The sequence below is a fragment of the Martes martes genome (genome assembly GCF_963455335.1).
Source record: "Martes martes genome assembly, chromosome: 2".
Taxonomy (NCBI): Eukaryota; Metazoa; Chordata; class Mammalia; order Carnivora; family Mustelidae; genus Martes; species Martes martes.
In genome coordinates, this window is record NC_137889.1 from 69369587 (window position 1) to 69509212 (window position 139626).

Genomic DNA, 139626 nt, shown 5'->3' on the forward strand with positions numbered 1-139626 from the left:
AATTGAATAGTCCTGGAAATGTTGATTTCCCTATTTTATTGCATAGAAGAATGCCAATGAGAAAGTTTTCATTGATGTTTAGTGACCACAAAGCTAATGCCTGGGCATATCCGGTAGTAGTAGCATGGAGGCGCCTTTCTAGTCATTCTTTATAGTTGGGAAACACTTAGAATTTGCTAAATGCATTTGCATGCACAATTTTCTTTCATCCTCAAAATAAATTCAAATGAAGTGTCAGTCTCGTTTTATGGATAGTACAAACTAAGATTTAGAGAAATGAAATGTCTTTTGCAAGGTAGTTTATAACTAGAGCTAGATTTAATTTATTCCACTGAATGAATTTTTTTTCTGAGAATTTACTGTGTGCAAACCATGGTCCCCAATCTAGTTCTCTCCTCTGGCAGTAGGAATTCTCAGCAATTAGTGTAGCTTCTTGACTGCCTTATGTCATGCTGTACTTAGCTAGGTAGCTCTAGGTACCCCCAAAGATCCAGATCACCATTGAACTGTGAATCTCTTGGCAGATATGGGTGCTACCTCCCCTAAGGAACAAATCTCTCTCTGTCAGTCTCTACTGGGTCCCTAATGAGTCAATGATTGAAAAGGGCTTCTCTTGACATCTGAGGTATTTGCTTAGAAAGCTCTTCTTCAGTTCTCCTCCCCTATTCTTCTCCTCCTCCCAATTATTCTGCTTTGTATACGGTAAGTGGGAGGTTTTACATTTGACCTTAGGTCCAAATGAGAAGTCAGGCAGGCAACATGAAACCCTCAGGTCTTGGTTTACTCATTGTCCTACTCTATCCTGAATCAAACCTTTCACTAGTGAAGTGAATCAACGTCCCAAATTCAATATAAGATTTGTTGTTTGTTGAAGTAGACAGAAGGGAAAACTTTGTTGCAACCGCAGAAATTTAGAAAAGCAAGAACAATGAAAATAATACTACATTTAACTGAAAAGCAGATGAATTGCTAAGTGAAGTTCTTTTCTGAAAAGACAAGTGACATTTAGTCCCAGCTTTGTGTTAACTGTGTTTGGAGAAGATAAATCAGGATTGAGGTATGCCGTGATTGTTCTAGGAAAAGTGAATTTAAAAATTTTTGTTCTGGGGTGCCTGGGTGGCTCAGTGGGTTAAGCCTCTGCCTTCGGCTCAGGTCATGATCTCAGGGGCCTGGGATAGAGCCCTGCATCGGGCTCTCTGCTCTGCACGGAGCCTGCTTCCTCCACCTCCCCTGCCGGTCTCTCTGCCTACTTGTGATCTCTCTCTCTCTGTCAAATAAATAAATAAACTCTTGAAAAAAAAAAAAAAAGATTCACTTAAAAATTTTTTTTGTTCTGAAAATTGTTTAAATTTATATAGCTTGTAAATTACACAGAAAAGTATACAACATTGGGGCGCCTGGGTGGCTCAGTGGGTTAAAGCCTCTGCCTTCGGCTCAGGTCATGATCCTAGGGTCCTGGGATCGAGCCACACATTGGGCTCTCTGCTTGGTGGGGCGCCTGCTCCCTCCTCTCTCTCTGCCTGCCTCTCTGCCTACTTGTGATCTCTGTCTGTCAAATAAATAATAAAAAATTTAAAAAAAACTTTAAAGAAAAGTACACAGCATTAACAACTTAAAGTTTAAATTTAAATCTGCAGGCATCTTTTTCTTATTCTCTATAGGAGCCTTGTCTAATTTTATCCTCTTTAGATTTATTATATCCCAGAAATGAAAAATGAATCAGGTCATACAGGAGAAAAACCGGTAAGTACTTTCAGCACTTTGGGCATATTCAAGTAGTTTCAAGTATTTTCCTTAGAACTCCACTGGAACCTCTGCGTTACAGTGGTACAGAATTACCAAGCCAGAAAGTCCAAGTGTTGTATTAGTAACAGTGTTCTCAGGAGAGATCTTGGAAACAGAGCTATCAACATAGATTCAGCAAATTCTCTGAACTTTTTCACCCTCAGGCCTCTAAACTCAAGGGGGAAAAACAACAGCATTTTTTTTTTATGGAGTATAGAAAAGAAGCAGTGTGGTGATAGAAACACAAGGACTAGGTGACAGGGAACTACTGCATTTTGGTTTTGGTTCTGAGATCTTAACCAAATTATTTTTTCAGGTTTCAATTTCCTCATCTATAAAAGCAGAAGTAATAATTCCTATGTCATAGAATATCTGGAATGATTAAATAAAAATATTTGATATCAAAACGGTATGGAGTAGAGAAACAAAGAGAAAAGAATTACTGAAGGCTCAACACAGGCCAGGTGCTCTAGCTACAGCTAGGGCTCTTCAGAGGAAAAGTGAAATTAAGATCCATGATTCAGGTCCACAGTTCAACCACATTAAAACTTTAAATTAAATCATTAATTAAAATGCTTTTGATTAACTTAGGTAATCTATATGATGATCTACATGAAATTTTCTTAATTTGAATATTTTTTAAGGCTTGCTATTACTAAATCTCAAAAGCTGAATAAATCAACAATGGAAAATAAAAATACTTTCTATAAGTATTTCCTTCCAAATGTGTCTTTTTTTTTGCAGACCAATAATTCATAATAAAAATAATCCATATATTTTACACCTTTTCAAAATACTTTTCAAAGTTTACCCTAAATTATATGTAATACATTAAATAAGTATGGCATTTAAAATTTCACAACAGAAAAGTCTGACACGTCATATTTTTCTACTTTTAAAGACTACTTTATGGACGGAGAGTAAATAATTTCACACAATATTTTAAAATACTCTGTAGACAAAACTTCCTCAGACAGAAATTTAATTCAATATGTTAGCCATTGAATTTGAAAGAAAAAAATATTAAATATATCAAAATATGCTGAAAAGACAGTTTTCCCTGAAAATAAAATTCAGTAAAATCAAGAAAATAAAATGATAGATTAAAAGTTTCATCTGTTAAAATTAGAAAATTAAGAACCACATAAAACACTTTCTTTTCTAGTAACTTCATATATGTCTTCATATATACTTTTTAAGACTAATCTTATTAAAATATAAATATTATAAGAGTTCACAAATGTTTCAATAATAGATTATTCTACTAAACACACACATATACATACAAATATTTAGGAAGAATCCAAATCATTTGGTTATAGATGACAAAAAGCATCTGATAAGGTCATAGTCTTTCATTTGACCTTCTACAGAAGTAACTGGAAAGTAGTGAGACATATATTTTTAATCACTCTGGTGTATAATTGGGTCAGATTTTATTTTCAGTACTTTTTCATAATTTCTTCTTAGCAAGATAAGCTAGTTACAAGAAAAATAATTTAAAATTAATACTTGATAAGAGGCTAGAATATATGTCATTATAAAAATAAATATCTAAGTAATAGATAATTTATTTCTAAGACGAGGTAGATAAATTAAAATATTCTAGAACATGATCTGCACTTAAAGAAAATAGCAATCACCAATTCAACCTGTATGAATCAAATAGCTGAAGAGTTTTTTTATTTTTGACATTTATATCAGGTATTTCAAGTACAAGGCCTCTGAAATACATTTTATACTCCCCCAAACCTTGCTAAATTGAAATCCATATTTTTCATTGACTAACTCATTATTTAATCTACCTAGGGAACTTTGCTATTCAGGTCAAAGACATACGCAATTAAACCAAAGTTTTCTTTTTCTTTTTTTTAATGTTTAAGTGGTATTTTCCCTTTAAATATCTCATAGAGTAAAATACATCAGGAAAAACTATTACTCTTCAGATATTGTACCAAATAATTATTTAGATGATGAGTTAATAAAAATTTCAAGGTCTGCTAAAGAATTATGAAGCTCATCATTTATATCTTGACTTCTAAGAAAATTTTTAAGAGTATCTAAAGCAGTTAATGCCTCATTTTTTGATGGCAAAGGGAGTTCAGTTCCTAGAGAACCACCATCATCCTCTTCATCAGAAGTATAAAATCCAGTTTCCTCTGATTGACTTTCTTCGGTCCATACCGAATCAGTTTCTGGTGCAGCTTCACATGTCTCCAAATCATCATCAAGGGCAGCATACTCTTCTATAGATAAACCTTCAGGAAATTCCACGCCTGCTGCCTGAGCATGGGCAACCAAATCAAGACCAGTGTCTGTCTCTGCATTGGTCTTGTCACTTTCTCCCTTTTGAGATTTGAATCCTGCCTCTTCATAGCTCTTAACAATAGTCTCTGGGGTTACAGCCCTCCAACAAAGGTGCAAAGTATCAACTGCATCTAGTAGGGAAAATGTAAATTCTTTGCTGCCTTCAACAGAGCTTAAAAATTTCTTGATAAGACAATGTCGATATTTTATTTTAAGGCTTTTAATAACACCTTGTTTCATTGCTATAAATTTGGAAGATAAACATGATGGAAAGAATGCTAACTCAATGGACTTTAGGTTCTTTACCTCTGGATGTGAAGGAAAAGAATCAACAAAAATCACCACTCTTCGTTGCTGGGCTTGAAATTTCTCATCAAGCTTCCGCATCCATTGTTCAAATACGTCTGAGGTCATCCATGCCATTTTGTTAGCTTCATAACACACAGGCAATGATTTTATACCTTTGAAACAATGTGGATTTCTGTTTTTTCCAATGATAAGCAAAGGAAGTTTCTCTGAGCCATCCATGTTTGTCCCAACCACCAGAGTTATTCTGTCTTTGCATAACTTTCCGATGGAGCATGTTTCTCCTTTAAATGCAAATGTATTTGTAGGCAACATTCGATAAAGCAGCCCAGTCTCTTTTATATTGAAAACATTTTTAGGATGATAATCATTTAAATAATAAGGAAGTACATTTTGATGCCAGACAGTTGAAGGGTCTACTGGTACACCCGTAGCTTCTACAGGTTGAGCTCTGAATACTAAACCATACCTAGATTTAAAGCGATCCAGCCATCCATTACTGCACTTAAAATCATTATGTCCCAGTTTTTGGGCAAAATCATTAGCTTTTAGACGCAACATTGGACCATTAACTGGTACATTTAGACACTGAGCAATTCGATACCACCTCATTAATGCCTCTTCCAGATCTGTGTAAAAAGCAGTTCTCAGTCTTTTTCTCTTTGGATCAAATCTCAGAGATTCAAAGGCTTCTAGAACTTTGTCTTTATTCTTCATAATAGAAGACAATGAATTTTTCTTTATTCCATATTCAGCTGCAATTTCTGCCTTTTTCTTGCCACTTTCTACTGCATTTATGATGTCGATCTTTTCTTCAATGGATAAACTTTTCTTTTTCTTCACTGTCACAGGCAGGGCTGAGGCATCCTCGGAAGCTTCTGCCATCTCCACCAGTGCTTATGCAGAGATCGTTCGTCTTGCTGGTGGCTGTTTCTTTAAATTTCTAAAAATTGGTAAGTAAATGTATTTTCAAAGGTCCTGAATAAGAAAAACGTTACACACAGCTAGAATATTTTAAAAGAGAAACTTCCTTCCCAGGACCTGTGCGGCTCAGTTTATAGTTTATTCAGTGCTCCAGAAGTCAAGCTAAAATAGAAATCTCATTATGTCAAACCTGTCCAGTCCTGCTGATATATTTTTGGAACTTCAATCCTTTAAGATGATCCATTTTATCCACGCGCGCATTCAACCTCCTATTAATTCTCCGCAGAAGGCCTCCGAGATAAGAAGCAAACGCATTTAGTAATTTTCATGCAAACTGTTACCCATTAATTTCCGAGTCTCTTCAGGGTGGAGAAGAAAGCGGTAGAATCCTTCTAGGACTGGAGGGTATATCTTCTGCCTCTTGAAAACAGAAAAAAAAAAAAAAAAAAAAAAAGAAAGAAAGAAAAGAAGAAAAGAGAAAGCTATTTTAGGAACGATGTGCCAATTGAATATCAAAAAAATACTTATACTAATTAGTTATGCTTTTAATAATAATGAAAAGAATCAGAACATGTTTCTGTGAATGTAATAACCAAAGCTTCCATGAGAAATGCTTACCTCCTAAAGGGCCTCTGTAAAAAGCCCTCTAGCTCTGCTCTGTGCTTTTGAATTCTCGCTTGCTTTCAAGTGCTTTGTAATATATACTTCTGAAATAATTCAGGCAAATTTAATCTGTTTTAAAAATGGGCGCTTACCAAAATTAAAGAACTAAAAATGATGCTGGATAGATCTTTGGTGGCTATTTTTCACATGAAGTCACAACTGCCCCCTCTGACTTCTCTAAAAGAAAAACACAGACAGTAGTCACAAGGTTCAACTTTTAATAGCACATGGGAGACAGCGTCCCCTTTATAGGAGTCGGGTGGAAAAGCTTTCACTAAAAATCCAATCAAGTGATTCCATTACAAATTTTAAAAATCTAAATATTGTTTTATCTAAACGCTTATAAACCTCGTAACTTTGGACCAGCTTGACACACTAGCCAGATGCACAGAGGCCAGAAATAATCAACAACATGTAGAGGAACAAGCAAATGGTTAAGAGGCTATAAGGCAGAAAAAGACCCAGACCAGAGTAAGAATGAAAGTGACCACGGATCTTAACATCTCAGGAGCACTCCTTCCCTATCTGTAAAATAAAGGGCTTATTATACTGGAAGGGTATGGGCTTTGGTGTCAGACACACCTGAGTTGACAAGTGATTCTGCCATTTAAACTTACGCGATCCTGGGTAGTTTACTTAACCACATGAGGCTTCAGCTTCCTTATTTGTAAAACAGGTGTAACTACAGTCCTGACCGCACAGGGTTATCGCACATTCAAGGAGATTCAACAAACGAGTGGAAAGCACTCAGCACAGCACTTGGCCCCTTACAAAGTGTTCAATGAATGTTTGGTGATGATACCATCATTACCCTCTCTCTAATGCCCCCTTGGCTGTGTTGATCCTTATAATTCAAAGATTTTTCAAGATCCTACTTGCAAACAGAAGCAAGAATCCCACTGAAATATATACTGAAAGCAGGGATTCTCATAAATCAAACAGTACTGTGAGAACAGTCACAATCACGGATGTAGATAGGCTTGCCCCTACCTTCCCAGGTGGCACCTACCCTACGCGAGTCTACAGGCTCAGGGCCTACCGCAGGCCAATGTAAAAAGCTAATTTGATGAGCAGGTGATACTACCGTGTGAAATAGTGTGAGCACAATGTCCCTGAGGTTTTTTCGCTCTGTCCTGCCAGGTTTCAAGATGTCATGTGCATTTTTTGCACAAAATTTTTGGACAAGACTTTTTGTCAAAATTCTTCTGCCTTTGTTGTCTAAAAAAAGTAATTTTTATCATAGGAATTACAACTGGTAAAGGAGTTTCCTGCTGTTACTGTAAAAAAGTGCTAATAATAATTACGATAGCCCAGGGCTTTAGTTTCTAAACACCTTTATTTCCTGTATTCCAAACAACTCAGGAGGAAGAGAAAACTGAATTTCAAAGCTCATATAGTTATAACGTAGTTGAGTGCAGTCCAGAATCCAGAATTCTTTTCACTGTATTAGAGTATCTCTGAATCACACTGGTGTGGCCTCCTCTGATAATAGTTACACACTCTATGTCCCCAGCACCAAGTCAAACCGAGGCAGCTTTTTCAACACCTATCTGAACCTAACAAAACAAAACCAAATGACAACAACGACAACAACAACAACAACAAAACCCAAAACAAAAGAGAAACAATATCAAGCCTCTACAAAAGAATGGAAGAATAGGCCATTATGAATTCTGTGAACACAAATAGCAACCGTATCCCACTGCTAAGTGGGCTGACCTTTCTAAATAAATAAGCTTTGATCACTCAACTAAAAAATAAACAAAAAAAACCCCTTTCTCATGTATGGGACCTCTCTGCACACTTTTCTGTAATTTCCTATAAATCTACAATTACATCAAATAAACATTTTAAAATATCTCATTCTTAACTAGGAAGATACCAACCTTCAGAAATTGAGGTAGCAAGAAAAAATTTTTTAAGAGAAAACCATGCAAAACTATGCTCTAAGGGAAAAAGGGACTCTCCCAACTTCTCTCTTCCTTTTGTCTTCTGTTCTTTCCCTTCTTCTTTTCTTCCTTCCTTCTTTTTTGCCTTCTGCTTTATTTCATCATTTCTCAGAAATAAACCCTATCACCTCAAATGACGAGGATTACAGAAAAAGTCACTTGAATTTCCTCCTATATCCCCTCCCAAATAAAGCAATATAATATACACAGAGATTAGTGATTATCTTGATCAAATTGAAAATAATGATATGTTTATTTAGGAAGATATTAGTTGTTTTCTGAGAGTTAACAGCATATATTTCCTTCCAAAACAGTAGTGAAACCTACAATTTTCCATGGTAATATAAAATACATCTTTATTCCCAAAACAAGCGCAGGCCTAATGAAAAACCAGACCAGCCAGACTTTTTCCCTAAAAAAGAACAAGGCATCAATACTGTTTAATCAATGAAGCTAACATTTTCCATGCTCCCACAGTGTAATGTCTGGGATATTTCTTGCAGGGAGTAATGGCAGGAGGTGATATTTCTCAGAAGTACCCATTCTCTCAATTAAGTTCATTAATCATTCTACTCCTTGAAAATGTTACAACAGAGAAACACTGGACTACACGGTAGATTCTATTTTCTCTATGTCAATGGTAAAGCCAACTAAAGAATAAGAAAAGGCGCGTCACTAAAAAAAGACCTACCAAGTGAACACCAAGAAAACAATAGTCAGTTCTACTGGTAACAAGAGAAATGTAAATCTTCTTTCAAAACAGGAGATACTTTTTCGTTTTGTTTGTTTGTTTGTTTTTGCCTATCAGAATGGCAGTATCTAGCATTTGCCAGAATGTCATAACATAGTTTGTGAGGAGGTATATAAATTGGTACAAAGCCTATGAAGGGCAAATTGGTAATATGATACAAAAACCTTAACAATATGGGTAACTTTCACTGAACAAGTTCACACCTAGGATTTTATCCCCAACAAATAATTATAAATATAAAAAGAACCTGGCTTACACATGTATTTATGATCTATTGCTGCATTTAGTAGCTTAAAACAATACCCATTTATTATCTCACAGTTCTGCAGGCCAGAAGTCCAGGTGAGCTCAACCGGATCCTCTGCTTAGGATCTCGCCAGGCAGAAATCAAGATGTTAGTCAAATGGGACTCTTTATCTGGAGGCTCTGGGGAAGAATCTGCTTGCAAGTTCATTCAGGTTATTTGCAGAATTCAGCTTCTTGTGGCTGGAGGACTGAGGTCCCTGAGTTTTTTGCTGGCCGTCAGCAGAGACTGCTCTCAGCTCCTGGTTCAGGTCCTTGACTCTGGCCCTTTGCATTTCGGCAATAGAGAACCTTCCTCCTGTCAAATCTCTCTTACGTTTTGCATCTTTCTGCCTTCATTGCTGCAACCACAGCAGGAGAAAACTTCCTGCTCTTAAAAGGCTCCCGTATCAGTTTAGGCCCATCCCGATCATCTCCCTTTTGATTAATTTAAAGTCAACTGATTACACCTGCAAAAATCCCTTGTGCATGTAATATAACATGATGAGAATGATGTCCTATCATGTTCATATGGGAGGGAATTATACAAAGTGAGAATCATTGGAAGTCATCTTAGAATTTTACCATACAACAATATTCCTCACATTGTTTTTTATAATTACAGACCAAACAGGAAAGAACCGAAATGTATAAAAAGGACTAAGTAAATAAATTAATATATAAGTTAAAATACTACTGAGCCACTGAAGGAGAATATTTAATGATATGAAGGAAATTCCATAATATTTTAAGGAAAAAAGCAAAATGTGAAACTGTATGCCAACAAAACCAGCGTATACTATAAGTTACATGACTGTAGAGGCTCATGGCTATTCCTACAGTGCTTCGTGTCCAGCAGACAGTCGGTTCTAAGTAACAATTTCTTAAATAAATGTAGAAAAAATATAAATGCATAGAAAAAAACTGATAAAATGTTGAATATTAATTCTAGATAATGGAATTATGAAATACTTCAGTTTTTTTCTCTTTGTAGTTAAAATAATTTCTACTCTTTTTTTTTTTTTAATTTATTTATTGGACAGAGAGAGATCACAAGTAGGCAGAGAGGCAGGCAGAGAGAGAGGAGGAAGCAGGCTCCCCGCCAAGCAGAGAGCCCGATGCGGGGCTAGATCCCAGGACCCCGGGATCATGACCTGAGCCGAAGGCAGAGGCTTTAACCCACTGAGCCACCCAGGCACCCCAATAATTTCTACTCTTATGGTCCACTCAGACTACTATTCACAGGCTTCTTTAGATGTTCCATTTATCACTATCCTCTAATCCTCTGTTTCCAGAGAATTACACTGTGCAATCATTAATTAAATATGTCTCCATGAAAAGGGACCTGATGATGGAGAGTGATAAAATTAGTGTGACATTACCAGAATTCCCCTAGAAAAGATTTGAAGGTAGTACCTTTTTTTTTCTCTTGAGGAAATAATATTTATATGCAGCATGCAGTATTCAACATCTACAGTGAAGAAAAAAGGTTGTGTGCACATTTAATTCATTCAGAAAGGAATAATATGCTCTAACCTGTTGCCCCCCTTCATTTGTGGTCAATAAATGAAATACAGGCTTCCTACAAGCCAAGTGAATAAATGGCATCTGATTTTTCAAAAGCTGAATAATAGCCAATAACAGTACAAAGGTAAATTAGTACATAATCCCCATGTCATAAACATACAGAGCAGACAACTATTACCTTTTTCCTTACCTCTCCAAACATAGATGCCAATTTAGAGAAAAGAAGTAATCTTCTATTCTTCCTAAAGAGAATGAGCTGTCAGAATTCCCCAAACTCTAGGCAAAGAAAAAAAGAGAGAGGGGAAAGAAAGAAAGAAAGAAAGATCTCCATCTAAGCAGGGTTAGATTTAAAATAAGGTCTTTCTGTCAGCATCAAAAATTTCCTCCAAAAAAATAAATAAATAAAACACCAGCTACTGTTTCCTTTTTCCAAAATAAATTACGTAGAATTTCACAGTCTTCCATCACCAGCTGAAGTAACTTTCAGTGTTTTCTTCCAGCCAACTTACATTCTAATTTCCCCTGGGGCAGCAGAAATCATGGGAAGACTAATCCTGTGTGGAGCCTTGCACTATGTAGGAAGAGCAATCATGTGCAGTACCGGAATCACACTGGACTGGAGTACCTAACATGATTAACGGCGCCTTCGCCAAACAGAAATTAGCGTGAGTTCCAAGCAGTTTGGAATCCATCTGAATCTCTATCAAAAACATCGGCACCTGCCAAGGAAACTATCCAGCTAAGGACAAATAATGAAAGCAAGTGTCCACCTTTCCAAATTAAGAAACACCTCTGAGTCTAACAATTTAATAGTTAGACTAACTCTAATGAAGCTAAGCATTCCAAAACTCAAGAGACGTTTGGCGGGAATCCTTAAGGTGCCAGCCAACTCAAACAGTTAAGTACAGATCATTCAGGCACCACTGAGCACTGCCATGCTCCTCTTCCTAATTACCCTTCTGAAACTAAGAATACTTGTACTTAGCTATTAAATTCCATTCTGTTCCTATGCAATAAGAGCAGTAATTATTCTAGATTGGGATCCTTTTCTTGAAACTGAGAAGACTAACAGGATGACTTTGAACAGAAAACTCCACAGTAGGCTATAGAACTGAAGTTACAGTTTGAGTGATATACATTTACAGTTTGAGTAATATACATTTGCTCTTCTCTTTTTGTTAAGGACAGAGACACTTAAGATGAGGGTCCTTTGTACACAGATTCATATTTCGAGACTTCAATACTGTTTTTGACAGAGGAAGTCTCCTGGAGATCTCAGCCATAAATAATGTTATTTACTTTTGAAACATTTGTGTCGGCACGGGTATTTACTATTCACGGACATGGGGAAGATATTTGCACAGGGATATATGATTCATTATTCTGAAACTCCCTAGAATTTGTAAAGGCAAAGGTCTGTCTTTGGGCACTGAGCCTTAAAAATGTCTCATCAGCTAATACGACAAAAGCAGGTGAGAAGTACAGTCTAAAGAAGAGTAAATCCCACGGAATGCACTGTTATCCTTCGCATTTCTACAAGTGAAAAATGAGCATGCAAGGCTTTCAAAGGAAAAACAGCTCAGAACCTTGATGAGAGATGTGGATGGACAACTGTGGGTACTCTATGCAAATGAGCTTAAGGTATGCCTATTACCACTGTGCAGCCATACATTCCCTCCATTCAGCGCCGGGGGTAAGGAGAGTATCCACAGCACAGGCTGGGTCTCAACTTAGTAAACTACAAAGGGCTCAGAGAGAAAGGATTGCTCGGCGGTTTCTTTAGATAGGGCAGTGATCTACCTAAGAAGGAATAGGGCGAGCAAATAAAGCAGAACTCAGTCATCTGGATAAAGAAAACAGGAGCAGGAAAGAAAAGTATAAGGGGTCCACCGTCGGCGAGCGAGCAGGGCAGAGTGATTACAAAGACAGCAAATCAAGAAGTCAGGGATGCCAGGCTTAGAGGTCTGGTCTTCCTGAAGGGGGTGGGCGTGAGTGACGTGGCCGGAGTGGGGCGCTCCAGACACTGGGGAAGAGAGGGTGAGGCGCCCGCATCGCGTCTGTTCCCTTAACCCCGCATTCCCTCCACCCTCCACTCCCCGCGGGGCTGAAACAACCTCTACGTGCTCTCCCGCAGCTGAGAAAGCTTCGGCTCTCCTGTGATATGCGTGGCGGCGAGTTACGTCCACCTCCACCCTCCCGCCACCGGCTCACCGTCTGCTGGGGGGACGCCTAACGCGTGAAGCTGGGGTGTATGAGTGAGAAAGAAGGGATGCTGAGGGCTCCAGGAGACCTCCGACCACTCAAGACCAGGCCAGCTCGCTCTTCTGCAAGCTCCCGGCTCTGGCAGGTGCACCGGGACCCGGGTGCACACCCCTCTGTGACCGGCCGCAGCCAGAAAATTACCCGGGCAACAGCACCCGCGGAGCCCCGGATGTGGTTGCTAGGGCCGCAGCGGGAGGGGCGGGGCCAGCCTCCAGGAGAGGGGCGGAGGAGGCCTCAAGGGAGGCGCGCTGGCACCATCGAGATGCGGCTGGGCCGGGCCAGATTGAGGGAGAGAGGGGCCGTCCAGAGCCAAGGACATGCTACTTCCGGTCTCCTCACTTCCGGCTCCGCTGCTCTCAGTGTTGGGGCTGCAGGCCGGGTTGAGAGGCAGCCTGTCTGAGTGTCCTCGGCGGTTGGTCAGTGTGAGGCTGTGACAGCTGCAGTTGCTCCCCGCCCCTGAGGATCCGAGGTGCGTGGGGGGAGGGGAAGAAGGAAAAGGCCCAGGTTGCGTTTCCGCTCGCTTGGTGCCAGGTTTGAGGCGATTCCCGAGAGCAGCGGCAGGGATAATCCTCGACGTGAGAGCTGCCAAGTTCCCCACAGACAGGTGAGGGCGGAGCCGGTCCGCAGGGAAGGGACGGGGCAGGCTAGTTCGAGGTAGTTGGCGGGGGCGGACACGTTGTTTCTGGAGCTTGCCATTCCGGACTTTCACTAGACACTTCTGTCCTTAGGCTCTGCGGTATCTGCCCAAGTATTCGGCTTATTTTCTGCCCCAACCCCCTGTGTCCCGAAGCAGCCGGTGAAGAGGGAGGACTGGCCCTGGCAAGGTTGCACTCTCTCATCCTTGCATGCATTGGATGGGAAAAGGGGTGGCGGGATCCAGGTCTTTCTCGACTAAGTCTCTCGGAGTGGGCCACCTTCAGGTTCGATATCCAGTCTTTTTTTTTTTTCCTCCTGCGCCCTCTGCATCCCCTACTTCCTCTCTCCCGCAGTGAGAGGAATGGAGATGGTGATAGTCCCTCCAAGAGGTTCACGGGGCAGTGGTGCAGGGAGGAGCCTTCCTAAGAAACGTCCCAAGCCTGAGGACGGCCAAGGAATGCTGGAGTTTGGGAAGGAAGTCGTGCTGTCGTCTTCTAGTCGGTTCCTTTTTGCCAAGTTACTGTTTACGTGTCTAGGAAAAGGAAAGAGGTTTTTTTGTTTGTTTGTTTTCGTAAAGAACAGTTTCTAGACGCTTTTCCTTTTTACTTTATTGCTTCCTTTGTTTTGTTTTTATCTCCCTCTTGAACCCTTTGATCTCAAAAAGTTTATAGTTTACACTTCCTACAGATCCTTAAGCCATCCCCTTTTAGGATTTGTCTCCTCCCTTTTGTTTTTTCCTAGATTAAAGTACGGAATTTCTCTAACTCGGTTCTTATTTTTTTTGTTTTCCTTGCTCAATATGACCAACACCCTCTCCTGACCACTCTAACACTCCTTATCTGAAAAAATAGAAAATATTTCTAATTTTATTTTTTGAGTGAAAATCTCTGCGTCAGTTACTTTCATTCCTTTTCAAATTAATAAATGCGTTTGCCTTAATCCTGGTTTATGCCTTTGGGGCCCATAGTCTAGGAGTCCATAACTTTCAGGGGTCTCCTCATCCTCGTCCCTGTAATAATGTGCAGAATTTTGTTTGAGTGCATGGGCAGGGGGAGTTTGGGGAGAATGTCCATTAACAAAAATCAGATACTCAAAGGAGATATAAATCCTCCAGATAGATTAAAAATCATACCTGAGTGTCTTGTTCAAGTTAATGACAACTTTTTTTGTGGAGCTTTTATTTTTACAAACTAAATAGCTTGTATTGGGAGAGTAGAATGCAGAGATTCTAACTTTATGCTGAAATCTCTTAACTGCTTCAAAATGTCAGTGTTTCTAAATTTTTTCCTAGACCTAGAGAAGGAAGCAAGACTGCCCACTTATTTAGTTCCTGATTTGTGGTTTTGAGGTTTCTTTTTAGGGATAGCTATTTGTGGCTGTGGCCGATGCTGTGGAGATCCAATGGATTTATAAATTAATGTGTTTATATTATTATTCAATACATATTTGATACCACCAACCTACTAGGTACAGTTCAGAATAAAAAATTTAAATTTCGGTTGTCCTTTCCTTTCATTTTCTTGTTTTTCCCTTGAGACTTTGGCTTTGCTAGGAATGGCAAATAAGATGTTTCAGTAGTGTAATTCTTAAATTTTTGGTATGTTGCTGCTTGTCATCTCCTTTCCTTCTCTGTATTAGGTGTTTTAATGATTGTTCGTTCATGTGAATAAGTTAGTATCCCTCCAAACTTAACTTACTAATTTGGTTGGGAAGTGTTTACTGGTTGAGGGTTGAAGTTCTAAATGTTTGATACTTGTTTCATAGAATGTTAGAACTTGAAGAGACCTATGCAGGTTATCATAGTTTGTGAAGAGTAACCAGATTCTTCTGCTCACAAAATTATTTTCCTGCAATCTAGCATCAGTTGGGGGAGCAGAAAACATAACTTTATAAAGAGTAGATTATGCTGAATTAGTTTCTTCCTAAGCTTATAACAAAGTCAGCAGATAGGTTATATCTGACACTATACCAACAAATAACATTTGTTTGCTTACTGTGTACCAGGCATTATGCTAAATGTTTTACGTGACTATCTCATCTAATCCTCACAGCAACTTTGTAAGATGGCTAAAATCTCCATTTTATAGATGAAGAAATTAAAACTAAGTGATTAACTGAAGTCAAAGTAATCTGCTCAAGAGCACACTGGTGGATCCAGGATTGAACGTAGGTTGTTTGCTTCAGACTGAGCTCTTAAGTACTACTCTAGACTACTTCTACTGTATTTTCTTTATATCATTTTTGGCATGACTTGGGGTATCTCACCTTACTTCCTATCAACTGTTAAGAAAAGATGATCTTTTCCCTTATTAATCTTCAGGAGATGAACACCTTTTTTAATGTCATACCTAAAAGTTATGACAGAAAGAAATGAACTCGGCAAAAGCCTATGGAATTTTTATTTGATAGAGTTTTCCCATGGGGATGGATATAAATCTGTGGGTATGTTGAGTGTGTGGTGTATTATGCCATGAGGAGTGGAAAGTGAGAAAAAGATTTTAAGTAATAAACTTGGCTTTGTAAGAGTCTGGAGGTATAAATACATCCAAGAATGATAAATTTGGGATGGAGTAGGGAATAAACTCAGGATGAAGGAAGAAATAAATTCAGCAGGGAATTTTTTTTTTTTTAAGATTCATTTGTTTATTTTTGGAGAGAGAACCAGAGGGAGAGAAAATCCCAAGCAGACTCCAGGATGAACGTGGAGTCCAACTTGGGGCTCCATCTCATGATCTTGAGATCAGGACCGGAGCAGAAACCAAGAGTCAGATGCTTATCTGACTGAGCCACCCGGGCGCCCCTCAACAGGGAATTTAAGCTAAAATATGGCTATGGATGAAAGAACTAACTATGAATATACAGAGTGGAAAGAGCTGTTCCACATAATATGAAAGATGATGACTTAGGGACCATGATAGTCTGAAAGTCAGATATGCACCAGCATTAGTTCTAGGGTATATGAAAAAGACTATAAAACAAAAGAATCTGAAAATAATCTTGTTATCTTTGGTCTACTAGCTTTAGTCAGCCATGGAAACCACTGAATAGTTATTGTGGATTCTCAGCTATTGTCTACAGAAGTATATATTTTCTTTTTTTTTTTTTTTAAAGATTTTATTTATTTATCCGACAGAGAGAGATCACAGGTAGGCAGAGAGGCAGGCAGAGAGAGAGAGAGGGAAGCAGGCTCCCTGCCGAGCAGAAAGCCTGATGCAGGACTCGATCCCAGGACCTGAGACCATGACCTGAGCTGAAGGCAGCAGCTTAACCCACTGAGCCACCCAGGCGCCCCTATATTTTCTTTTTCTCTTTCCTTTATTCCTTTCCTCTTTCTTCTTATGTTTTTTATTCTTCTCTTCTTCATGATTTCTAAACCTTTGCCTTAGGGTGTTGCTGGAAGTAGCTCAAGTCTTTTGTGAAAATATGGAAACATCTTTGCCATATTCTCATCTAAGTTTTTATTTTGTTTTTGGTTTTTTTTTTATATCTGTGATAGCTTGGGCTAATATCTCCTTGATATTCAGGCTTGATCTTTGATCTTTTAGGGAACTGTGATGTAGTTTTTGAAGCAGGATCATGAAAATAGTGATGAGGCCTAAATATCCAGAGGAGTCAGTTGACCAACTCATTTCTGCTAGCATGAAATAGTATTTTAGAACAAGGTTTCCAGACTTTTCTACATCATGGTGCAGATGATTTACTTATAGGGCAGATTATAGCCTGGCTCTCCCTGGCTCCTTGAAGGCTGAGGGAGGGGTCAGTATTTCAGCACATCTATAGTTCATTCTTGGCACACTGGTTGGAAAGCTTTGCTTTGGAGAAGAGGAATATGTTACTCTTTGTTTAATACCTTTTGTTTATTTAGCATCTAATAATTTACAAAGCACTTTCATACTTTCATTTTACACCAGTTTTTTAATACTCCATTTTACTCTTAGTTTTACTCCAGTCATATCAAGTAGGTAATATTACCATGTTAGAAATGAAGAAACTGAGCTTTTAGATGAAGTGCTTTGTATGAGGTCACACATGTAATAAGGGGTGGGTCAGGAATTCAAATCCCAGGTGGAAAGAGTCCTTGAGGGTTAAATCAGTGGCCTGTAACCTCCAGGATGGCCAGGACCCTACCTGTTTTGTTTAAGTGCTACCTTCAGGGCATTAGGGAAGTGCTAGGTACATAGAAGTCCGTAATAGCTATCATTTATTAAGTGCTACTTTGGCTAGACATTATGGTTTATAGATGCTGGATGTTAGGTATTCTTATTTTTATTAACAAAAGAAGAAACAGGTATGGAAACCAGCAGAAGTAATTAGTCCAAGGTCATCCAAGCTGTAAAGGAAAACCACAGACTCGTAACCAAAGTTGCTAGCTCCAAAGTTTGTACTCTTTTCACTACAGTGACTGATTTCATGACATTTTAGGGTAGAGATTGGGTTCCGTTTAAAGTGTGTGACATTGATGGCAAAAGGTGATGGTGGTAAAGGGAGCTAGGCAAGTGGACTATTAAGTGTTTATTTTTGGCAGTTTTGAGGTTGAGTTCTAGAGATGGTGGCTGTCTTTTTAAAAAGATTTTCAAGGTATTTTGATTGGGGGGGTGGGATAGAAAAGTAATGTGCTACAACTCTGCGACTTGGGCCATTGGTGCTATGGGTGCTTCTACTAAAAGGGTTAAAAATATAGATCCTCTTCGTATATGACTAAATATTAATTATAGATTATTTCTTAAAGGTAGGTTTCCAGATTATTTTTATTTGTACTTTCTGTATTTACTAATTTTTCTATGTGGCATATTAGTGACTTTTAAAAACATTTTAATTATACAAGTAACATATATTCTTCAAATTCAAGTAATATCATAAGCAGATGGAATGAAAGTTTCTAGGGTCCTAATCCCTCTGTCGCCCACACCCACTGTCAGTTAATTTGCAGGGTAATTGCTGGGGATTAAATGAAATAGATGAGGAATTTCTAAACTAGCTCTAATACTGTAGCACTAGCTACATGTGGCTATTTAAATTGGTTAAAATAAGGGGCGCCTGGGTGGCTCAGTGGGTTAAAGCCTCTGCCTTCGGCTCAGGTCATGATCCCAGGGTCCTGGGATCGAGCCCCGCATCGGGCTCTCTGCTCAGCGGGGAGCCTGCTTCCTCCTCTCTCTCTCGCTGCCTGCCTCTCTGCCTACTTGTGATCTCTGTCTGTCAAATAAATAAATAAATCTTTAAAAAAAAAAAAAAAAAAAAAAAAAATTGGTTAAAATAAAATAGGAGTAGAAATTCAGTTCCTCGATCCCACCAGTCACATTTCAGGTGCTCAGCAGCCACATGTGGCTAAGTTGCTACTTTACTGGGTAGCACAGGTATAAAAAATTCCTGACAACGTGGGCCAGCTCTGCTAAAACTTTAAAATACTCTGTGATTAGTGACATAATTGCTCTACTGTTGAACCAGGATTTTAAAAATCTCTGTATTCCCCATGGTGCCTAGCAGTTTTTGTTTTAGTTGATGAAATGCTATGCCGTATTCTCTCTCAGCTTTTTGTTTTAACTAAATCCAGATGGTCAAAGTCTAATGTTTTTCTTGGATATTTGGGGATTATAGTTAGCTGCTTTTCTAGGATAAAGATTTCTAGGATAAAGCTTTTCTAAGGGTATATTTTCTATCTCCTCTGAGCTCTAGACCTGTATATTTTGCTTTCTAGTTAGCGCCCTCTTTCGAGTATAATAAAGGTATCTCAAATACAACATGTCTAAAACTAAATTGATTACCCCTTCACCGCCACCCCCCCAAAACAAAAACAAAAAGAAAACCCCAGATATTCACCCTCTTTTTTTGTTCCTTATTTCAGTGAGCAACTCCATTATCTTTCCAGTTGTAAAATCCAGAAAACTAGGAGTGGTTCTTAATAACTCCCTTTCCTGTATACATCCAGTCTATCAACAAGTTTTATTAATCTTACTTTCTGAAAATCTCTTGAATCTGTTTACTTCTTCCCATTTCCACCACCACCACTTTAGTTTGTTACCATTGTCTTGCCTGAAATTTCTACAATAGCATCCATTCTTGTCTGCCCACTTCTGTTTTGGCCCCTCTCTAATCCCTTAACCATCCTGAAGGCATAGTGGTTTATTTTGAAATACACATCTGCTTGTCACTCTTCTCTCCACCTTCCCATTCTTTCTATGGCTTCCCATTGCTTCGAGGATAAAAGTAAAACCCTTTAACAATGCTTAACTCATCCTCACCCTCCAGCCTCATCTTTTACTGTCTTCGGCTTAACTCTCCACTTCAGCTATGCTGGCCACTTTTTAGTCCTTTGTACTTGTCTTGCCCTTTGCCATTACAGAGCCTTTGGCAAATGCTTTTATCCCTGTCTGGATCACTTTTTTACATTTCACTTCTCTTGTTAGCTCCTAGCTGTCCTTCACACTTCAGCAGAAGTTTTGTTTCCTTAGGGAATACTCTAACCTCCCAGAACACACATTTACCACCGTTACAATTTACATTTTATGTGTGATCATATGATTGTCTTTTTCTTCCATTGCCTCCAAACTCCTTGAAGTTAGGGACCAAATCTTACTTTCTTTTTTGGCTCATTCTTAAATCCCTATGGCCTACCTACCTCAGTACCTGATATGAATATTGAAAACTAATTATTATAAAATATAGCACAGTATTCTTAGATTATATTATAATAAACTCTTATTTTAGGACAGTTTTAGATTACAAATTTATTGCAGATAGTGTAGAGATTCCTCTTACCCCATGCCCAGTTTCTCCTATTGTTAACATACTGCATTAGTATGGTACATTTGTCACAATTCATGAACCAGTATTCATATGCACTAACCTGTGTTCAAATTGCATCAGTTTTCTCCTAATATCCTTCTTCTACACCAGGATACCACATTACATTTAGTTGTCATATGCCCTCTTGGTTTTGGTTTTGGTTTTGTTTTTTTTTAAATAAAGATTTTTATTTATTTATTTGACAGATAGAGATCACAAGTAGGCAGAAAGGCAGGCAGAGAGAGGAGGAAGCAGGCTCCCTGCCGAGCAGAGAGCCCATTGTGGAGCTCCATCCCAGGACCCTGGGATCATGACCTGAGCTGAAGGCGGAGGCTTTAACCCACTGAGCCACCCAGGCACCCCTGCCCTGGGTAGCTCAGCGTTTTGACTGGTTCTCAGACTCCTTGATTTTGATTACAAGTTGATAGTTTTGAGAATTGCTGGTCAGGTATTTTGTAGACTAACCCTTAATTGAGATTTGTCTGATGCTATTCTTAGGATTAGACTGGGTACTGTGTTTTGGTAAGGAAGACCGGTAGAGGTAGAGTGACATCGCCATAGTATCAAGAATAAATACTATGAATGTGCCCTACCACTGTTGTTAACCTCGGTCACCTGGCTTGAGATAGGGTTTATTAGGTTCATCCTCTGTAAGGTTACTGCTCCCCACACTTTGCATATTGTACTTTTTAGAAGAAAGTCACTGTTAGATGGAGTACAAGCTTAAGAAGTAGGAAGTTATGTTCCATCTGCTTAATAGTGGATTATATGTGTGAATTTTTTGGAATTCTTCCGCAAGAGAAATTCATCTCCTTGTCCTCATTTATTAATTTATTCAATCATTGTTTAATATGAATATTGACTTGTGGGTATTTGTTTTATGCTTTAATTTATAATCCAGTACAAGCTCGGATTGCTTCAGCTTTGGCTGTTGAGAGCTTTCAGTTGATTTTTATATTCCTTTGACATATCCCCATCATTGTGAGAATTTTGTTGTTTGGTTTGTTGGTGATGGGTTTTTTTGTTTGTTTTTTTAGCACATCTGTACTTTCTGGCACTACTAGATGTTCCAGGCTCATCTTGTATATTTCCTGCCCAAGTCCTAGAAATCAGCCATTTCTCCAAGGAGTGCTGGTTCCCTTTATTGAAGAATGGTATTAGAAATCCATACCTGGCAGCTGTGTGTGCTCATTCTTGCTGTGGTTGCTTCTAAAAAATATACACCATATAGAATCTAATAGATTCTCCCAAGATGAAAGAAAGAGAGTCACTTTTCTTCAATATTTAGCCTGGTAATCAGTTTCTGGAATAGCTGCAATACAGTAGTCTAAAGAAACTAAGCAAGTTTAGATTAAAGCAAGCGATTTTGCTACTTTTTGCTTTTAGTTTTCCATATTTACTTCCTTACCATTGTCTTTGACTCACCAGTCAGAACTCCTTGGTCCCATATATTATAATTATTTATACTGTTTCTCCAACTTTTTTTTACTAAAGTACCCCTAGAAAGATGTGTCCCTTTTCAGACTTTCTTTTTTTTTTTTTCCAGATGTTTCTTTGGAGAAACATTTTATTTTATTTTATTACAGAAATTCAAGAAATTTCTTAGAAGTCTTATGTATTGTTTTATTCAAGTGAATTTTGCTGTACATCCCATAATATAGTACTTATTTTAATAAAAAGAATGTAAATTCTCATTCTAGTATGATGTGCTGTGTTTATCCTGTTTATGTCTGCTCTATTTATATCTGTCTTCCTGTGCCTTGATCACACCATTTCAGACTCTGCGTGGTATGTGAGTACCTTAATTTGAAAAACTCCTGGTTTCTGTTCAACAACACTTTTCCCATACATAGTTAGTGTTAGACTTCCAGTCTTTCACTCATTGGCATCATGGAGACTGTAAATGCAGTTTTTCTTTTCTGGTATCCATGGAATCTTTTGTTTCCTCTTCCAGTATCCTGGCAGATCTAGTACCTCCTGGCTTCTCTTTCTTGGGTCCTAGGAAAAATCTAAATCCATTTAAGTATTGTAGGGCATAGAATTCTCCCTCATTAAATTCCTGTTAAAGTCCTTATATAATTTCCCTCTGCATAGATCTAGTTCATTCAGTTTATGGAGATTAAAATGTGATTTTAATAGCAGAGTTAAAAATAGTCCCAAACAGTTGGATGAATTATAAACTTCAGGGAATATTATTTATGTACTTTTTACAAATGCTAATTAATAATTCACTTTATAGGTCATTTGTTCTTATACTTCATTATTTAATGAATACCTCTGGCTAATTTATAGAAGTAGAGCCCCAAAGATGACCTGAGGCATTTTTGGCCCACAGTACAAACTTGCCTATGAAGCCTGAGCATTAATGGTAGTTTGAAATTTATTTTTTATTTTTTTTAATTTTTTAATTTTTTTTTAAAATTTTTATTTATTTATTTGACAGAGATCACAAGTAGGCAGAGAGGCAGGCAGAGAGAGAGAGGGGGAATCAGGCTCCCTGTTGAGCAGAGAGCCCGATGTGGGGCTCGATCCCAGGACCCTAAGACCATGACCTGAGCCAAAGGCAGAGGCTTAACCCACTGAGCCACCCAGACGCCCCAGTGGTAGTTTTGTAATAGCAGTTTATCATTCTATTTTGAAAACAGTTTTTTAAAGTTGTGTTTATTCATTTGATAGAGCATGCGTGCACACAAGCAGGGGTAGGGGCAGAGGGAGAGGGAGAAGTAGGCTCCCCACTGAACAGGGAGCCTGACGCGGGTTCTGTACCAGAACTGTGGGATCATGACCTGAGCTGAAAGCAGATGCTTAACTGACCGAGCCAACCAGATGCCTCTATTTTGAAAACAGTTTTTAAATATAACTGAATTTATGTAAAGATCAAAAAACACATAACTTAAACAGTATAGGTTATAAGTTATTAACTTTTTAAATCTTTTTGTTCCCATGTATATTAGTTATCAAAGTTGTGAACAGACTTCTAAAAAATAAATATAAAGGTTAGAACATTTAAAGAATATAAATAAAACACAGATTTAGTACTTACCTCTGTAATTCTCAGAAATTTGATTTGTTTCCCTATATACCTGGGATTATTCGGCCTTTTCTTGAGCTGGATAATAATGATATATTTTCCTAACAGGTGCTGCTGAGTAATACAGGGGAGCAGATGATAACTCCTATTTTGCTTTTTTTCACTTCATGTATGTGCTGGAAATCACTCCGTATCATAGAGATCTTCCTCATTTTTTTTTACAGTTGCATAGTACTCCATTCTTTAGATCTACCATAGTTTATTCAGTCATTTTCCTATGTACAGACATTTAGGCTGTTTCTAATATTTTATATTTATGAAGAATACTGCCATGTCTATGTATTTTTGTATTCTTGGAGGTGTATTCCCAAGAAAGAGTCCTAGAATTGAGATTCTTGGGTCCAGCAATAAATCCATGTGATATTCTTAGGCATCACCAAAATTCCCTCCAGAATGGTTGTACCAATATGTATTCCCATCAGCAAAGTATTAAAGTGACTTTTTTCCCTTATTTCCTCACTAACAGAATGTTTATTGTTATTTTTAAAAATTTTTTGCCAGTCTAATAGGTGAGAAATGGTATTTTGGTGTTGTTTTAACTTGCACTTCTGTAATTGTGAGTGAATTTGAACACTTTAATATTTTAGAGGGCCATTTTAATACCATTTTTTGTGTGTGGATTTTCTGTGATAAAGTTTAATTTATAAATTAGGCATATTAAGAGGTTAATAACAGGGATGCCTAGGTGGCTCAGTTGGTTAAGTGTCTGCCTTCGGCTCAGGTCACGATCCCAGGGTCCTGCGATCAAGTCCCACATTGGGCTCCCTGCTCAATGGGGAGTCTGCTTCTCCCTCTGCCTGCAGCTCCCCCTGCTTGTGCACACATGCTCTCTCTCGCTCTCGCTCTCTCTCTCTCTGACAGATAAATAATTTTTTTTAAAGATTTTATTTATTTATTTGACACACAGAGAGATCACAAGTAGGCAGAGAGGCAGGCAGAGAGAAGGGGGGAAGCAAGCTCCCCGCCGAGCAGAGAGCCTGATGCGGGGCTCGATCCCCGGACCCTGGGGTCATGATCTGAGCCAAAGGCAGAGGCTTTAACCCACTGAGCCACCCAGGCGCCCCCAGATAAATAATCTTTAAAAAAGGTTAAACCAACAGTAATAAAGTAGAACAATTATAACAATATGCTGTAATAAAAGTCATGTTAATGTGGTCTCTTTCTTTCTCCAAATATCTTATTATACTGTACGGTACTCAACCTTCTTCCTGTGGTGATGTGAGATGATAAAATGCCCATGTGATGAGATGAAGTTGATGTGAGTGACGTAGATGTTGTGATGTAGTGTTAGGTTGCTATTGATCTGATGGTATGTCAGAAGGAGGATCGTTTGCTTACAACCACAGCTGAAACAATAATATCCCTAAAATATACAGAAGTCCCCCCTTAGCTAAGGTTTCACTTTCTCTGGTTTGTTGCCCAAGGTCATGATGAGAAATTATGTTGAGAAAGTCTCCCTTGATTCCTTTCTCCTTGAATGTTGCATTTTAAATGGATGTTGAATTTTGTCAGAAGATCTCAAAATCCGTGAAGAAAACTATATTTTCCCTTAGATTTATGAATACAGTATATATTAATATACAAATCAGGAAATTGAACTAGTTTTATATTCCTGAGAAAATCCTACCTGTTCATATTTTTTTTTTGTAATGTGGTATTGGGATCAGTTTACAAACCGAAATTGTAAAATTTTTCCCTCCAGTGTATTTCAAAAGTAAAAATTTGTTTCTTTGTATTATAGTACCTGACATGGTGCCTTGTAATTTTTTATCTGTCTCCTTAATTCAGAGTACTGGTAGAATGTGAATTCGATTTTACTCTTCTTTCCCCTTAGTGCCTAGCAGAGTTCTTCATTTATAGTTGGCTTTCTCTAAATGTTGTTGAATAAGTTAGAAGCCTATTAAACATTTTTTATTAATTTTTTTAATGAAATCTGGGTATAGTGTTTCACTTAGAGAATGAACAGTCATAATCAATTCAAGGGAGCACTGGCCAGGGAAGTAGAAGAAGTCTGAGTTCTGGTCTAAAACTTTGGGTTTATGTAGGCCATTAATAACTAATATTTTGGCTTCAGATATCTTTGGATGTGAGTTTTTTCATCTGTCAAATTAAACTGATCCTCTGATCTTTTAAATTTTGTTTCATATCTAAAATAATTGTATGAATTTATTTCTTAATCATTGAGGTCTGTATTTCTATATTCTGCATACTTTTTTTGAATTGTTTACCTGTTATAATCAATAGATACTCAATGTGATTATAGATCATCTTCTGGAGCACATTCTGACGGCAGATAAATTAGTTATGTTACGGAATATTTGTTAAGAATATTGGTGAGGGGCGCCTGGGTGGCTCAGTGGGTTAAGGCCTCTGCTTTCAGCTCAGGTCATGATCCCAGGGTCCTGGGATCCAGCCCCACGTCGGGCTCTCTGCTCAGCAGGGAGCCTGTTTCCCCCTCTCTCTCTGCCTGCCTCTCTGCCTACTCGTGATCTCTGTCAAATAAATAAATAAAGTCTTTAAAAAAAAAAAAGAATATTGATGAGATTATACAACCAACTTTTTAAACTAAATTATTTAATGTGTGCTTAACACATTTTAATTTTAGGTATGTCTGACTGCAGCAATGATACTACAACTCTTGGGGCATCTAAACCAGGCACAGAAGTAGTCAAGTCTAATTTCTGAGGTGATTGGATAGTATTTCTATGTTTTTTTGAAATCAGCCCATCTCAGTCAAAGTTTTAGACTGTCTAAATTGACTCAGTTGTTCTAAACATGTGCCTTTGTGAATAAACTCTTTTGCACACATAGACATAGGGAGTGGGAAGAGAGATTTCTTCAATAACGGGAAGTAAGTTACTATTTACTTTGGGCATCTGAAATTCTAGAATATACTTGTCACATAAAGATGAATGTAAAAGTTGGGGTCAAAGTATAGCTTCTAGGGGCACCTGGGTGACTCAGTCATTAAGCGTTTGCTTTCAGCCCAGGTCATGATTCCAGGATCCTGGGATCAAGTCCCGTATGGGGCTCCCTCCTCAGCAGGAAGCCTGCTTCTCCCTCTCCCACTCCCCCTACTTGTGTTCCCTCTCTTGCTGTGTCTCTCTCTGTCAAATAAATAAAATCTTTACCAAAAAAAAAAAAAAAAAAAAGGTACAGCTTTTAAGTATGAAATGAGGTTTCTGTTGAAATAATGTAGTAATAGGTTCATATTTGAACTTGTCTACTCCCGTATACTATCTTTAGTTAGGTATATATCACAGTCCAAGTATAGAATTCTTTAAAACAACAACAACCTGAGTTCTGGACTTTACTTTTGACTCACTGAATCTGAAGCTACAGTGATAGGCATCAGGCCATGTGGTTTTTGTTTTTGTTTTTTCTTTTCAGAAGTTCTACAAATGATTCTGACCACTTTGATGGTTCAATGAACCACTAGTTCATTAGATTAAAGAGGAAAAATATGAAAAAAGTAAATTTTGTATTAAATTCAAGTTATCAGATGTTTTTGAATCCCTAATACTAGTGAAACCTCTCATCTTATAATGCTTAACGATTTACAGAGTAGCACTTTCATGTTGTCCCATTTTGAACCTTAGAACAATTTGGTATCATTCAGTTAGGCACTAGAACAACTGTTATTTTCCCCACTTATTTGTTGAACATACTTAACTTTCAGAGATAGTGACTGACTTAGAGGAATTGGCAAGGCTGGAGCACCACGTGGGGTCTTCTGACTCCAGAGGCAGTGTTTCTGAACCAGGTTGCCATCAGTATACATGCACAGTACCAGGTGCAGTATTTCCTCAAGTAAGCCAAGACAGCATGAGTCTGTATGAAAGCTTTAATGTGGGATTTAGAGCTAGATAATTCTAGTCCTAAAGACAAAGATGAGTTCTGGTTGGCAAAATAAGTATTACCTATGGAGGATTCGGGATTCTTTGTGATTTAAAATACTTTGGTTATTTACTGTTTGTCAAAACAATGTTTTAATTATATTTAGTTCAGAGAAACTAGGGAAGTGTGTATATTGTATTTATCTTAACTGATGGATTTGATTCTTTATGATCAGATCTCTGAATCTGTGCTGTTGAGAGATGATCAGAGGAAGTTTGATGCTGTGAATTACAGGAAGGATTGGCAGCCCAGCCAATGATATGATTCATAATAAATGAAAGTATTGTGTTTGTGGTTTACCAGTGTGAGTTTCGGCTGTGAGAATGTCACTCACATAGATGCTAAACTAGCTATTTTAATAGAGAGTTAAACCTGAATGATGATGATCTGAAGAAAACCACTGCCAAGTAATCGTGAAAATTTGTATGTATATTAACATTAAAATCCATGTTACGTATTCCCTGCATTTTTTGCCATGCCCAATGTGCAGTGTTCACAGGTGATTAAAAAAAAAAATTGGTGTATGAGTATAGTCTGAATTTATGTCCAAATTTTAAAAAGTACTATGTGAGTTTACAGTTAAACAAAGAAGGATTTAAGGATATTTTATACTTTAAAATTCCTTGTTTATGGTGTACATGGATGGCACAGTTGGTTAGCTGTCCGACTCTTGGTTTCATCTCAGATTGTGATCTCAGGCATGTGAGATCGAGCCCTGCGTCAAGCTCCATGCTCAGCCTGGAGTCCACTTAGGACTCTCTTCTCCCTCTCCCTCTGCCCCTGCCCCCTGCACACTTGCTTTTTCTCAAATAAATAAATAAATCTTCAAAATTCCCCATTTACGGGGGCCCTGGGTGGCTTAGTTGTTAAGCGTCTGCCTTTGGCTCAGGTCAAGGTCCCGGGGTCCTGGGATCAAGCCTCGCATCTGGCTCCCTGCCCTGCTGGAAGCCTGCTTCTCCCTCTCCCACTCCCCCTGCTTGTGTTCCTTCTCTCACTTTCTCTCTCTCTGTCAAATCAATAAATAAAATCTTAAGGAAAAAAATAAAATTCCCCTTTTATATGGGTATTATATAAGACTGATGAATTGTTGATCTTTACCTCTGAAATACATAATACATTATGTGTTAATTAGTTTAATTTATATTAAAAATAAATAAAATTCTCCGTTTATTAGTATTCTATTAACTTGAATCTGCTCTTTTTCAAAATCCAGATGAAAAGTTTTTCGGGGGGTCAGATTTCCTTACGAGAATTTTTCTTTGAATATATCTCTATATGTGTTATGGCCATTAACGTCTTAAATGTTTTATGCATCAGACTTTTCAGTAATTCAGACTAATCTTCAAGCTTGGTGCATCATTGGGGTCAGTTTGATGAATGAATGAATTCTCACTCTATTATAAAGGATATATGGATGTTGGTTTCTTAGGAATAGAATATTGAGGACATGGGTGATAGTTTTGATTTCTTTAAAAGCAAAACCAGGGGCGCCTGGGTGGCTCAGTGGTTTAAGCCTCTGCCTTCGGCTCAGGTCATGATCCCAGCGTCCTGGGATCGAGCCCCGCATTGGGCTCTCTGCTCAGCAGGGAGCCTGCTTCACCCACTCTCTCTGCCTGCCTCTGCCTACCTGTGGTCTCTGTCAAATAAATAAATAAAACCTTAAAAAAAATAAAATAAAATAAAAAAATAAAAGCAAAACAAAACAACAAGGGGTCCTGGGTGGTTCAGTGAGTTAAGTGGCTGACTCTTGGTTTTGGCTCAGGTCATGATCTTGCTGTCCTGGGGTTGAGCCCTGCATTTAGCTGCATGCTCGGTTCGGAGCCTGCTTCAGATTCTTTCTTCTTCCCCCTCTCCTTCTTCCCACTTATGTGTGCTCTCTCTCGCAAATAAATAAAGAAAATCCTTAAAAACAACAGCAAAAACTCTAGCTTTTTGAACTGAGCCAAAAACATTGTCAACCCTGAACAAGAAGAGACTTAAAGTTCATTTAGGTTCTGTAAGGTGAATTGCCTTGCTCACAACCATTCAGCTCGTTAATTGTAGAACCTAGGGTAATTTTCTAGCTCTCAAAGAAATGATCTATCCCTTAAAATATCCGTCTCATCAGTGACTGTAAAAACGCTTTCTTCTTTTATGTGTGTGTGTTTTTAATGACATCGGTGTTTTTTCTTTTTAAATTAAAAAAAAAAAAAAGAAAAAGAAAACATGAGCTTGGCTTGCTTTGTACTCTAGTCCAGTCTTGATTACAACAGATGAAGGTGACTTGTGTTCTTTGTGTTTTTAATATTTAAACTTTATACCTTGAAACGTGTTTAAACTGCTGATTCTGTATCTGTGGAAGAAATAATGGTTTAATAGTCACCATTCACAGAGAGTCTGTTAGATGCCAGACACTGTACTGGGTTTTACATTATGTATTATCTCATTTAATACTGTAATACCCCTGTTTGCATTTGAGGTGTTCTCCCTCATTTTACAGATTAAGCAACAAAGACCTGAAAAGGCTAACATAGCTATGAGGAACAGAGCTGTGATTTAAACCCAAATAAAAGTGGAAAATATGATTAAATTTAAGAAACTAAATAGGGAAAAAATTATTTAAAGGTAAAAGCAAGGATATTGGGAAAAAAGCAAGTAAGGTATACTTTTAACAAGAAAAAAGGAAAGAAAGAAATGTAAGTGTGTTAGGTATTAGCATGTTCTAAGGTTTTTCCTGAATTCTTCTTTTCTTTAGTATAGTAACACTAATACATACACCAATTTCGAATATCCAAAAAATATATACAAATATTTGCATTTTTCTTTTGTGATGCTACAAAGGGAATGCAGATTCTGCATTCAAGATATGTGTTGATTAATAGAGGAAATTTTAAAATAAATAAAATGTAGAGTAATTATGTCTTTAAAGTGATACAGATAAAGAATTGTGGCAGTTCAGAGGAATATCAGCCAGGGACGTCACTGCAGGTGGCATTTTAAACTGAGTCTTAGAGTGTGAGTAGAATTTTAGCATATGAATGATGATGGTCACTGCTTGAACAAAGGCATAGAGAAAGGAAATTCAGAGGCATATATGGGAAAGTGGGAATAATTAAGTTTGATTTAATAGGGTATCTGAAGAAGCATAGTTGATGGAAAGAAGATAGTCCAGGTCATGGAAAGATTTTGAATGTCAAGAGGAGTTTGCTTTTATGTTGTAAACATACTGAGAAGGGAGACAGATATTAGACATATACATAAATAGGGGTACCTGTGTGGCTTAGTTGGTTAAGCGTCTGCCTTCAGCTCAGGTCATGATTCTGGGGTCCTGGGATCCAGCTCCAGAGGGGCTTCTTGCTCAGTGGGGAGCCTCCTTCTCCCTCTCCTTTTGCCCCTCCCTGCGCTCGTGCACGCGCGCATACACACACACTTTCTCTCTGTCTCAAATAAAATCTTTAAAAATATATATACATAAATAATTTTATAATTAATGTAGTCTTCACTGCTATAAAACAGGTTAAGGGGCTAAAGAGTGATGAAAATTGCTGATTTGCATTAGTTGGTTAGGGAAGGCCCTTCTTAGATGATGTTTTAGCAAAAACCTGAGTGAGATGAGGGAGAGAGTCACATGAAAATCTGGGAGTATGAACTTCCCAGAAAGAGGAAACATGAGCAAAAATAAGATTGGTGTGTTTGAGGGGCAGTGGTGAGGGCTCTGTGGCTGGAACTGAGTGTCAGTGAGGAAAGAGTGGGAGGAAGTGTGGTTCCCGTGGTAGCTGGCAGCTGAGATTGGCTTGATACAGAAACAGGAATGACAGAGGATGAGAAAGTTGGGGGAAGATTTGAAATGCGGTGGTCAGGTAGCACCTAGTTGAAAATACAAGACAAAGTAGGTGTTGATACTAATATATTGAAACATTTTTAAGGGAAATTTACAGTATGTGAAATAAAGGTTAAGTAGTAAATGAATTCCCATATACTTATCATCCAGATTCAATAATTATCTGAATTTTACCTCATTTGCTTTAGCCATTCCTTTATCATAGGTTTGAGAATCATTTTTCCTTTTTTTTTTTTTTTAAAGAATTTATTTATGTATTTGGGGGCACTTGGGTGGCTCAGTTGTTAAGCATCTGCCTTCAGCTCAGGTCATGACCCCAGGGTTCTGGGATTGAGTCCCGCATCGGGTTCCCTGCTTGGCGGGAAGCCTGCTTTTCCCTTTTCCCACTTTTCTCCCTATCTCTCTCTGTGTCAAATAGATAAAGAAAATCGTTAAAGAAAAAAAAGATTTTATTTATTTATTTGAGAGCACAAATGGGGAGCAGCAGAGGGAGAGGGAGAAATCCCGCCGAGCAGGGAGCCTGACCCGGGGCTCCATCCCAGGACCCTGAGATCATGACCTGAGCCAAAGGCAAACACTCAACTGACTGAGCCACCCAGGTGCTCCGTCATCTTCCTTTTAAAATCAGGAAATTACCGGGCACCTGGGTGGCTCAGTGGGTTAAGCCGCTGCCTTCGGCTCAGGTCATGATCTCAGGGTCCTGGGATCGAGTCCCACATCGGGCTCTCTGCTCAGTGGGGAGCCTGCTTCCCTCTCTCTCTCTCTCTCTCTGTCTGCCTCTCTGCCTACTTGTGATCTCTGTCAAATAAATAACAATTAAAAAAAATCTTTAAAATCAGGAAATTACCAAGATAGATAGAGTAAAATATAAAAGAACAAAGCTACAAACAATAACATTTGGATTCATTTTCAACCCTGTCTTGATACTGGTCTGTTTTAGAAAAGCATAGGGAGGATATCCATAGTGAAAAAGTTAGCAAGGGTAGCTATGCTGCTAAGTATTAGTGTTGATAGACCTATTCCAGTATTTGGAATTTTGGAGCCTAGCTGAAACCAGTGTGCTATAATTATGACATTTTAAAAATATATATTTTATTTATTTATTTATTTATTTGACACAGAGAGAGATCACAAGTAGGCAGAGAGGGAGGGAGAAGCAGGCTCCCCGCTGAGCAGAGAGCCCAATGTGGGGCTTGATCCCAGGACCCTGAGATCATGACCTGAGCTAAAGGCAGAGGCTTAACCCGCTGAGCCACCCAGGCGCCCCTAATTGTGACATTTTTATGTGATAGGGCATTTTCAGTTTTCCAAGCAATTTCTATTTGATTCTTATGATACATAGGTGAGGTTAATAATCTCATTTTATAAGGAGGAAATTGAAACTTAGGAAAATAAAGTGACTTTTATAAACTTATGAAAAGCGGCAAGGCTGTTCCTTAAATCCATGTTTCCTGATATGTTGGTTAGTTCAACATAGACTTCATACAGGAGGCTTATTCACCTAATACTTTTGAACCATGCTGAATTAACACTTTATAATAAATACATTAACTACTTTTTAAAGAAGGTCATATTTTTACTAATACAGAAGGAAATTTCAAAGGCTATTTGAATTATGAGTTTAATGTAATTGCTTTCTCTTTTTGTAGGCAAACAAAAATGTAAATAATTTCATCTGACACAGAGGCATTTGTGCTTTTTGGTATTGGAACAAAGTATGGTCTCTGTTGACCAGCATAATTAGTCCACTAAGCACTGCAACCTTCATTGTTTGAAGCCGTAACTAGTACAGTTAGAGTTAAATATTTGTGGCTACTTTCTCTTCTCCTTTCACACTGTTTACTTTCTTCATTTCTCTTTTGTCTCAGATTGACTGGAATTAGCAATTTAGTCCTTTAAATTAGCAGAAAATATAGCTACATGTTAGAACAGTGTACCTGCTGAATATATGTACCAGTGAACTGAGCACTGGAAATATTTCACAGTACTTTTTAATGATTTTTCAGGTACCTTTTTGTGAATAGTAGATTTAAGAAAGAATTGGAAAAACCTCAAGCTTAATATTATATCACTTTATTTTTGCTTGCTCAGTGGTAAATTGGAGTAGAGAACAATGTTAAATGTGTGTGTGTTTTGGGAGATATAGTACCTTGTGTAGTTGGAGAAGTCCAGAGCTATGACAAATTCTTTTACATCTTTTTTAGAAAGTTTCTACCTTGTTTCTAAGCATTGTAGAAATTAGGTTTTACCATTAATAATGTAATAAATTGATAACAGCAAGAAATACACTTCCAGTATGCCTTCTCTTTCATTTTTAAGATAGATTTTTAGTCTGGGTAAATTTTTGTTAATGTGGTATCTTATTTTCCATACGGTGTTCACCTGTAAATGCTGACTGTCATATGTAAAGCCTTTATAAATGTTAATGTCAAGATATATTTTGAATAAGAATTTGAAAAACACCAGTTGTGCCAGAAAAAAATTACAGGAGCTTTTTTTCTTTTAGCCTAGGTCTTTAGTAACTACAGAAAAGGCTATAGACTAGGAATTGTATAGACAGGGAGAAGTGTTGCTGTGCATCCTGAAGATGAAGATGAAGTTAGTAGGTATTTGGTTGCCTAACTGGCCAAGTTGGAGAGAGTTGGAGGAGAGAATGGTATGAGAAGCAGCTGGAGATTAGGTAGGGGAATAGGGGGCTAGGGGAATAATCCTCCCCCCTGCCAATGCAGTTGGTCCATGCTTTGGAATGGGTTATCATTATTTTTATTACATTAAAAGTAAGAATTAAGACTCATGGGACCCACTAGTGAAAGAAGCAGTTTATAGCATCAGGCTCTTTACAGAGTCTTCCAGCCTTGACACTGTGACATTTAGCTAGGTGATTTTTTATTGTGGGGGATGTGCACTGTGCATTGCAGGATATCTGGTAACATCCCTGTCCTGTCCCTTCAGGGTGCCAGTAACACGCCATCTCCACCATTAGAATGTGGGGCATGTCTCTAGACATTGATAAATGTTTGGGGGAAGGGGTGTGCAAAATCAGCCTTGGTTGAAAACCATAGAGTTATTAGGATCATTGATAGCACATACATATTTTCTGGCAGTTGATGCCATTTGCAGTAACAGACTTAGTGTCCTGAAGCTCCTGATTCACACATGTCCTAGGTTAATTCTGCATTTGCCCACAGTGGGGAGTGGGAAGTTCCAGGATACAGCTGTCTCTAGGACAGTGGTGTTAGCAAAAGACAGCACTAATGATGTAATTGGAGGCTGATGCTTCATTCTCGGTTGTTGGAAATGAGGATCAGATAAAGACAGTGCTACTCTTTAACTGTGCACGATGCTATGGAAATAGAAGAAACAACAGTACAAGTTGTCAACATTAAGAAAGTAGTAGGTTTGACTCACATAAATATCTGAATATTTGGTTGGCATGGCCCAGTGATGTATTTCAGTCGCCTTTGGAAAGGTAGTATAATGTAGAGGTTAAAAATCAGGTCTCTGAAGCCAGACTGGCACATTTGAATCCCAGTTCTTCACTTGCTAGCTGTATGTCATTAAGCAAATTTCTTAATCTTTCTGTTTTCTTACCTGTAAAACAGGAATAACAATGCTATGTACATTAGAATGAGATAATGCACATAGAGCGATTAGAACTAAATCAGTTAATATATGAAAAAGAGAATAGTGCTTGACACATGGAGGTACTCAGTAAGTGTTAGCTCTTAAAATTCTTATAGGGCTCCATTTGCAGAGGGTACATTATTTAAATTATTTAAGTTCCTTAACCTTCCTAGTCCTTGTTCTCTTCATCTGTAAAATTGGGAAAATCTCATCTACTTCACAAGGCGTCTGTGAGGGTTAAATGAAATAATTAATGTGATGTGCTTAGCACAGTGCCTGGCGTGTAGAAAGCAGTCGATGAAGATCAGGTTTTCAGTTATTGTGTTAGATTAGGGAACCATGAAGTTATCAAACAAGTTTCATAACATTCTAATGTTCTGAAAATTTCTAAACCCTTTTGTAGTTTTCACTTGATACCCTGAAACATTCATAAGACCGTTTTCTATTTATTCCGTTCTTGCAGCTCTGATGTCAGGGTCTTACATTGCAGGCAATGAAACCAACTCCAGCTCACTTACATGGAACAGACATTCGCTAAGAGGATAGGAGGTAGCTTACAGAATTGTCAGAAAGATTGGAAAGCCAGAATCAGGCTTCATGCCTAGGACTCTGCCCCAAATCATGACTCAGCACTGTTTCAGTGAGGGTCCCAGTGCTGTCATTGCCTAGCACCACATGCAGCAGCTCGTACTGCCAGCCCTCCGAGCTGTGGTGCCTAGATGCTGCTGCCAGCACTCTGGCCACTGCTGACCCAGAATTTGAGCTTGCTGAAACTTACGGTTGCTCCGGAGGGCATTCCTGTCATCCCTCCTTCTTCTTATCACTAGTTTCTGACTCTTAAGTCTGGGGCAAGTACCTTTTATTTGACAGAACCTAGGTCATATGGTAGTGCCCCCAGAGCTTGGAAAACAGAGAATAATAACTTAGACAGTACTTCTTATAAGTCAGGCACTTTTCTAAGTACTTCATATATATGTTTTATTCTCACAACAATTCTGCAAAGTAGGTACTATTACCATTTTACAGATGAGGAAAGAGGACTTCAGAAACTTGCTTAAGGTTACATAGCTAGTGTGTGGAACCCAAATAATCTGGCTCCAGGTAGTTGCTTGATTATCTGGTGTTTTGAACTTTTATATAGTGGGACACAGGTTCTGCCTTTCCCTGGCTTTACGATTTGGAGGATTTCCCCAACATTAGAAGGGGGCTGTGGCTGGGCAGCCAGAAGTAGTAGTACTCATGCACATGCATGTGCACGCACACACACAATACTTGGCTGAAGTCTGATTTGGCAAACTAGTTATTGCCTCGACTGCTAATTTTAAAGATCTAGAAGTGTCACTGGATCTGATAAACAGGGATTTTTTTTTTCAGTGCTCTTCCATTTTTTATATACTCTTAGAATGCAAGTGCTTATGATTTTCAGACTGGCTTAAGTGGGGAATATATCTGTAAATATATAATCTGTAAATGACACTGAGGACTGTGTAGTGATTTTTATAGTGAGAAGGTATTGGTCTAATATATTTTTGTCATGGAAACATACTTTGGAAAACGACAAACTTCATTTGCTACTAGGTTGTAGAGCTGCAAGTCAGTCCTTCCTTAAACACAGGTACTATGATCAGGATATAAACCTACCCCCCACCAGACTGGGCTCTCTGGGTAGATTTGGGGCTAACAGGAGAAATGGATCCTCTACCATTAGAGATACTAGAATGGAATTTTACCCTTCCTTTAAAAAAGAAAACAGTTTGAGATAAAAATTTTCATATGATAAAATGCACCCACTTAAATACATAGTCCATTGAGTTTTAACGAATGTATGAGCTTGGGAAACCATAATCATAATCAAGATAGAGAATGTTTCCGTCATCCTAAAGTTTCTGTGTCCCTTTGTAGTCAGTCCCTCCCTCCCCCTGTCTCAAGGCAACAGCTGAGATTTTGTATGTGCTAGAATTCTATATAAATGGGATCACTTGGTATTTCTTCTTTTGTGTCAGGCTTTTCTTGGCTCAACATAATGTTTGGAGATTAATTAACAGTTACTTCATACATAAGGAATCCATTCCTTTCTGTTGCCGAGGAATATTATGTTATGTATACGTGCCACAGTTTGTTTATCCATTTACCTATTGATGAACACTTTTTTTCTAGTTTGGGGCTTTTATGAATAAAGCTGCTATGAATATGCTCATAAAAGTCTCTTTTGGAAATTTGTTTTAATTTCTGTGGTGAATGATTAGGTGTAGAATGGCTGAGTGTATATTGGTATGGTCAAGTGTATATTTACTTTCATAAGGATTTGCTAAACATTTCTCCAAGTGAAGTACTTTTTTACATTCCCTCCAACATGTAAATTATGCAAATTCCAGGTGTTCTTTACCAACACTTGTCAGTCTTTTTAAACTTCAGCCCATTATTGTGGGTATATAGTTGTATCTTAATTTGGGTTTAAATTTCATTTCCTTGATAATTAGTGATGTTGAACATTTTTCATGTACTTACTCGCCTTTCATATATTTTCTTTTGTAAAGTGCCTATTAAAATTTTAACCAGAGTTTGAGTTTGAGTTATTTGTCATGTTATTACTAAATTGTAAGACTCATTATATTATTATGTACATATTTACATATTTTGAATACCAGTCATTTGTCAGATACATATATTACATTTATCCTCTTCTAGTCTGTGGCTTGCCTTTTCATTTTTTTTTTAATGGTACCCTTTGAAGACAATTTTTTTTTTTAAGATTTTATTTATTTATTTGACAGAGATCACAAGTAGGCAGAAAGGCAGGCAGAGAGAGAGAGGAGGAAGCAGGCTCGCTGCTGAGCAGAGAGCCCGATGCGGGGCTCGATCCCAGGACCCTGGGATCATGACCTGAGCTGAAGGCAGAGGCTTTAACCCACTGATCCACCCAGGCACCCCTGAAGACAAATTTTGATGAAGCCCAGATTATCAGCATTTCTTTTTTATTGTTTTATACTTTTTTGTCCTAAGAAATATTTGTCTACTTTGGTCTTCCTACAATTTCTGTGTCTCTGCTTACATTGCCCATCTGTTCATGTATGCTGTCTACTTTGTCCATTATAGCCCTTAGCATATTCATCATAGTTGTTTTAACTTCCCAGTCTGATAATTCCAATATCCCTGCCATATCTGGTTTTGATGCTTGTTCCATTTTTTCAAATTCTGTTTTTTGCCTTGGGTAGGCCTTATAATTTTTTTCTTGATAGATAGGATGTAAAAGGAGTTGCTGTAAATAGATCTTTAGCTATGTTGTAGAGTATGGGAGAAGGGAAGCATTATATAGTCCTATGATAGGACTCAATCTTTTAGTGAGCCTGTGCCTCCAGTATGTGAACTTCACAAGTGTTTCTCAGTTTTTCTCTCCCTTGTTTAGGTGGGACAAGATAACTAGAGTGTGCTGGATTTGGTTACTTCCCTTCCTGAGGTCAGTTAGGGGCTGATTGTATCCAAGCAGGTTAGGTTCTGGTTTTTCCCGAGGCTAGGCCTTCCTAAGAAGAACAGAGTGGTGGGGTGCCTGGGTGGCTCAGTCGGTTAAGCATCTGCCTTCCGCTCAGATCATGATCCCGGGATGTTGGGATTGAGACCGCATCGAGCCCTGCCTCAGGCTCCCTGTTCTGCGGGGAACCTGCTACTCCCTCTCCTACTTGCCCTGCTTGTATTCCCTCTCTCACTGCGTCTCTCTCTGTCAAATTAATAAATATAATCTTTAAAAAAAAAAAAAACACTAATCCCATTCATGAGGGCTGTACTCTCATGACCTAAGCACCTCCTAAAGGACCCACCTCCTAATACCTTCACATTGGGCATTAGGATTTTAACATGTGAACTTGGGGAAGTGGGGGCTACAAACATTCAGACCATAGCAAACCTTAAATAACATGAATCTTAGAAGAGATTCTAATTTTATTTCTAAAGGATGTAATTATTCCCCAAAGCCTTTCGTACAATTATTTTTAATGTTTAATTTAAATTTAAATTCGAATTCAATTTCAGTTTAAAGCATGAGTGAAGTACTATGAATGGTTTTTATCCAGGAAAATGACATGGAGTTTTTGGTTTTGAGCCCTATTCTGCCAATTTTCATATTGGCTATTAATTTTCACTTCTGTAATTAATGTTTAGTAAGTGATGTTTCTAAAAGTAGGTTGTTCTTTGTGGGTAAGAGAGTGAGCAGATAATAGCTGGAATATTTGTGTATCTTTTGGCAAATGAATATTCCTATTACCGCTTTATGGCATAAAGTTGTATTCATTATACTTTTCATTTTCAGGACATTTGTTGTAAACTAAAACAACATATAGTTTTACTGTTACAATTTTCTCTGCTGTGTCTGCATCATGAACTATTTGTCCCTCTCCCCATCTCTTTTGCAGTGTTTTCTGCCCTTTAATTTTCCGTTGGATGCTTCGCTTCAGTTTCTTTTTCCTTCTTACCAGTTCATGCCATCAACATCCCTATATTTATAACTCCCAGATTTATGTGTTCTGTCTGAGGCTCTAGACCTGCATTTTGAAATCCCTCATGTACTGGTAGACTTGGAATACCCCACATTCTCAAATTCAGAATGTCTACAACACAACTCATTTTCTGACCTTCCCAAAGCCAAATAAACCTCTACTTTTCCCACTTTGGTGAGTGACATATTTGTCTTTTTGATTGTCCAAACCACAAAGTAGGTATGGGGCAGGAGGAGGCATAGGTCATCCTAGATATTTCTTCCTTTTTTGTCTTCCACAATCCAATCACACTATAAGTCTTCTCTGCCTTTTTTTTTTTTAAAAAGATTTATTTATTAGAGAGCGAGCACAAGCAGGAGGGGCAGAGGGAGAAAGAATCTCAAGCAGACTCCATGCTGGGCGTGGATCCCAACTTGAGGCTCATGATCCCACGACCCTGAGATCATGACTTGAGCCAAAATCAAGAGTCGGACGCTCAACTGACTAAGCCACCCAGGCGCTCCTCTTCTGCCTTATAAATAACTCTTGAATCCACCTTTTTCTATTCCCACAACCTTAAATTAGATCATTATTATTTCTTGAACAGTAAAATAGTGTCTTAAGTAGTTTTTGTGTGTGGAGTTTTTTCTTCTTTCCCTTCAATCTAATCTCCCACAAGACTGCTCTCTAAAATAAATTGATCAGGCTCTCCTGCTGCTTTCTCCTTACCCCTTTTAGAATGAAGTCCATGCTTTGTCTGGCATTTTGAAGCCCATCATGATAGGCTGCTGCATACTTTTCTAGCCGCCTTGTTATTTTATTTTTAAAAACTTAATTTTGATAAGATTTCATACTGAAAACTTAAACTCTTTACCAGATTCACCAACTATTGTTTTGTCCCATTTACTTGAACATTTTCTCTCTGTGTATATACAACTTCCTTTTTGATCCATTTGAGAGTGATTCACAAACATCATGTCCCTTTATTTCTAAGAGCAAAGACTTTCTCTTATAGAATCTCAGTATGTTTATCAAAATTAGAAAATATAATTAGAAAATTGATACAATGCTGTTGTTTAACCCACAGTTGTTCTAATAATGTCCTCTGCAACTGTCTTTCTCCTTGTTTGTGAACCAGTCCATATTGTACATTGTATTAGCTGTCTTTGAAGTCTCCTCTTTCATGCAACGTTTCATCTCTTTGTTTCTCACGAGCTTAAGCTTGTTGAAGTATACAGGCCAGTTTTTGTACTGTTTCCTTAATTTTTAGTGTTTATTTTTATTTCCTTCCTACTGCTTACTGTGAGTTTAATTTGCTCTTTTTTTTTATTAAGGTGCATCCTTAGATCATTGGCTTAAGATCTTCTATTCAAATGTAAGCATTTAAAAGCTATAAATTGCTCTCTTAGGTGCATCCCACAAACATTATTTTTGTTATCATTCAGTTCAGCATATTTTTTTCCCTCATGATTTCTTTTTTGTCCCATTAATTGTTTAGATGTACTATTTAATTTCCGGATTTTGGTGATGGGGTCATGGATATCTTATTGCAATTGATTATAATTTTTTTAAAGATTTTATTTATTTATTACAGAGAGAGAGAGAGAGCATGAGAGGGGGGAGGGTCAGAGGGAGAAGCAGACTCTGATTGAGTCCCGATATGGGACTTGATCCCAGTACCCTGGGATCACAACCCAAGCCAAACGCAGACGCTTAACCAGTTGAGCCACCCAGGTGCTTGCAGTTGATTTTAATTTAGTTCTACTGCGGTCAGAGTACATATTTTATATCATTTTAATATTTATCGAAGCTTATTTTATGCCCCCAAATATGATGTTTTGCTAAACATGTCATGTTCATGTGAAAGTGATGTATATCCTGCCATTACTGATTTTACTATTCTGTCAGTAAACTCAGTGTTTAGATCTTCTGTGTCTATACAGATTTTCTTTATCTAGTTGTTCTTTCAATTGCTATGAGTTTCATGGTAAGATCTCTGTGACTATGGACTTGTGTTTCTCCCTTTAATTCTGTCAATGTTTGTTTCATTTATTTTGAAACACTATTATTGGGACCAACATACACATTTATGATTAGTGCATATTTCTGATTAATCTTATCATTATGAAATGTCCCTCTTAGCTCTCCTAATGAAGCTCTAAAACAGATACTAAGAAAGCTGCATTGACTCTCTAAGTCACCATCATCTCTTGCTTAGATTATTTTGTTAGCCTTCTAATTGTTCTCCTTGCTGCTGCCATTGTTCACTTACAGTTTAATTCAACACAGCAGGAAAAGAGTAATCTTTTAAAAACATAAGTCAGGTCATTTCATTCTTACGTTCAGAACCTTCAAGTGACTTCTTACTTCACTGAAAATAAAATCCAGGGTTCTTATGATGGTATTTAAAGCCACACATGTTCTTGCCCCTGGCTGTCTTTTGGCATTTCCTCTCTTCTTTCCTTGTTCTTCCCTCAAGGCACATGGCCTTCTTGTTTTTGCTTGAAAAGCTGAGCTTCTTCCCACCTTCTTGTCTTTGTACTTACTATTCCCTCTGCCTAGAATGCTCTACTCCCCAATATTCTTATGACTTACTAACCTCTTCTGAGGTTTTCTCTGACCACTCTGTTTAGAACAGCACATGTGCACATATACATGCCCATTAGCACTTACGACTGTGACATGCATATTTATTTGCTTTTCCCCCCAACTAGAATGTAAGCTTGATGAGGATAGAGAGTCTTATCTGTTTTGTTCACCACTCTGTCTTGTGTGTCTGAAATTGTGCCTGTCACATTAAAGTGCTCAATAGATCAGTTGAACCAGTGAGTATATGAATGAGGAATTACCATTGTAACCAAGTTGCTTTACTTGCAATTTCTAGAATATACCAGACTCTTTTCCACTGTGTTCCTATTATTCCTTATATTTAGAATCTTTCCTTTACTGTATCCCAATTTGTTATCCTGCAAGATTCAGCGTAAATACCATTGCTGATTAAGTTTTCCCTCTTAATGCTCACCACTACATTGTTGAGTGCTTCCCTCTGGTGTTCACCCCACTGTATTATAGTTACTTATTCATTTTTTTGGTCTGTATTACTCTTTAGGTTTATGTCAGCCTAAGACCTGATTTCTATTTTTGCTTTATCCCATGTACATTACTAGAAGATACTAAATACCTGTTGAATCACCACCTGCTTTTAGGAAAAAGAAAGTAAGAACTTACCTTACAATTGGAAAGAGTGGTGATTATTTTAGATAGCTAAATCTTAGTTTTCCAGGCTGAATTAGAGACCAAATAACTAGTGTCTCTTATTTGCAAGAGGCAGATATCTAACTCCAACAGCCACAGGTAATCTAGGTGTATTGTAAGGATGCACTAGCAGTGAGGAAAATAGGAATCTCAAAAGAATCCAAGATGCCAAGAACATTCAATGGAAAAAGGAAAATCTTTTCAACAGATGGTGCTGGGAAAGCTGAGTTATCCACATGCAAAAGAAGGAAGTTGGACCCTTATATACAAAATCAGCTCAAATTGGATCAGAGATCTAAATATGAGACCTAAAACTATAAAGCTCAGGGCGCCTGGGTGGCTAAGTGGGTTAAGCCTCTGCCTTCAGCTCAGGTCATGGTCTCAGAGTCCTAGGATCGAGCCCCGCATCAAGCTCTCTGTTCAGCAGGGAGCCTGCTTCCCCCTTTCTCTCTGCCTGCCTCTCTGCCTCTTGTGATATCTCTCTCTCTCTCTCTCTTTCTCTCTGTGTCAAATAAATAAATAAAATCTTGAAAAGGAAAAAAAAAACTATAAAGCTCTTAGAAGAAAAAAAAACAGGGAAAAACCATCATGACATTCATTTGGCAAAGAATTCTTTAATACTATACCAGAAGCACTGGAAACAAAAGTAAAAATAGACAAATTGAACTACATTCAAACTGAAAATTTCTGTGCATCAAAGGACAAAATCAACAGAGTAGAAGGGCAGCCTATGGAATGGGAGACGATATTGGCAAACCATACTCCTGATGTGGTTATATCCAGAATATAGGAAGAACTCCTATAATTCAGTAATAAAAACACAACCCAATTTAGAAAATGGGCAAAGGACTTCAATAGACGTTTCTCCAAAGGTGATATACAAATGGCCAATAGGCATATAAAAAGGTGTTCAATATTACTAATCATCAGGGAAATATAAGTCAAAACCATAAGGAGGTATTACTTCTTACCTGGTACAATAGTTACTACCAAAAAATAGTAAATATTGTTGGGAAGTATATGAAGAAATTGGATCCTTTGTGCACTGTTGGTGGGACTATAAAATAGTGCGACCATTATGGAAAACAGCATGCTATTTCTTCCAAAATTTAAAAATACAGTTGCTGTATGATTTATCAGTCCCTCTTCTGGTTTTTTTTCCAGAAGAATTAAAAACAGAATCTTGAAGCGATATCTACTTACCTGTGTTTATAGAAGCATTATTTACAATAGAAGCAATCCAAGTGTCCATTATTGGATGAATGAAGGGATAAAATGTGGTATATACATACAATGGAATATTATTTAGCCTTAAAAAGGAAAAATTCTGATACATTTTAACAACATAGTTGAATATTGAGGACATTATGCTAAGTGAAATAAGCCAGTCACAAAGTCAAATACTATACAATTCCATTGATGATGTATCCAGAATAGTCACATTCATAGAAACAGAAAGTAGAATGATGCTTGCCAAGGCTTAGGGGTGAGGGGAAAATGGAGAGTTGTTGTTTAATGTGTGTGGAGTTTCAGTTTTATAAGGTGAAAAAGTTCTGGAGATTGATTATACAACAGTGTGAACATACTTAATACTATTGAACTGTACACTTAGAAATGGTTAAGATGGTAAATTTTATGTTGTGTTTTTTTACAATTGTGGATCAGCCAGCCTGTTATCTTCTTTAATTCAGTTAGTGGCCACTCCTTAATTAGGGACTGTGAAAGAGTTTTTCTTAGTAGAGGTCACTGAATTTCTGTAAATTTATGCATAAAGTAGTCAGATATTCTCCAAACAAGACATTTCAAGTTCCTTTAAAATAGATACTACTTTTAGGGGTGCCTGAGTGATGCAGTTGGTTAAACCTCTGCCTTCGGCTCAGGTCATGACATCAGGGTCCTGGGATCGAGCCCCGCATCGGGCTCTCTGCTCAGCAGGGAGCCTGCTCCCCCCCACACACATACCTGCCTGCTTCTCTGACTACTTTGTGCTCTCTCTCTCTGTCAAATAAATTTAAAAAAAAATTCTTTAAAAAAAAATAGTGAGCTGATCTCAAGACCATTAAAAAAATAATAAAATAAAAAATTTTGATATGGGGTGCCTGGGTGGCTCAGTCGGTTAAGCATCTGCTTTCAGCTCAGGTCCTAGGAACAAGCTCCGGAGAGCCCTGGAGTCAAGCTCTTTGCTCAGCAGGGAGTCTGCTTCTCCCTTTCACTCTCCCTCTGTTCTGTCTCTCTCAAATAAATAAATAAATCTTTAAAAGAAAAACAAAATAAAAGTTGTTATATCAGGGAAATCCTTAAGACAAAAGCTGACCTAGAAGCCCATTTTATACAACAGAAAAACTAGAGCTGCTGTAGTGGAATTAATAATCATTCTTAGCTTTCTGTGATATTTTTTCAGTTGTAACTGCTAGTCTGTTATTACACTGTGAGGCAAGGATATTGCCCACTGGGATTTACAAGTAACATTTTTTTTAAAACAAGAAATCTAAGTTGAGTGCAGTTTCAAATGCCAGATGCATATTTTATTAGATTGCTATCATGTTTATACGTGTTAGGTAGGTTGTAATTATTTTTTAAGATGCTATAATAATGGCTTTTAAGTGCTATAAACATGAATAGTCTTCTCAGTATTTGCCTTTTATGATTTGGTGTAGTTTACAACTTTTTTTTTTTTTTTTAAGGAGTCTAGCATGGCTCAAGAATCTCCCAAAAATTCAGCAGCAGAAATTCCAGTGACTAGTAATGGAGAAGTTGATGATTCTCGTGAACATGGCTTTAATAGGGTAAGAATACTTTTCTTTCTCTTAATACAGAGAATCATGATAAGCCCTTAAATGTTGAGATGAAAGTAATAGAGTTTAATATAGGAATATTTTCTTAGACTGGTTAAAGTGTTAAGAATCTGTTACCATGTAAGGATGACTACGTGGGTCATGTTAGTGAGTTGTCCAGATTAAGCTCCCAGCCAGTAAGCATTTAGGCTTTGATGTTATCATCAGTAATTCTGTTGTATGACCAGAATAAGAGTATATCTGATGACTTTGGCATATAACTTTATAAAACTACTTAATTTTATTTGTGATAAGAAAAAATATTAACTATAGGTTATCCTTTCAAAAATTGGCACTGATTTCTTTTCTAAGGAAAAGAATTAATTCCTTAATTCCTAAGGAGGCGTCTCCTGACTTTGCTATTCACTTTCTAAAGTGGCATATTGACTCTGTGGAAAATGAAACTTGGGGTGCTTTTAATTTTGATTTCACTCTCATTTGAAATTGAAATTTAATGCATTTTAATGGAAACACCAGGGGTTTGGAGATAATGTGGGTGCAAATTTCCACTATGCCATTTCTAGCTGTATAATCTTAGGCAAGTATTTATTTAATCTCTTCTAATTCTTGTTTCTAATCACTATAAATGAGAATCTTACTTTCATGGGGATATCGATATTAAATAAGGTAAAGTAAGTAATATGCCTAGGATAGTCCTAGAAATGATAGCGATGATTATTATCTCTGGAGAGATTTACACTAAATATCTTTTTATATCTTTTTATGACATTTGATACATGTGTACAACTTTCCTTTTTTTTTTTTTTTTTTTCTTACCATGGGGCTTGAACTCAGGACCATCCAGGTGCACCTGTACAACTTAAACTCTAAACATATAGTGTTTAGGGACGCCTGGGTGGCTCAGTGGGTTAAAGCCTCTGCTTTCAGCTCAGGTCATAGTCCCAGGGTCCTGGGATCAAGCCCCGCATAGCATTGGGCTCTCTGCTCAGCAGGGAGCCTGCTCCCCTCTTTCTCTGCATGCCTCTCTGCCTACTTGTGATCTCTGTCTATCAAATAAGTAAATAAAATCTTTAAAAAATATATATATATATAGTGTTTATATTTTTGAAAAAGTAATAGTTGAAAGAAACTTATTTTATAATTCAAATAAGACTATTTAGTTAGTTCATATGCTTGAGAATAAAACTTTTATTTTTTAAAATCCTTTATTTTAATAAAAGGTGATATTTTAGATCAGGATTTCTCAATCTCAGCACTAGGGACATTTTGGGCTGGATAAACTCCTTGTTGTAGAGGGCCCACCTCTGCATAAAGGATGGTTAAGAGGATCCCTGACCTGTTCTTCTAGATTCCAATAGCACGCCCCAGTTGTGACAAACAAAAATGTCTCCAGACATTGCCAAATGACCCCTAGAGTTGAGGAGAAACCAGTTTTAGATAGATTGTTATAATTGATTTTAGTAAGTCCCACTGAATTTCACTTATTTTTGCCTTAGCAATTTTTTGGAAACAATGATGTGTCTTCAGACTTCAGGTTTATTTTAATTGCAAGTGTTTTAACTTGGTTTCTGAGCCCCTATGACCTAATATAGAGTGACTCACAGAAGGAAGAGACCTTAAGTTCTGAACATAAAAAGGAAGTTTTCACTTCAGATTTAGTCTTTCTTGTGTTTCAAAGTACTAAGACACATCTGCATAATAAGCTAATTCAAGTTACCATCATTAGACTCTAGCAATTACTTTATAAACTTCTGTTAATTCAAATAACTCATTATACTAAGATTTTAGTTAATGATTGCTGCATTTTACTTTTGGTAACAGCTCCTTTTGCAAACTTATTCTGCAAATATATTTTTTTAAAGATTTTATTAGAGAGAGAGAGCAAGAATGGGTGTGGGAGGTGTAAAGGGAGAGGGAGAAGTAGACTCCCCACTGAACAGCAAGCGATCAAGACTCTTGAGATCATGACCTGAGCTGAAGGCAGACGCTAAACTGACTGAACCACCCAGGCGCCCCTTATTTTGCAAATATTTATCAGGTATCTGCTGTGTACCAGGTACAGAGATATAGTAGTGAATAAAAATCACAAAAATACCTGCCAGCAGGGAGTTGATATTCTAATAGGCAGTCTTAATGACTTTTGTCCAAGAAAAATGCCATACATGCAAAATGTTGCATTGTTCTGGAGATTCACCTGCCACCTTAAGCCTCTTCTTTTTCTTGTCTTCGTTTTGTTTTGTTTTGAGCTGTAGCTTATACACAGTAAAAAGCACAGATGTTAATGGGGCACGTGGGTGGTTTAGTCTGTTAAATGTCTGATTCTTGATTTCGGCTCAGATCATGATCACAGGGTTGTGAGGTTATACCCCATCAGGCTCCATGCTCAGTGGGGAGTCTGCTTCTCCCTTTCTCTCTCTGCTCCTCCCGCTGTGCACGTGTCTTCATGAGTGCTTCTCTCTCTCTCTCAAATCGGTCTTTTAAAAAACCCTCAAGATCATAGATTTTAAAAAAAAGCACAAATGTTCCGTGTACAGCTTAAGTGGAACCACCACCTACATCAAGATACAGAACATTTCCAGGACTTTAACTGGCTCTCTTGCCCTCTTCTAGGCAGTATACTTCCCTTCCTCCCAGGGTAATCACTGCTACTCTAACTTTATATCATAGATACTTTTAACTGTTCCTGACTACAAATAAATGGAATCATACATTATGTACTCTTTTTTGACTCGCTTAATTCTTTTTCATTGTAATGTAGTTTTCCATTGTGTTAATTAATACCACAATTTGTGTATCCATTCTGCAATTGATGGATACCTAAGTTCTTTCCAGTCCATGGCTAATATGAATAAAGCTGTTACGACTATTCTGGTACAGGTCTTTTGGTGTACATGATCACCTGTTTCCATTGGGTATATACTCTAGAATGGAATTGCCAGATACATGATGTTTGGCTTTGGTAGATATTGTTAACTAATTTTCCAAAGTGGTTGGACCAGTTGACAATCCTACCAGCAATAGATAAGTGTTCTAGATGTTAAACATCCTTACCAAATCTTAGTATTTTCATGCTTTTTAATTTTAGCCATTCTGATGGTATCTCACTGTGGTTTTCATATGCATTTCTCTAATGACTAATGATGTTGAGCATACTTTCATATTCTCATTAACCATATTCTCAAAAACCATTTATCTTTTATGAAGCCCTTTCTCAAGTTTTTTTGTCCATATTTCTGTTGGGTGTGTGCCTTTTTCTAATAATTGGTAGGAGTTCTTTATATATTCTAAGTCATTTGTTTGGATATATATATTTCAGATATTTTCTTTCAGTCTGTGACTTACTTTTGCACTCTGTTAATGGTATCTTTTGATGAACAAAAGTTGATAATTTTTAATGAAGTCCAGTTATCAGTGTTTCCTTTTAGTGACTTTTATGACCGTTTTGAGAAATCTTTGCCCATCCCAGTATCATGAAGATACTCTTTTCTTCTGAATGTTTGTTGTTTTGCTTCTCACATTTTGCTCTGTGATTCATCTTGAATTAATTTTTGTGTAACGTAGGGGTCGAGGTTCTTTTTTTTTTTTTTTTAACCCCTCATATGAATATCTAATTGCTATTCACTGTTTATTGAAAACATCCTTTCTGCACTGTCCTTTCTACACTGGAAGCTTTTGCTGTTAATCAGGTAATCATATATGTTTTATTCTATTTCTGGACTGTTTTATTTCTTGGTCTTTTATCCTTATATTATCCTTGTAATAATACCACACTGTTAGTTAATGACTATAGTAATTAAGTCTGGAACAAATATTATCTTTAACCCTAGTAACTAGTGGTTAATTCCTCTAGCTCTTTCTTTTTCTGGTTTGCCTTATACTTAAACTTATTCATGACTCTTCACTTAAGAACCTTTATTTGGGGGCACCTGGGTGGCTCAGTGGGTTAAGCCTCTGCCTTCGGCTCAGGTCATGATCTCAGGGTCCTGGGATCGAGCCCCGCGTCGGGCTCTCTGCTTGGCAGGGAGCCTGTTTCCCCCTCTCTCTCTGCCTGCCTCTCTGTCTACTTGTGATCTGCCTCTCTCTGTCAAATAAATAAACAAAATCTTTTAAAAAAAAATATCTTTATTTGCCTTTGGGGCGCCTGGGTGGCTCAGTCAGTTAAGCATCCAGTTCTTGGTTTTAGCTCAGGTGATGATCTCAGAGTCCTGAGATCAACCTTGCAAAGGGTTCTGCACTGAGTACAGAGTCTACTTGAGATTCTCTCTCCCTCTCTCCCTGTCAAATAAATAAAATTCTTTTAAAAGTGGGGGGATAACTGGGGAGGTACAGTTGGTTAAGTGTCCAACTCTATTTCAATTTAGGTCAAGATCTCAGATTCATGGGATAGAGACCTGCCTCAGGCTTTAGGCTGAGCAGGGAGTCTATTTGTCCCCCTCTTGCTCTCTTACACCCTCTCTCTCTCAAAATCTAAAAAAAAAAAAAAAAAAAAAAAGGAACCTTTATTTGCCTTTGAGTGGCACTGAAAAAAGTTTTGTTTTGTTTTTTTTTTTTTTTTTTTATTTATTTATTTGACAGACAGAGATCACAAGCAGGCAGAGAGGCAGGCAGAGAGAGGAAGGAAAGCAGGCTTCCCGCTGAGCAGAAAGCCCGATGCGGGGCTCGATCCCAGGACCCCGGGATCCTGACCCGAGCCGAAGGCAGTGGCCTAACCCACTGAGCCACCCAGGTGCCCCTGAAAAAAGTTTTTATCCTCTCAAATTTTAACTTTAGAGTCGAGTCTTATTAGAGTGAAGTGAATTAAACCATAACATATCTGTATAAGCTCTTTGCTTATCCAGTCAAAGCCAGCTAACTTACTGCTTTGTAAGTTTACTTACTGGTTAATGTCAAATTCTCTTTTTGGACATTCCCCTGCAGTGTTACTTCACTTTTGGGTGGAGAAGGAAAAAAGATGTTCTCCTGGAGGTCTCCTTTTATTGGATGTGAACTTTATCTGTGGGCAAGGTTCCTTAAGAAGCAGTAATCTTCCTCAAGTATTACACCCCACTTCACCTTCCTGAAGAAATTGAACATCATAAAACTTGTTTCTAGTTGTACCTACTCTTATTAAAAAGATATTCATCATGAGAGTCTCTTACATATTTAATATCCTTGAATTAAAATAACATTGGCTGTGTGATCCCTTTTACCATGAGTGAAAACAATATCTTAAAAGCATCTTTAAACCATTTTGAATAAATTATACTCAAGACCTCATAGGTATATTATTTACCTCAATTTTGTCATACTTTCCATCCTTTATTTTTCTGAGCAATAAAAGGAAAATTGCTTTTAACTTCAGGTCCATGTTCATATTTTAATATTGACAAAGTTTCATATGGAAAATAAGTGTGAAAGGTATTACTTATCATTAGACTATTTTATAGGACTAGTAAGGATGTCTCATGTAAAACTGGATCATAACCAGAGTTTTGAGGTATTTTACTTATATACATCTTCCTTTTATACCTGTTTGTTGTTTAAAATCATATAATGACTTTTATTTAAAAGTTTGTTGATTTATTTATCTATAACATACTACATAATACCGTTCAAAAAACAAAGTCCTATAAAATTAAAATGTTAGTTTATTAAGTTGTCCTATCTTGACTGGCCAGTTGGTGTCACTATGGCATAGGCAGTGAATGTTTCTGTCCTGGTTTTTGTCTCACTGCAGATGTTTCATTCTTTATTTGGTTTCCCCTCGTAGTCTGTCCTACAAGAGGCCCTGTTTGGAAGCTAACTCAACATTTACATTCTAATAGAGATTGTAATGAAAGAGCTTGTCCTAGAAATCCCCTGGTAACAGCTTAACGTATGTTAATGTTTTGAGGCTTGTTACTCTTTTTCAAGATAAAGGGCAGCAACTATATAGAGAGATGATAGAATAATAGTCTTAATATTGTAACAGTTTTTTACAGCAAAAATATTTTTTTCTAAATAAAAATTCTTGTTTTTTAAAGATCAGGCAAATTTAATCTTAGAAGAATATAAATTATTCTTTGACTTGTAAACCATATATTTTAATTTATTCTGTTAAAGTGCTGGTCAAAATATTAGATTAAAAACAAGCAATTCATGACGTGAATTAAAGAGAAGAAGCAAATATCAGCTCCACAAAGTTGAAACTTCTTAAGTTATAAGTTAAGTTATACTTGCCAAATTCAGCGAAATTATCCTACTAGATAGAGTTAAAACAAAAACTTTTTCTGTGGTAGGCCCAAAAATAAAACCCATAATTTAGTTTTTTCCACCTGTGGACCTTTTCTCTGGAAAAATATACATATACACAAAATTGCCAAATTTTGCATTCAGTTTTAGAGAGTTTAGGACTCCCTGAACCCTGCCTGTGGATCCTTAGTTTCCTGGGTCTTAAAAACTTCTGGTCTACAAGTTTTGAATTAAATCACAGGATTTTAGTTTAGTGGGAGTACTTTGGAGATCCCTGAATCCCACTACTTTACTTTACAGTTGAGGAAAAGGACCCTTGAGGTTGTTATGAAATTACCATTAAACTGGCTGTACCAAAGGCTTATGTGACTTGATTATAAGTAAAGTGAGGGCAAAAATGTTTCCATTCATTCATTACCTTATCTGCAGTGCTGCCACGTAAGAGATAAGCAAGGCTTTCATTAAATGTTCAGTGAGTAAATGAGTAAATGAAAACACATGTTAAAGCCAGAACTAGAAACATGTTTCTAGACTTCTGTGCAACAGGAAGATATACTATACTCTTAGACTTGATACATCCATCTTGTGTCCTTAATTTCCCAGCATGCATCATCATCATTATTGCTGTTGAAATTTTGTTTACGTGGTCTTTGTTGTTATTGTTCTAAGGTTTTTATTGAACTAAGTAGTTTCTCCATTCCCCTGTACTTAACAGTCTGGATAATAAACTCTAGCAGTCTGGAGAAGATTTGGGAAGGAACATAAGAATAAAAATGGTCAGAACACTTGTTTTGGACATACTTCCTCCCCTCACCTCAGTGCTGTAACTGCCCATTTACTTATCTGCTTTTCCCAAGAGATTGAAATCAACTTTAGGGCGGAAACAGTGTGCACACAGCACAGTTTATGATTTCATAGTAGTTGCTCAATAAAGGAATGAATTCGGGGCGCCTGGGTGGCTCAGTGGGTTAAAGCCGCTGCCTTCGGCTCAGGTCATGATCCGATCGAGCCCCGCATCGGGCTCTCTGCTCAGCAGGGAGCCTGCTTCCTGCTTCCTCCCTTCTCTCTGCCTGCCTCTCTGCCCACTTGTGATCTGTCTGTCAAATAAATAAATAAAATCTTTAAAAAAAATAAATAAATAAAATAAAGGAATGAATTCCAGTGTGAGGACTTAAAAAATTTATCATGTTTTCTACTTCAACCATCCTATCCTAGAGTTTGAATAGCATATGATGACAGTTTGTTTCCATATTATATATTATTCAGTATCACATATCTGTATTACACACATCTGAAAAATTTAGTAGCTCCATCAGTGGCAACACTGATTTGATGGGAACTTTTTCCAAAGGCCAGTTTTTACCAAATGTGTGTCATGGACCCTTTCAGAGGTATGGCAGATGTTTTTTCAAGGATTGTTTAACCCATGCAAATATTTACTTTTCAAATAGAGAATATGTTCTTAGTACTATTACCACAAATTAACTTTTTAAATATATGTGTTTATTATATCTACATCTTTTATGTATTAACGCCCAATTGGAATTTCTATTGAAAAGTGTGAATAAGGGGCACCTGGGTGGCTCAGTGAGTTAAAGCCTCTGCCTTCGGCTCAGGTCATGATCCCAGGGTCCTGGGATCGAGCCCCACCTTGGGTTCTCTGCTCAGCAGGGAGCCTGCTTCCTCCTCTCTTTCTGCCTGCCTCTCTGCCTACTTGTGATCTTTGTCTGTCAAATAAATAAATAAAATTTTTAAAAAAAGAAAAGTGTGAATAAATACAATTTTTAATGATGGGCTGAAGCCTTATCTATCCTAATTATAAGATATTGTGCCTATAAAATACATAGTAGATTCTGTCTTTATTTATAAGCAAACTATCTTGAATAAGTTTTTTTGATTTCTAGTAGCAGTTGTTTTGAATGTAGAATACATACGAATGTTCCCACAGTGATAAGTCTTTGAATTCAGCATTCCTTTGATGGAGGTTGGTACGTGACATCATTCTTATCAAATTTCAGTACTATTTAAAATCTAGTTTAAGGGGGCATGAGGGGGAGTGGGTGAGGCCAAGAGGGTAGGCAGAAAACTATTAAAATATAGTGATTCTGTAAGTTCTTGTTAAATGCTTGTTGACTGAATGAGAGGGGAAGTGGGAGAGATAGAGAGGAGACAGATTTTGTGTGTTTGTATGTGTTGATAAAATGGAGAAAATAGATGAGTCGGGAGATTTGCTAACTTGATCAAATGGAATAACATATACAGTAATTTGTGACCAAAAAGTGAGTTATTAGACTTAAAAATTCCAGAATTATTGCTTCCTGAGTAATGACAAGGTCCCAAAGAGTGGCCATGGGAATTCCAGTGGCTTAAGAAGAATGGGGGATGGGGGCGCCTGGGTGGCTCAGTGGGTTAAGCCTCTGCCTTCGGCTCAGGTCATGATCCTGGGGTCCTGGGATCGAGCCCCGCATCGGGCTCTCTGCTCAGCGGGGAGCCTGCTTCCTCTTCTCTCTCTGCCTGCCTCTCTGGCTACTTGTGATCTCTCTCCCTGTGTCAAATAAATAAATAAAATCTTAAAAAAAAAAAAAGAAGAAGAAGAATGGGGGATGAAAGATGAAAGGAATTCAAGATGAAGAGGTTAATGAAATCTGAGATGAAAGTATAGGTTATATTGCACTTCATTAATCTAGTCTATCTTGTATCTGCCCTCACACTTTTTTTGACCGATTGTCCAACTACAAATTACCAAACCTATGTCAAACTACCAAATTTGGGCTTCCTACAAGTATACCAAGGAGAAAAAAAATCATACACACAGTAACAGACTTATTATACCACCCATCTTTCAGTATCAACATAGGTAGGCAAGCTCATGCAATAGATTTTATTTCATTTTAAATATTTCACAGTTTGTATTTTAAAAAGGCGGGGGGGGGGGCAACAGACTACATACCGTGTCATTATAGGCTGTTTTTGATGAGCTATGAAAACTCAGCTTGGACCTTATATATCAGTTTGGAAAGAATTGCAAACTGAACATAGAATCATTGCATTCTCTGAAAGTGCCCAAGTGTATGCAAAAGATTGGGAACACCCAGAATAATGGTAAGAGTTGGGGATAGAGCAGAAAACCTGGATGTGCCGAAGCCCTCAATACATATTTGGGGTTGGCTAAAAAGAAGGTAGATGGCCATGTTAAGGTGGGAAAGAGGGCAGTGAGGTAATGTGGCCCACAAGGAAATGTGGGATGGGAGTAAGTAATGTACAAATATGCAAAAACAGTTCTCTACAGCAGAGTTCCTTAAAATATAGGCAAAGGATTAGCTGTGTCAGTGTCACCTGGCTTATTTGAAATTCTGGCTCCTTGGCTTCATACTCCAATTTAATGAGATCACAGTGGACAGCTGAGAAGAAGCTGAATTTTAATACGTTCTCAGGTGGTTCTTACCCAAACTAAAGCTTGAGGACTGGTAGTTTAGAAGTAGCAGTGGAGAGCTGAGTAAATGCTGACCTTGCCTTTTATTTGCTTGATAAGTAGATTGTTGGAGAATAATCATCTTTGACTTGAGGTAATTGTGGAGAGGTAGAGAGGCCACTCTGAGAAGGTTAGGGCATTGCCATAGTTTACAATAGGATTGGGGATGTAGAGATCTAATAGTAGCTTTGCTTCTGGCAGATATTCCTTATAGGCAGCTAACTGTTAAATAACAAAGGGGATTTTTTAAAAAGATTTTATTCATTTATTTGAAAGAGATCATGGGGGGGCAGGAGGGGTGAGGGGAGGAAGCAGACTCCCTGCTGAGCACGAGCCCAGTGTGGGTCTTGATCCCAGACCCTGGGATCCTGACCTGAGTGGAAGGCAAACACTTAACCCATTGAGTCACGCAGTAGTCACAAAGTAGATTTTTAAATTACCAAAATTCAAAGAACACTTAACAGAAACTTTTCAGTTTGTTTCTTTAAAAATTATGTAAATGTTTTGGAAGGTGTTACCCATTTTGAGGAATGTTTAATTTGAGAAAATTGCTAGGAAATGAAGTATTAGTATTATATCTACTATATACTAGGAATAAAAACTAAAGGGAAACAAGATAAGCAACCTGATCGTAGCTTTTACAGTATGCAGGAAGAGAGAATATAGAAATTAATTTACAAATTAATTTTAATATCATCTGAAAAGTAATATGCTAGGCCAAGTATAGCATGGTCTGAGGACTGGTGGGAAGAATATGGAAAGATTATCTGAGGCATTGCTAAGCAAGCTGAATCTCAAGGACGAGCTGGCCAAATGAAGAAGGGTGAGCTATGTTCCCATCAGAGGCAACTCTAAAGAGCTGAAAAAGGTGTAAGACTATAGAATTGAAAATTTGCTACTGCTGGAGTGGAGAATGTGGGGGCAGATGTGTGAGAAACGAGGCTAGAGAAATAAGTAGGGACCAGAGCCAGCAAAACCTTAAAATCATGTTGAGGAGTTGGGGATTTTACCTAAAAGGCAAAGGGAGTGAGGGACACTAAATGACATAAAAATGGAAGCGTCTCAGTCAGATTCACATTTTAGAAAGCTCTCTCTGGGGGGCAGCAGGGTGGCTCAGTTGGTTAAGCATCTGCCTTTAGCTCAGGTCATGATCCCAGGGTCCTGGGATCCAAACCCCACATTGAGCCCCACATCAGGCTCCCTGCTTAGTGGAGAATCTGCTTCTCCCTTTCCCTTTGCTGTTCCACCTGCCTGTGCTCTCTCTTTCTGTGTCAAATAAATAAAATCTTCTTTATAAAAGAAAGAAAGTCAAAGAAAGTTTTCTTTGCCTACAGTTTGAAGAATGAATTTCAGGGGTGACAAGACTAGAGACCTGGGAGGGAGATGGATCAGTTAGATTTCCAAAGGACATGGGGAAGTGAGAGTTAAGCTTGTTCTCTTGTAGAGAACCTAGAACCAGTAAAGAACAACAGACCATTTTAAAAGATGCAGATAAGAGGAAAACAGCAAGAACATAGTGTAAGGGAACTAAGGGATAAGAGAATTCTTATGATTTATAGAGTACGAAGAGAATCCTCACAGATTGTTGCTGGTTACAGGACACTTTGAGAGTTACTCCTTAATTTAAAATTTCTCCTCTCACCCTATATAAAGAGGAGCATTAATTAATAAATCTCTAGTTCTGCTTATCTGTATGACAGTGTGCATCTATTGAGGATGTGTATTTTAAAGCAAATTGGCTAAACAGTTTGTGTTCTTTATTTGTTGATTTTACACTAACTAGTTCAAAAGTAGATTACTCTGTGAAATTATAAATTCTAAAGTTATGTTTTTAGCTTCATTCCTGTTCTTACCTCCATGAAAATTTGCAAAATGAAGGCATTTGGTTGAAAATTAGCACTCTTTCCCATTGTATGGAATCTGTCACTACAAATATTATTTTGTATTCTCAAAAGAACTTAAAATGTACATGAAACTTTTTTACCAAGTATAATGTTTTTACCAAAAGCATTATATTTATTGCTTTAGCTTAATTGTTTGAAAATTTGTTTTTAAAATATTAAATGCTGCATATTAATGCTTTAATAGAAAGTTAACTTTAGATTTATTCCATTTTATTGTATAATTAAGCATGATTTTGCTAAGTCCTAAACTTTGACTTGAATGTCAGTGACATAAAAATGCAAATTAGGGATTTTATGTTGTTGGGTATAGTGGGCTCATTGTTGCTGAAATCCACTCTAGAAACCATAAGGGTAAATGCAGTAGCAGATACTTTAAAAATTACTAAGCTAGGCACAGCTTTATAACTGAGACACTTTAAAAAAGAAATTAAGGATCATGTAAAAGCACATGTTAGATTTTTGTGAGTTATGAGGCTAAATTATATTACTTAGTATGTACTTTACAAAAAAACAAAAATAGTCAACAAGCTCATAAAGTACGGAGTGTTAACCTCACAAGTCCTACGTTCCTCTCACATAACCCCATATCACTTTGTGTTACATTCAATTGCTAGACAACTGTCAAATTAATAATTCTGTTCAGAATCTGAATGGACCCATTTGTACCACTTGTGGTTAGGTTCCTTCTGTTAGTGATGGTTTAGGCATAGAAAGGCCTTAGTACTTGTCAGATTTCACAGCTGTTTTACATAAAGGGTTTTTTCTGGAAGAACTTTTGTTTATTGAGTAAAAGATGCCTAGGAGATAATTGAGAGGGGTCTGAGTGAGATGTAATATCCTCAGAAAACTAGTTGTGTCTTCCAGAGGCCATGCATGAGAAGACGGAAGGCATCCCTGTAACTTCTTGAAAACTTAGATAATCAGAGATATCTATCATGTTTACTATGTAACTTCTTACCAACTACTACTACTGTATCTCTTTCCCGGGAATTTACACCATGCTTTGTGACAGGACAGATGATTCAAATGAGTAATGTTCTTTCCAGAGAAGTTCCAAGAACACAGCAAACACAACTGCCCTGAACCTGTATGCCATTTTTATTTTGTTTTCATGTGCTTTTTTTTTTTTAAGAATTTATTTATTTATTTGACAGAGCACAAGTAGGGAGAGCGGTAGGCAGAGGGAGTGGGAGAAGCAGCCTTCCTGCTGAGATAGGATCCTGATGTGGCACTTGATCACAGGACCCGAAGGCAGATGCTTAACCAACTGAGCCACCGAGCCACCCCCACCCCCGCCGTGTGCTTTTTTATTCTTCAGGTTTTGAAGAGTGTCTTTGATACTTATTTTCTTAGAGCTAAAAAGTTATCAAGACTTTGAGCAAGGCAGCATTCAAGGAAACCATTCCAAAAATAGGTTGACCTTAATGACCAAACTTGCAAAGTATAAAAAATGTCTTGGTTGTTTGACAGTATTTATTTTGTAAGTGGTATATTTGTCTTTCAGAGAGAAAAGATGTCTGGTTTTAATGTAAATATGAATAAAAGGATCATTAATATTTAAAACTAGAAACTACTGATTTAATATATTAAAAAATAAACTGGAAAGGTAAAGGTCATTTATTCCATGAAATGAACAGACTCAGATTTGGTTTAAAAATAGGAATTAAATAAATCTGAGTGTAATGATTTTTCTTTTCAATTCTAAATTCAGATGAAAAGGATTTTGTCCTGTGACAAGAGGTTTTAAGTGACATTAGGAAATAAGTAAAAAGGAATGAAACAGTTAATTTCTTTTGTACTCTTAGGAAATTACAAGTCGAGAGTGTATTTGCTTTAGTGTTCAAACTTCAGCAGATTCTGAAATAATGATTTTTAAAAGGCATTTCTTTAAATCTTTTAGAAAACATAGGAGCTAAAATTAATTCTAAGTCTCCAATAAACTGCTTGTAGTTATTTACATTTACTATACATTACAGTTAATATTGTTTCTTAAAGCCTAGTGTAACTATATTGCTAGTTAGTAACTAAATGACACATTTTTGTGTCCCAGTTTTTTCATCTGTAGAACAGTAGTGATAGTACCACTTAGCATTATTATCAAGATGAAACGGAGACTGTATAAGCAGTTCTTTTTTTATATAGATTTTCATTTACCACATTTTAATTAAATGATGCCAGTCTCCCAACAACACAGGTCAGATTTAAGTCTCCCTGGTATATTAACTATAATTAGATAAAGGACACTCTTCACTGCTAGCACTAGAGTCCATAAATCATTATGTGAATAACAGAGGTGAATCATGATTATCAACTAATCATGTCACTTCTTTCAAATTCTTGGTGATTGGTCGCTGCATATCTGTTATCGGTTCATACAAACAGCAAACCATGTGGTAGTATTACCTTCTTGTCTCATCATGAATCCATGTGACATTTTCCAAATGTGGATGATCAGAAGGGAATGGGTGAATAAAGATGGAAGTGCATCAAAGAAATGAAAAATGATAACACTGAAAAAAGTGAAAATCAGTCAAACCTAGATGGAGTTTTGGAAGAAATAGCTGACTGTAGGGATGTTGATTGACACTGCCACTGCTGGAGAGACTCTAGATTTGATCCGGAAGAACTTAGTGAAGGCTCACTCATTAACATAAACAAGGAAGGAGCTTTAACATTGTGACGAATTTTTGAAGGTTGTGGAATAATCAATATTTTCCATAAATCACTTTGCACAGTTTCAGCTTGCTTGATCATTTTTACAGTCCTACACTGTAATGCAAAGTGAGGACTGCCTGTACATTAAAGTACTTAGAACAATTCCTAGCACGTTGTAAGTGTTCAAGAAATGTTTTTCACTGTAATTATTAGCAATAACATTAATTGGTTGTAATGATAATTGTAGTAAGGGAGAGGGATGCCTAACATTAACTGTGGGGTGCTTTATCTATATTAATTATCTCAGCTGATTTTCACAGATTTCATAGAACTCTGAGGTCATTTTTAGCCTCTTTTTACAGCTGAGCAAACAGGGACTAAGAAAGTTTTTAAGTACTTGTCTAGGATTCACATAGCCACTAACTAGGAAAGCTGGTATTCCAATAAAGTCTGTCTGAATTATCTTTCCAGATTTTTCATGTTTCTAGCAATAGTTGGTTCTTGATGAGACTATGACAGTCTTTAAAAAGTGATTTAAGAGTCTTTGCTATTGATGAACATCTTTAAAATATGCCATAATAAATTCAAAAGATAATTCCATAGGGAATTCTAATTAGGATGAAGAAAGCAAGAATAAATGTTTGCAGCTGACTTGTATTTATTATTGTGTTTTTTGGGGTTTTTTTGTTTGTCCCCATAATGATTAGCAATAAGACTTTTAAAATTAAGAAAAAATTTGTTATATCTTTGCTTGGATAATATATTGGAATAGGTACCCTTTTTAAGGTCAATTCAAAGAGATGTCCTTGGTAAAATTAATGTTAATTGGTTTTCTATTTTGGGGTAGACCTGTCACCTGCATTGGTTTATATAGCAGTTTCTTTTGGTTTTGCTAATGAAGAACTCTGGATGCTGAGTATGCATAATTTTTAACCACTATTTCTTAATGTTTTTATTAAATATTAGATATAAAAGAGTATTGACACAAAATGTATAAGATACAGAGAATAACAATAGAAATGAAAGGCATCAAGATTGGGAAGGAAGAGATCAAACTATTTCTGTTTACAAACATTGTGGTCTTGTATATAGAAACTCCTAAGGAATACACACATATACTCACACACAAATTATTAGAACCAGTAAGTTCAGCAAAGTTGTGAGATACAAGAGCATTATTGCAAAACCCAATTTATTTTTAAGGAATAAATAATGCAAAAACAAAATTAAGAAAAAAATTTCAGTACTAAGGAATATGTGCAAGACTTGTATATTGAAAGCTATAGAACACTGTTGAAAAAAGCTAAAGATCTAAGTTAAGTGGAAAGACATCTCATGTTTATGGATCAGAAGACTTAACTCATTAAGGTGCCAGTGCTCACCAAATTGATCATATTCAACATAATTTCTATCAAATCCTGTTTTTTTGTAGAAATCGACAAACTGGTCATATGTAAAATCAAGAGATCTTGAAAAAGATAAACAGTCTTAGGGCCCACTGATTTTAGAACTTACTACAAAGCTACATTAATCAAACAGTATGGTACTCACATAAGGAAGATACAGGCCAGTGGAACAGAATTGAGAGTTCAGAAATAGACCCTTATATTTGTGTTCAGTTGAATTTCACCAAGGGTAGCAAAAGTTTTCAATGAGGAAAGGATAGTCTTTAAGAAATGGTGCTGGGACAACTGGATATCCATATACAAATAATGAAGTTGAAAGCAGACCTCACGCCATACTCAAAAATTAACTGAATGGGCGCCTCGCTGGCTTGGTCAGTGGATCATGCAACTCTTAATTTTAGGATTGTGAGTTTGAACTTCACGTTGGGTGAAGAGATAACTTAAAAATAAACTCTTAAAAAAATTAAGATGAATCAAAGATTTAAATATAAGACCTACAGCTATAAAATTCTTAGAATAAAAACAGATATAAATCTTTATGACTTTGGATTAAGCACTTTAGTTTCTTAGATACGACACCAAAAACATAAGCAACAAAAGAAAAAATAGATAAATTGGACTTATCAAAATTTAAAACTTTAGTGCTTCAAAGAACCATGAAGAAAATTAAAAAAGGCAACTAACAGAATGGGAAAAAAATATTTGCAGATCATACATTTGATAAGGGAATTGTGTCTTAAAGCTCACATGGCTCACTCCCGAACACTGCTTCCAGGAATCTGCTCACCCAAAGTAGCATTTGTTGCCCTTCATTCTGTATCTCTCTTACCCTGCCTTAAAAAAAACAAACTTAACTTACTTCTTGTTACTTACAGCACTTATTATTGACATACATTTATTTGTTTATCAGGCTCCTTCCCCTTCCTTCCCCCATGTGAGTCTAATTTGGGCAGAGACTATTTCTACACTGCTCCATCTCTAGCTAGAGCGGGGGCTGTTATTGGTGTTCATTAAATGTTGGGACAATGAATAAATTTTTAAAAAAAATAAATCCATTATGTTCCAGGGCTCAAGCAGTACTTTCTCTTTTCCTATTGGCCCTCATAGATTAGTCCCTCTTCTGAATTCCTCTGATACCTCTTGTCTTTACTTTGGCAACAAGTTTAACTTTTATATTAATATTTGTGTATCTTGTCTCTCTGATGAGGCAAGGACTGTACCTTAACCTTTTTCTTTGCCTAGAAGGTCTAGCATACAGCTGGAGTCAGCAAATACTCATTAAATTTAAAAATAAACCTATTGCTGTAGCAGCTTCTTAATCTATATGGTTTTGAATCACAAGTCCTTTCAACAAATTCATTTATTCATTCGACAAATATTTAGTGAATGTCTATATCTCAGGCACTATTTCAGGTGCTAAACATATAGCAGTAAACAAAATAAGCAACATCCCTACTTTCATGAAGCTTACAGTATATAGAGAGAAGAGATAAATACAAATACTGAGTGACGCCTACTACGGGAAGTATAAAACTTCCCATAGAGAGCAGAATAGTGAGTTCCAATGTAAGGTTGTGAGAGTTGCTCTTTTATTTTATTTTATTTTATTTACTATTCTTTTTTTTTTTTTTTAAAGATTTATTTATTTTAGAGGGGGGAGCAGATGGAGAGAATTTCAAGCAGACTCTCTGCTGAGCTTGGAACCCAACACAGGGCTCAAGCCCATGACCCTGCGACCATGACCTGAGCCAGAATCAAGAGTTGGCCGCTTAACCGACTGAGCCACCCAGGTTCCCTGAGAGCTATTTTATATGTTGTTGGGGGAAAGCTTCTCTCACTGGAGAAGCAAGCCCTGTAGATGTCTGGTAAGAAAGCATTCAGGGTGAGGGGGTGTGGAAGAGGAAGTACAAGGCTCTGAAACAAAGATAGGTTTGTTGTTTTTGACATAACTGTGCGGCAGCTAAGGCTGAGGCTGGTTGGAGTTGAAGTCAAATCATGTAATGCCTAGAGAGCATTTAACAGTCTGGGTTTTCTTCAAATGAGATGGGAGGCTATTGGAGAGTTTTTGCCTGTAGAGTAATTTTGGTTGATGTGTGAATTTAGTGGTGTGTGTCTTGGATAGAAGCAGGGAGACCAATTAAAAGGCCGTTGAAGTAATCCAGTTGAAATATGATGCTTGCTTAGACGAGAGTGGTAGCAGTGGAAGTGGTAAGAATTGGTTTGATCCTGGATATATTTTGAAAGTAGATCTGATAGTATTTGCTAATGGTTTAGATGTGGACATAAGAGAGAATCAAAGATTTGGGCTAAGATTTTGGTAGTAGAGATGCTGTTAACTGAAAGGAGTGAAAATGTAGGTGATATTATTTTGTTTTGTCTGTTGGGGGTTGGGGATTTACTGTGGAATCAGTTTGGACACATTAAGTTTGAGATGCATATTTAACATCCAAGTCAAAATAGCAAGTATGTAATCGGATATATTGGAGTTAAAGAGAGGCCCAGGTAAGACACCTAAATTTGGAAGTTGTCGAGATATAGATGGTTTTTAAAGCCAGAAGAATCAATTAGATCACCCAAGAATTGGCTATAGGAGAAAAAGTCCTCTGACTGAACCCTGGGGCACTCCAGAATTTGGAGGTTGGGGAGATGAGGAGGAATCAGCAAAGGAGACAGTGGAACATAACAGATACTGTAAAAGGAAAGTCAGGAATGTTTGAAGTTAGCTGGGGGGTTGAAAGTACAACAGGGAGAGAACACTTAATTACCTATGTCAAATACTGTTTGATAAGTGATAAATTTGGTAAGTCAAACGCTGTTTGATAAGATGAGAATTGACTTCATTAGTTACTAATTCAGGGCCTATCATACCAGTCAAATAATTGTCTAGGCAAAATGAGTTTCTCAAGAAAAACCCTTCCCAGCACTTGCCAGTTACGTATCTGCTAAATTTAGACTTTGCTAGGGAGCCTGGGTGGTTCAGTAAGTTAAGTGTCCAACTCTTGTTTTCAGCTCAGGTCGTGATCTCACCATGGTGAGATTGAGCCCACTGTCCAGCTCCACACAGAGTCCACTTAAGATTCTCTCTCTCTTTCTCCCTCTCCTCCCTTTCTCTTTATCTCTTTCAAATAAATAAATAATAAGTAAAATCTTTTTAAAAATTTAGACTCTGCCGATTAGAAAATTTAAAATGTTAGTCCTGAGTTTTCATATTATAACTGTACATTATGTACAGTTCTTAATATTCTTTAATATTACCATATTAAGAAAGGATTTCAAAGACATATTTTTGTTTTAGTGCATCATTTATCACTATTGTGGGAAACCAGTCGAATCCATTCATAGACTCTGATTATGAAAATTGGGTAATTCCTCATATCCAAGCCAGAGGAAATAAGGACTTTTGGAAATCTGTGTTTCTTAGCATTCTGTTTTTTTAACTATTAAAACAATGTGGATATTTATTTGTTTTATTATTTATTATTTATATTTATATTTATTACAGCTAAGTTCCAGTTAGAAGCTAATTTGCAGTTGGGTCAACTAATATCAGTGTTTAACATAAATTTAAATAGCAGAAAATTTCCTTTACCTCACCCTGATTGAAATCCAAGAAGCCTTGCTTACCTAACTAACCTTGAAATCAAAGGAAAATTAATATTGCGAGTGAATGATTCATTTATACTGACCATTAGCCACGCTCATCATGATTGTATTAGACATCAGTTTTTACATAATGACAGACTTTTTAGTCATCTTAATTCTGTTCTTTAAAGTTATTTTTCTGATGTATCAGTAGCTTAGGAATTTGAAAATTGAATTTTGGTATCTGTCTGCTGCTTAGTTCTAGAATAATGGAAGTATTTTGTATTTGACAGCAAATCTTGCTGAGTTTGCTGCTGGTTATACACCATTATAGAATGCCACAACAGCATTCTCTACGTAATAGAGAAAAGGATAGTTTAAGATGTGAGTTAGAGGACACCCTTATGCTGACTGCCCTGTGGTGTGAGATTTTTTATGAAGATTTTCTCTTTTATTCAAATGTTGCCAAGGATTTGAAGCGTTCATTACCAGCTGGACTTGGTCTCTCAGAAACCCAAATTACGTCTCATGGCTTTGACAGTACCAAAGAGGGGGTTATTGAAGCAGGAGCATTTCAAGGTAAGAGCCCACACATTTTTAAAGATGGCTGGGGTGGAGGATGGGAGAAGTACATCAAAAGCTACCTTTATTAATAAAGTCCTTTGATTCTGTGATAAAACACTGATTTTATAAGCATATTTTTTCTCTTCAATTTAAATAATTTAAGAATTGTTTTAGTAGTCTTCTTTATATAAATAGATCAATGTGCATTATTTCACTGATTATTAAAGAATTGGTTTTAAAATACTAAAGTAAAAACTGAAAAATTATATAAAAAATGCAGATTTAAATTATTTTAGCTTTTAACTACAAAATCTATAACTTATTAAGTCAGTATTATTTTATATAAATACATATTTCCTATTTCAAAGCAATTAGAAAAATTACTTTTATTTTTCCTATTAGACATTCCATGTAAGAGGCCTCCCAAAACCACCCTCAGATTCCGTAATTTGCTGAGAGTACTCACAGGACTCACTATATTTATGATGATGATTATTACAGGGAAAGTATAGCAAACACAATTAGCAAGGGCCAAGGATGCCAGAGGCCGTCTGGCAAAACTAGGCTTAACTTGCAAGGGTCTTCTCCCATAGGACATTAGAAAGCAATCATTGATTATGCTTAATTCCCCCAACAGACTGTGACAACATTCCATGAACTATTGTGAACCAGGGAAACTTGTTATAGCCTCAGTGTCCAGGGTCTTTATTGGAGATTGCTTGTGTAGGCACCCTCTGCCTAGCATGTAACAACATTCCAGACTCCCCAGAGGAAAACAGGCATTTAGCATAAACCACATTGTTTGTATAAACAGTTTAGGAGGATAGAACCAGTCTTACCACTCTAGGAATGGAGGGAATCTTCCCAAAATTTAAGTTTCCAGATGCCAACCAAGGGTCAGTTGTGTAAGACGGTCTCTTTAAAGATAAACGGACCTGCTAAGTTAACTCTTTTCTGCACACATTTTATATATAGTTCTGTCTTTAATGTAAGGAAAAGTTGTGTCCTTTTTAATACTCTTGCATATAATAACCTTTTTCAAGTGTGTTTTCATTTTCATGTGAGTGGAAGTAAAATCATGTAAACATTTGGATATAAAAAATGAATTGTTTTCTTTCTGTAGCTATAGTTAAAATAGTAGTTATATTTGATGTTTGATGAAGTATATTAATTTTAACACTTCATTATAATTTCATAAAATGAAAAAAAATCTCTGTGCCTTTGTAATCCTTATCCCTCTTGTAGATAATAATAGTCTTTATTTTTATCATACTTGATTCAGAACAACTTATATTTTGAAATATATTTTTTCCTAAATTGGCCCTACAAATAAGCATTTAGGATAATCCAGAATATCAACCTCTGCTTTAGGCTGTAAAATGAATGGGCTATCTAGTGACATCATTTTTTCCCCCCTTTTCATTCTTAGGTTCAGAAAAATAAAACCGCAGAAAGGTAGCTTACGTGTCAATATCTCTCTAGCTATTATGTAGCATTCTGGCTAGCATATCTTCTTTTGGGGATAACTTTGATTTTGAAAGGGTTGACTGAGTGCCTTAAATTATGAGTGCTTAAAGGATAAAAGGCGTGCATAATATGACACCATTTTTGGATCAGTCGCCAATTTCCAAATTTAAATGTCAATAGAGAATGTAAAAAATGCTTTTACTATTAAGATGTTTTAAGTATTCTCAATGATTATTTAACTGACATTTGGTTTAATCTTTTCCCCCTTAAGTAGAGTAGTAGTATACAATGATTGAAATCAACTGACAATTATAAACTGTTGTGTATAAGCATGCAAATGCTGATCAGTTTCACTTGCTTATTGATATAGCCCAGTCCTTCAAAGTGGAATAAAAAATATGTTTCATGAGTAATTTATGTCTCTTTGAACTGGCTTTATATAATTTTTTTAACATAAGCTTCATTGTTGATCAGTATATTAAAAAGAATCATTCTGCCTTATGCAGATTAGTTAAGCACTTATTAGAAAGGTGTAGTTTTTTTTTTTTTTTCAGAAAGTTGTAGTTGTTTTAAGTGTCTTTGTTTTAAAGCATTTACAGATAAATTGGAATGAACATGAGAAAAAGCATATGATTAAAATTTATGAAGTTCGTCTTATGAAAAAAAGTTAAAGGAGTTGGGGCTGTTTTAGGTCTCTGGAAAAGTGAATAATAACTTAATAATGATTTTATTACTTAAACAGTTGCTTCAAAAAATATTAGCCATTTACTTTTCCATCTCTAGAACATATTTAGGAGAACTTACACTTAAGTTTGGCCTACCAACAACGAGTATCAAAATGCACTAATTCCATATACTGGAATCTACTATTTCCATATAGTGGAAATCATGAATAAATCAAAGCTCATTAGAGTGAAGTATACTTGATATCTGAGTTTTGTTTTAGTGGGATATTGATCATTACCTCTGTATATTCATATTCCTAAATTCCTAAATTATTCCTAAATTATTAAGGTGAAATGGAGCTAATTCCTCAAATTTAGTCAATAAGCAAGATTTTAGATTTTTAAGAATTTTTTTTTATTGAATATTAGTGAATGATTTTAGTAACTAATTTAACCTACATTAGTGGTTTAAAGGGTTTAAGATACAGAGAAATGGTAATTACCATGAAAGGAAAAGGAAAAGCTGAAGTACTAAGTTACCAGGGCACCGTGTTTTTTGCTGTTGTAGTTTGGAAGGTTCTGTATCATTTGTTACGTATATTGTACATATCTCCTTCTGTGTCATGGGATTATTCCTTATACAGGATTAATAAACAGTATAACTAGAATAACAGAACTCTGTTCCTGGGATCATCAAAAAGTGGAATTATAGTTTTGTTTTGTTTTTTAACATTTGCCTGTATAACAGAAACCCTTGTGCCTTGGATAGTAGTGATGATCTTTGTTTAAAATGGTGATTAGATTGAATAACCTATTAAAATGCCTCCTAACGCACTAAGTAACTTATGGATTGGTGTTTTCTGTGTTGAATTTAATAATGGAGATTTTAGGGTGTGAATTCAGAGCATCTGAGTCTCTGATAAGCTGTTTTAACCCCTCTGGGTTTTATTTCTCCTATAGTTTAAATCAGACTTAGTTGATTTCTGTCATCCCTTCTAGTTTTAAATTCAACAGATTTAAAGAAATAAATATCTCTCACTTTGAAAGGTAGTGCCAGTCTATTTAGGTCTATTGTATGTTTGGATTTTAATGTTAGGTCTAGTTCAAATTAAGGTTTTCATATTACTAAAACTGATGACTATTTCTTCATCAGAACTGAGTATATCTGGGATATAACCAATTATTACAAATTCTAAGTAAAGATATTTGATCTTGATTTCTATCCCATTAGAACATTTTAATTATGAATTTGATTCATTACATGATTTCTAGGGAACTGGGAGAGAGTGTAGTTGAAATAAAAGTATCTTACAGACTTGAAAATATTCTCAGCTAAATGTGGAAGGATATTAAGTTTTTCAACTTTTAATTATCATTCCCTTAAAGATGTACGGACTTCAGAATTTAAAATAAAGAAAGCAATTGAAGTTATATGGCTTTCTTTGGTTTAATGCCAGAAATTAGAACAATGTTGGATAGTCAGTTTTCTCACTTTGTAGATAACTAAGCCTCAGAGATGTTAATTAATTTGCTAGGATATTCTTGATACGATGTGGCACATAGAGCCAGAATTTCAAATGCAGAGTTAAGAATTTAAAATTCAATTGTGTTTCATTCAAAAATTGTTTTTCCTATGATTCTCAAACTTAGTTGAGTTTTAGAATAATCTTGAGTGGCCTTTTAAAAACCACAAATGCCTAATGTACTGCATGGTGTCTATAGTTCATAAATACTGTATTGTATACTTGAAATTTGCTAATAGAATAGATCTCAAGTATCCACGGAAAAATAACCAAAAGAAGTGATGGATATATTAGTTTGTGGTAATCATTTCACAATGTATACATACATGAAAACATCCCACTGTACACCTGAAATATATACAGATTTTTTTTGTTTAATAAATAAAAACAGTTGAATAACAAAGGTAAAACTGTAAAAAAAAAAAATAAACAAAAACCTACAGATACCCCTGGATGATCAGTAGATCTTATGGATCATCCCAACTATGTTTTAAAAGCTTCATTCATACAATTAAGTAGAATATGCTATTGCACTCTACATCAGCACTTCTTCAACTTCAGAATACATACAAATCACCTAAGCATCTTGTGAAAATGCAGATTCTAATTCAATAGGTCTAGGACCGGACCTGAGTTTTTGCATTTTTAACGAGCTCTTGGGAAGTTCCTATTATAGGTCCCCTGTATCCACACTAGAAGTAGCAGTGATCTACACTTTGTGCTGTTGGCTTTATGATGAGAAGTTTTGGACTATAATTCCTGTGAACACTGTGACTAGTTCACAATTTGTGAATTCTAAGTTTGATGCATTATTACATACCTTTATTTATCTACTTAAAGAACTTTCCTTTGAATGTAGGAGTAGCAGGTTATAAAATATTTACTTAAACTTTAAATCGTTCAGCTGTGGAACTTTAATCACATTCTGTTAATCCATTTGGAAATAGCAGAGTCCAGGTAAAGTCATGTTTAGACGTGACCTTGCCAAGTTTCTTCTTATAGTTATATGTGTTTTGTTTGGTTTCAACAGTTCCATGAAAAGTTTATGCAAGAACTCGGCCTGGTCTCATCCATTTATTTTTAGTCCCTTCCTGCAAGAAAGCAAATATATTAATTCCAGTTTTTAACCCAATTTTTTAAATATTTTAAGGGCAATGTCAGTAAACCGAGATTCAAAATGTGTGGTATGTAGAGAAGAAAGAGGATTTTCACAGTTAAATGTCTACCCTTTCCAGGTTCCCCGGCACCACCATTGCCATCTGTTATGTCTCCTAGCAGGGTTGCAGCTAGTCGACTGGCTCAACAAGGAAGTGATTTAATTGTTCCTGCAGGTATTCACTGCACTGATTGGATAAAACCCTCTTGCTACTTCTGAAACTAAACTAATTCACTCAGTTTCATAATCCCTTGCCTTATATTCATAGGTGTGTGTAATTCTGCTGTTTCTTGGTGGCTGCTTCTTTCTTTTTTTTAACAATAATGGAAATAATCTTTCTAGGCATACCTATTTTTCTGGCTTTTCAGTGTTATTAACTATGTATCTTAAACGTGAAGTTTAATTCACTTTGAGATTAAAAAACATTGTAAAATTGGATTCATTTTACATCACACTTTCTCAACTCTGGAAAAATGTAGAGTCACTTATTTGATCCTCTCAGCTTTGCAGCTCTGCTCTCTTGCTTTCAGTTAAACAAAAAAGGAGCCTTCAACAGTTGGCTTGTTCATTATTTGGAATGGGTCAAGTGGAAAATGTTGTATCTTCCTATTTTCAGCTACAGTTTACAGATAGCTTGCAGATTGCAACAAAATGATATGTAATTTACCAATTATGCCCAGTGAAAAGTATTTGGGGAAGATGTATTTCTTTGCATTGAATTTGCTCTATACTTTAATATTGCTGAACTATAAAAACAGGAAAAAATTGAGCAACACATTTCTTTTTAACATGTAAAATATTAACATTCTGTATTTTGTTTCTATGACAATTTTATAAATCTTAAATGTATTTGATTTTAATATACCATTCTTGATCTTAGGCTGTGGTAAAGTTGTGGCAAAGGCTGGTCTGACTGTAGGAGTAAGTGAGAAGAGAAATTTTTGCTCTGACTTTAAAAACCATTTTTTAGGACTTTTTCTCTTCTCCTTATTTCATTGTTGTTTTCAAATTATTATGAAGTTTTTGCTCTAAGTCAGTATCATAAGCATTTAACTATTATGTGAAAAATATTTGACTATAGAAACAATATAGGTATAAAGTTGCTTTTATGTCATAATTTCTTAATTGTTGGAGCAATACATTGTCAGGGCTTTATACTGCCTTTATTAATTATGGCTTTTTGCAGGAGGGTGGGTGGTCTTGGAAAAAAAAACAAAACAGGAGGTACAATGTAGGTCTTGTTTTAGCCTAGCCTTTCATACTGGTGGTAAGGTATTTTTAATGACTATTTGAAATTTGAATTATATTTTTAAATCCTCCAAAATTATAGTAACCTCTTGTTGCTCTGTTCTACATCACATGATGAAAGGAGATGACTGTGAAGAGTACATAACCTGTCCAGATTTTTACTGACACAGTTTTTTTTAGGATCATTAGGTTGTAAGATTAATTGTGGAAATTTTGTTTTCTAGAAGTAAAGAGCTTATTTAGAAGAGAAGGCTGGTTGCAGCATTTTTTTTTTAAAGATGGTAGACAAACCACAAAGCATTTGTGTTTGATTGGCAGAAATATTTTTTAAGTGTTTGGAAATTGTCCTCAATTATTCCAGAAAGTTCTAGTCCTTCACTTTGTGGAAACCTTTTTAAGTGCATAAGTAGTTTAATTTGAATAGCATCAATGGTTTGTTTTTTTTTCCCCTACTTGTCTTTATCTAGTTTGTGTTTTGTCTTCTGTTATGATCATGCAGGTGGCCAGAGAACACAAACCAAAAGTGGACCAGTTATTCTAGCAGATGAAATAAAAAATCCTGCAATGGAAAAGTTAGAGCTTGTTAGAAAATGGAGTCTAAACACCTATAAGGTTTGTATTTTTTTAATGTTTCCGCCCTGACTAGCTCTAAAATTTTCATTCTTGTGCAAATTGTATGTTATGCAAATTATTTGCAATTATATGAAAATACAGGAGAGAATAATGCCATCTAACTATAAAAATACAATTAGAAAGTGAAGTCTTTTGTTTTATTGATCTTTGAATAAATGTAGTTTCAAAAGTCAGTCGCAAAAGAGTAACAAAGCTACAGAAATGCTTATTAATTCATAGAACATAATTGAAGAAGAAATATATTACCTTGGAATATGTTTACCTGTAGAACTGCTATAGACTTGTCTATCCCTACCTCCTCTTCTTGATACCTTATAGCAACTGAATGTCAGAGTTATAGTCATTTTTCAGAGTTGGAATTCTCTGATCTTATTGTAATAATTAAGCATTAACTGTACAGACAGCACCACATTTCAAAGAGTTAAACTTCAACAATGTATTGATGTTGTTAGTTGCATTGCTTCAGAGTAATTGGTGACTGTTCTTTTGTATGGCCTCTGTAAAACAAATAAGCAAATTATTTAAGCCATCGTATTTTTTAATGTATTACAAATAGCTCAAGCCACAGAGCCACTTAGGACCTTTGAATCCGAACAGGGACAAAACAGAATTTAAATAACAGTTAGGGGCACCTTGGTGGCTCAGTCAGTTAAGTGTCCATCTCTTGATTTCAGCTCAGGTCATGATCTTGGGATGGTGAGAAAAGAGTCTCACATCAGGCTCTGAGCTCTATGCACAGTCTGCTTGAGATTCTCTCTTTCTCCCTCTGTCCCTCCCCCGGTCACAATCATGCTCTCTCTCTCTCTCTCTCTCAGATAAATAAATGATCTTTAAAAAAAATAGTTTAAAGAACAGTGAAGTAGGTGAAAACCCTAGCTACTCAAGTTAGAGCATTGGCCATAACAGTCTACATTTGTGAATTGTTTGTGGATGTAGTGGTTTATAACATAGCAATGGTCTGTATTTTTATACAGAGCACATGTCTGTGTCTTCTCAAGAGTAATATAGAAGTAAATTTATTCTTTCGGTTAATACTTTCAGAATATCTGAAATCATCTGCAAAAGTATAGGTTTTCTTAACATGATAAAAGTGCCCTGAAACATGCTCATGAACCTTCCCCCAAATTATTTTCCTCATGCCATTGTAGCCCTGAGAAATGCCAATGGTAGTCGTCAAAAAAATGGTGCCAGTGTAGACTGTTCTCATTCAGGACGTTGTTTTTAATTATTGCTGCTTTTGTTATCAAGGATCTGGATTCTTTCATTCCATGTATTGTCTCTCCCTTTGTATTCCCTCATACCACAACAGTTCACCCATATACCCAGATTTCTACTTCATCTTCTCATTGATGCCACATATCTATTATCATTAAGTGGACTCTGGCTCCTTAATATTTTACTTTATCCCTTTTTCTCCATTCCTCTTTCACAGCCATTGTCCATGTCTTTGTTACTCTCACATTACTGAAATAGCTTCCTGACAAAATCTCTTAGACTGCATATTCTGCACTGCCTAACATGGTTCACCCTTGCTTGAAATTGTTCATTTGATCTCTGTTGTCCTAGAATGGCATGGGTCTGACCCATCTACCTTCCCAACATTTTCCCCTATTGCTCCTCAAATTATCCAGAGATATCCTAAACAAACTATGCTTTCTCATACATCTATAACTTAATGTTCATGCGACTATATTTGCCTACTACTTGGAATTCCTTTTTGCTCCCTTACATTTCACATATTTGTCTTTCATACCAAACTGAGCTTCATTCATATATTTATTAAATGTGTTTACTCAACCATTCCTTTGTTCATTTACTCATGAAATTTGCTTCTAACTAGTAACATTCTGTGATCACACATTGAAACCTAAAGAATGCAGTCCTTAGCTGTCTCAGTTGATAGAGCATGCGACTCTTAATCTTGGGATTGTGAGTTCAAGCCCCACGTTGGCTGTAGATATTACTTTTTTAAAAAGTTAATTAGTGGGGTGCCTGGGTGGCTTAGTCATTAAGTGTCTGCCTTTGGCTCAGGTTATGATCTCAGGGTCCTGGGATCGAGCCCTGCATCCGGCTCCCTGCTCTGCAGGAGGCCTGCTTCTCTCCCTCCCACTCCCCCTGTCTGATCTCCTCTCTTGATGTCTCTTTATCTCTGTCAAATAAATAAATAAAAATCTTAAAAATAGATAAATAAAAATAAATAATTAATTAGGGACTCCTGGGTGGCTCAGTCAGTTAAGTGTCTGCTTCAGCTCAGGTCAGGGTTGTAGGATTGAGCCCCATGTCAGGCTCCCTGCTCAGTGAGGAGTCTGCTTCTCCCTTTCTCTCTACCCTTTCCCCCTCTCATTTTTTCTCTCTCTCTCTCAAATAAATAAATAAAATCTTTTTAAAAATAATTAATTAATTAATAAAAATAACTACCACCTTAAAAAAAAATACAGGCCTTATTTCTGAACCAAGTCTTACTATTAGAAATTACAGAATTTAAGATTTTGTTCATTTGAGCCTTCCTCTTGTGTCCCTTAGTTCACATTTCCCTTGTTCCCTCCTTTTTTCCTATATTATTATCTGTTCCCTGTTTTTTGGCTACTTCTACAGTAATCTGAGTTGAATCATTTTTTTCTTAAGATTTTATTTATTTAGGGGCGCCTGGGTGGCTCAGTGGATTAAGCCACTGCCTTCGGCTCAGGTCATGATCTCAGGGTCCTGGGATCGAGCCCCGCATCGGGCTCTCTGCTCAGCAGGGAGCCTGCTTCCCCCTCTATCTCTGCCTGACTCTCTGCCTATTTGTGGTCTCTCTCTGTCAAATAAATAAATAAAATCTTTAAAAAAAAAAAAGATTTTATTTATTTATTTGGCAGACAGAGATCACAAGTATGCAGAGAGGCAGACAGAGAGAGAGGAGGAAGCAGGCTCCCTGCTGAGCAGAGAGCCCGATCGATGCAGGGCTCGACCCCAGGACCTTGGGATCATGACCTGAACCGAAGGTAGAGGCTTTAACCCACTGAGCCACCCAGGTGCCCCGAGTTGAATCATTATTAAGATTCCATATTTATCTCTTATATAGTAACATATCACATCCAGCCTTTTTATAAGTTTGTGTTAATGAAATTGACCAGCCTTTAAAATGTAGCACAGGTGGCATAATACTATATGAAGGAGTTATCATTCTCCTCAGAATGATTATTTTTAACTGAAAATTTTTTTCATCACAGCTTAATTGGGATATTGCGACTAAAAGAAGAGGGACACCTGGCTGGCTCAGTCAGTAGAGCTTACGACTCTTGATCTTTCGGTTGTGAGTTCAAGCCCTGTGTTGGATCTAGAGCTTACTTAAAAAAAAAATCAGGCATACCCGGTGACTTAGTGGCCTGCTCTTGATTTTGGCTGAAGTCATGATCTTGGGGTCCTGGGATTGGGCCTCCCATTGGACTCTGCACTCAGTGGGGAGTCTGCTTAGGATTCTTTCTCTCTCCTCTCCCTTTGCCCCTCCTCCCTCTTGTATGCACTCTCTTTCCCTCTCTCTCTCAAATAAATAAATCTTTTTTTTTTAAAGATTTTATTTATTTATTTGACAGAGATCACAAGTAGGCAGAGAGGCAGGCAGAGAGAGGAAGGGAAGCAGGCTCCCTGCCGAGCAGAGAGCCCGATGCGGGGCTCGATCCCAGGACCCTGGGACCATGACCCAAGCCGAAGGCAGAGGCTTTAACACACTGAGCCACCCAGACACCCCTCAAATAAATAAATCTTTAAAAATTTTTGTTTATTTATACTTAAAAAAAAAATTAACAGAAAAGAAAGAGTGTTCTAACTTAAAGGATTTTAATGGAGTTTGTAGCCAGTGTGTCTGGGCTGGCATATGCTTCTGAACCTAAACAAGCTCAGAGTGTAATGACTTTATTGGGTCTTCTTGCCTCTGTTCTTATGGCTTTTTTACCTTTTCATTCCAAATTATGAACTATATAGGACATTCATTGTCACTTGGATAATCTTTCAAGTGTAGATTTTGATTTGGTTGATGTAGGTCTGTACTTGTTACCATTTTACTGTTGAACAACTTGGTTCTAGCTACAACTTTGATCTTCTTTTTCTTGGATTTCAGTTCCTGCATGGTTTTAATCTCTCTGTTTCTATTCTCTAACAAACACTAAATAATTTGGAGGATGATTGATGAGCATGTTTCAGGCAACTTTTATCATCTTAAAAAAACCTATGCTTTTTGTAAATGATTTTAAATCATATTTTAGAAGTATTAACTGAAAGAATAAATTCACTGCATATTACTCTTGAGAAGAGGTACGTGCCCTCTATAAAAATAGGAACAATTCCTGATTTACAAGCCACTACACCCATGAACAATTCACAAAATATAGAGAGTGTAGTGGCCAATGCTCTGACTTGAGCAGCTAGGGTTTTCATCCACTTAACTGTTCTTTAAATTCTACTGTCTTGTCCCTGTTAAGATTCAAAGGTACTAAGTGTATTTGTGGCTTGAGCTATTTGTAATACATCAGTCACTTAAAGGCTTTTCCTTACAGAGACTATTTAGCACTTCTTTATTGGTTGTTAATTTTGGCTCTAAACACAGGTGGTGATTTAAACCAAATATATAATTGGAGCAATTTTAAGTTTAGGGTCTGACATATGAGTAAATAGTATTTTTATATATTATTTTAATTGACCTGATTTTATTCGTAAATTTTGAATCCAAAATTTGTTTATTTCCTTTTTTTCCCCTTAAGATTTTATTTATTTATTTGAGAGACAGAGAGAGGGGGAAGGAGGCTCCCCGCCTGGCAGAGAGCCTGATGCAGGACTCGATCCTCTAGGACCCTGGGATCATGACCCGAGCTGGAGGCAGAGGTTTTAACCCACTGAGCCACCCAGGCGCCCCTTATTTATTTCTTATTTAGTCTCATCCACAGGAATTCTCATACCCAAAATAAAATAAATTATTAAAAATTTTTTTAAGATTTTATTTTTTATTTCTTTGACAGAAGAGAAGACACACACAAAAAGAACACAAGCAGGGGAAGCAGCAGAGGGAGAGGGAGAAGCAGGCTCTTTCTCCCCTGAGCAGGCAGCCTGATGTGGGGGTCAATCCCAGGACCCTGGGATCATGACCTTCGCAGAAGGTAGACACTTAACCAACTGAGCCACCCAGGTGCCGCTTAAAAATTTTTTTTAGAAGAATAGAGTAGGGGCACCTGGCTGGCTCCGTCAGTGGATCATACAACTCTTGATCTCTGGGTTGTAAGTTTGAGCCCCACGTTGGGTGTAGAGATTACTTAAAAAAATAGATAGATTTATATGTATTGACAAAAAAAAAATCTCAAGGTATTTGGTCATAGGAAAATGACCTATGGGATGTATGTATAGCATACCACAGTCTCATTTTTACTTGAAAAATATATATGTGAGTGTAGAGGTTTAAGGAAGAGTCTAGACTATCCATCAAACTGTTAATAGTAATTTTGTTTTATTTAGTGGGATTAAAGGAAGGAAGAGGAAATTCACCTTTTATTTCATTCTTATATTAATTTTTGGAATAGATATCAGTTCTGTAACCAAAACTGTGAAAGACAAGATAAAAGAGCAAATTTGCAAATTTAAAAAATTGCAATATTTATCACTTCTTTAGAATATTTTTGTTAACTTTAAATGGGGAAGAGTATATTAATGCCCTGTATGGTTACTCTAAAAATATATTGTTGAGTAGTGAAGTTGCTTATAATTTTTTATTGCTAACAAAAATTTCCTGTATCATTTCTGGGGCAAGACAGAATAACATAATTTAATACTATTCTTTCTGGATAGAAGTAAAAGAATTCAGGAATCTCTTACCTCTACCTCTTTCTCTTCTTTCCTCCTTCCCTCCCTCTGTCTCTTCCTTTCTTCCCTTTTCTCTCTCCCCACCCTTCCTACCTCCTCCTCTTACCTCTTTCTCCTTCCTTTCTTCCTTTCATTCCTCCTACTCACACACATACACACAGCTATTTAAGAGGAAGATAGAAGGAAAAAAAGTATTTGAAAACAGGAGAGTAGAATTTTGATATACTTATTATTCCTATATTAACAGCCCATTCATGTTCTTAAATCAATGCCAAACATTTCAGTTGTTGTAAATAATCTATGCAAGTATAAACCTGAAATATGATTATGTGAGGGAGCTCAACCAGTAGATATAAATTAGCTAAGTCTTAAAACTTCCTCTGATTAATAATAGTTATTGGGTATGTCTGGTAAGTTTACTTTGAATCTTGGCGAACTTCTTAGTGGGCTGACAATTTTCAGTTTTTTAAGGGTAACTTGTTTGAAGCCAAAAATGGTATATGCCAAATGCTGTAGCATTTGTACTTTGGATTGCTATATTATTCCTTTCTCTTTTGTTCTTTTTTTTTCTTCCTAAACAAAGTGCATCTTTCCACTTTTAGTGCACTCGACAAATTATTTCTGAGAAGCTAGGCCGTGGATCAAGAACTGTGGACCTTGAACTTGAAGCCCAGATTGATATATTAAGAGATAACAAGAAAAAATATGAAAATATTTTAAGACTGGCTCAGACATTGTCAACCCAGCTTTTCCAGATGGTGCATACCCAAAGGCAACTTGGAGATGCATTTGCTGACCTGAGTTTGAAGTCACTAGAACTCCATGTAAGATTATTTTAAATAACTTTTGGAAAGTGTGGAGGAGGAGAATGACAATAGTATTCGAAGATGTAATTTGTTACATTTCTGATTTGCTTAACTCTTAATAAATTTGGAATTGATATTCTTTTAAAATATTTCATGTAATTTTTAAGAAGGCCCAAATATCTAGAGATGTCAGCTAGAGGTTTCAGGGGAAGGGAACTTAGTTAGAGGAAAGAAAAGGAAAGTACTCAGCCTGCCTTAGTCTAGGAAAAATCATAGCTATGTGTATGTGAGTTTGGGTAAAAAGCAAATTTAGGTACCTATTGAAAATCTCTTATCTATTCTCAAAGCATCTTGAGCAAATAGTAACTTGCTTGACTGGATTCATGATCTTTTATTGAAATCATTAATATAAATTGTGAGTTTTTAAAAATTAAGAATTTTAGGGGCACCTGGGTGGCTCAGTGGGTTAAGTCTCTGCCTTCGGTTCAGGTCATGATCTCAGGGTCCTGGGATCGAGCCCCGCATCGGGCTCTCTGCTTGACAGGGAGCCTGCTTCCCCCCACCTCTCTCTGCCTGCCTCTCTGCCTACTTGTGATCTCTGTCAAATAAATAAATAAAATCTTTTAAAAACTAAAAATAAAAATTAATAATTTTAGAATAATTATAAAAATTTTTTGCATATATCTCTAAAGTATTCAGCAAAGCATTCCTAAGAATTTCTTATGTTACCTTAAGTGACTTCTTTTTTTTTTTTTAAGTGACTTCTTTGATCACTTTCTTTTTCCCCCTAAAATGGAGCCAAAAAGGTTAAGTCCCTTGCCTACAGACTTTCTAACTTGAAGAGTTAGATAATTTAGAGCATTAAATTATTTGATAATATCTAGAATCTTAGAAAAGAAAGTTTGGCTAGAGATGGCAATCTATCTCATAATAGTGAGGAATACTTAGATCAATTCTAACTGAGTCACTAAATAGACAAAAAGAATTAATCTAATATTTGGAAAGCTGATTAGTTTAACAGCTGTCCACAATTTCAGTGTAACAAGCTGGGTGCTTTATAGTCATTGTATCATGTAATTTTTACTTAATTTAAAAAATTTAAAATTTAAAAAAAATTTAAAATTTAAAAAAAATTTAAAATTAAAAAAAAATTATTTTTACTTAATAATACTGCAAGAAATATTAACCCTGTTTTATAGATGAGGAAACTGAAACCAAGAAAGGTTAGGTAGTATTCGTAAGATCACAAAACAAATAAAAGGTAGAGCTGTGGGGCACTTAGGTAGCTCAGTGGGTTGATCCTATGACTCTTGCTTTCAGCTCAGGTCATGATCCTGATCAGAGTCCTGGTATTGAGCTGGTGTCCTCAGCACTCTCAGCTGGGAGACTGCTTGTCCCTCATCCTCCCCCACTGTTCCTCTCCCGGCTCATGCATGTGCCTGTATGTGTTCTCTCTCTCTCAAATAAATAAATACATAAAATCTTTTTTTTTAAAGGTAGAGCAAGATGCCTGGGTAGCTCAGTCGGTTAAGCATATGCCTTCCAGCTCAGGTCATGTCCTGGGATCAAATCCTGCATCAGGCTCCTTGCTCAGCAGGGAGCCTGCTTCTCCTTCTGCCTGCTGCTCCCCCTGCTTGTGCATACTCTGGCTCTCTGTCTCTTTGACAAATAATAAAATCTTGAAAAAAAATGAATAAAAAAAGGTAGAGCTGAAAGTCATATATATGGACAATTTATGTTTTCTATATATAAATATACACATATTTGTTTTGTTTTCATAGCCAAGGGCATATACAGACAGTGAGTCCAGGAGAGGGAGGCTCTCGGTGGGGCTTGCCTGTTCATATGTACGGGGTGGATCTACATTAGGCCTGTCTATATTTCTCCATGATCTCTTCCTATCTCTTTAGGTGGAATCTTTTTTTTTTTTTTAAGATTTTATTTATTCATTTGACAGAACACAAGTTGGCAGAGAGGCAGGCAGAGAGAGAGGAAGGGAAGCAGGCTCCCTGCTGAGCAGAGAGCCGGAAGCAGGACTCAATCCCAGGACCCTGAGATCATGACCTGAGCTGAAGGCAGAGGCTTAACCCGCTGAGCCACCCAGGCACCCCTTTTAGTGGAATCTTTAGAGAGAAAAATCCCCACAGTATGGAAAGAGGTAGCCAGAGTATAGGGTCTGGGGAAGTGTTAAAGCAGTGTTATCAGTGATGCTGCACTCAGTAGACCCTGTTAATTATAATAGTTAATACACATTGGGGATTTACTATATGCCAGATACTATTCTAAGTGGTTTATATATATGTATTAGCTCATTTATTGCTCAGTATTAGCTAGTAGGTACTTTTGTTAGCTTTTCTAGATGTCAAATCCTTTTTTTTTTTTTTTTAACAGAACTGGTGGTTAATCCTCAGTATTCAAGTCTGTTAGACCCAGTTTTAATTTTTGAGTTTCGTATTTGATCATCTCTAATCCTTTGTAAGGATTGATAGTTCATGAGTTTTATTACAATGAAAAAATTATTAATTGTTTTAACAGAATAAAACTTTTTTTAAGAGGTATTTTATTTATTTGAGAGAGAGAGCAGAGTGTGTGAGAGAGAACATGAGTGGGAAGGAGCAGAGGGAGAGGGAGAAGCAGGCTCCCCCTCTGAGCAAGGAGCTGGACACAGGGTTTGATCCCAGGACCCCAGATAATGACCTGAGCCGATGGCAGACACTTAACTGACTGAGCCACCCAGGTGGCCCAGAATACAAGTTTTTATCTTGCAACTGCCATATGGGTCCATTGGAAATCAAGGACACAGTATGGGATCTTAATGATCCTAAAACAGTTTACTATTTCATCATCTTGGGAATTATTTCATCATTACTTATCTGTTATTTCCAACCATGTTAAAAGTTACTAAGATGATAGGAAAACAAAAGAATGATGGCATTGCCTTAAAAAATAATGTAATAGATAAATATCTTTGTAGTCTTTTTTTAATGTTTATGCAACATAGTTGAAAATTTAGAATTTTTCTTTTTTTTGCCCATATAATGGCAAAGAGAAGACAATACCAGAGGAAGATATTTCATAGGTATTAGACAAAAACAGAAGATGACTGCAGAGAGACAGCAGCATTGACTGCACAATGATGGCAAAATAGATAATACAAGTGAAATCCCAGTCTGAGTCTTCTGATGACAATATCCTAGATGAATTTGCTTAAATTCAAGAGTCAGTGAATTTTTAAGGACAAAAAAGAAATATGGTGCTGTATTAGTTAAGTTCTGTAGACAAAGAGAACCAACAGGATATGTAGATATACAGAGAGATGTATTTTAAGAGATTGGTTCATAGGATTTTAGAGTCTTGGTACATGTAAAACCTGTGGAATAGGTTGACAGACTGGAGAGACTCAAGGAAGAGTTGCGGCTTAAGTGCGAAGGCAGTCTGTTAGCAGAATGCCTTGTTGCTCCAGGGAATTCAGTCTTTGTTCTGTTAAGGTCTTCAGTTGATTGGATGAGGCCCATTGCTATTGTGGAGGGCAGTCTGCTTTACTCACACTCCGATTTAAATATTAATCTCCTTCAAAAAAAAAAACACACCTGCACTGAAATATCCAGAATAATGTTTGACCAAAATCTGGACATCGTGGCCTAGTCAAGTTGGCATGTAAAATTAATCATCACGGGTATTTTTATCTAGTTAGTCATAGCTCATGTCTACCTAGTAGACATGAGCCCATCATGCAGCATTTTTCTTTTTTTTTTTAAGATTCTGTGTATTCATTTATTAGAGAGCACACATGAGAGCACACACGAGTGGAGGGAGGGACGGAAGGAGAGGAACAAGCAGACTCCATATTCACTACAGAGCCTGACTCAGGGTTTGATACCGTGACCCTGAGATCATGACCTGAGCCAAAAATCAAGAGTCAGGCGCTTAACCAAGTGAGCCACCCAGGTGCCCCCATGCAACATTTTTCACTAAGAATTTAGACTATGCTATTTTGCTAAAAAGACATACTATATTCTTTTATGATGACTTATGTACCAAAGTACACTTCATGTAATTTGTTAGTGAATAAATGCTAAAGGCAAATGTGTATGCAGATGTGATTTGAAGGAAATAAATAATTTAAGAAATAGAAAATTTATTGGATTGGACAGTCTCATCAGTGTTTATAAATATAAAAATAATGGTAAGCTAGAACCTGTTGGAGACTGTTTGAAATTTGGAATCAATATTTATAGGATGGATATTTTTTTATCAGGATTTTCCAGAGAAACAAAACCAATATGAGATATGTACATAATACACACACACTTATTTTAAGGAATTGACTCCCACGGTTGTGGGACTTGGCACGCCTGAACTATGAATGGTACGTCAGTAGTCTAGAAACCGAGGCCAAATTTCTAATGTTCCAGTGTTAAGGAAGAATTCTTCTCTAAGAAACCTCAGTCTTTTTGCTCTGAAGGTCTTCAGCTGATTGAATGAAGTCCACCCACATTCTGGAGGATAATCTCTTTAAAATCAACTTCAAATCATACGTTCTGGAGTTTAATCTCTTTAAAGTCAACTTTAAGTCATATCTGTAATGTTTGTCATTGCAAATTTTAATCATATCTACAAAATCTGTATCTTTATAGCAACATCTAGATTGGTATTTGAGCAAACAACTGGCCATGTTAGTCTAATCAAGTTGACACATAAAATTAACCATCACAGTCTACTCTTTTTAGCAGCACTTATACACATATCCTTAAACCATACTTAATCTCCATCCAAATAAAGACAATAGTGAAGTCTTAGGTTCACCTAACATGACATGGCTGTCCTGCATGCTACCAAAGACAGACTAGCCATTTCCCCAGAAACAGGTGCAGAGTCCTTGAGTGACATTTACTTTTTCCCTTGGTATCCTATACTTTTTCCCTTGGTATCTGTAAGTTAAGTACTGTGATGTAAAGTTAATAGTGTATCTTGTGTTGTATGCTAAGGGGATAAGAGAGGGAAGAAAACAAAGTTATTTGCTTTATACATACACATATTGATAACAAAATAAATATTCATAACAATTATAGTCTTCATTTCTACAGATGGTCACAGAGTCTTAGCTTCTTCTACTACCCATTCCGTATTGTATTGGCTCTCAGCTAACACCTCAGCCTGTCAGTTCGTTGCCTGGTGGGGTGACACAACCTTTATCCTGAAGCATTCAGGCAATTAGTAGTCCTGGCTGAAATGGGTTGTTGTCATTTTTCACTGACATTAATCACAGGGCATGGTGAAGGTAGGAGTACTAGGAGATGCCCTAAGAGGTTGCCTACATTCTAGGTACAGTCTTGTAGCAGTCCAGTTTCCTTTCTGTTGGTCGTCAGGCTCAATCACACAAGCCAGCAAAGTAACTCTTCCTTGCCTATTGATTTCTTTTTGAGAAAAAGTTGATAGCGCAGTGATGAAGAGCTGGTGTCCACTTCCTCCTACCTTATGACGTACTAACAGCCTCATTTACAATGCTTAGCACAGGTATGGCACATAGAGGCACTGAATAAAATATGATGGTTATGATAGCTGTTTTGGGATTGTGGCATTGGGAGTTGAAAAAATATTTAAATATTAGTTCAGTTCTTTCATTTTCTAGAGAAAAAAAACAGTATCCAGGAGAAGAAAAAGCAAAAAGCAAATCTCCTGAACCTTTTTTGAATGCTTATAATCTGTCAGAAACTTTAAGCAAGTTACCTCATTACACTTCCTGTCAAACTTGTAAGAGAATTATCTTCATATTATTACTAAGAAATTGACATACAAAGAATTTATCAAAACTGATAAATCCAGTCAGTAGCAGAATCAAAATATGAACTGCCAAACTCTTTGAATCCTCAAATTTTTACCATTTTATCACATGCCTCTGACTCCCAGTTCTGTTAAAGCATGGCATTTTACCTCATTAAATTGTTTTTTCTCAATTTAGAAAGTAACATTTATATCAAGATTAGAAAAGTTTACATAACCCATATTATTGTCAATTATCAGTTAGTACCTGTGAGTCTAATTTCTTATTGCTCTGTATTTAAATTAACCCACTTGTTATTAATTAAGTAATAATTTATAGTACTAAAACTGGATGTTTTAGATCTAGTCAGATGTTTCTGTTATTTGCTCCTACTGTATACATTTAAGGGGAAATAGTGGTCATTTATATCTGTTAAATGTTGTAAATGAGGTAGGAGCAGCTAAAGAGAAAAAAATTCAAATGTTTTGAGACTTTTCTCCCTCTATATAAATCAAGCAAGTATTAAGATTAAGGAATTGTATTGGCCTTCCCTGTTTAGTGGCAGATTAGAACCAAAGCCCTATTCTTAATGTATAAACCCTTTGATTACTTTGTATTTAGTTTATTTGTAATTGCTAAGGCAGTTTATAATGTATAAAAAGTCCCTGTCCAACCGAAAATACTGAAACAACTTAACTAAATGAAGTTTATGAATCATGTTTTATTTATTTTCAATGCCAAAAAAGCATATTTATTTGTGTTTCTTATAATGCATATACATATGTGTATTCATTTCTTTCTAGTGTCCCAGTTGTTTTATATCTTTTACTTAATATATCTCTTGTACCTTACTATAAAAAATAAAAGCTTTTTTATTCTAGCCAGTTAAGTTTAAATTGATACATTAAAATCTTAAGTTTTTTATTTTTTTCACAGAAGTACAAGTGGGATTTACATCCATGAAACAGAACAGTGGCAGTTTAATCTTCCTGTTTGCTTTTTTCGTTGTAAATATAGTAGTCCAAATTCTGCTACACAGCTTTTCGGTCTGCTGCTATTTCATCTTACTATGTTACAGGGGTTTTTTTGGTTTGTTTTTTATCAAAAGATTAGCCTTCTAGGTTGCATTCTCCCTATGGCTAATTAGGACTTGTGGCATTTTCAGTGTTAATAATGTGAAATTGTGGACATTTAAAATTTTTAGAAGTGAACAGTGTTGGGGCACCTGGGTTACTCAGTTGGTTGAGCGACCAGCTCTTGATACTAGCTCAGTTCATGATCAGGGTCCTGGGATGAAGCCCCAGGTCAGGCTCCGTGCTCAGCACACAGTTGGCTTGAGATTCTCTCTCCCCTTCTCCCTCTGCCCCTCACCTGACTTGTGCACGCATGCACACTCTCTCTCAAATACATAAATCTTCTTTGTTTTTTTTTTTAAAGATTGTATATTTATTTGAGAGAGATCGAGCAAAAGAGAGCGTGAGTAGGGGGGAGGGGCAGAGGGAGAAGGAGAAGCAGACTCCTGCTGAGCAGGGAGCCTGATGCAGGACTTGATTCCAGGATTTGGAATCATGATCCGAGCTGAAGGCAGACACTCAACTGACTGAGCCACCCAGGCGCCCCTCAAATACATAAATCTTTAAAAAAAGAGAGAGAGAGTTACGTGGACATCTCTTAAATGGAAAATGCTTTTAGCACAATAAAGATAATTTTACTTTCCTGCTATTTATTTATATTGGATATTTTATCACCTAGAAATTGTATCTATAGCACTAGCATTAAACTTTGCATTTCCTAAGATTTCATTTCATATTACATTTTTACCATCTGAAATTAAGAAGTATTTCATAACAAACTTCAGAATTCTCAAATTGAATGATACGTTCTACAATAAGCTTTGATCAAATCTTTTATTTGTTCAGATGCATCCTGATAATGTTAAAGCTTTCCAGTCTTTCACTACTGGAAGTTTAGAGTTAGTACTTACCATTTCTGAAAGAGTCACATGTAACATTTTCTAAACCAAGACTCAGTTTATTCAGAGCAAATGAACTTGAACTGGTGTTGAGTGATCCTTCCCCAGCTGTGCACTTACATAGACCTGAGCTTGGGAGTCAACTAGTCACTGAGTTTACAAAGAAATGTGCATTGTTAATATTTATACACCAAGGAGATTATGTCAAAACACAAAAATTGCAATCTGTCTTATGTCTGAAAGTTTTAGTCAATTGTTAACCTAATTTGGTTGTGAAAGTTATAGTTTCTCTGATTAATAATCTGCTATATTTTTCTTCTTAACAGCTGTGCTTACAGTATAGTAAAAACAAAACATGGAAATGAAAATATTCTTTCTAGTACAAAGTAGTTTAACTTTTTAAAATTATTTAATTCTAGCTGTATATCTGAGCTGATGACAATTTTGGTTTACTGAACTTTTTTGGTAATTATATAGCTCGCTGTGATTTAGATTTGCTTATTTAAACATTAAAAGAAGAAAACTTCTATAGCTAAATATTTTAAATATTTTCTAAATCAAATATTTAATGATTATTAATTAATAATAATTTTTTGTCACATTGACTAATAAGTGAATATGTTAAGGTGATTTTTTTGTTTTAGGAAGAATTTGGCTATAACGCAGATACCCAGAAGCTACTGGCTAAAAATGGAGAGACTCTTCTTGGAGCCATTAATTTTTTCATTGCCAGTGTGAACACTTTGGTGAATAAAACAATTGAAGATACATTAATGACTGTGAAACAATATGAAAGTGCCAGGTAGGTATAAATTTTCATTATATTGTCTCTTTGCAGATGGTACATAATTCGGTTAAGGTTTTGAGTTGCATATGCTAGGAATCAACTCTGGCTAATATGGGCAGATAAAGAATACAGTAGAAGGTTGTAGGATAGCCCATAGAACTAAAGAGAAAGGCAGGCGAACAGATTCTAGAAACAAGCAGGAATCAAAATCAAGATAATACGTCAGAAGAATCTAATTAGGACCCCGAAGCTGGGTACCTCTGGTACTTGATGTTGCCACAGCTACCGTAAGTCATTTCCAAAAGACCCCTGAATATTTTGCTTCATTGTCTAGAGAGTGTCTCACTGAGCCCTGGTCATGGGCCCACCCCTGCCTATTAGAGGATAGGGAGGTAGAGGATCTCCTAGTTCCAGCTTCATTAGAAAAGGATAAGGCCTTGTGTTGTACTAGTTACTAGATGCCCTCTATAATCTGGCCTTAAGCCTCTCTTCATTCTTATTACTGCTGCTTCCCAGCAGAAGCACTACAATAGCCAGACTTACAGTTTCACTCTCTTCAGTACACAAGCTCATTTCTGCTTCCATGGTTTTGTTTATGTTGTGGATACCAACATCCTAGTCTTCCACTTATCTAGGTTATAATCAGCTTCAAACTCTTTCATAGTTTACCTTTTGTATATACTCATAGCTGTTTATAATGCGGTGTTTTCATACATTTTATACACACACACAACACACACACTCATCATTAATTTCTCTGTCTCATAACCATCCTGTTAGGTAAGCTGGTACATTTCAGCAGGTCAGCAATAGCATTTCCAACTTTTGATTCCAGGCCCAATTTTTCTTCATTCATTCTATTCTGATTTACTTTTTTTTCCTCTCAGTACTTGAAATCCTTATTTCTGTTATATTTTTTATAGCATAGTTTGAAGATAAGTACAGACTATACCTTTTAGAATCATAACTTTATGTTTTGGCCCCTTAACCTAGTTTAATGATAGGAGAAAATGGCTATGAAAACTCTAAACTCATCTAGTTTTTGAGTGCTTCTTAAGTATATATTTCCTTAAGCTTCACATAAGTAAAAGCCCAAAAACCCTTGGAAAGTTAACTATTAATCTTTTGACAAGAAGGGATGGTTCTCTGTTATTCTGGTTTTGTAATTTTAGGTTTAGCATTCACATGTAGTTCTTAATGACTTGGAAGTGAAGATCAAGATAAATAGCTCTGGTTATTTGGTAGGAGAAGGGTGGAGATGGGGCTATGTGCCCTGTTTAGGTTTTAGACTTGTTTTTTACTTTTCTGTATTGTTTGAATTATTTACCAACACAGTACTAAAATCAGAAGGTGGAAAAAAATAAACAGAAGGAATCCATCAAAATAGGCTTTCCCTCAGTAACACTGAAGGAATTTCTCAGTAAGATACCCTTTAGTAGGAATCCCTTTAGTAACACTCTTAGTAATTGGTTCTCATCTCTATTTAAAATCTTTTCATGGACATTGTATTTTTCAAAAGAATAATCTGTGTATTTTTTATTTTTATTAATTTTATTTGGTTCTTTTCCAAATCTGTTCCTTATTTGTGACATCCTAATTTGTACATAATAAGTACTCTTTTCCTTTTATCTCTTTCTTTTAAGCATTATTTTCCAGTCTTTCAGATTGTTTTAATATTTATGGGTTTTGAAGATGAAAATTCTTTTGTTCCCAAATTACCCCCACCACCTCCTAGTCAAGAATTACTTGAATTTAGTTTGTTTCTATACTTTGTAATTGTCCACTTATTCTGAAAATATTTCTAGTACCTAAAATATATTTTTGATTAGTATGTTTTTAAAAATGTTTTATTTTAGCATATAATATCTTTCTTATTGGCCATCATTTCTAAGGTGCTTTTAAAAATATTAACCCATATTACTGGGCAACTGACTGGCTGGCTTAGTTGGTAGAGTATGTGACTCTTGATCTTGGGGTTGTGAGTTTAAGCCCTGTGTCGGGCATATAGTTTACTTTAAAAAAATTGCTTTCTGAATATTAACCCATAATAAAGAAAGACAAATTCATTAGATAAGTCAACAGTATGAGTCATTTTTTCATTTGTAGAGGAGAAAAATAAGCCTCAGGACATTAAAAGGTTTGCTCATTTGGAGCCAATTTTAAAGCCAAAATGAGAGCCCATTGGCTTTCTACCTTTCACTTTTGATCATTCAGTCTCAAACTTGAACTGGATTTATCTCAAATTTTCGTATCTATTTAAAAAATTATGATACACCTGGCTGGCTCAGTCATGTGACTCGGGTTCTCAGGATTATGAGTTCAAGCCCTATACTGGGTATAGTGATTACTTAAAAATAAAGTCTTTAATAATAATAATTTTCACATCTTATATTGAGATATCTGACTTAAAGTATGGTGTGATAAAAGATCTCAATCTAGGGGCTCAGAGCCTGATCTTGATTTGGGCTCAAGTCATGATCTGGGGGTTGTGAGATTGAGCCCTACATCAGGCTCCATTCTCAGGGCGAGTCTGCTTGAGATTCCCTCTTACTCTCTTCCTCTCTCTCAAATAAATAAATAAAATATTTTTTAAAAATTTTAATCTGTCTAATATACAGGTTTATGTAAAACTTTTGAACAGAGCTATAAATCAGGTTATATGTCCTTGGTAGCTGGTTATCAGGAAATCTTTAACAACCTCTGTGTGTAGTTTAAAAACTAACAACAATAATGACCTCACCCCATAATTCATTCTTTTTTTATTGAAATTACAATGTGATTTTATTCATTAATCTTAGCTTGGGGTTTGACTTTCCTGTACTGTTTATTGAAGTAACTGTAGAATTCACTAGTCATAATAATAAAACATTGCCTGCAGAGGGATAACATTTAAAAAGAACCCCAGATTAAAAGTTTCTCAGTAGCTGAATTTTCTTCTCTGTTAGAACCAGAATTTACTGACTTTAGGGTATGGGTCAGCTATTTGATCAGCACAAAAAGTGGCAATTTAGGCACATGTCCAGGTGGCCTTTTAAGGCTCCCTATTATGCATTGTGTACAAGTAGTTCCTAGCCCTCTGGTGTTCCATGTTTAGAAAATCTTGTAACAGCCCATTCAACACTTCCCCACAGCAGCACCAACAAGGGAGTCAATTGTGATCAAGACTTTTCAGATGTGGACACCTGTTCTCTAGAAGTTTTACATAAGCCATAAAGTAACCAACTATCACTAACTTTATTGATATGGATTCAATTCAGACTGGCAACCTTGAAGAGTTGCATTTTGAAAATTTAATGTGCTTCTCTTCCTGGTCGCAGTGAGCACTGTTAGAGAAGCTCTTATGGAAAGTTTTTCTTTGCTACCATCTACAAACTCTGGATGTAAAAATTAAGGGATATCAGGTCAGTATTATAACTTTGATTATGTTTATATTAATCTTACTATTTAGAAATGTGCTCCAGGGCTGATGAGGGATATTTGTCTTCACATTAAATCACCATATATCACTATTTATTTTTGTCCTACTTTTTTTCTTTTCTTTTATTTTTTTTTTTTAAAGATTTTATTTATTTACTTGACAGAGATCACAAGTAAGCAGAGATGCAGGCAGAGAGAGAGAGAGGAGGAAGCAGGCTCCCCGCTGAGCAGAGAGCCCGATGCGGGGCTCGATCCCAGGACCCTGGGATCATGACCTGAGCCGAAGGCAGAGGCTTTAACCCACTGAGCCACCCAGGCGCCCCTTTTTTCTTTTATTTTTTATTGTTTTTAGTATATTTACGTCTGGCTAGCCCTCTTCTAATTTGGCCATTATAATAAGCACTCTAAAAAACCTAGTTATTACCAGGAATCCTAAGTACTCTATATTTTTTATGGAGATTATTGTTCTCATTTATAGATGAAAAACTGAAGCAGAAAGAAATAAAATAACTAGCTCAAGACATTAGAACCAGCGAAGTTCAGAGTGGTCATTCAGTTTGGCTGGAGAACTCATGGAGTTTAACTTACTTATTATCATTACCAAGTCAGTCTTGCCTCCTGAATCCTCAATATCTGTCTCCCCTTCTTAGCCCCACTGCCATTGTCTTGATTCAGTGACTCATTCTCTTTTGCCCATGGTCTTCTAATTGGTTTCCATGTTTCTGCTTCTTCTTTTTTTTTTTCTTGTTTCTGCTTCTTAATTTACTCCAGTCCATCCTCCCATTTCTTACTATAGAGCCAGCTTTCTATTCTGAACAATTAGAACATGTCACTTTCTAGATCAGAGTTCTTAAATGGCTTCCCATCACATCACTTGACTTACCAAATTAAATCCGATCCCATCTTGCCTCCTTGTCTGCTTTTAATGCTTTCCACTATCATGTTCCAACTTCAGGTTATGACATACAGAATTACTTCCCAGATGTATCATGGTATCTTATAAATCTTTGCTTTTTTCATGCTTTTCTCTTCCTGGATTCCTCTGTTTCCCTGCCACAGTCTACCTCAGAAGCTTTTACTGTCCTTTAAAATTTGATTTTAGTGTTTTAATTCTGTTCTGAGATACCTAAGTAAGGAGTTCTTCCTCTTGATTTCCACTGTACCTTATTCTCCCTCCCTCATGGCAGTTACCATTATCTTATTTTGTTGTAGTTGTTTAAGAGCTTCTCTCCCTCTAGACTCCAAGTTTCTTGGAGATAAACTTTATCTGTTCATCTTTATAGCTCTGGTTTCTAACAGTGCCTGGAACATAGAAGGGGCTCACTTCATACTTGTTGAATGAATCAATGTATTGGTGAATGAATGATTCTCTTTTGGCCCTAAAAGATCAAGTTTGTTAAATTCAGTACAGGTAAAAATAAATTCTCAAGTCACATTGGAATATAGTTTATGTTGTTTAAAATAACTGACTGATGGCTCAGTCAGTTAAGAGTCTGCCTTTGGCTCAGGTCATGATCTCCTGGTCCTGGGTTCGAGCCCCGCATCAGGGTCCCTGGTCAGCAGGGAGTCTGCTTCTCCCCCTGCTTGTGCTCTCTTCCTCTCCCTTTCTCTCAAATAAATAAATAAATACTCTTTAAAAAATAAAATGAAATATTCTTAAATGGCACCTGGATGGTTCAGTCAGTTGAGTGTCTGACTCTTTTTTCAGCTTAGGCCATGTTCCTCGGGTTTGTGAGATCTAGCCCTTCATTGGGTTCCATACCCAGCCAAGAGTTTACTTGCATTTCTCTCCCTCTGCCTTTCCCCCTCATCTCAAGTGCACATGTTCTCTCTCTCTAAAATAAATAAATACATCTTTAAAATATTCTTAATTGCCAGATTAAGAGGTATAGATTATACTCTAGGTATTGAATAAAGGGCTCTGGTGCTAGGGCATAAGCTTTGTGATGCTGATTTTGACTAAATCAGAGGTCACATTGATCTTAATTGAGAACTGAATAGTAGAGACTCCCGGATAAGTCACCGTTTAATAAACAAGGTAGTAGTGTGCTTACACAGGTGCTGTGATAGAGACAATATGAAATGCAGTGTGATCTCAGAGTGGTGATGGGGGGTACCTGTTTTAGTGGCAGGAGAATACTAGGGAGTAAGCATCTAAAGGAGCGCAAGGTGTTAAGTGCTCTGTAATAGATGTCATTGTCAGGTTCTAAATACTAATGTTATGGAAATCCATCCAGAGTTGCTCTGTCCTGTATGGTAGCCACTAGCCACATGTGTGTTGAGCCCTTGAAATGTAGTTAGCCTAAATTGACTTGTGATAGATGTGTATTATATACGGTGGACTTCAGAGACTTCATTACTACTCCCCCCAAAAGTAAAATAGTTCATTAACAACCTTTTTACATTGATTACATGTTGCAATGATAATATTGTAGATACCCTGGATAAAATAAAATATTCTTTAAAAGGCTCAGTCCGTTAAGAATCTGACTTCGGCTCAGGTCATGATCTCAGTGTCCTGCGATGGAGTCCTGTGTCAGTCTCCCTGCTTAGCGGGGAGCCTGCTCTCTCCCTCTGCCTGCTCTCTCCCTCTGCCTGCCACTCCCCCTGCTTGTACTTTCTCTCTTCTGTCAAATAAATAAATAAAATCTTTTTTAAAAAATAAATAAATAAAAGGTGAAATAGTTTTTGTTATTTTAATGTGACTGCTAGAAAATTTTATGTTACAGATGTGACTTGCATTGTATTTCTGTTGTGCCTTGCCGGCTAGACTATACTCTCAGGGCTGCTGACCTTCAGTGTAACTTCCTTTTTACCAGTTCAAGTATGTCATCATAAAGTCTGCTATCTTCATATGCTTTGCCTTATTGGTATTAACCAATTCCCATGTGAGATAGGTCACTTGATCTTGTTAGCATTAGGTTTTGACATCTGTTTTTTTAAACTGGTTTTTAAATTTTGAAAATTCTATTTGTCAATTAATACTGTACTTTGGGAAGAATAGTTAATGAGATCAGTAAGGAGCCCCCCCCCCATGCTTGTATTAATAGCTCTTTGTGTTAAAGAAATACATGATTTTAAAAGTATAAGATGTCACATATATATGAGAATTATCTATTAATGTAGCGTATGAGACTGTCATATACATCCTGCATATACATCATATACATCCTACAGCTTACCTCCTAAACTTATTTCACTCCATTTTTATAATATGCCTCACTTACTCTGTTCTTTCCAGGATTGAATATGATGCATATCGCACTGATTTGGAAGAACTGAATCTTGGACCACGTGATGCCAACACTCTGCCAAAGATTGAGCAGTCACAACATCTGTTTCAAGCACATAAGGAAAAATATGATAAAATGCGTAATGATGTTTCTATCAAGTTGAAATTTCTAGAAGAAAATAAGGTAAATTTAGTCTTTACCTTCTGGGATAAATTTTTATGGACTTTAAAATAATGTCACCCCAAAGAGAGATAAATAGAAAGTTTTTTGTTTCTATTAGCTCTCTTTCGTTACAGTTGCACAATGGAATTCCAGCTATAATCAGTGTTTGAGTTTTTAGAAGAACAGAAAATATATTTACCTTTCTGTCATAGGAGTCATCATCAGCCCTACTGCCCCAGTCTTTCACATGTAACAGTTGGCAAAAATTTGATGTTCAACCATTGACCGTCAGATTGGAGTTGTTTTGGGGCACCTGGATGGTTCAGTCAGTTCAGTCGGTGGTTTCAGACTCTTGATCTCAGGACTGTGAGTTTGAGCCTGTGCTGGTTGCAGAGATTACTTTAAAAAAGTAAAATTTGGGGACGCCTGGGTGGCTCAGTCGGCTAAGCGGCTGCTTTCGGCTCAGGTCATGATCCCAGGGTCCTGGGATTGAGTCCCACATCAGGCTCCTTGCTTGGCGGGGAGCCTACTTCTCTCTCCCTCTGCCTGCTGCTCTGCCTATTTGTGTACTCTCTCTCTGTGTCAAATAAATAATAAAATCTTGAAAAAAAAAAGTAAAATCTGAAAATTAAAAAATAAATAATTAAAAAGTTACATAGTGATAAATTCTGCTTTGAGTATTTTGAGACCTTTTTATTAATGATAGGTACAGATTTCAGGAAGGAAAGAACATTCTTCCTAGTAACTGGTAAACGAGGAATGACTAAAGGGTCCAGCTATGAGCTATAGTTAGCATAACGTAGAAGAAACAAGCCAAGAAATCAATTTTCCACATTATTTTTGTATAACATGAACCCATCTAAGAACTAGAACAGTAAAAGCTGAGATGGACCTGCTGTTGGCTTCACTTGGAGACAAATTCATACAATAACAGGCTCCTGAGTTTTAGTTTAAGTAAAGGACAGCTTCCTGTGTTTAACATTTTTTTTAAGATTTATTTTTTTGAGAGAGAGAGAGCACACATGCTCTGGAGCCCAGTGGGGAAGGAGAGAAGAGAGAGAATCTCAGGCAGACTCCCCACTGAGTGTGGAGCCTGAACCAAGGCTCGATCTCAGAACCCTGAGATCTTTGAAATCAAGAGTCTGACACCAAACCAACTGAGCCACTAGGGTGCCCCTGTGTTTAATGTTTTTAACATGACATACATACTGAGTTTCGTGATGGGGATTACAATTCTGGAAACAGGAAACCCAGTAATGGCACAGCACAAGAGTAGGTGGAATGGTTTAGTCCTGTGGAGATGGGATCTTTCTACTGCATATTGGTGGTATTTTCATGCTTTTTATATCCTCTGAAGTCACAGTAGGTCTTCAGATTTACTTCCTTTAGGTACCCTCTTAAAATTATTCTTCACTTGTTATTGTCTGTTGATATCCTCTTGTTTTCCTTAACATTTTTTTTTAGAAACTCTTCTGACTACCATTAAATCTGCAGAGTACTACATTTCCTCAGGATCTACCAAGTCCTGCACTACCACTTACTTTTTTTTGCTTTTTTTTTTTCGCTACGGTGGGTAAAAAGTATTCACCAAAAACCATTACCATGTCAGTAAAAGAAACCTTAGCAGATCAGACAGATTGCCCAGCATCATTCCAACAAGAATGCAGTCTTCCAGCATGCAGTAGCTGAGCATATAATGTAACATTCCTTTTAGTCCGTTCATATACATCTGTGTAGATGTCTCTCTCTATAGATATATATGTAGAGAGAGAGAGATCAGTTACACTTCTTAGCATTTTAATAGATAAGAATATATCAATACTTAGGTGTAGATATATATTTTAAATATAAAGATATTTTTTATATATTCCCCTATAATAGATCAGCACTATACAGGATAGGGCTAAGTGAGGTATGCTAGCTAGCATTTGAGAGGCTTTATCCAAAGCTAATTTGAAAGGAAACAAAGGAATTCATCTAATTTGGGCATTCAGAACCTCTTCAAATAGAGAAATTGATTTTAGGAAATCTATAAAATGGTAATTGTGTTCTTTTGGAATCTAATGGTATTGTGTACTGTTCTCTGGATAATTAAGATTATGGGTAATTTTTGTTCTCTGTATTTATTTCTATATTTTAGATGGTTGTGTTGCCTTTATAAAAAGGGAAAGAAATTGGGGTGCCTGGGTAGCTTAGTTGGTTAAGTATCCGGCTCTTGATTTCAGTTCAGGTCATGATCTCATGAGATTGAGCTCCGGGTCGCGCTCCACACTGTGTGGAGTCTGCTTAAATTCTCTCTCACTCACCCTCTGCCCGCTCCCCGCCAAAAAAAGAGAAAGTAATGTTGAAAGAATCAATATCCTAAAGCAAACGATGCTTTCTTTATTAGTCCTTGCCAGCATAAATAAAAATAGGAAAATTACACAAGGATAAATAAACAATGGCCATGTGATTGCTACTTGTCTTACTGTAACTACTTTTGAGACTTAGGAGACAACCAGATGTAGACATGAATCAGGGAAGGCACTTCTTATTTGTCAGTTACTATGCATTTTACATACATTCTTTCGCCTAATCCTTTTAACAATCTTCCTACTTTAATTCTTTCAGTAAATAGTAGTGAATACTTTGTATACTGGGAATATGTTAGTGAACAAAAAAGACAAAATCTCTGTCCTTTTGAGGTTTACATTTTTATGAATCAGATGCGTTTGTCATCCATATTTCACAGATGAGGGAATTCGTTTTAGATCATCTTCTGTGTTCATATATGCCCTTCACTTCTGATCTTTTGAACCTCGGTCTCCCTGATCTGTCCACTCTGAAATCGTTTCTCATTTATCAGGAAGAATTGACATACCTAGGCTCTAGGAGAAGTTTAGATTCTGGGAACATCAAAGTTAGTATTTGAGCTGTGGACAATAGACTGAAGAAATGATTTGGGGCCCGTCTCCATCTAGTGCATTACTGCCTAAAGTAGCCATGTGTTGTATCTAGAAAACAGCTATCGTGCTGTTGTGAGAAGTAGAAAGGAGGTACAGAGGCGGCAGGTAGAAAAGAAAATGTGTACATCTCTGCCCTTGCTTGGCCTCGCTTGTTTTACGCTGTGCTGGGCTCTTCTGTGCCCTAGAGCGGAGCAGTATAGGCTAATGAATAGGCAAGGTGGACTGTGTCCTTTGTAAAAAATTCCAGATTAATAATGTGAAAACCTGAGTTCCAGACCCATTCTTGCCTCCTGCTTACTTCATGATCTCGGACGAGTCTCTAAGCCTCTGTATTTTCCTCTGAAAAGTGGGCATAAATCATGCCTTGTGTTAGGTGAGTGAAAAGACAGACTATCCTCTGTAAAGTGTAAAGTACCATTCACCGTTATTTGTAGGATTCCTACTGTGTGCCAGGCTCTTTGCTAGGTGAAGGGATGAAGAAGAAGGAAGATAAAATTCATGATCTAGGGAGTTACAAAAGCATAGGATGGGCTTGTTTTCTAGAAGTTATCACCTTCGCACCTTCCCCTGGTGGCTTTTAAACTTAACCTGTATCCTGCCTACTTTGTGTCATGTTTGCTGATATGAGCAGAAATTGACATTAGAAAAGATGTGGCAGGAGACATGAACTGTATTTATTTCAGCATATTAATTTAAAATACTAAATTTATATCATTTGGCATTAGTTAAGCAATAGTTTCTCAGTAGTAAAAGTAATGAATTAACCATAAAGGTTCAAATCTTCAAGGAAATCTTTAAGAGACAGGACTTCAGCCTAGCCTTGAAAGATCAGGAAGACAGGCCTAAGAGAAGTGGGAGGAAAACTTGCTTGGCAAGGGCAGTGGCCCACATGTACAAATAGAGGAACGTTCGTGTTTAGCAGAGAAGTAGACTACCATTATGAGACATAACCTTGACATGCTTTAAAGGAAGAGGGAATCAGAAAGGTAATTGAAAGCCACATTATACTGAGCCTTGATCCCATAAAGATTGAATTATAGCCTCAAAAAGAATGCATACTGAGCAATGAGGGACCAGCCAAGTTTATAAAGTTTTAGTGTCTGTCAGATGCCTCTCATAACCAACTTTATCTAGTTGGCATTAGAAAATTTGTAAAGTTAGGGGGCGTCTGGATGGCACAGTTGATTAAGTGTCTGCCTTCAATTCAGGTCATGATCCCTGGTCCTGGGATTGAGGCCCCGCGTCAGGTTCTTTGCTCAGGGGAGCCTGCTTCTCTGTCCCTCTCCTGCTCCCTCTGCTTGTGCGCTGGCTCGCTTTCTCTCTCTCTGTCAAATAAACAAATAAAATCTTAAAAGAAAGAATTTGTAAAGCTAGGAGTAACAGAAAAAAAATATGACTTAACATTCTTCAGGCACTATAGCTTAAAGGCAGAAAGACAGTAGAAGCAAACCAGTGAAGAATTTCTTAGCCAAATGAAATGTTGAAGAGTCTGACCTATGGTTATTGCAGTAGCAGCAGAAAGGAAAGAATACAGTCATTTCAAGGCTGCGTGGCAGGGGTTGGAAATCAACAGAGGAAGCTAGTTTGGCTGGAAGGTTGTGAGAATGAAGAACGGGTATTTGTTCCATTTAACCTGGTGTTTAGTTTGAGACGATGACAAAATATTCACATGGAAATAGTTGGTACGAAGTTAATGATGTGAGTTTGGAGTTTGGATGCACAGGGTCAAGGCCTCAGAGATAAAGATTTGGAAATCATTGCCTTTTGAGAATAACGTTGTCACATCTTCTTTTGACGTTTTTTACTATAAAAATGTTTAAATCTGCCTTTATTCTCAAGGATTTATGTTCTTAGAGAGTCTAGAGATAGTCTTTTGTTTTCAGCTTTCCACAGTTGTCAGTAACCTGAGTTTCACTTTGAACCCTGTATTCAGCAGTGTCTAAAATACAATCAAAGAAACCCTGTTCTTTTTATCTTACTTAACTCTTCAAAACTGTAGAGATAATATTGATTTCTGTCACTTTAAGCAATCAGTAGCTCTAATTTGGATGAAGACTTAGATTCATGAGAAAACTTTTTTTTTTATTGTTAAGCAGCCTTTTTACCCTTTTATTTTTAATAGCTCTAAAAAGGGAGGAAAAAGCAAGCCTTTAGGCCTAGAAACTGTCTGTCATCCCTGTTTGCTTTCTTGGCAGTGTTAAATGCCTCAAATCTTGTTTCTCTCTTCTTTTGTTGAACTATAACTGAATTTGTACCTTAATATCTCCTTTATACATAGTTTTCAGATAACCTACTTAGCATTTGGATTTTAACATAATAAAATATACTCTTCCTATTTCTTAAATATTGTGTATTGAGTTTTTAAAAACATAAGTTATTTGAAACTTCATTGAGTGTGCTAGTTTGTAATTTGATAAGGTCCTGAAGGCTACTGCTTTTTTTTTTTTTTTTTAAAGCTGTTTTTACAGCTTTGGGGGGAAGGAAACTTTCTTTGGGTTCTCATTTCATGGCTTTTGGAGTGTCTTCCCATAGCAACACTTCTTTTCTAAAATGAGAGGCCAGATAACCAAACAGCTAAAATGGTGCATAAAGTAAAAGCAAATAATCACTGAGTAAAGACTAAGAACCATTCCAGTGACTGTTGTAATAAATTTTCATAGCCAAACATTGTGAGAATGTTTTGTTTCATTCTTAGAACTTGAAAAAAGATTTTTTTTTTTTGAGAGGAATTGAAAGGTCAAGTCTTAGCTATATTTTAGAAAATCGATCTGTTATATGTCCTTAGTCTAAACTTCCTTATCTCTGGCAAAACAGAGGAAATAGGTGTATAAAATACACATATTCCTGTGTTTGTGCTGATAGTGCACATATCTCTTATGTGTAACTTAATGGAGAAACTTGAATTCTTCTATTATGTGAAATCCGTACTTTATCCACCCACTGCTAAGATACATTGTGTTTACCTTTAACCTAAACAACTCCTATTAATCTCTGATATTCTCTTCCTTGTTTTACTGAACGACATTTGAGTTGCGTAGCAGTAAAAACAAAGTTAATTAGGCTCTTCTAATGTTTCTCTTTTCATCATTCTTTCTCCTTTTCCACACCTTTGAGTAATGTAACATGAGCTATTTTGTGACTTAAGGCAGTTTATTTACCTTTTTACCTATTTACCACTTGTCCCTCTGCCCTTCCTTGTGCTCTCTTTTTCTCTCTGTCTGTCTCAAATAAATAAATAAAATCTTAAAAAAAAATTAAGGTAATGTCAGCTAAGCTTTTATTGTTCCTTTCATGGTTCAAAACAAAATAGAGACTACTTTAGTAAAGAGAAGAAAATAGACATTTCTGGTGTTTTGTAGACTTTGTGAGAAGGGTACCATGCCTCCTTTTATGGCCCTCATGATGCCTAGCAATGATTTTAAATGTATAGTAGTTATTTTAGCAAATGTGTGTTTTCATTTCTTCCCAGAATTAGAGGCACACTGTGGGAAGAGAAAGAGATGCAAGAAAGTGAGAGTCGGCCACGACAGGATAGAAGGGCAAATCCTGATTACTGCATTCTTTGCTTTAGTGAGGGCAAAATATACTCTCTCAGAAATGCTGCTTTTTTGGTGCCTGGGTGGCTCAGTGGGTTAAGCCTCTGCCTTTGGCTCAGGTCATGATCTCAGGGTCCTGGGATCAAGCCCCACATAGGGCTCTCTGCTCAGCGGGGAGCCTGCTTCTCCCTCTTCTCTCTGCCTGCCTCTCTGCCTACTTGTGATCTCTCTCTCTCTCTCTGTCAAATAAATAGAATCTTAAAAAAAAAAAGAAAGAAAAGAAAAGAAATGCTGCTGTTATCTGCAGTGTGTACTGTTGCATGGAAAGAGGAAGCAAAAAATTAGAGAAAAAATATGCACATCAGTGTGAACAATTCATGTTTATTTTTTTAAAACAACTTTTTATATGGCTTAGAATCACATAAAATATGAAAAAATAATTTAAGATTAATATTTCCTGTAAGAGAACTATAATTCAACTTCGGAGTGTAAATCTCATTTCAGGGCTACAAATGCATTAGAGGAGAAAAACCTGAATGTATCAAAAGATTCAACAAAGCATGGGTGGCTCTGCCTTCGGCTCAGGTCATGATCTCAGGGTCCTGGGATTGAGCCCCACATCAGTCTCTCTGCTAAGCAGGGGACCTGCTTCCCCAGTTCCCCGCCCCGCCTCTCTATTTGTGATCTCTCTCACTCTCTGTCAAAATAAATAAATAAAATCTTAAAAAAAAAATTCAATAAAACAGCTTAGGGTATAAATAAAAAGTAAGAATCTTGTTAACTTTATTATATTCTTATTTTAAGAAAAGTGAAATATACTCTTATTTTAAGGTAATGTCAGGGGTGACTGGGTGGCTCAGCCAGTTAAGTGTCTCGGGCCATGATTCCAGGATCCTGGGATTGAGCCCCACATCTGGCTCCCTGCTCAGCAGGGAGTCCACTTGTCCCTCTGCCCTTCCTTGTGCTCTCTTTTTCTCTCTGTCTGTCTCAAATAAATAAATAAAATCTTAAAAAAAAATTAAGGTAATGTCAGCTAAGCAGCTATAACCGTAAATGAAGGGTTCTTTTTCCTCTCTTATATTTCAGTGACATGAGGATGACAGTGGGAATAGGAAAAGATGAGCCAGACTTGGGAATGTATCCTGGACACATACTTGATTAATATGGTTGGACTCTTTCCTGGACACATGTTTGATTAATATACTTAATTTAAATATCTTTTAAAAAATCACAGTCATTCTTAATCAGGTTGATGAAAAGACCTGTTTTCACTCAACACTGTGTTTCATATATAATCATAATATAATAGTATTCCTGCATATTAGGACTTCTTTTTTACTGTATTATTAATACAGTATTTTTTCTAATATATTAAAAAGTATTTCATGTGTATCTTATAAGGAATTTAATTTTTCAGAGAGCAGTCTATAAACTAAAATGGGAAGCAGGAGAAAGAGAGAATACACAGACAATAAAACGCCTAGAACAAAGCAAATGTTTTCATGTAATATGAACCAGCTATATATGTAGTTGTGATGATTCAGTGACTGCAAGCAAATACTGTAATAGGAAATACTTGAAACTCAGTACATTCTTTTAAAAATAGGCTATAAATGTTTGGAAAAACTTGGAAGGCAAAGGTATTCTTTGTTTGCTAAAGCTTCTCTTTGAGAGGGAAAAAAGTAAACCTCTGAATTTTAAAAATGGTATTTCTTGCCAAATTTTAAGAAGCATGTTAATCATTACTTAATATGTACAAGCCCATACATTCTTAAAATCTTTTTCTCCATTGTCAAAGGAAAAGGACCTACTCTTGATACTTTTTAAATATTCATACTAATCATTTACTATCATCTTTATTTCTATAACTGGAGGTACAAACAGTTCTCTTGGTATTTGCTCATAGGTCAAGTGAAATTACATTCCACAAGTAAAAGGACCCTACTGATTCTAAATAAAAAATTAACATTTATGGACTGAAATGTGGAAGTATGTATAATAAGCAACCTCAACACTATGCCAAATATGATTACCTACATTTGGATTTTGTGAAACATTAATTCATGCACCTTTACTTCCAGACTTAATTCCTGAGTATATTTCATCATATAATTTCAGGTTGTTATTCTTTTTTTCATTCAAGTAACAAACTTTTGTCAGATCTATATGTGTACCAGGAAGATTTCTGGATATTGGTGATACCCAGTGAGCAAAAGCAAAAACAAATTCTGCCCTCAAAGAGTTTGTAACCTAATAAAAGTAACAACTGTGATCAAATCACACCAAACCCTGTATATAAAATCTAGGATGTGACCAGTGCTCTCAAGGAGAGGTACATGGTTCATTAAGAGTGGCTAGGGCAGGCTTCCATGAGAGAGTGATGTTGAGCATTAACTAGGCAAAGTGAGAAGCAAAGAATATTCAAAAGAAACAGCATGTGTAACAGCCCTGTGACAGAAAAGGGTGTGGTCTGCTCAAAGAACAAATATGACTAGAACCAGTGCAACTAGAGCATAGAGAGATGACTGGGAGGCAAGCAAAGGCCAGACCATGCAGGCCTTATAGACTACATTAAGGAAAAGTTATTTTAGTATCGATAGGAGCCCATTGGAAAAATTCTTGTTAAATAATAAGTCTGAAGTATGGCCCATAGATTTTAGAACCTAAGAGTAAATATAGTAGTTTAGACAAAAGATCATGAGAGCTTGTTTATGGTGGTGATAATGGAAATGGAGTGAACCGAAGGTGTTGAGAGGTATTTAAACAGTAAAACAAAAATACATATATAAAATACTAGGAGCAAATTGATATATAATTAGCAGCTTTAACATTTTATTCCTTTATTCATCAAATATTCATTGGTTATTTTTGAGGTACCAGGGTTAAATAGTAGAAATATAATGGTCTTGCCATTATAAAGCTTATGGTCAAGTAAGAGAAGTAGGCATTAACCAAATAATTGCATAAATACGAACTATGACAAGTGTTGTAAAGGAGAAATTGAGGAGTCATGTGAGTATACAAAGGGGACTTGGCTTGGCATAGGGAATTGTGGAAGCCTAGAGTAAGTGACATTGGGCTGAGCTCCAGAAGGATGTAAAGGAGCTGACTAAAGGTGTGTGGAAGAAGCAGATTTTTTTTTTTTTTTAAGATTTTATTTATTTATTTGACAGAGATCACAAGTAGGCCGAGAGGCAGGCAGAGAGAGAGGAGAAAGCAGGCTCTCCACAGAGCAGAGAGCCCGATGCGGGGCTCGATCCCAGGACCCTGGGATCATGACCTGAGCCGAAGGTAGAGGCTTTAACCCACTGAGCCACCCAGGCGCCCCAGAAGCAGATTTTAAATGGAAGGAATAGAATATGGAGTTGAAGGGAGAGGGAGAAGTTCTTAAGCAGGCTCCACATCCAGTGAAGGAGCCCGACTTGGGGCTCAGTCTCACAACCCTGAGATCATGACCTAAGCAGAAATTAAAGAGTTGGCCAGAAAGAGAGAGAGATCACAAGTAGGTAGAGAGGCAGGCAGAGAGAGGGGGAAGCAGGCTCCCTGCTGAGCAGAGAGCCCGATGCAGGGCTTGATCCCAGGACCCTGAGATCATGACCTGAGCCAGAGGCAGAGGCTTAACCCACTGAGCCACCCAGGCGCCCCTGCATATGGGTTTTTTAAAGAAAAATAATTGTTCTATCATAAATTTTGATGAAGCTTTTCTGTTAAGTTTATATAATGTTCTTAGGTACATAGGATCAGAATTTTTATGAATTGTATAAGAGATTGAATTCTTAATCTTAAAAAAAGTTTTCCGAGGTGATACAGAACCATACTTATGATAGAAAACTATTTTAGGAATGTAAAGGTAAGTATGAACAGGCCGTTGGTTTAACTGTAGGTTTTTGTTGCCTAGTGTCCAAAGGCCAATGAGAGCAGGGTCACCTAATAGATGAAAGGAAATACTCAGTTCCTTAACTATTCTTCTGTACCTAAGTTAATTTTTTAAAAATATTTTATTTATTTGAGAACAAGCATGGGGGGAGGGGTGGAGCAAGAGGGAGAAAGAGTCTTAAACAGACTCTGTGCTGAGCACAGAGCCTGTCTTGGGGCTTGATCTCAGGACGCTGAGATCCTGACCTGAGCCAAAACCAAGAGTCAGACACTTAACCCACTGAGCCATCTCAGGTGCCCCTGTACCTTAACTAATTTTTATCTAAGCGCTCAGATGCTATTTTGAATGATTTGCGGTACTTGGTATTTCCTCTAGCAACTTGAAAGTTTAAGTTTCTTTCTTCCCCTTTTGGTTACTGTGCTACCATGTCTTTCTCCAGTAAAGCACATACCATACTATGCTGTGAGTGAATGTTAGTGTGTTTCTTTCCCTAGATGTAAGCTGTATTGGTGCACCTGCAGAGCATTTCCTTTCTGCATCCAGTGAATTGGTGAACACTGATCTTTGAGTAATCTGCATATGGAGGAGTTCTCTATAAGTATTTTGTGTATCTGTATGTATATCTATCTGATCTGTGGTCTAGATCATCATATACCAATGTACAGATGATGACGCTGATGTTCAGAGAAGTTGAATAATTTACCCAGTCTCAAAACCAGATCAGGATTCAAATCTAGATCTCTTTGACTCTACAGCCCTCCTTTTAATTGACTGTGATGCTATAATGCTGCTCCAAGTAAGGTTCTTAAAATAGCAGAGGAAGAAGATGGTAGATGACGGAAAACAGAAGCCATATTGGTCATATCGAAACCTGGAGCTATTGGAAGGAAGGGAGGAAGGGGAGGGAGTTAATGCTATGTAGAACAAAAGGGCAATAGATATTTTTGCTAAAGGGAGAGAAAAACCTGTGCATTGAGAATTTTAATGTACCATTAGATAAAGAATTACAAAACCTTAGCACTGTTCTGAGACCTGTCATTACTGGAGCTTAGGACTGCCCTTTTTTCCCTCCTAAGGTGCTTTTTTTTTTTAACCTGCTTGTCCATGATTTGTTGAAACCTATCCCAATGAGTCAGAAAAATAAAATCTGTTCCTCCACCTCCACTTGTAGTTCATATTTGTCTTTCCTTCTCTTACTCCCTTCCTAATGCCCACACCCATGTTTTTGATAGTGCCTTTTTCTCAGCTGGTAGTTGCTTTGACATGACAAGCATTTCCAAAGCTATTGCAAAGTAATAGAATTATACTTCACAAACCTAATAAAAGGCCAAGACAGATATAACCTTTTCTGTTTGTTATTTTTCTGGTTTGTTACTTACTAAAAAAAGATCAGTGATGGGCAGAAAAAGCATATAATTACACATTTTTAAATAATGCCAGTAAAGAAGAGAGTTAATTCTTTACATGTTAGTGGTTGGAGACTTCTTACTAAAGAACAATTTTACGGGGTGCCTGGCTGGCTCAGTTGGTGGAGCATGTGACTGTTGATCTTGAGGTTGTAAGTTCAGACCCAGTGTTGGGTGAAGATTACTTTAAAATAATTTTTTTAAAAAAGAATGATTTTGTTTCTGCTTTTCCTCTCATTTTTAAGCCAAGATGCTACCCCAGTATTGTTCATTTAATATAAACCCTTACCTTATAGAATTACTGGGAGAGCCAGTAATTGCTTTGAAGAAACTTAACAGTTATAAATATATTAAAACTAGGGGCCTGGGTGGCTCAGTGGATTAAGCCTCTGCCTTCAGCTCGGGTCGTGATCCCGGTGTCCTGGGATCGAGCCCCGCATCAGGCTCTCTGCTCCGTGGGGAGCCTGCTTCCCCCTCTCTCTCTGCCTGCCTCTCTGCCTCTGTCAAATAAATAAATAAAAATCTTATAAATAAATAAGTAAATATATTAAAACTAGTAACTCTTCAGGGCATGTGGATGGCTCAGTTCGTTAAGCATCTGCCTTCGACCCAGGTCATGATCCAAGGCTCCTGGGATTGAGCCCCAAGTCAGGATCCCTGCTCAGCTCTCCCTCTGCCCCTCCCCGCAACTTGTATGCATGCATTCTCTCTCTCAAGTAAATAAAATTGAATCTTTAAAAAAAAAAAAAACCTAGTAACTTTTATTTGAACTAGAAATTGCCTCTTTTTTAATTATTTCAGTGTCTCTGATAAGAACGTGTGTAATTAATCCAGGGTGCCTGGGTCGCTCAGTCGGTTGAGCATCTGACTCTTGTTTTGGCTCAGGTCATGCTCTCGGGTTTCTGGGATTGAACCCCCAGTCAGGCTCCACGCTCAGCAGGGAGTCTGCTTAAAATTCTCTTCCTTTGCCCCTCCCCCCCCAAAATTAAATAAATCTTTTTGTTTCTCTTAAAAGAAGGTATGTAACTAATCTAAATTTGATTTGAAAGAGAAGTTCATTTGGTAGAAATACAGTGCTTTTTTATGGTTTTGATGCCTGTGAAGTAATACTTTTAATTTTTTAGTCAGTAAACTTTGTAAATGGTATTTATCTTCTATTGATATATGCTGTGTAGGCAGGAGAAAGTTTTCAGTGTAATCCACTTGGCATCAGCTCTCAGTCCTGCTCTTAAATTTCTCTTACCCAGTTTCTATTTAAAACCTCAGCTTGTCTCTGCCTTAGTAGTGTTGAAGTTTGTTTTGCCCTTTAACAATTAAAGTATTGTATGGCATATTTTAGGTCATTCACCAGATGTTGCTGTAGTGGTTTTGCTTATGTCTGAGCTGGGTTGCTCATTGTTTGGCAGATCTTTATGAAAGTTCTTTGTAATTGAGTTCACAAAGATTTAGTGTATTTCTAAATTACTGTAATTGTTTCTGATGTTAGGTTTTGAAAATTTGTCAAATTTGTCATCATCCTGATTCTCCCTGGAATTGTTACCTCTTTTTGGCTCCTTTTAAAAATCTCTGCTTTTCTGTTGTATTTCACTTATCCTTATAGCCACTTTAAATCATTTCTAAGTTAGGACATGCATAAGTAAATTCAATATAGGGGTTTTTTTCCTGCTCTGTAAGTATGGAAAGGGTATATTAAAGTTTAATACTGTATTATTATTCATAATTTTAGAATGAATTAACTTTTCTTTCCTTCTTCTGCTCCAATCATTGTGGTAGATCCTTGTCCCGAGGTTATTTAAATGTAACTTTAGAGCCAACGACAAAATTTGGAAGGAGGTTAAAGCATATCTTCCATACATTTCTACCCTTCCTTTAAGTGCTCTGCCATACCCTTTTTGGTCTGTTTCAAACTTTGTTTAAAAGCTTTCCAAATTGTGTATTGCCTTATGAATAGAGAGTCAGGTTGGATAGGTGAAGAACATGGACCTGTCTTGGGAGAAGACACGCCACATCCCAGCCCATCTGCTTCCTAACTATCTAACCTTAGGCAAGTTACATAACTTCCTGAGTGTTTTATTAACTGTAACATGGAGAGAACAGAAACCTGTACAGAGTAGATGGGAGGGTCACATATCCCCTGTCACATGCTTCATAGGGTGCCTCGGTGGCTCAGTCGGTTAAGCCTCTGCCTTGGCTCAGGTCATGATCCCTGGTCCTGGGATTGAGTCCTGAGTCAGGCTCCCTACTCAGCAGAGAGTCTCCTTGTCCATCTCCCTCTGCTCCTCCCGTCTGCTCTTGCTTGCAGTCTCTCTCACTCTCTCTCTCAATTAAATAAAATCTGAAAAAAAAAAAAAAAAAAGTGCTTCGTAAAAGTGACACCCACCATATCAAAATATAATCTACCAAAAATACTTGGCTCTTTTTTTGATTCTATGTGCTCATCACTTCTCATGATCTGATAGCATAAATATAAACAAATGTTAAGTTTAAAAAGTGTAATGACCCTAAAACATTTCCTCAAACACTTTTGGCTTTTTGTACCTTCTTGTAAAAGTACAGTCTGACCTTTCCCCCACCTTACTTTCTTCATCTCTCTTCCTAAACCAATTCCGTTTGAGAAACCACAATCTCTCCTTAGATTGACCTTCCCAAGGCCAAGTAACCTAATAAAGTAAACCTGATAAATAAACCAAGTGACTTAAAATAACACTTTTAAGTCTCATTAAAACTACTTGTGTATAGTGACAACAGCACAGTCACTACTAAGATTGCAAAAACTAGTCATCTTTAAAATTTTATTTGAGAAAAAATAGAAAATCAAATTGTATTTGCAACTGTTTTTCTAATATTATTTGTTCTTAAACATCCTGAGGACTCTTTGTGGCATCAGTCAGAATCACATTGATGTTATATGAATACATATTTTAGTGCAAATTAGTTCAGGAAAAATTTAAAGAAAATTAATCAAAAATGGTAGAAAAGCAAACATTTTAAATTCATTTAGTATAGAAAACATATTCATATTGATAATTGATTTATTTTTATTTCCATTTACTTTTGGTTTAGTAATGGTTTGATTGGTAAAAGAGTATCAGTTTACCATTCCTATTTAAATTTGCATCTGATTTGTAAGACACACTACCAAAACTAAAACTTGTACTCGGACACCACTTACATGATCAGTGCTAATAGAAAAATGAGATAAGTTATCTGTTTTGGCATAAAAAGGCTTCTGAGATTAAAGTAACAATGAAATTGTATACTCTGTTTCCATAATTATAATTGAAAAGCTGTGAATGCCCAAAGGCTCTCTCTATACCAGGGAACTGCTCTGAAGTGTGTATATATTTTTAAAGGCTTACACATCAACCTTCTAACAGTTACTGGGAGAATGTTTTTGTGGAAATGGGTATTGTATCATTTGTTGTGAAAACTAGAATTCAGTCTTAAAAAGCACCCTCTTCCCTTGATTTCCCATGGATTAAGTTTCAGCGGGAACATTTTGCATACAGGTAATGCACTGAGTTTGAGGCTTTGTTCAGTGGGCTGCCAGCCTTCCTTAGCAACAAGAAGACGTGGTTCTGTGTTATGTTTTTCAACTACCTCAAGGTGGTATGGAAACTGACTCTTCAGTTGCCATATGTGACTTTTGTGTTGACCTTTGTGTTGACATTTGTAGGGTCAGATAAAAACTGTGTGATGCTCTTTCCACTTTCTTTCGGACTGTAACTTTCAGACTGTTGTAACAGCTCTCTCCAGGTATAATACGTGAACCAGACCCTGTGCTCCACTCTCGTTGTCTCCTTTAATTATAAAACAGTGAGGATTAAGATTCAAGTCAAAAATTCTTATGACCCAAAGAGCAATAAAGTAATTGGCTGGAAACTATTTTTGAAAATTAGAATTTCACACTAAAAATACAGAAACCCCGTAGTTGCTCTGTAGCTCCAGGAACCAAGGATCATCCAAAACTAAAAACAAAACAACAACAAAACAGAAAGGCTAAATCATGCTTAGTAGGGCAAAGTGGAAAATTACTTTGTGACCCAGGTAGGTTACTAGTGCAAAAGCCTTTAAAAAAAATACCTCTAAACAGGGAAGAGTATTTAATTAATGGGCTGGTTCATAAACTTGTATGTAAACTTTCAGTTGAATTTCATAAATCTCTAAAAAGAGAAGCCAGTTTTTGTCCTTAAAAATAAATGGTGGGGGGGAGGGGTCGCAGCGCCTGGGTGGCTCAGTGGATTAAAGCCTCTGCCTTCAGTTCGGGTCATGATCCCAAGGTCCTGGGATCAAGCCTCACGTCGGGCTCTCTGCTCATTGGGGAGCCTGCTTCCCTTCCTCTCTCTCTGCCTGCCTCTCTGCCTACCTGTGATATCTGTCTGTCAAATAAATAAGTAAAATCTTTAAATAATAAATAAACAAATAAATAGAGGGGTGCCTGGGTGGCTCAGTGGGTTAAAGCCTCTGCCTTCGGCTCAGGTCATGATCCTGGGGTCCTGGGATGGAGCCCCTCATCGGGCTCTCTGCTTGGCAGGGAGCCTGCTTCCTCCTCTCTCTCTGCCTGCCTCTCTGCCTACTTGTGATCTCTGTCAAATAACTAAATAAAATAAAATATTTAAAAATAAATAAATAAATAAATAATAAATAGAAATAATGTCTTTCTATTGAAAGAGCCTTTCAACTGAAAGGCTTTTTGAGAGCCATTTGAGTTTCCAAATGTATATATTTGGAATACACACACACATATAACACACACACACACACACACCTCTGTTTAGAAAGCATGTTCTCAAAAAATTTTAATAGGGAGGAACTATAAAAATGATCTTACTGTCGTTCTTCACTATACTGCTACCCTGAACTCTGCCCGTCTCAAACGTAGTCACTTGCTCAGCATTTCCATGTGTCTGCCTGAAAGCCATGCCACACCTGCCCCAGACTGAGCTCTGGAGAGCCAGCTCGCCTCCTCTGCACTCAGCCCTCTCACAGCCTTTGCTATATCAGCTGTGGTACATTTATGCTTTCAGTTGCTTAGGGCCAAAGTCTTGGCATCTTTGTACTTGACCTCTCACACCCCACAGCTCCATCTGTGGGTTCCACCTTCACAGTCTGTTGAGAATGCTGCTGCTTCTCTTACCACCCCCGTCCAGGCCACCATTATCTCACTGGGTCATTGCTGTGGTATTCTCATAGGTCTCCCTACTTCTTCCCTTGCATGTTTAGTAAAGTAAGTCAGATATTGTCATTTTTCTGCTCAGGATCTTCCCATGCCTTCTCATCTCACGCAGAAATGTAGCCACAGTCTCTATGATGACCTCTGAGGTCCTACATCCTCTTAGCACCCCATTACCTGTCTGATCACATCTCCTGCCAGACCTCTACGACTCTGCCCCAGCCACACGGGGCTCCTTGCTGTTTCTCAAACACACCAAGCCCAGCACCCGCCTTAGGACCCTTGTACTTGCTATATTCTCTGACTGGAATGTTGTTCTTCCAGCCTCATTAGAAAACTGCAAGTGTTTAAAGCTCATTGCCTCACTTCCTTTAGGTCTTTATTCACGTGTCACCTCAGACCAAGTCTAACTTTCCTATTTATGTTGCCACACCTCTCCAAAAAACAGATCTCATATTCCCCATGGCTACTTAATTTTTCTGCATAACATATGCCATCATCTAACATACTGTATATTTTACTTACCTTGTTTCTCTTTCTTCTCTCACTAGAATATAAGCTTCTTGAGAGCAGAGTTGTCTTTTTGTTGATTGCTTGCATTGCAGCCCCTAGACTAGTGCCTGACCACGAGCAGACCCTTGGTAATATTTATTGAATGAATGTAAGTAACATTTTAGGTGTCTTTTTCTTTCTCTGAATGTAAAGTGGGGATGACTGTAGTTCATTAGAACACTGAATAGTTCAGATCCTCAACAAAGTTATGATATAGACAGACTTTATCTTTCATAACCTTGCCCTTTTCTAATAACATAAAACTATTAAGTATATTCAAAGAATATTTGACATAGAGGCAAAATATAAAGAGTAATGACAACAAAATAAGCAGCCATGTTCCCACCACCCAGGTTAAGAAACAAAACCCTCAGTATTTTTGAAGCCTCCTCTGGGCTCTCCTTACCTCATTCTCCCGCTTCTCCTCCCTGCAGAACCCCTGTTCTGAATTTGTGTATTGTTCCTATTGATTTTCTTTATAGTTTTGCCACATGTGAATGTATAGTTCAGTTGGGCATATTTTTGAGTTTTAGATAAATGGAATCCTACCAAGCGTGTCTTTCTACAGCTTGCTGTTTCGCTCTGATGTTCTGATGTTCATCCATATTGATGCATTCAGCTGCTGTTCCTTTATTCTTGCTCCTATATAGTATCCCCATTGCACGAAGAGACTGCCCCTTATTTATGCATTCTCCTGTAAATACAAGTTTGGGAGTGTTTCCTTGTTTTTTAATGGTAAACACAGTGCAGCTATGATTGTAATCGTGCCTGTCTCATAAGACAGCGTGCGAGCTAGGGTGTATTCTTAGGAGTCCAATTGCTGCTCAGTGGGGTATATGCATCCTTCATTTCATGGATTAATGCCAAACTGTTTTCAAACATAGTTGTACAGGGGCATCTGGGTGGCTCAGTGCATTAAAGCCTCAGCGTTCAGCTCAGGTCATGATCCTGGGGTCCTGGGATCGAGACCCGCATCGGACTCTCTGCTTAGCGGGGAGCCTGCTTCCCCCTCTTTCCCTGCCTGCCTCTCTGCGTACTTGTGATCTCTGTCAAATAAATAAATAAAATCTTTTAAAAAAATAGTTGTACAAATTTATACAACAATTGGGACGCCTGGGTGGCTCAGTTGGTTAAGCCGCTGCCTTTGGCTCAGGTCATGATCCCAGGGTCTTGGGATCGAGTCCCGCATCGGGTTCCTTGCTCGGCAGGGAGCCTGCTTCTCTCGCTGCCTCTGCCTGCCTCTCTGCCTGCTTGTGTGTACTCTTTCTCTCTCTGACAAATAAATAAAATCTTAAAAAAAAAAAAAAAGAAACAATCAGCAGCATACCAGAGTATTAATTGTTTTAAGTTTTCTCAGTGTCCTTATAGAGAATATAAGATGGCACCCCAGTGTAGCCGGGGCACAGGGATGCAAGAGCAACTGGCCCCAGGGGTCCCAGACAGACCAGGTTCAGCCACCCCCACTGACACGAAGAGGCAAGTGGTGGTGAAAGGAGAAAAGAATTTATTTCAGTGCGGCCAACAGCAGAAGACAACATCTCAAAGACTGTCTCCAAAGTGCTGAAACTGCTTCTGGGTTTATATAAGGAGAATGTGGGACGGAGGTGGATGGGTACGTGCAGGTGGGCAGTAAAGGTCAAGTCAGTAGTCGCAGTGGGGTCAGTCACGTGTGGTCCTGCTGGCTTACAGCAGTCCTTCTTGCTTGAGGGGTAGTTTCGGTTCCTATCACGGGATGTTTTGCCCGCAAGGTATCTTGCCTGACTTAAGAGATAAGCTAGGAAGAACTTAATTAATTAGAAATTTTGAGGTCACCATGGAGACAGTTGAAGCCCCTTTCATCAAGTTAGTTTTAATTTGCACTTAACTGTTTTCTAATGAGGCAGCATATCTTTTCAGCCTTAATTGGCCAATCCTGTTTTCTCCTCTGTGCAATACCCATCTGTGTTATTTGCTCTTTTTAGTTGGATGGCTTTTGTCAGAGTTCTTCACATTTTCTGAATACATATCCTTTGTCAGCGTAATGGAGATATATTTCCTCAGTTTGTAACTTGTCTTTTCACTATCTTTGGATGAGTAGAAGCTCTAAATTTTAATGAATTTAATTTCTCAGTCTTTTCCCTTATGGGTTTTTATCTTTGAAAAGTTGTTTCCTATCTGATGTGGTTTGGGAATATAGGTGAGGTTCGGTGGGGTGGAGTCCAGAGCCCATGACCAAGAAAAAATTCTTGAGACACCTTTGGGGCAAAAGGTTGGTTTTATTAAAGCACAGGGACAGGACTGGTGGGTAGAAAGAGCTGCTGCTCTGGGGTCTTGAGGAGGGGTGATTATATACTCGGGTTTGGGGGGAAGTTAGGGAAAGGGAGCTTTCAAAAGAACTTTCATATGCTAAAGAGGACTGACCCACAAGATACCACAGGCCTTACCCTTCTCAAGTTAAGGTTGTGTTCCCCTCTAGCAAGGCATTAACTTTAAGATAGTTGGGGGATTCCTGGAAGAATGTCACACAGGTCCCACCGAGGAGGGGTGGGGTGGGGGGAGCTTGTAGGATGTCAGCTTATGCTCTGTCTTCAGCTAGCCTTCTGCTCCCTCATCATTTCTTTTTTTTTTTTTAAAGATTTTATTTATTTATTCGACAGAGAGAGAGAAATCACAAGTAGGCAGAGAGGCAGGCAGAGAGAGAGAGGAGGAAGCAGGCTCCCCACTGAGCAGAGAGCCCGATGCGGGGCTCGATCCCAGGACCCTGAGATCATGACCTGAGCTGAAGGCAGAGGCTTAAGCCACTGAGCCACCCAGGCACCCTCCCTTATCATTTCTAAGGTCATCTGGGAACTTTTCCATCCTCTTTCAAAACGTGCTGCTCCTGGACCCCTCCTTTGACCAGTCCCCGACAGCCTGTTCTCCAGAAGCTCTGAAACTCAGCCACACAGGCACAGGTGACTGAGAAGAGCTCAGTTTCAGAAAACATTTTTATGTAAACAGGAATCAAACAAGAGCTAGCCTGCAGTGTTTCATTTTACTTATTTTTCGCTAGTTATAATTTTAGTTGACCAGTGTCTTACAAGAAAGAGATTTTGGGGGGCACCTGGCTGGGTCAGTCATAAGAGCATAGGACTCTTGATCTCAGGGTTGTGAGTTTGAGCCCCACAATGGGTGTAGAGATTACTCAAATAAATAAAACTTAAAAAAAGAAGAAGAAAGAGAGAAAAAGAAAAGAAAGGAGGAAGGAAGGAAGGAAGGTAGATAGATAAATAGATTTGATCCTGAAATCAGATTCCACTCATGTAAGGTAAACCCTGGTTATAATCTTAATTAGAATAATCTGACCTTTTCCTAGTCTTACGCAGAGTGCCAATGTACCATTTTAAAGCTTGTTTTAAAAGTGGTTGCAATGTGAAATTTTTCCGCCTGGACATAGAGAAAGGTCAATATGAATTAGTAGAATTAGTAGAAGTCTGTATTAAGAATGCTTTAAACTAATTTTTTATGTAATACTATTAATTTGAGTATGTAATACTATTAATTTGGAAGAAGTGCCTCTGTGGTGCCCAAAAAATGTGTTTATTTTAGAAGCAGAGAATTGTGGGCTTATAAATCGACCCTTAAAATTTCTTAGTTGGGGCACCTGACTGGCTGAGTTGGAGCAGGTGACTCTTGAGCTCAGGGTTGTAAGTTCAAGCCTCATGTCGGGCGTAGAGATGACTTAAAAATTAAATCTTGAAAAGAAAAAAAAATTCTTCTAAGGTGATCTGTTGGGCAGACGAATTCCTTCTGCAGCATCCCAGGCTGTTTTCTGCCCTTGGACAGAAGGCTGGATCAAGGCAATCAGTGTTGGTAGCCAACTGTGCCCCTGCATCTTCTCAACAACATTTATTTGCTTAGCGCACACCTCTTTTTTTTTTTTTTCCCCATTGTGCTAAGGTAAACTTCACATCAGTTTCTGCCTTTGGAAAGAAGAAAACTCTGTCTTCTTTTACACTCCTAGCACTTTTCAAATACTCCTGACACCAGGTGTGTGGGGTTTTTCCCACACCGTCTAATTCTCCATCCAGTTCACCGGCTGGGTATTGTACAGGTCAGTTCCGTTCTGATGCCACCCTCACCCCTCCACCTTCTGACACCAGTTGCAAGCCAGGTTGTCGCCTGTGCTTCTAACCGTACATGGAAGGTTTCTACAACCTCCTCCTCAACTAGGATTGTATGCTAGACTGTCTCACAGAACCCAAGAAAACCGTGTACTTAACTAGGTTACCAGTTTACTACAAGATGATTGAAGGATACAGATGAATAGCCAGATGAAGAAGTGCGCAGAGGTCAAAGTCTGTAAAGGTCCTAAGCACAAGAGCCTCTGTCCCCACGGATTTGGGGGTGTACCACTTTCCTAGCCTGTGGATGCATTCACCACCCAGAAACTCTCCAGATCTCATACTTCAGGGGTTTTTATGGTGGCTTCATTACACAGGCATCGTTGATAAAATCATTGACCCTTGGTGGATTATTCAACCTGTAGCCACTGTCTCCTCCACAGAAGTAGGCAGGTGGAGCCGAAATTCCCATCTTCTAATCACAATTTAGTTCCCCTGACAACCAGCTCTTACCCTGGTTTTCTAGAGCTTTCCAGGAAAAAAAAATTGTTTTTCTCATTAACATAAAGTCAGGTGTGGTTGTTTATGAATAAAAGTCATTCCTTTCACCTTTATAGCACTGGGGCTATTTCAGGAACAGGACAAGAAACTAAATAATATAAAAAAAGATGCTCCTTTCCCTCTTAATCACTTAGGAAATAACAAGGGTTTTAGGTGCTTTGTGCCAGAAATGAGGACAAAGACCCAAGTATGTATTTGTTATTCTGAATCACATTATCACAGTTTTCTTACAAGTTCCAAATCAGTTTCTAAATAAATGAAATTTTATTTTACCAAGAAAAGTCAATGTGGTTTGACTGTCTAGTAGGTAAATGTAGATTCCACTGAAACTGAATGAGGGCTTACTCTGTGTCAGACAGTGTACTAGGTGGTACCTCATTTCACTTAACCCTTGCAATGACACTACATATGCAGTTTGGTAATGGGATCCCTGATAAATGGATAAAGACCTTGGCCAGTGAAGTTAGAAGCAACCTGTACCAGATTTCACAAAGAAAACTGGGAAGCGGTACAGCATGCCTCCTGATTCCAGAACTCACTCTTGCTGTAAAGGAACAATACTAGTAACAGGGATACTTTCCTGATGGCCTAAATGAATGACACTTACAAATTTGGGGAGGCTGCGAGCAGTATCAAACTATGCCTAATGCAGTTGTCAGGCCTTCCTAGAACATTGGAAGTAGAAGTCTTCAAGGATACTATATTACATTTACTCCAAAAATGCAGTTAGATCTTGGGACGGGTTTGTAACATAAATGCCTCTCTTGTTTGAACCTCTCTTGTAGGGATCTCTGTTTCCTAGCTGCTCTATCTCTCCATTCTCTCATCTCGAAACCACCCCTGACTCCCCAAGTACTTTCTTCAGTTCCTTTACTTACCACCCAGCTTAGCCTTTCCTCTTTCCAAGCCTATCTTCCCCCTTTTGATTTTCCTCCATTTTGCTCTGCTTTCTAAAACCCTTATTCATTGCTAGGAAACTGCATTCTTAACCTTTTTCATAGACATACCACTTATGTTTTGTTGCATAATGAAGTACCCTAAACTTGGTGGCCTAGAACAGTAATGATTTATTATTTAGCTCAATTGTGTGGGTTGGGTACATGGGTTCTTCTGGTTTCACTCTCAGCCGGGAGGCTTCCTGAGCCCTGGGCACAGCTGGGACGGAGGCTCTCTCTCCCTGTAGGCTTCTCAGAGGAAGGCTTGACTGCGTGTTCTCGCAAGGTGGCGGCAGTAGTCCAAGAGGGCAAGCGCTTGCTTATCACGCCTCATTTTCTAATATTACAGGGCCAAGCTCATTGCAGAAGACTTTCCAAGGGTGTTAGACAATACTGAGAAGAGTGATTCTTTGGGGCCATTATCGTAGCAGTCCAGTATAATCAGATACTTTGCTCACTTCCTAAATTGCCATTTAGAAACCTGCTTTCCCTATGATCATCCTGTTTCCTTAATAATTGCCCTTGGGTTGTGGCTCATTATCCTTTGAAATATCCCCCATTTCTCAGAAGCAGAGGGCAGGGGACTTAGAGTTCTGCTGTCCCAGTGTTCCCCTCCAACCCTTCTTGAAAAACCTTATTCTGCCGACAAGTGCCCCCCCCCTTTTTTAAAGTTAACCCAATGTACTTTTACTACCCATTTATCATACTAATTTTCTGCTGCTGTATGTGCCTTGTATTCTTAAATTCCTAGTATAGTGCCCGATACGTGGTGTTCAGTGTCTCATGGTTGGCCTTGTATGTGCTACCAAAGGTTCTCATTGTAAAGGTTGCAGGCCTTAAATGTCGGACCAGGTAAATTCAAGGTCTACCCCTTTTATTTCATACAGACATTTTTTAGTTTTCATTTTTTATTGCTATGTGGTCCTCTTAAACTATCCCTGCTAGAATTTTTTTCTCTTTATCAGAAGAGAAAAAACTTTTTTTGTTTTAAACAGCTTTCAAGTAAATCAGTGATGCCCAGTTCCCCAAAGGTCTGAGAGTTGGTCTGACCTCAAGGCTTGAGATAATCATTTCCTGGAATGCCAATACTTATTGTTGTTTCTGGCCTCCCTTCACTCTTTCCCTACTCACTAAGGATAGAAGCTCATGAGGGAAGGGATTTTTTTCTGTTTTCCTTGGAACAGTGTACAGCACATGGAAGATATTTAATTAATACTAGTTGAATGAATAAGTGAATGGAATAAAAAATATCTAAGATATTTTGAGGAAACAGCATTACTGAAAGTGTGCATGGTGCAAGCCCTTTGTATTTTTAAATATTATGTATGCACCTCAAAAAATTCTCAAAGGAAACACGATAAAATATCAATAGTGTTTTTCAGGTGGCGGGAAGTGGATAGGTGCAGAAAGTATGGATTGGGAAGTTTTACTTTATAATCTGGAGTGTGTGTTATTTTTAGAGTACTTTATATTTTAAAATAAAGACTTTACAAATAAAAAATATCCAATATGAAGGTTTGTGTTATTTCCTTTGTAGAGGTAGATAGATAGAGAAAAGTCTAGAGAGACTATTTGTGTGTGTTCGTGTGCCATAATAAAATGAATGTAAAGGTCATACCTGTGTAAAATGCCATGTCCTGTTTTTCCCTTAGCATTGTATATCAGATGTTTTTACATCACTAAAAATTATTAAAGCTCATTTTTTTGAAAAGATTTTACTTGTTTTCGAGAGATAGAACACAAGCGGGTGGAGGGGCACAGGGAGAAACAGACTCCCCGTCGAGCAGGGGGCCCGACGCGGGGCCCATCGCAGGACCCTGAGATCGTGACAAGAGCTAGAGGCAGACACTTCACTGACTGAGCCACCCAGGCTTTAGGGGCGTAAAGCTCAATTTTAATAAATATTGCACTGGATGGATAAGTCAGTATATTTTATACTTTATCGTTGAACTTTCACAGTTATAAATCAGAGCTCAGGAAACAATTTTATTCATAAGTCTTTGTAATGCTTTGCTGGTTTCTTTAATAAAGATTTACAGAAGTAGCTTGGTTTAACTTGGTTAAAACATACTGTTGTTATCTTTAGAAGTACTAAAACACTTGAAAATAACAGAGAGTCTTGTGAACTTTAAGTACATTGGCTTTCTGGGCAGCACTTGCTGCCACTTGGCTTGATTCCTTGCAGAGAACCTCAGGATTTCAAAATATCTGGCCTACTCTGTTTTACATAAAGCTTAGCCTTAATGATGTCCATTTCTGGTATACAGCATATGTTGTATATATATATAAATACACGTGTATTTATATATATAATTCCCCTCTTCAGTATTTGATTTTGAATATATTTACTTTGAGGTGGGATTTAGTAATTTTTTTCTTTTAAGATTGTATTTATTTATTTGACAGACAGGATTTAGTAATATTTTTAATTAATGCCCTCAGTAGTGTTCGAATATGGTTAACAGAATACACAGCTTCTTAAACTAACCTATTCCCTTTAGGGAAATTAAAAAGTCATCAAAGGGCTCGGTGATCCTGCAAAGTGATGTACAGTCGGGGGGGGGGGGTGGTGTGTGTGTGTGTGTGTGTGTGTGTGTGTAAAATACTTGGTCAGTGTGTGTGTGTGTGTGTGTGTGTGTAAAATACTTGGTCATTGTTAAAACAGCTTTTCCTGATGAGACCTGCGCCACTGAACGAGGACATGTGATAAGTGACCTTCTATTTCATTGCCGTTGATGTTAATGCTTGGTCTCGTGATTCTTTATTCACAGGTGAAGGTGCTGCACAATCAGCTGGTCCTTTTCCACAACGCCATTGCCGCTTACTTTGCCGGGAATCAGAAGCAGCTTGAACAGACACTTAAACAGTTCCATATCAAATTGAAAACCCCTGGAGTGGACGCCCCATCTTGGCTTGAAGAACAGTAAAAATCACACCCGGAAAAAAGAAAGAAAGAAAGAAAAAGAAAAGTCACGTTGTTATATTTCTAAACAAACCTAATAAGAATTAAGCAGAGTTGGGTTAAGATTAGGGAAGTGGTGACCACAACCATTGTAGTGATTCTTGCACAAACAGCTTTAATTTTTTCCCTTTTTCATACTTTAACAACTGAACTGTTAAATTTGATGGGAAGTTGGGTGATTTTAATGTAAACATAATTTCTATAATCTGAACACAATTTTCCTGTCTGAGAAATCTTTTTGTATTGTGAGAGTTGATGGCTATTTCTGTAGTTTGAAAACATCTAATATAGATTTGCACTGACCAGATAAAAATTCAAGGTTTTTGGTCCTGGAAATGGGGGCCAGTTGTAACTTTTCCAAAGGGAGGTTTACATGATTTGTATCAACATCAGATATTTTATATATGAATATATTAAACATCTTTAAGAGATTCATCTTCATGTATCATCTTAAAGAAAAAAGAAACTATTTTGCAGAGTAAAATTATATGGTGTTCCTGCAGTGTCCACACACAGGCGGCAGCTCTAATGGATGACTGATTGGCTTGTGGAGTTGTGGCAAATACCTTTTTAAAAATGATTCTGTACTATTGTAATTTTGTTTAAACTTTTTCTTTCTTCCTTTCTTTCTTTTTTTTTTTTTTTTTTTTTAAGACGCAGGAATCACACTGTCATTTCTGTGAGGCCTTAGAGCTTAAGAGTTTGCATCACCCAAAGTCACTGGGCGGTTATGTTAGCAATTTCTTTGGATTCGTGATGAAACCTGCTTAAGAGAATTATTTTTGGCAGGTGGATTTGGGAATAGAAACTCTTGATGGTTTCTAGAGTCAATCTGTGCTTGGAAAGCGAGTTTTTGGGTAAATTCCATTTTGACAGAAGTGAGTTCCTAGACAGCTTTCATTGACTTCCATATGTAACAATACCGGTTAAGCCTTAAATCACAGATATGTGCCTTCTCAGAGACAGTAATTCTCATTCAACCAATGTACATAATCCATAAAGAAACCCCTTTCAGATAATGTTTGGCGTGTCTGTTCCTTCCTTGGAAAGGAACACTGTGTATCAGTGTTGGGTTTCTTTGTATTCCTTAAACCGCATTTCAGGTTTATGGTAAAAGCAACTTTTGAATTCGCTGTTTGGTTTTGCTTCATTCCTTGCATGGAATGAGAAGACGGAGGAATTTTTTTTTCATTTGAGTAACGGAAAGGTAATCTGGGACAGTGCGGTGGTAACAAGAAGAAAAGGGATTGGAAAGGCCAGTACTGTTTCAGTTGCTCAGCACTGTTGGGTTCGTGTTATGTCTCTGACCTGTCCGCTGTGTGGTTCTATCAGTCATGTAAGCCTTTTACGTATAAGTTCTCTCGATTTTTGTCATAGACATAAATTAATATGTCTTCATTTCTTTTGTGTTGAAATGAAGTACTAAAAAAATTACTGTTATACATGAATTTTGTGGACTGTAAGATTTGTTATATATGTTCAAATGCCTTTTAGCTGGCTTTTTAATTAATATGCCTGTTTTCAGTGCTTAATATGTACAATGTAATGTGATTGTAAATCATAAACCTATTTTAAATCATTCCTTCCTGTATATTTGTACTCTGACAGAGCCTTATTTTATTCTTCCAGCAGAATTACTACTTGTGATAGTTCCTGTACATTCCCCAGAATGTGCCTCTGGTGTGAATTTTGTATTCTTATTAAAAGTATTTGCTGCACTACCTTCTTTCTCTGGCTCTTCATAATTTAAGAAGCAACTGTCTGGAAATTCTGAAGACATACGATTTGTCTTTTCCTGGCTTTAAGGATAATAACAGGGGTGTCTGGGTGGCTCAGTCAGTTAAGCGTCTGCCTTCAACTCAGGTCATGATCCCGGGGTCCTGAGGTTGAGCCGCGCATCGGGCTCCCTGCCTGGCAGGAAGCCTGCTTCTCCCTCTCCCGCTCCCCCTGCCCTGCTTGTGTTCCTGCTCTCATTCTCTCTGTCAAATAAAAAAATAAAATCTTTAAAAAAAAAAAAGAAGCGTAACAAAAAAAATGGTACTTCTGTCATTTATGACTGCTTTTTCGGAATCTCCTTTGAGAAGAGAACATGTCCACTCTTATCACCTATCAGTAACAGTTTTAGCAGCTAAGGAATTAAACAGTTTCAGGGACTGATGATTTTTTAGGAGAAACTAAAAATACCTGATTCTGAGTAGTGGGTACATGTGCAAAAGAAAGAACACATTAGCCAGTAGTATATTTATTTTGTTAAAGTAATTTATATTCATTGTAGGAAAAAATTAGAAGATAATTGCAAAAAATTGAAGATAAAATAACTTCCCACGTCAGTAAGTACTGCGTAGAACCACCTAACTCCTGAAGTTAAAGATTTTAGTTACCAATTATTTATATTATAAGGTCTAGTTTGAATATCCTTTAACATGCACACATTCATCTTTGTACTCTTACCTAGTTATTTCCTTAGATTAGATTCTTAGAAACGAAAATGAGCCCTCAAAGTAGATAAATACTTTTAAGACTTTGTGAAGTAGTGCTTGGTGGCTTTCAAGAAAGATTTTGCCAGGGCTGAGGCTGGCTCAGTCAGAGTGGGTGACATCTGATCTCAGGGTCTTGAGTTCAAGCCCCACATTGGGCACAGAGCCTACTAAAAAGAAAAGTAAGTTTATTTGAAGAAAAAAAAAATGGACTCAAATCATGCAAGGCCAAGTTAAAAATGATTAAGATCCCTCCACCAACAGGAGGTAGGGAAGAATTTTTACAGACATAGAAGCAAAGTGAGGAAATTACTTGATTACCTGTAGCTTAAACCATTGCCTTGTTTTGGGAAGGACTTACTGACTGTTTGTGATTGGTCGTCCTTGGGTTTTAATTTAGCCTTGAGGTATTTCAGGCTTACATTTTGGTTGGTTTGTGTAGGTTACTGAGTCTTTAAAGCCACCTCAATCTAAAGGTCCCCTTGTTTAATAACCCCCAAAGCATCCAAATCTTAGGGCCCAGGAAGGACCTAGGCTTGCAGAAGCAATTTAGCTGAAATCTACTAGACTTCAAGAATCATGTTTTCCGTATTCAAAGTACAATGCACTGATGGTGTAACCAAAGCTTATCCCAAAAGAGTGTGAAAGTAGAAGCTTCCTTAGAGATGATCTGTTTAAGGTCCTTTTTTACAGGTAAAGACATAAAGGCCCAAAAACATTAAACTGGCTTAGACAAGCTCTGTTACCAAATGTAATGCCGGGCAAGTTATTTGCAACTAAATATATGGTTCCCCCTCTAAATCCTGCTGTTTCAACTGTACAATTAAATCAATGTGTCAAAAGTGTCATTTCTTCTGAAGTACAATGTGTATTAAATGTCTCTTCAGTTGAAAAATAATCCATCCACCCCTAAATGGATTCATAGTAGGTATATTTCAAATATATAGGATACATTTCAATCCACTGATCTTAAAGTATTCTGAAAAAGAAATGTGAACCTGGAAAGTGCTATATAAAGTAAAATTAGCATATGGGAAAGGCTAAAGATAAGTGTCTTTTAATCATGCAACTGTTAATTTGAAGAAAAATGTATCTACCTCAAAATGTGCCCCATTCTCCTCCTTCCTTCACTGGATGTGAAAAATAAAAGCAAATTACCTAGGGCGCCTGGGTGGCTCAGTGGGTTAGGCCTCTGCCTTCGGCTCAGGTCATGATCTCAGGGTCCTGAGATCGAGCCCCGCATCGGGCTCTCTGCTCAGCAGGGAGCCTGCTTCCCCCTCTCTCTCTGCCTGCCTCTCTGCCTACTTGTAATCTCTGTCTGACTTGTGATCTGTCTGTGAAATAAATAAATAAAATCTTAAAAAAAAAAAGCAAATTATCTAAATTAATAGTTCAGTGTAACATTTGTATATAACTTGTGCTAATTTTTGTGAAACACCAAGAATGCCTATACTTTGTAATAATATTTCAAAATTATCTTTTGCTGGGTAGCTCTTTTTTGAAACTTCCGGGTAGCTCTTTTTTGAAACTTTCAGTTGCCAGAAAGACTTGAGACCCTGTAAGATCCTTCATCACTCAACTCTAACCAAATGTAGGCATTTAAGAAATCTGACTCCCCCTCTAAGGTTGCAAACTTTTATATAGGCTCAGACAATGATCCAGCTGTAAATAAGCTATTTTCTGATCAAAAGGCCAGTTATATTTTGCATTTTCCAAGCTTTTCCAAGACATTGAATTCTACTTCAGAAACCAATATTGCACTATATGTTAACTAACTAAAATTTAAATTAAAAAATGGGGGCGGGGGAGCTACCTGGGGGATTTGGTTGGTTAAGCATCCAACTCTTGATTTCCACTCAGGTCATGATCATCAAGCCTCCCTCTTGCATCCATCCACACTCGGAGCACGTGCTCTCTCTCTTTCAAATGAATAAAATCTAGGAAGGGAGGGAGGGAGGAAGGAAGGAAAGGAAGGAAGAAGAAAGAAAGAAAAAGAGAAGGAAGGAAGGAAGAGAAAGGGAGAAAGAAAAGAGGGGTGCCTGGGTAGCTCAGTCGATTAAGCATCTGCCTTCTGCTCAGGTCATGATCCCAAGGTCCGGAGATGGAGCCCTGCATTGTTGGGCTCCCTGCCCAGCAGGGAAGCCTGATTTTCCCTCCCCCTTTCCCTCTGCCCCTGCTCCTAAGCTCTCTCCCTCACTCACTCTGGTCTCTCAAATAAATAAATAAAAACTTAAAAAAAAAAAAAAAAGAAAAGCTTTTCCAAGAGCCACAAGTCCTTTACTATAGTTAGAAAATAGCAAGACCTATGAAAATAGAAGGGTGGTGCAAACAACTCTTCTCTTTTGAGGACTTTCATTAAATTCTGTGTTCCCACTTGAAGGTTTCCTGCTTAACAGGTTTCCTGGCATAAATGGGCCTTTATAATAAATTGCCAAGTGGTTGTCCCAATGTACAGAGAACTATGAAGTTCGGCTTTGTGTTGTGAAATAATAAAAGTTAACTCTTGGAAGTTTGTGTAAATTAAGTGAGAACCATTAGTTATTCTGGTGGTAACTCTGATATGGGAAGAGGAGACTGTTGATATGAGGACAGGAAATTAAACCGAGTCTGAGAACTGGGACTCTATCATTGCAGTTAATTGGGTTAATATCTTACCAGAGCTAGGAATTCCAATGACATTTTTACCAATGAAACTTCCATAAAAATTTTTTTTTATTTTTGTCTGGGCCCAATGTAGGCTTTGCCACAAGCATTCTCTGTCAAAGAACGTGAGGTTTCTGCAACTGCGGTTTATCATGAATTGATGATTCATAAGGACGGTAAAAGGGACAAGATACCATTCTGTTGATCTTAGACAAAAGTAACTTTGTGTTACTTGGACTTTCATATCACTTTGTTTCTGCAAAGCAAAGGTGTATGTGTTTTTACTGTAAGAATGGAATGTGTACAGTGCTGGCATGGGGACACATATAGAAGAAAAATGTAAACCATATTGGTCTTTATTGCAGAGCTTTAATTACAGAAGTTCTAAGGGAAATGCAAGCTTTCACTGTAAAAAGAAAAAAAATATTTTTCAATGAGTAGAAGGTTTTATGTGGTAAGGAGAGGATAGGTAACTTTAACCCTGCTGGCTTTGGCTTTAAAACATGAAAGTTTTAGTATAACAACATGCTCAGATCATTTATAGAATGTGACTTTATTTTTGTCTTTCCCCTAAACTATTTCTAATTCTGTATTAGGAAGCTCTTTATGAAAAACTACCTAAAGTTTTAGGCAGATAATTACAATTCTTTCCTTTGAGAAGTGTATACTTATTATGGCTAGACTCTAAGCTCTTAAGGAAGACACAGTGCGTGTTTTCTTATTCACCCTGTATCCCCAACTCCATGCATAATTCTTCTTTTAAAAAGATTTTATTTACTTCACAGAGAGAGAGTGAGCGCACAAGCAGGGGGAACAGCAGGCAGAGAGAGAAGCAGGCTCCCTGCTGAGCAGGGAGCCCGATGTGGGGCTCGATCCCAGGACCCTGGGATCGTGACCTGAGCTGAAGTCAGATGCTTAACTGACTGAGCCACCCAGGTGCCCCTCCACGCATAATTCTTGAGAGGAGCCATGTGATAAAAATGTGTTCAGTTTTTTTGATACAAAATTCAAATGCAGAAAAACATTTGGTGTTTGCACTGTCATTTCATGAGAATGAGTAACAAAGGCGGTACACTTATAACTTTTTCTAAATCAATGTCAAGGTGTTACGTCAGATACTAGGATATTTATAGAACAATAGTCAGTTAAAAAAATGTAAAAAGATTGGCAAAATTAGAAAAATTATCATTTTGCAGCCCCCACTGAAATATTGATGCACACAGGGATCACCAATGAAAGCTAAAATCACTAGAGATTGAAGAAAAAACAGATTATGTCATAATACACATATTACTCAATTTGAAAAGGGAAAATGTACCATTAATAAAAGATTTGTGCTGGGCCACCTGGCTGGATCAGTCGGTAGAGCATAACACTTGCTCTTGGGGTCGTAAGTTCAAGCCCCACATTGGGTGTAGAGATTATTTAAAAATGAAATCTTTTAAAAAAAATATACAAGATTTGTGCTTACCGTCCAACTCAAGTGATCAAAGTTAGGGTCACTAATAACCTGACAATCGTGTGCCTCCAGATACAAGACAATATTAATTATACAACATCACTCCAGAGATACTACTGCTGGAATACTCCTGTTTATCCTGAATCTACTCAAGACTTTTGCCTTTATTTCCAGCATATAGAAAATACAGGGGTTAAATACAAGTTTAAATGACACTATGAGAAATCAACTGGACAAATCCAGAATCTAGGACATTCTACAAGATAATTAGCTTGGTTTCTCCAAAATACCAGCCACAAATATATATATATATATTTTAGTAATACTGTTATAAAACATAAGAGACTTTAGATCACGGGTTCAAAAAATAACTGTAGAAACATTCAAGGAGCCACTGAACAATTCGAATGTGTGTTTGTTAGATTTCTTAGGTGTGTTATTCTATTGTGGGAACATAAGCAAATGACCTTATAGGAGTTGCATGCCTTAAGTATTTATTTTTTTTTTTTAAAGATTTTTATTTATTTATTTGACAGACAGAGATCACAAGTAGGCAGAGAGACAGGCAGAGAGAGAGGAAGGGAAGCAGGCTCCCCGCTGAGCAGAGAGCCCGATGTGGGGCTCGATCTCAGGACCCTGGGATCATGACCCGAGCTGAAGGCAGAGGCTTTAACCCACTGAGCCACCCAGGTGCCCCGCATGCCTTAAGTATTTAAAGGTGAGGTGGCAGGGTACTTGGGTGGCTCAGTCGTTAAGCATCTGCCTTCAGCTCAGGTCAGGATCCCAGGGTCCTGGGATTGAGCCCCACATAGGGCTCCCTGCTCATCGGGGAGCCTGCTTCTCCCTCTCCCACTCCCTCTGCTGTGTTCCCTCTCTCACTGTGTCTGTCAAATAAATAAACAAAATTTTAGAAATAAAATAAAAATAAAGGTGAAGTGGCATGATGTCTACAATTTACTTTTAAATGGTTCAGCAAAAATTACACATTCACATGTACTCACATATATAGAAAGAAAGCTGGAGAGAGAAAAAAGGAAGGAGAGAGATGTTTTAAATATGGCAATTTGTTAGCAATTGAAATAGGTGGGTGTGGGGGGTTTCTTTGTACTAGTCTTTTAACTCTTCCCTTTTTGAATTCTTCATAATAAAAAAAATTTTTTATTAGGATATTTTGTCCAGAAGGGTTTTTCCTCTTGCTGGTACCAGGGTGGCAATCAGGGGCTTTTTTTTTTTTTTTTTTTTTTTTTTTTTGGTAGAGCAATGACACCACTGGCTTTACCCCTGCAAATAACAGAATTCCTAGTCTAGCATGTCAAAGAAACTGGTTTGTACCTGGAAACACAGAAATGCAAGAAAGTATAAAGTTGAACAATTTCCTGTTAGTAAGAATTACAGAAACAGGGCACTTGACCTAGTTTAGGCTCTAAAATGAGTTAAAAAAAGAAGTCATGTAGGAAAACATGCATTTTACTAAACTACATTTTTTTCCTCTCTTTTTTCTCCTCAACTTTCTAAACAGCTGCTTGAAACTGTAAGAGAAATTAAGCTCCCAAATAAAACATTTATTTTAACTTAATACCAATGGTTTCTTCTGCCTCAATTTTTTCTCCTCTTCTCAAAAACAAGTATTTACTACTCTAGTCCATACTACTAGCCTGGATTTCTTAAAACTTAGCTGCTTATAGTTCATTTATTATAACCATTTAGAAAGCTTAAAATAAATTGTACATTGATAATTTTCAATAACTTATTTTCAATTTGAAAAGGTATCTTAAGAGCTGGCCAAATTTTCCCTAATGCACACTTCTTAAATTAATAACCTAACTTAAATCTTTAAAGAATTCCCCAAATAAATAATGGATATTGACATTGTTCACAAATTCTGTTTCCTGTGCCCTCACACCTACCTTAGGTCAGAACAAGGGAAATGTTATGGATTAAAATTTTTGAACTAGTTTACATCAATAATAGGAGCAAGAAGCACAGATGATGTTTTGAGAATTGAGTTTTTATCGTGGCAATGGTTACTGTTTAATCACTGGTACAATCAAGTGAGTTGAAAAAAAAATCTGTAAGTTTAAACAGTCATGAGTATTTGCTGAATGACTAGTCTGCTTACTTGTTTACTTTTTCTTACCTGATTCCACTAACACCTCAAGAAGTCCAGATGGTCCCTGAAGTGGATCTAACAATTTCTTCTTCATTGGTGTTGGCCAGCCATTGACAAGGCCAGATCTCTATCTACCATTTAGATTTCCAATGGGGTGGTCTTAAAAAAAAAAAAAAAATCGGGGCGCCTGGGTGGCTCAGTGGGTTAAAGCCTCTGCCTTCAGCCCAGGTCATGATCCCAGAGTCCTGGGATCGAGCCCCACATCGGGCTCTCTGCTCAGCAGGGAGCCTGCTTCCTCCTCTCTGCCTGCCTCTCTGCCTACTTGTGATCTTTGTCTGTCAAATAAATAAATAAAATCTTTAAAAAAAAAATCTGTTCTTATATTCTCTAAACTTTATCTAAAAAAGTTCCCTATATTTTCTTTGTGAATTTCAGTTAACATTTTCCTTCAATTAAGCCATCCATGAACTAAGAGAAATTAATTAGAAATTGCAAATAAACAGCTACAAGTCTAATTATGTACATACATATACATATATACATATATATATACGCATACATGTGTGCGTATGTGTGGGTCGTATGTTTAAAGAGAGAGAGACCTTGCCCAAACTCCCAAGAGAAGGGAAAATATAAAAGCTTCATAGCAGGCTCTGGTCTTAACTTGCCTCTTTGTCCTTTAAAAAAAAAATACAATGACATAATAAGAGGTCGTTGTGATGTCTTTGGCTTTCCAAGCTTTTGGAGTCACTATTTGTGCTCATGGCTAGAGCAATGAAGACAACTCTTTTTTCCCCAAGACACAAGTAGCTTCAGTTTAAGCCACTCCAGACTTCCTTGCCAGTGACCTCAACACTGACCTTGACTTACTCTAGGAAGAGCTCTTTCTGTTTAGTCCTTTTAGCTCATTTTTATGTGACTTTCTGTTCGCTCGTAGTGGACTGAGATCACCCAATTAATTAAGAAAAGTCATGATTAATTAAATTTCCAGTGTGTTGACTTTTCATACTTAAGTATGCCTTATCCTTACAGTAAGTAGCCCCTTTGTGAGCTGGTACACCTAGCCCATGGAAGCCGTTTACCCAAGCTTACCTGGCTCGCAAGTCTCTTGTCATTTGAAATCAGGGATCCAGCCCTGAGAGAATGAGAGGAACCAAGCTATGTGCTTTGAATCTTGGTCCTCTGTATCAAATTTCAGAAGTGAGAACGCGATCCCAATCAGTCTTCCCAAAAGTTGTCAAAGCTGGAGTTGTTTTCCAGTAGGGCCCAAGCTGTACGGCTTCCTGTCCACTGCCATCATGTCTCCTGAAGTTTTGCTTGACTGGCCTGCGTAAACTTCCATTTCCTCAGTTCACCATAAAATGGTATGATGTCTGGCCCTTGTCTTCATATGCCCTTACGTTCTGTCTCAAAGAGCTTGAGTCTCCTCTAGTGGATTCCCTTCTGGATTCTAGCAGCCTCTTGAGGGCAGAACTGTTCTGAGCATTTGTGTAGCTCTCCCTGTGCCTTGCACATAAAAGGTATTCAGTATTGTTAATAGTGATGATTCTCGTCACCCGAGCCTCTAGCTTTGAAGGATGAGGGCCACTGGGTACCATCCGCTGGTGATGAGGACCAAGTTCAGTTGGCAGACACCATGACTAACAACCACTGTTAAGAGTCCTGATGGTGGGGTGCCTGGGTGGCTCAGTGAGTTAAGCCTCTGCCTTCCGCTCAGGTCATGATCTCAGGGTCCTGGGATCGAGCCCCGCGTGGGGCTGCCTGCTCAGCTGAGAAGCCTGCTTCTCCCTCTCCCACTCCCCTTGCTTGTGTTCCCTCTCTCACTGTGTCTCTCTCTGTCAAATAAATAAAATCTGTAAAAGAAAAAAGAATCCTGATGGTCCCTACTATGAGATTGATACAACAGCACTGCCCTCAAACTTTCTGATTTAATGGGGAGAAAGTCGATGCAAATCCTGGGATTGAATGGTGGGGGAGGGCAGGGACCTGTACGCCCAACACGCTATTTGCGGTTGAGTGTGCAAGCAGCCAGTCTTCAGCTCCAAATTGGAATGTCTTGTGCACGTATGTGTATTGGATGCAGAAGAGTGAAGTTTACCGCTCTGCCATTGCCGCTCGGTCACTGGAAATGGTCTAATCTAAACCTCACATAAATCAAGTCCTAAATATTAGTACCATATTATTTCTTTGTAGGCTTTGAATCTTAACCTTTCTTGTCCCTACCAGTTATTTAAAAGAAAGCCCGATTCTTTTTTTTTTTTTAAGATTTTATTTATTTATTTGACAGAGAGAGAGATCACAAGTAGGCAGAGAGGCAGGCAGAGAGAGGAGGAAGCAGGCTCCCCACTGAGCAAGGAGCCCGATGTGGGGCTCGATGTGGGGCTCGATCCCAGGACCTGGGGCTCGATCCCAGGACCCTGAGATCATCACCTGAGCTGAAGGCAGAGACTCCACCCACTGAGCCACCCAGGCGCCACCCCACCCCTCATTCTTTTTTACCAACTAGTGTATTCGGACAAAGAGGCAGAATTTACCTGCATCTTCCAGGTTCTCAGGGGAGAACTGTTGGTCGGAAGATTTAGCCGTTTAATATGTGGACTTACGGTATGACCTTCAGGAAGTCAACCTGCATGCTCGCATTTTTGGGAAAGAAAAGAATTAGTAAACTAATAACTAGCCTCCTAGCGCTCAAATGTGTGGGTTATAAGTAGGCATCACAAGGACTGGGGTGCATGACTGTTTCGTGGTCACGGGGAAGGGGAGTTGAATCTGCAAAAGTGGCTTTCTGGGAATTTGAATACGATCCTGGTAAAGTCCTTTATTGCAGTTTCAATTATTGCAGACTGGTGAAGAAGTCAACTTATTTTGACAGGGAAGGGAAGACACATGCAAAAAATATCTTTGTTGGTAATCTCAAGAGCCTTGGCTAAAGCAGAACATGTGACTTTTGTTAAAAACCTGGAAGCCATGGCATGTGGTTGGCTCAGTCGGTGGAGCATTTATCTCTTGATCTTGGGGTGGTGAGTTCAAGGCCCATGTTGGGTGCAGAGATACTTTAAACATTAATTTTAAAAATTATTAAAAATCTGGATGCCAACAAAAATTTGAGAGTGAGTCATAATCTTCATTGCTCTCTCTCACTCCCTTCTGCACCCCCATCCCTCATTCCTGCTCCAGCCTTCTGAATTAGCCCCTCTGATTTCGTTATGGCGACTCCCCAGCCTGTCATAGGGGACAAAGGTCTTTGAGCCATCAGGTGACTTCTGTAGACTCTGTACCATGAGCGTGAGGATTACAAGGGGCCCCTCTTTTATAAGCTCTGGTTCCGTGAAGCTGCTGGGGTGCATGTCCTCCCTCTGCCCTCCCCTCCAGTAGGTGAGGTTTAACCCGATTATGACCAGCAGGCAAGTAGGCGCCCTTGGAAATTAGTCTCCTTATTGAGACCGACTGTGAAGAGGGTATGCTTGTAAAGGAGAGAATGCAAAGCTAGCAGCTACGTCCAAATCTTTGGTAAGGGTGGAGGGTGAGGAAGGGAAATGAAGATGTGCAAACATCTAGCATTTTCTCTGCTTTCCCTTATTTATACTCCTTTTAAAATTACAAATGCGATGTGTCTTTGTTACCCCAAACTTGGGGTAAATAAGAATCCACAGTGAGATGGTATGCAATTTCCCTGGGAAGAGAAGTTGTCCCTTTGGGGGGCTGGGGGGTAGGGGGTGGGTAGTTCCAGCATAAAGATAATTCCACTGTACAGTGTAAATCAAAGTCCTGTGTTCAGTGGTGTGCTTGCCCTACATTCCCTCTCCCTCTGTGTAAAATGGACACCCGGAGAGACATCATCCGTGGATCACCGCATGGGAAGCCCGAGGACAATTTGGAACTCAAAAAATCAGAAATTCTCATACCTGTGCCTTCTACAAAGGGATATGGTGGAGAGCACCCAGGGTTTTACCTTGGAAATCAGCCACATTTCAAGAAAAATGACAAGGAATTTGCTCTTTTCTGGATCCTGGTCCTGAGAATTCACCACTTACAGCAAAATACTTGGTGTCGATGTTCTACTCCATGTTACGGCTTAACGTACAATTCGACACACGGAAGTCGATCATATGTACAGAAACACCAGATAAAAGGAACTTAGAAATGGGAGGGTAATGTGTTTCATTTATTTTAAAGTACAAGTGGCTGGCTGAATGTTTGACAGCACCTCTCTGAGTTTGAGTCCATACAGTGGCCCCTTTCTTCAGGAAGGGGCCGGTGGTTAGGAGTGAAGATGAAAAGAGAGGTCCAGGGTTTAACCCCAGGCAGCTCTGTTCAGAGTTAGCCTGGTCAGGCGCACAGAGGGATGCACACTGTGAGCTATTATGATGTTGAGTGTTTTGGCAGGGATCCTCTTTGTGGCCAAGGCCGTCAAAACTTGAATAACAGCATTTTCACCAAAAGGCTTACCCTGCTTCTCCAAAATTGGTCCATTTGAGTTATTTCTACATACCTGGCTTGAGAAATACTAAGATGCTAATTGTTACAGACTGGTTTGATGATTTGCTATCATACGGAAAGTATTTGCCTTCTTAAAAATAGAAGCTTAGTGCAAAAATATTTGTTCATAATGGTCCTTAAACTAAGTACAAACTCAATTTCCAAAAGGAGTAAAAAGGGCTTTACAAATCGCTAAGTCCCCAACATGTCCTTTTGCCTGCCTTTAAATGCCCTACAAAGCCTCGTACAATATGCACATATATTATTTCTCCAGGGAAACACACACACACACACACACACACACACATGCACACACACCCCACCAACACCACATACCAAAATTGTTGATTCCCTGGGTTTCTGTTTGCTGACCGCCTGTCCAGTGAGTGTTATGGTTTCAAATTACTGTTTGCTAGGGCTCGCTTCTTCAAAGGGTAAACAATTTGAAACAGTTAAAACCAGTAGCAAGAGAAATTGGCCTCTGACATCCTCTTTAACTTAATCCCTCTAAGGGAGATGCACATACTTGTTTTTGATGATGGGAGGCGGAAAGAAGTGATACACTTTCATGTTATATTTCAAAGGTATTTTTCTCCTCAAAATTTGAATGTTACAACAGCCAGATCCTATATTGATCATTCATACTGATCAGTTCTCTAAGCACTGTATCAGTTAAAAACTAAAAAAAAAAAGGGGGGGGGGTTCTGAGCTGAGGATTTTCTGGGTGAGAACCTCAGTGATATGTACAGTATTTCTCCTGTATCTGTCTCCACTTCCATCCCTGCCCCCGAAACACACACGCACACACACGTGCACACACACACCTTAAAAGGGAGCAAATGAACATTGGGCTCTAAGGGGACATAGACAGCAGGAGAGAGGTCATCGGCTGTCTAATCGCCTCGTTCTTATATGATGGTAAGGGTTGCCCGTAATCTCTCTTACCCTCAAAGAAATCAGGTGCTGCTGTTGACGAAGTACCTGTATTTACTTCTGGCCAAGGAAATGCCTGTTGATGTCACCATGGATATCGACATCACATGCATCCCATGTGAAAGCATTTTCTTTTCTTCTTCTTCTCCTTTTCTTTTCTTACTTTTTTTTTTTTTTTTAAAGTAGCCTCCACACCCAGTGTAGAGCCCAAGACAGGGCTTGAACTCACGACCCTAAGACCAAGACCTGAGCTGAGATCTAGAGCCAGATACTTAGACGATTGAGCTACCCGGCTGCCCCTCCATGTCAAAGCATTTTCTTTTTTCTTTTCTTTTCTTTTTTTTTTAAGATTTTATTTATTTATTTGACAGAGAGAGACAGCCAGACAGGGAGCACAAGCAGGGGGAGCAGCAGGCAGAGGGAGAAGCAGGCTCCCTGCTGAACAGAGCCTGATGCAGGGCTCAATCCCAGGGATCCCGGATCATGACCGAAGCAGAAGGCAGCCGCCCGGTGACTGAGCCACCCCAGCACCCGTGGTGTCTGCCTTTTGTCAATAAGATACTTGATGCGAATTTGCATTCATAGTGACAACAGTTCTGTTAATTTTACTTATTTTATACTTTTCAAACTTTGAAGGGAACAAGGAGGTCTAGCAATTTCTCTTAGAAATGGCTGTCATTAGGAGTGGTGAGTCTTGGCATTTGTCTGCCAAGTCTGTTTAACTACAGAGCTGGTAGACTTAGTTTCTTCTGCAGTTTTCCGATTTTAAGAGCAAGGACACAGCCTATAATCTAAATACGCAACAACTGATTTCATCAGATATGTTTTAAGAAGAACAAAGATTAAGTAAGTCTCAGTCTGCATCCCTGAGAGAAAGGAATTTAAAAACCAGTTTGATGCCTCAATCCTATGCCAGAGGGGACTTGTTTTAGGGTGTCCCTGTGGTTTCTTAGAGGGCCCATGAAGTCAGCTCAAGCGTTAGACTTCTTCCTAAAGCAAAGAAGCCTGTTTAAGAACCATAAGGCATTTTTTAGGATGGTTTCTGCAATTTGATTGATTTGGGTTTGGGGTTTTGTTGAGGAGCTCCTAATGACAGATTCCAATACGAAATGCTTGATGTAGAGGAAACCACAAGCTTCTCAGGTCTGAGGAAGGAAAGCTGGAAGAGAGAAAATGAACCGGGCAAAGGGAAAAAGAGCATCTGGAAAGGACAGTCTGGGGAGAGGGAAGACAAGCTGCAGACCAAGAAGTTCTTGGGCAGGTGTTGGAGCCGGCACCTGTGGGGCCCATGGCTGGGACCACACGAAGCTAGGAACACGCTCCAGAGAGGTTCGGCTGGCCAGGAGAAGTTCACACTGGCGGCACTGGCCGCTGCTCTGGCACCCCTGAGGTCACAGCCGCAGCTTCCTCCAAGCCACAAATTCCAGGGGCTGGGCTGACTTTGGGCACGCCTGGCTTCAGGAGTCTTGCCGGCCTTCCCTCCAGACAGGGCTGCTGGCATTTCTGGGGTACAGACAAGAGGCTCACCTTGAGGTCCCAGCACAAGCTCAGGTGAGACGAGGTTAACAATCAGTGTATTAAAGTATGAAGAACAAAGAGTCTTCTAGATTCATACCCATGAAGACACTGACTCTATTTGAGAGTTGTGCCCTGTGCTACTCAGCCACCTTTCGGCCACCTAATAGACACAACATGTCAAATAAGAGCCAAAGATGAAGGCTGGTGCATTCAGCCAGCAGTGCTGCTTGGGTGCAACAGAACAGTTCGGACCACAGGAGGGGAAGGGAAAATGCAGCCAATGTCAAATGGAAGATCGCCACTTTCTTCCCGTAGGCACATATGTGAACCTACCCATGCTTTTGAACGGGTAGCTCATGTGATGAAATTAGACTTTCAGAAAAACACTGGCCTGGCAGCAGAGTCAGGGAGAAGAGGGGAGAAGGAGAAAGGATACCAAAGCAGTGGACGCAGGAGCCCAATTTAACTTCTCTAAACTAGAAAATATAGAATGGTGGATTTCTGGGCTTGGTAGGAGAATCCCATGTGATGCCTGACCCATGGCCAACAGCAAATAAATATGAGCTCCCTCATCCTCTAATTGGGGAGAGTGGATGTGGATATAAAGTACAGAAGTAAGAGACATGATCTGTGGCAACAGCAACAAATTCAGAGAATACTTAGATATAAGGAATTCAGAAGAGAAAAAGAACCAGAGGAAAGCCAGGATTTTAAATTTTGAAAATCAGGGTTTTTAAAAAGATTTTATTTATTTATTTATTTATTTGAGAGCGAGCGAGCACAAACCCGGGAGAAGCAGGCTCCCCACAAAACAAGGAACCCGAATTTGGGCTCGATACCAAGACCCTGATCATGATGTGAGCTGAAGGCAGACGCTTAACCAGCTGAGCTACCCAGGCGCCCCTAAGAATCACATCTTAAGTAAGAGGTAAGGGTAGGATAAGTGCTAGTCTTATGAGAAAGATGAATTGACCCTTGGACATTGAATTTGGACCTGAGATATTACAGAGACAACATGGATTTGAGAGTTGCTGACCTAGAGGTGAAGTCAGAAGTGGATTTGCCTTCAGGCTGGAGTTTTCCTGCCCCTCACTCTTCTGGACACTTCCAAGGACATACACCTAGTGGTGTGTTTTTAAGTTATTGATTTTCTTTAAAAAGCTCCCTCAAGAGTTATACAAGCTTCAGGCCCTATAAAATCTGGACCCTTCCAGGTTCAAGTCAGAAGACGGAACCCATGGGATAATGGGAGACAGAGTTGGAAGAATCCAGTTACTGTCCTCAAAGGACAAAAGGGGTCAGCAGAGGAGGCCAGAGGGGCAGAGAGAAGGCCTGTAGGCCAGGCTGCTGCAGGGAGATCAAAAAGACTTGTGGTTGACGATGGGTCACTGAATTTGACTCTTCAAAAAAGTGGCTCATTTGAAAGTGCATACTTAGAAGAGTGTGGGGGAAGCCCGGCCTTGGGGAGGAGGGAGCTGCTGAAGAGCAGGAAGTGTGCAGTGGGAGCAGACCCTTCATCTGGCCAACCCTCCAGAAAAGAAAAGGAAAGGATACCATTCTGCTCCTCACTTGTGAAATTCTTCATTCAACTTTTGCCTTTGCAGTCCATAATTCTTTGGGATTAATATTAACTTCCTGAGCATGGATATCTTTCTCTTTTAATACATTTCCCACTCCTTGAAGTTTTCTCTGGTCTTGGCTGGATCTACTCCTCATGTGTAATGTAAGCCTGGTCTATAGCTAATAAATGGGCTGTTGGCTGGCGTTAATTTTATTTATTGCTTTTGTTTTGCTTTGTTTTTGTTTTTGCTCTAATAGCTTCACTTTTTTCCATCCACATGGAGAACGAGTTGTGGGAGTGCAGGTGAAGACCTGGGAGGAGAGACGAAGTCATCCGGCACCAGAGACTGGAAAACTGTGGTCTGTTATCTGTTAACCAAGTCAAAGGTAAGGATGACTTCATCCCCACCCAGGGCGCCTCTCCACCCCTGCAGCTGATTTCCGACGGGCTGGTTTGCCCAGGAAAGGTTTTCTTTGACTATGTTTCTCACTGCCCGGTTTCACAAATTATTTGGGGGGGGGGTGGAGTGGGGGAGGAGATGCGATTAAACTGTTCCCCCGTTTCTTCCTGTGAGTCTCCGGACAGCCTCCGTTCATGCTGTCTGACTTGCAGTGGATTTTTTTCTTCGCTTTGCTTAAATATAACTGAAAGAGCCCTGATACCATCATCACCGAGGAGATTTAAAAAAAAAAAAAAAGTAACAAACCTACAGGTGGCAGGACCCAGAGAAGAGGTGACCTTTGGGTAGCTCCCGCTCAGCTGGGATTTGGCTTTAAGAGCTGGGACATTCCCCGCTCCAAAGCCTGCCTAGTACTCCAGGGAGAAACCGGCGTGGGGCAGAGGGTGGCCTGGCGCGCGCGCCTGTGTGTGTGCGTGTGCGCGCGCGCCGAGGGTGTGCGTGCAGGAGTGTGCGTGTGCGCAGGGGAGGGTGGCGGGGAGGTTGCGGCAGAGGCTGCCCTGTGGAAAGCACTTGCAGGTTCAGAAGCGGCTTGGCGTCTCCCCTCGCTGGTTATACGAGGATACCTGGCTCTTCTTCACACTCGTACTTCGCTGTTTCCCGCCACCCCTACTTCCCTCCGGCGCCTTCGGGTGCGGGGAGCAGCGTGCCCGGTGGCGTCTTCCAGGCCCCCGGGGCCCCGGATAGGTAAAGGAAAGCGCCGCGGCGCCGACGCCGGCGCTCGGAGGGTGGGAGGAGGGAGGGGGCCGAGCAGGAAAGGGCGTGTTGCCCTTTGCGGCAGGCTCTGGGAGCGGGCTCGTCTGCAGCATTGTTACCTGGGGCAGCGGCTGAGTCCCGCCCCGCGTCGCCCTGCCCCCTCGCCGTCCCGAGCCGCCTGCTCCGGCTGCAGAGCCCCGGCAGAGGCGGTGGCGCTGGGAGCCCGCGGTGGGGATCCGGGAGCGCGCGCGGGGAGCGCGGGCCGCGGGTGAGTGGGAGCCGGGTGGCCGAGGCCGGGGCGACCGTCGCTCGGGGGGCACGGGGAGCCGGACACTCCCCGGCTCCAGAGGGCCAAGGGCAGGGATCAGCTTGGACCCCGGGCTGCGGCGCCAAGTCTCGGCTGCCTTCGAGTCTCCATGGGAAGGGCTGGGGAGGTTTGCGCGCTCCCTCCGCACCCACTCGGATGACTTTGGTGCCTGCACTACCCAGACTGCAGAGGACAGCGATAGGTCTCCTGAGGCCAGGAGGCGCGGGTCTGGACCCGCGTCCGGAGAACGAGCTAGGTCACGGGCCGCCTCGGGGCTGGACCAGGGTCGGCTAAAGGAGCTTTAGCTGCTAAGGTATTTGGATAAACCGCGCCCCCACTTGATCCCCGCCCGGTCCAAGAGCGCGCCACTGGCCAGCGGGGAGCCAGGACTTGCCGCTCCAGAAAGTGGGTGCGGGGTTGGCGAGGACCGCGTCGGAGTGATGCGGACCGAGGACAGGGCGGCTCTTGCTCTTGCAAACTCGTCCTGGCCGTGCGAAGTTCAGATTGGAAGTTTCGCCGTCACGTTGTTGAAGTTTGGGGAGGAAGCGGGTGGGCTGGTGGATGAGCTCCAGCCGCCACGGTGCCCCCAGCTCCGGGACTGCGGGCTCTCGGGTTTTATCCTCCGACCAAACACCAGGAGTCTCCCCTCTACATTTTTTTTTTTTTTTTTTTTTTTTTGCCGGCTCTCCCTGGCTCCCATCTGCCGGCCTGCAGTGCGGCCGCGAGGCTTTCTCCTCCGCGCCCGGGACCCAGACCCCGGACGTGGGGGAGGTGTCGCCGCGAACATTCGAGGACCCGGCAGATCCCGAGTCCGCGAACCAGGAGATCCCCTCTTTGGCTTCCAAGCACTGAGATAACCTTCCCTCGTTAGCCTCCGCAGCCCACCCGGCTTCTGGAGCTCCGTGCGGCCGCGGGGCGGAGGGGCGGGTGGGGGGGGGGCGGACCCTAAGCCTGGGTCCTCCGGGCAAGGGGGCGGGGCCGGGCGACCCCCACCCCCGCCCGACACGCCCAGACCCGCCCGCCCAAGGGGCCCCGGGAGGGGCGAGCGCCTGCTGCGGCCGCTCCGGTCGGTTGTGCTCCAGGACCGCGGGGCGCTCAGCGCACCCGGGAGGCGGAGGGTCCAGTCCTTCCCCGGCGTTTGCCCTTTCGGCCCCGCCTGTTCCCGCACGGCCCGCAGCGGCCTCTCAGCGGAGCGCGCCCTCGCCCCGCCGCGGCAGCCGCCGCCGAGCCTGCGCGGCCGTGTGGGTGTCTATCTCGGCGGCGCACGGGCGCCCGCTCCCCCACCGCCTCGCCTGCCGCGGCGCAGATAAGGACGCGGCTGGGGGCTCGCCCGCGGTCGCTGGACCTCCCACTCGCGTCGCTCTTGGGGATCCGCG

General features: G+C 38.2%; 1 protein-coding gene across 9 annotated transcripts; it reads left to right on the top strand.

Moving 5' to 3' along the window:
- The first annotated feature begins 12975 nt into the window (after positions 1–12975).
- ARFIP1 (ARF interacting protein 1) lies at positions 12976–121330 on the top strand. Of its 9 annotated transcripts, XM_080794714.1 has the most exons (10): positions 13223–13360; positions 13485–13580; positions 45016–45117; positions 64826–64934; positions 69810–69905; positions 71478–71590; positions 78043–78264; positions 86627–86784; positions 93428–93602; positions 119420–121330. In XM_080794714.1, the coding sequence occupies exons 3-10, from the start codon at positions 45025–45027 to the stop codon at positions 119573–119575; spliced, it is 1122 nt and encodes a 373-aa protein (XP_080650840.1). In that variant the 5' UTR covers positions 13223–13360; positions 13485–13580; positions 45016–45024; the 3' UTR covers positions 119576–121330. The 9 variants fall into 9 exon arrangements, with proteins under 9 accessions (XP_080650842.1, XP_080650837.1, XP_080650841.1 ...); XM_080794711.1 differs by lacking the exon at positions 13485–13580 and having other exon boundaries at positions 12985–13360; XM_080794712.1 differs by lacking the exon at positions 13485–13580 and having other exon boundaries at positions 12999–13225.
- Positions 121331–139626: the final 18296 nt, after the last annotated feature.

What these genes read in the sequence shown, in the direction of transcription:
- ARFIP1 (XM_080794711.1), top strand. Translation starts at nt 45,025, where the DNA reads ATGGCTCAAGAATCTCCCAAAAATTCAGCAGCAGAAATTCCAGTGACT. An exon ending in GTGAACATGGCTTTAATAGG is followed by an intron (nt 45,118 to 64,825) that starts GTAAGAATACTT and finishes AATGTTGCCAAG; the next exon opens with GATTTGAAGCGTTCATTACC. An exon ending in GGAGTCTAAACACCTATAAG is followed by an intron (nt 71,591 to 78,042) that starts GTTTGTATTTTT and finishes TTCCACTTTTAG; the next exon opens with TGCACTCGACAAATTATTTC.